General features: G+C 41.8%; 4 protein-coding genes across 5 annotated transcripts in view; 2 read left to right on the forward strand and 2 right to left on the reverse strand.

Annotated features, from left to right (window-relative positions):
- syt6a (synaptotagmin VIa) overlaps positions 1 to 6,998 on the reverse strand; it is a gene marked incomplete at both ends in the record, with an annotated part of 98,658 nt that extends 91,660 nt beyond the window's left edge. The window contains one exon of the mRNA XM_083975317.1: positions 6,803 to 6,998. Within this exon, the coding sequence (XP_083831443.1) occupies positions 6,803 to 6,998 (196 nt within the window). The remainder of the gene's footprint in view (positions 1 to 6,802) is intronic.
- A 47,387-nt stretch (positions 6,999 to 54,385) lies between these two features.
- Positions 54,386 to 70,923, forward strand: klhl21 (kelch-like family member 21). Of its 2 annotated transcripts, none has more exons than XM_083975309.1 (5): positions 54,386 to 54,530; positions 64,683 to 65,765; positions 68,605 to 69,010; positions 69,153 to 69,225; positions 70,414 to 70,923. In XM_083975309.1, the coding sequence occupies exons 2-5, from the start codon at positions 64,739 to 64,741 to the stop codon at positions 70,759 to 70,761; spliced, it is 1,854 nt and encodes a 617-aa protein (XP_083831435.1). In that variant the 5' UTR covers positions 54,386 to 54,530; positions 64,683 to 64,738; the 3' UTR covers positions 70,762 to 70,923. The 2 variants fall into 2 exon arrangements, with proteins under 2 accessions (XP_083831435.1, XP_083831434.1); XM_083975308.1 differs by lacking the exon at positions 54,386 to 54,530 and adding an exon at positions 62,108 to 62,263.
- Positions 70,924 to 78,407: 7,484 nt separating this feature from the next.
- zbtb48 (zinc finger and BTB domain containing 48) lies at positions 78,408 to 90,964 on the reverse strand. The gene is made up of 11 exons (XM_083974681.1): positions 90,770 to 90,964; positions 87,088 to 87,896; positions 85,645 to 85,988; positions 84,828 to 84,933; positions 84,639 to 84,731; positions 83,805 to 83,891; positions 83,102 to 83,256; positions 82,880 to 83,016; positions 81,189 to 81,353; positions 80,380 to 80,468; positions 78,408 to 78,889 (listed from the first exon to the last, which is right to left on the reverse strand). The coding sequence occupies exons 1-11, from the start codon at positions 90,780 to 90,782 to the stop codon at positions 78,473 to 78,475; spliced, it is 2,415 nt and encodes an 804-aa protein (XP_083830807.1). The 5' UTR covers positions 90,783 to 90,964; the 3' UTR covers positions 78,408 to 78,472.
- Positions 90,965 to 91,210: 246 nt separating this feature from the next.
- Positions 91,211 to 107,220, forward strand: nol9 (nucleolar protein 9). Its single transcript, XM_083975304.1, has 13 exons — positions 91,211 to 91,367; positions 92,687 to 93,226; positions 94,351 to 94,561; positions 95,403 to 95,533; positions 95,720 to 95,855; positions 98,163 to 98,259; positions 99,672 to 99,769; positions 100,855 to 101,022; positions 102,030 to 102,282; positions 103,458 to 103,572; positions 104,477 to 104,654; positions 105,451 to 105,584; positions 106,647 to 107,220. Exons 2-13 carry the CDS (start codon positions 92,738 to 92,740, stop codon positions 106,761 to 106,763), a joined length of 2,127 nt encoding a protein of 708 aa, XP_083831430.1. The 5' UTR covers positions 91,211 to 91,367; positions 92,687 to 92,737; the 3' UTR covers positions 106,764 to 107,220.
- Positions 107,221 to 144,179: the final 36,959 nt, after the last annotated feature.

Here is a 144,179-nt window from a genome sequence, read left to right on the forward strand (position 1 = left end):
TTACGTTTTTTGGTCTCTCATAGTTTCTACCCCCGCACACACTCTGAGGGGGGTGAATTTTTTTTAAACTCTACCGTTTTACTGTCATTAGGTTTAAAATTCTGGCCAATTACGGTGCGGAAACGTTGAGTGACAGGTCCGGAGACCGCTGCTTCGAGGCCAGTGGGCGGGCCCTCGGCCGGCTAACGGCCGCACCTCTCCAAATATGGAAAGTAAAATCCAGCATGGCGCGGTTCAAACCCCCGTAGTAGCGGCACAAAACAGACTCACCAAAACCAATGGGTGACGTCACGGACGCTACGTCCATTCTTTTTACAGTCTATATGTATTTTTTTTTTACATATACATCTAAATCAATGTAGGCCTATGTTTTTTCCAGTTTGATGACTCATCCTGCACTCGTCCTAATTTTGCATCCAATTAAAATCGATTTCTCTAATGTTTACCTTCCTCTTCAAACTATAAATTCTTCCAGTCACCATGGCAACCTTGGTGTTGACCCTGCTAGATAGTTTTGGAGTAGCCTATGGTCCAATCCTGTATTTTCTTCCCCTTCAATGTCGACCAACTCTCCCCTGCTGGCATCACTGCTACCTTCAGCTATCGGCTCAAACATCTCACTTCTGAAACGTCCTCCTCATCCATATCATCCTTCCTCTGTTTCATCCTATTATGATAGTCGACTTGTCATCGATTATTGTAACAAATAATTCACAAATCGGATAACAAATCAACAGTTAGCCTACTCAATAGCTCTGTTTAGCTCCCGCGTTTTGAATTTAGCTTGAAGTCGTCACAGTCATGTGCTAAATAAATTTTGGACTGTAAATCAAAAATATAGGGTGTTTAATCATTTTGCTCTGTGTCGTTTCTCCCTGTTCGCTATAACACACGCGCAACTCTTGGCAGGGATTGGTAGAAATCTAGGAGTCACTTTGTATAAAAAATTACGTTGTTCAGCTCTGCAGCGTGAAAAAGACGCGTGATGACGTTATGAACATTTACCCCGAGCTAACTGAGGTGAAGTGTTTGGAGAGGAATCCTCCACAACAATCACTGTTTTCCATATTAAGATGTCAGATACTGAAAGTCCTACAGGTGGTACATTTCATGCTGTCGACTACTCTAGATGTCAATCAATATCCGTGACAAGTCCCTCCCTATCAAAGTGTTTTTACTGGAAACATAATGCAGCTGAACTGAATGACATCAGAGCGTCTTTAATGTTGTAGCCTATCTCGGGGCATACAAATAAAGAAAAACAAACCCCCAGAAAAATAAAAAACAGAGAACAAATGGCTCCTTTTCTTATTCTAATGACCGCAGCAATAATAACGGCCGCGGCTCTTTGAGGACTGGCGTTTGGTCTTTCCGTGACAGCTGCCTGCGATGGACATTTTCCCCGAGTGTTATCTCCCACAGCAGGAGCAGACCGTGTCCTCGCCGCTCCATTGTGGGCCACAGTGAAATGTTGTATCAATAAAAATACCAAGAAGACTGAGTAGACGGTGGTGGTAGTAGTAGCTAGTAGTAGTAGTGGGGTATGAATTATTGAGAGGCTCAGCGGTTCGGATGGGGGTTCTAATCTCCACAGTGCAGTTAATTTGATGTTCTTGTTTTTCCTGTTTTTTGGGGGGGGGATTTCGATCTGCAATGCGCCATCCATCCATCCATCGCTGAAAAATACCAACGGACAGAGATGAGGAAGGAGAGAGGGAGGAGGTGGTGGGAACTAAACGGAGTGATCCACCACTGATTCCTCCAACGTCCTCTCTGGCAGCCAAGGTCTCGCTTAATAATAAACCTCCAGACGAGACGAGATGAGGGGCGGCCTGCGAGAAAATAAATAATGTGATCAAAAATAAGCCACACCTGAAGCTGCAGCTGATAATGAAAGTGGAATCTGTAATGAGGGCAAATGTCATTCATGTATGTGTGTGTGGAGGTGTGTTATAAGTTCATCTGACCACTCAGGAGCCGCAGGCGCAGGCTTAAGGGATCTGTTACAAAACCTGTATCAACACTCAGAGGAGAATATCAATATCTAAAGGAAACGTTTGAGTGTGAACTTGCAGATCTCAGCTGCTGGAAAAAAAACTCTTGTGTTGCTTTTCACACGAGCAGCAGGTGGATCGGCTCACTGCTGCTGCTGACACGGCAGCGGTGACACAATCACCTCCAGATCCAACAAATTGGCCAATAAGGACAATATAGGTTATTATATCTCCCATCCCCGCATCAGGACAGGGGGAATTAAAGTCCCAGGCTTTCTAATTAGTCCTTCTTATTTTATCATAATCGATCTGAAACGAACAGGGAGACACTCCGCCGACAGCAGCGGGGGGCACGGAGGGGAAATTTGTTCTGGTAAAAAAATGACTTCTGCTGCTGCTGTGAGCCTGATGGCTGCTGATACAGCGACACAATTCACACAGATGTATGTTCGTAGTTCGGCTAATGTGGCACAAAGGGAGGAACAACAGATCGAAAGAGAGTTTCATATTCTCAAATCTGAACTAAAAGCAAAAAGAGGAAGAAAAAGAAGAAGAAAGAGAAATGCACATTTCATATGCATGAAAGAATCGGCATTCTGTATGTTTGGGAACTTTTCAGTGGTGGAAAAAAAAAAGCACATTAAGCAACATGAAGCAGGAAATGTCAGCAGGAAAAGTTGAAAAAGATGGAAACGCACAGTGTTTTTAATGTGCACAAAGAAAGTTTATAAAGTGCTGAGTCGAACTGGAGCTTCAACTCTCTCTTCACTTTTCTCGTAAGGACACATGATGATATCAGCTACACCACTTTTCTCTTCAGGGTCTCGGGGGGTTGGGGAAGGGGGGGTGGGGGTGAAGGCTGACACCGGGTGAAGGCGGGTTAAACCTGAACAGGTCCAGTCCATCACACGTCTCCCTTCACTCTGACGTCTATGGGCAGTTCAGTCTAAACAGGAAGGACTCAGCCAGGGTCAAACCACTGCGCCACTGCACCGCTCAGTAGCCTATAATGATATGATGACATATAATGTAATGATATTTAATCCACTGTGCACGTTCAACACTTTTCGGAGTAAGATAAAAATGAAAGATTGTAGAGGTGCCTGCAGATGGAGAGGAAATTTGCATAAATGTGATCCCTGGAATTTAATATTATATAACTTGATGTAATACAACTTCTTGTATATGTTTATGTTTCTATTTGTGCTCATATTTTTTTTTAGATATATCTACTGTATATTTGCCTGTGAATAGTATTTTTGGTATCTTTGTAAGCAGGGCCGGCCCAAGCCTCCATGGGGCCCTAAGCAAAATCTTTATTTTGGTGCCCTCTATAACTGCCAATAATACAATTTCATTTTTTACTCTGTTATTACGAATCATCATATCCTAGCAGGTTTTTACCCATTTAAGGTTTTTATTCTGAAATGGCACCAAATTCAGCTAAAAGTGCAGCCTGGGGTTGATTTACATTTAATCTTCAAATTGATATTATACTGGGATACTGAATGTCAGCTAGGTCGATTTTTGGTTTTAAATATACTGCAAGCAACAGAAAAGTGCAACAACAATTTGAAATGCAACAATAATTAAAGTTTTTTGTAATTACGCAGTGTTTCTCTAAGGATCGACAAAAGTTAGGCACTACAATTTTAAAAAGTTACTTGCCTTTTGGGGGCCCCCCCAATAGTCACGGGGCCCCAAGCAGGTGCTTAGTTCGCTTATGCCTTGGGCCGGCTCTGTTTGTAAGTATAAATAGTATTTTTCTGCCGTCTGTGCCTTTTTTATACCAAATGCTTGTTTGTCGCGCCGAGTTGTCACGAGTTGCAGCACGAGTTGCAGCACGAGTTTACCCGAGTAAGGAAAACTAATTAGATTGGTCGTTTTCGAGCGGGCGGGATATTCAAAGCTTGGGGCGAGACCGAGCTCTGTGTGTGTGTGTCTCAGACGTTTGAATGACGGATTATGGATCCAATATCAGTGGCTGGTGAATCGTGTACAGGCTGACGTATAATCCGTGCGCCTGCATTATCCAATGCGGGAAAAAAATACCACACTTTCATCCCGGATTTACTCAAAAATAGAATTTTGCACAAAGTTTGGCCTACAACGTCTGAAAGATGAGTTATTACACAAATTTTATGACCCAGAGTGGGCTCAAATTCAATTTTCTTTTCTGTACACCTTTAAGAGTTATGTTTGTTTTCTTTATATTTCTTTATATTTTTATGTTAAATAATGTCTGAATTTAAGACCAAAGCAAATTCTTTGCATGTTTTAAACATATTTGGCAAAAAACACATTTCTGGTTCTGATTCTGGCCAGTTTTGGGCAGTAATGTATTAGAGTAATGTGATTACTTCACAGTAATGCAGTTACAATTTAGAGTTACAAACACCAAGCAGGCGGCTATGCTAAGCTAAGCTACGCTAAAGTAGGAAGCGTTTAAAGACACCTCCGAGAGTCAGTAATAAAAGTGCCAAATACTCAACAGCGAGTTATTTTTTCTGTCATTAAGTAATCAATTACAGTTTTTTAATTAACTTGTCCAGCACTGTTTGTGTTTCTTTGTACCTGTATAGTATCTAACAGCACACACCAGTTTTATGTGTCAGTGTGTGTCTGTTGTCCTCAGTTTCAGTTTTTTCTCCTCGACTGTCCCTGAACTCACCAAAAACTCTCCTTCATGTTGTTTCCTCTGCAGTCAGCCTCCTTCATCCTCTCCTCTCTGCGAAGCTCTTGGATGTTCACAAAGTTTTCTCTTTTTTTTTTTTTTGCTCATTGTTAGAATAAAAAATTGTGTGTCGTTGCTCATTCGGCCTGCGGGCAAATTTGCATTTCTGTTTCGCCTCTGATTGTGTATTCAAGTTGCGCAGACTTTTTACAATTTTGGTATGCACATGTCATAAAAATACCGATGTGTACTGATCATACAATGCAGGAGGAGATAATGCTCCTCTCATTGTGATTCAGTACAAAAGACTCAAACTACAAAGCCCCAAAGCAGGAGGCGCTGTCACAGCAGAAAATAAATAACGCTCACAAATTCAAAATTAAGTAAAAAAAAAAAAAAAACACAAATCAAGTAAAACACAGAGGATGTTTTGTGTTTTCTGATTCATCACGCAAATGTATTTTTGAACCACATGCTGCTCTCTGCAGGATCTGAGAGAATAAAAGCCTATCTAAAGAGACATTTCATTCTTACTCGCCCCTCGCCCCCTCCAACCTACATATCCTCCAATATTATTAGAAGCAGCTTGTCTTTAGCTTCCATCTGGCAGAAATAATTTACATCAATGGCAACGTAACATGCAATGGCATTTAATGTCCCCACAGCTCAGTTGTGGATGCCTGTGGCACTGTGATGTACGTTCAATTCCTCCGCTGAGGATGATGCGAGGCGACAGTGGATTTGGTCGGGATTGGTGTGACAAGCTCTCTGTGAACAGGGACCCATCCCTGCATGAAAAAAAATATAAAAATAAAAAATAAAAACAGCCACAAATGACATTTCCTCTTGTTTTCTGGTCTGTGCACCTGCTGACGAAGCCACAGACCCAGATGACGAATCGGGAACTTAACAAACACACAAACTCTTTGCTTCAGAAGAAAGAAAGAAAGAAATACAAAAGAATTAAGGATGGATCAGCAACCGGTGATAGATTAGAGATCACATATTTGGCGCTCATTCACATGCCGTTCAAAATCCTGTTTTCTCCAGTTAAAAATAAAAATGCACACAAGAGAAAATCCCTGCACTCAGCAGAAGTCTTGTCTTTCTCGATCCATAAAAGCTTCAATTATTCACACAGCCCTTAGTCATGTCTTATCTGCATGGGTGACACTATAACTCACAAGTTTCTCTTCTTTCGGGACAAATCAAACAGCGTTCATCTGTCAGCCTGAACACACGCTAAAAAATCACACACACACACACAACAACAAAGACTTTATAAGACAGAGAGAGAGAGAGAGTGTGTGTGTGTGTGTGTGCCAGAGGCTGTGGCAGAGCCGCTTCATTAACAAAGCAGGCGAAGAGAGAAGAGAGGGCGGATTATTCCTTTAAATAAGTGCCAACGTAGAAAAAATAAATAAAGAACAAGATGCACGAGGCTGCAACAGATGTGTAAATCACCCTCCTCCTCTTTCTCCTCGTGGGGAGTGAGTGAGTCACAAATCGGATTCAGGACGCTGAAACTTTACCCAGCAGATTGAACACGCGACACATTTTCGCTTTTTTACACACACACAACTCATATTCACATGGACATATCTGTATTTGTTCTCCACTCATGCACATGGACGTTTCTGAAAAGGCGTTGTGTTGTTTCTTTTCTTTTCTTTTCCTTCCCGTGAGGCTGAGTGGTCCGGACAGCATCAGCTGGCGTTAGCCCGCCCTTAAGGCTTAATCTATTAACAGTATATAGATAGACGCTCCTCTCTCCTCTCTGCTGCTCTCTGGAGCAAAAGTGTGGAGTCAATGTGCGTTTGTTTTATACACCTACTGCTGCTCCCCGCGTAGCTGTTCCCCCCGGGGGAGTCGCACGAGGAGTCATTAAAGATGTATTAAAGGCTCAGAGAGCGAGAGAGTCGAAGCCGCTTCTTCTGACCAACCATCTGTGAGCGTTGTGCAGATGGAAGAAGATACATAAAAACTATAAAACAACATGTTAAACGCTAAAAAAAAAAGAAAAAAAGAAAGGCTTTGGAAACAAAAGGAGCTTCTTTCTGTGACTTGCATGCAAAGAGAGAGACGGAGAGAGAGAGAGAGGAGGCTGAGAAGTTAATTATAGTGCTTTACTCACCCTGTTGTTTGTGCTGATCGGAGCTGTGGCCGGACAACAGGAAGAGGAAATCCTGACAGGTGTCCTGGTCCAGAACCGTGTCGTTGTGCAGGCAGAGGTCAACAAGCAGGGTCACGGCTCGCTGGCAGACCATGTCATGCTCCGCTCCGTCAGAACTCATGCTCCCAGCTGCATCCTCAGCCGTGTGTGTGCTCATCCAGAGGGACTAACACACACACACATACACTTATACACACACACAGCAGCAGCAGCAGCAGCAGCAGCAGCCTAACATGCAGAAGATAAATGCAACTTGTCTCCACTCCGTCCTCCTCGGCTGAGTCTTCTCCGTCTTCTTCCACATCCACAGTCTCTCAAGTGCATGTGTTTACACTCAGCTACACTTGAACGTGTGTGTGTGTGCATGCATGTGTAAACAGGGCAGGCAGGGTTGTTGCATGTCTACTACTCCAAATGTGTGTGTGTGTGTGTGTGTGTGTGTGGGTGTGTTTGTGTGTGCACGTAACGACATTTGTGGACTTAATGAAGCACATTTGTCCCCCAGGTGATGCAGAAACACAATCATTACATCACATCTTTAGATAAAGAAGCCGGCGAAATGAAACAAAAACAATCAGAGGTGGGGGCAAGTACTCGATATATTCATGACCCCCCCCCCCCCCCTCTTTCCCTCTCTCTCCTCTCTCCTCCTACACACACACACACACACACCTCCCACCACCACAGATACAGATACAGAAGCCCTCCTCATAACGACCACTGGGCTTGTTTTTCTCAGGGCGGCTGGTGGCGGCCGGTCCCTGCAGGTCGGGGCGTCTCCTGTGATAAACGTCTCGTCCCCCCGGGGGGGTCGAACCACCTGTGACTGTGGCCGTGGTGTCGCGGCTGCTGCTGCTGCTGCTCCCCCTGCTCCCACCGCCGCCGATCCCTCATCATCGCTGCCATTATGAAGACGATCCCAGAGCGTTCACAACCTCTTAATGACGAGAGGGTTTTAAACTGTGACACCGAGGAGCCGAGTGAGAGGGAGAGAGATCACGGCTGTGCGATGTGCACGAAATGATCAAATGCTGATAGACACTATAAGGATGAATTCCAATTCCTATCTTAACCCTCAATCTTAACCCTCAATCTCAACTCTTAATCTTAGTAGCCCTCAAAACCAAGTGTTAAGGTGCTATTTTGTGACTTAGAAACGGGACGCCCCTTAAATGCAGATACATCTTCAGACTACTTGGGAACACATTAGCGAGATTTAGCACAGGGGCCGCCACAGACTGGTTTATTAATGGGAAACACAGGATGCACTGGGTGATAAGTTTTGTTTTTCGCATACCACGGCTTATTGAAAGGTAAACACCAGCTGTAACTATTGTTAGATAACTCTGCGGCTACGGGAGATGACATTAGCCCGATCATCTTATAACATTTTACGTAGGCTGTACCTTGATAAAACAACTTAAAGCCCCAGTATGTAGGAATTCCCCCCATCTAGCGGTGCGGTTGCATATCTGAACGTATCCTTGATGTTGCATTCACGTGAAATGGGGCAGACGTCAGACAGACACAGACGCTGCATGTAACAGGATAAACAAGCGTCTATGTAAACAAGTGGTCCGCCAGCACGAGGTAAAACAATACAGGCCTGACAACATGTTGTCATGGTGATGTGGTATTGTTTTACCGTCTTTCTCTCGTGGAGTAAAATGACATCCGGTTGGTTTGCCGACGGCCGTCTGCCTGACTGCACCTGAATGCAACACCAGTGCCTCCGTCCTTCCTCACACTACACAGTGGTGACAGTTTTAACAGGCCGAGCCCACAGCTCCGCTGAGTTTCCGTGGTTACCTACGGTCACGCTGCCACTCAACGTAAAAAAAAAATGGCGATGCAACATGGCCGCCTCGGTTCGGTGCGTCGCCCACTTATGTATTTGTAACGACTTGTAACAACTCATTCTAAGGTACCAGAAAGCTTTCATTTGTAGCAGCTGTGATTCAACTTCAGTGAAATACGTATTTATGAAAGACATGTTTGATTTTTGCTAAAAAAAAAGCCAAATAAGTTACACACTGCGGCTTTAACAACTAGGCTACATTACCACCGAGAAAAATGACCATTTTGTAACTAAACGATAGCAACACGGCTTGTCCGCACCGGCCGGCTATTGACAAAAGAAAGTAATATAAAAAAAAATAAATGTTGTGCAACAATTAGATAAATAATCCATAAAATGGGCCTAAACTAAGATAATACAATGGTTTTCGTAATATTTATATCTCTATTAACAAAGAAAATACTGTCGGGAAATCTATTGAGGCTAAACAGCCCTTAGACCTGTCCCTCAACTTAACATCCTGAGAATCGGGACAGAACTAGCGGGAGTGTGCATTTTTGAGGCTGAGGGTTAAGAGAGGAGAATTGGAATTCACCCTTTAACTCTAACAAACACCAGTTGATTGCATCACATTAGGAGCTGTTGCAGTCCATTACTCTGGTTCTGTATTTAACCGCGTTCAGGAAGATTACCGTTGCAGTTTATCTTGATTGACATTTCCATTATTTTTAACCCGGAAGAAGAAGATAAGCCTGAATAATGGAATAGAAGAAGTAAAGTGAACATAATTGTTCCATCACTTTGTGCCTAATAAAGTGCAAAGGGAGCGTTTATTTGTTTTAGGGTTTGTTTGTTTTTTATGCCATTTCCACCTCTACAGCTGGTGTTTATGAGTGTGAATTGTTTTTTGTAGAATTGGTCTAAGTGAAGCTAATGAGGCTCAACACAAGGAAAAATATATACATCTGCACCAGTAAGCTGATCCCAGTGCTGCTGTACGACCTCTGTGGATTCAATCCAAATGAATTTTTTTTTTTTTTTTTTATCAGAACATTCAAATCCGGTTTTTCCAAATCAAATCAAGGCTGTGAGGACGGGAGGAAAAAAAACTAATTAACTTGACTCTTTTTGCTCCATTATACTGAACTTTAAATGAACTTACTTGACCTAATGCCTTAATTATGTTCTTACCATCATAACCATTAATCAAAGTAATTTAATAACCCCACCCCCCCACCATGATGAGTAAGGCAGCAGAAAAATGAGTTCATGTCCGTCTAATTACGAAGTGATGTTTGAGTTTAACCAGATCTTTGGTCGACTCCTTTTCCTTAACCGAGTTAAACTGGGGCGTAAATATTACCCCGTCTACTCTGGTGGGCCGTTTGCTCGGAGATGACCGCGATAATTAAGCTCCTCCTCCTCTTCCTCCTCCTCCTCTTCCTCCTCCTCTTCCTCCCATCGTCTCTTGATTTAAAGGTTGGCTCTGAGGTCTGCAGCGTTTCCTGCTCCTGCTGCTGATTGGATCTTCACTTCTCATCCAGTTCCTGATTAACAGGCAACAATCGCAAATTGTCTCTGGCTGCAGAGTTTGTTTTGTGTTGTTTGTTTGTTTGTTATTTCTCCTAAAGAGTCCATTACCTCCCTGATACTGACTCACCCCCCCCCCCCCCCCCCCCCCCCCCCCCCCCCCCCCCCGTGGGCTCATTAGAGGCTACAGGTTCGCCGCTGCTATACCTGCGTTTGAGAGCTCATATGTCAAAACAAAATGAGTCAGTAATTCCCCCCAGTGCCACTAACACCAACTAAACCTCAGGTGGAGCAGTTTCAACTCCGCACCAGCACATTATTTAAATCAGTGTTTTTTGTCGCAACACTAAAGGACCCACCCCACACACACACACACCACTACCTAGGTGTGAGGGAAGTGGGGCAAAAAAAAAAAAGTCCCAACTCCAATTTGACAGAAATAGAAAAGGCATTTTTAATTATGAATGGTACTGGAGGCAAATATGAGATTTTCAAAAGTTGCTGTCCAGCTGAACATTTGCACTTAAGTGAGTTTTACACCAGCTTCCTGTGCGGTATTTCACAATAAAAGTCGACTTTGAATGATTTAAGAAGACATGAAGCGTTGAGTGTGTAGTAACGGCGTAATGCAGTCAATTTAAAACGAGAATTATTCAAAGGCTTCTTATTAAAATATGACCAATTTCCCATTCAAACATATGGGATTGGGGGGGAAACGCCATTTAGCTTTTAGCTTATGCAATTTAGGCAATGATTATGGCTTCGGTCACTATTTTAGTAAAAATGATAAATGTCTGTAAAGGTCACTCACTAAAATGATATTTTATCGTTTTAAGTGGCCGTTCCAATTCCACCAAGTACCACGAGGGGTCCGAGTGCCGCTGGTTGAGAAACACTGATGTAGGAGGCTTTCTCACCTTCTGTAAAGATCACCGGACCAAAGACCCAAAATCTGGTCTCGGTCCAGACCAAACTAAACCATGGTTCGGACTTTTGCAGCGTAAAAGCTTCTTTTTTTCTCCAATGGTTCGGACGTTTGTACCGTTAACAGTAAGTAGCGGTGGTTAGCCTACACACGTTACGGTGCATTCACACCGGATGCGAAGCGCGAATGACGCAACGCGAATAAAATATAATTTTAGTGAGTGACCTTTATATACCTTTTATATCATTTTTACTAAAATAGTGACCAAAGCCATAATTATTACCTAAACTGCAGAAGCTAAGCTAAAAGCTAAATAGCATTTCCCCCCCAATCCCATATGTTTTAATGGGAAATTGGTCATATTTTAATAAGAAGCCTTTGAGTAATTCTCGTTTTAAATTTACTGCATTACGCCGTTACTACACACTCAACACTTCATGTCTTCTTAAATGATTCAAAGTCGACTTTTATTGTGAAATATCGCACAGATACAGTCAGTACTGAGTTAAAGCAGAAGTAAGCGATCCGGTGGTTTTGTCTAACTTCCTGTCAGCCGATGGAGTTAGCAGTCCCCGCCCTCGTCCCTACGTCACCACATTCACGCGCATCCCTTGGCTGCACACACAGAGAGGACCGCCCCTTTATGCCGTTCTCTCTCCTCATTGGATAAAGGTTGTAGGATACAGGGAAAGTTTTCTCCTCGGCTCAGAGCAGAGCAGAGTGACTGACAGACCCGTGTTTCAGACCAAACACTCTATAGAAGTGATTGCTGTCGGAAGATAGAACTATTTAAGACTTATATTAACACAAATATTCTGCTTACTTCTGCTTTAAATAAATCATTGATCATCATCACGTCATTACGTGACGGCTCCTTCATAAATTAAATCCCATCGTTCTGAGACGACTGGGAAATAATCTGCTATTTAAAGAAGGTGATGCAGCATTACCAGGAAGAGCTCCTCAACTTCTTCTTTATTTCCCACATTAATAATAATCCTGTCTGTGCAGTGGAGTTTGAGGCAAATGACAAAATGAATACTCATGAGTATACAAGGTGAATATTATATCATCTATATACTGTAGTAAACTCTGCACAATAATATCAGCACAGGCAGTAATATCAACAGAGGTAATAGCAGCTGCAGAGATCACAGTGAAAATCAAATTAAAGAAGAAAAATTACGGCTGGTTTCTTCACACATGGCCGCGCGCCGACGGTTAATGTGCTGAAATGACCGCCTCTTTTATAAGTTAAATAGAATAAAACAGCGATTAAACGGCTCAGATTTAACCGCCGAGAACATTTTATCCTCTTTGTTAATAATTCACGAGGCAGCAGGGTTAGAAAGAACACAAAATAGTGTCTCTTCTGTAAATGCATTTCCATCCCTAAATAATTTAAAGCTACTGCAAAAAGTGCTTTAAAGGAAAACAAACAGGAGCTTCCCACCCACCGTAATTTCAGCGGCGGATTAATGCGATAATCAAGACAACTGCTGAGAGCTCGTTATCGAAGGAGGTGAAAAACTCAAACTTTGCCACTTTCATGTTTTACCTATTATTACTTTATTTATTACTATCAATACTGTGAATAATCATGCTGCTATGAGCACTTTGCACTTTGTCCACCACACATACAGTATATGACCAGGGCCGTTATAGGGGAGAAAGGTGATGATAATTCTAGGGGCCCATAAAAACCCCCAGTAGTCTAATCTTTGTATGACTGATTTATTCTGCGTAAGACCCTGACTAATACTCATAGTACACTGTAAAAACTCGACATCTTTCCAAGAATATTTGTCTTATTTCTTGTCCAAATGTCTCATTTCTAGTCAAAACTAATCTCTTTCCACTTAAAATAAGACTCATCACCTAAAAATTAACTTGTTTTTAGATAATTTTCACTTAAATTCACAATAAATAGAAAAATCTGCCAGTGAAAGTACGTTTTTTGTGCTTGTAATAAGGAAGAAAAACTTGCTCCACTATCAGATTTTTCTACTTATTCCAAGTGAAAATATGCTTGAAAGAAGTAAAAAAAAAAGTGTCTAAAAACAAGCTACTTTTTATGTGATGTGTCTTATTTTAAGTATAATGAGATTTGTTTTGACTAGAAATTACATTTTTACTACTAGAAATAAGACAAATATTATTGGTAAGATACTTGAGTTTGTTGCAGTGTAATGCTGCATTAGCATCAAAACAAAGAAGGCTAAATAAGAAACGATAGTACATACGTAGTCTAAGAAAAAAAAAGGAAAAGTTAGGGGGAGGGGCCCACTTTAGTATTCTTTAAGGGGGCCCAGAATTCCTAGCAACGGCCCTGTATATGACAATCAACATCTTGCTGCTATAAGCACTTTGCATTTTGCCTGCCTCATACATGTTGTTGTCTAAATGTTGTCCATTGTCATTCTGTATCTGTTTATGCCTCATCTTTGTATAATAGCTTGTATTCTGTGTATTTTATTACTTTTATGTTATGTGTAGGGACTACAGATGTGGAAATTAGCTGGGAGCTAAATCTGGTGCAACCATCTTTTCATTTTTTCTTTTAAATGATTAATGTAATTGCACATTGTCCCTTATTAAACGAATAAACTAAACTAAACTAAACTAAAACAATCTTCTACTGTTTTTCTGCCTCTGAGCTATAAATAAATGAGGCGGGGCGGGTGATGGTCGTATTGATAATCTTCTTGCAGCAGCAGCAGCAGGTGTGGGCATATCGTTCACAGCAAATGAGATGGTTGTGGCACATGAGGTCCCTCAGTTTGATATGCAAATTACCTTCATCTCTCTGGCAAAATCTTTTTCCTCTCCGCGGTGACGGTGACGGCCCGGTGGCTGCAGATGTTGAACCTGATTCATCGTGGCAAATGCATGACAAAGGGGGTTGGCTCACTCACTCAAAGCCATGCTAATCAAAATCAGCACTTCCAAAACTTCTCCTGAGGACTTTTACAGTACATAGGCTACACAGTGTATGTGTATGTGTATGTGTGTGTAAGTGTGTATCTATGTGTGTGTTTCATTGTCACAACGAGTTAATCAAAGATTTCCTTCGCTCAGCTGCAGGGGGGGCCGAGACCAAGAGAGAGAGAGAGAGAAATATTTTCTATTTTTGATCCGTCGTTAAGCTCATTAGTAACAGTCTTGAATCGTGTGTGTGTGCGCAGGGATTCGATGGATGATGATGTTGTGTATTTACAGTACAACACAACAGATGAAGAGACGATCTGAGAACAAACAGATCATCTGCCAATGAATATTACACAACAAGAGGCTGTAAAGGATTTACAGTGACACACACACACTGACACACACACACACACACATGCCTATTTCTGTGAAGGCTTAACGTCCTCATAGAAACCCATCAGCCGTGTCACGGTGTTTCTCTATCAGCTACGTACACAACAATGCTGCACATTAACCCCGGTGTAGATAGATAGATAGATAGGTAGGGATCAGTATAATCATCCCTGCATCCAGGTGAAGTGTGTGCATGTGCGTGTGTGTGTGATTGTATATCTCATCATCCACACACGTCCTCGCGGTGTCATTGAGATGAGGTGTTTAATTGAGCTCCTGTCAACACGACCCCCAGAAGAGCGATAGAGTTCCTGCAGTCGAGTCGATCCTCAACAACAGCCAACAGCCGCTGCTGTCGTCCGTCATGCATTTCAATCCGGCAGCATGTAAATGTCATCAGTGTTTCCTGCTCAGTATTCTCATGTGCTGCTCTACAGGTCAACAAGATGCAAACTCAAGCCTCGACAAACGACTCTGCGCCCACTCACTCTGCTGCTGCTGCATGGAAATTAAGAGCGAGTAGCACAGGGATCCAGACTAGTTTTTACTAGGAGCACAGTGGCTGCTAACTTAAACGGATAGTTTAAACATTTTGGCAAATTGGCCCATTGCCATAATCCCTATAATCATAGCAGTAGGTTCGTTACCTTTAATTGTCGGTGCAAGCTATTTTTAGAACGGCGGAGCAGAGCCGTGAGCTGCTCAGAGCTACGCTACGGAGGCTCCTGGGATTTCTTGGTTCCCCTCATCATCAAACTCATCAAATACACAATCCAACAACTCCAAAACGCTCTGGTGGACAAGTTGTGACCTGCACATTCACCACGCTATGAGATAATAACACAACGTTACCAGACAGAGTTGTTTTAGAGGGAAATGCAGAGACTGCTTGATGAAAAACTGCTTCCAACGGGAATGCGCATCAGCGGTTTTGCATGAATTTACCTCTAAAACAACTCTACTCTATAATATTATTGTAATAAACTTTGCAATAAATTGTTACATATTGCATCAGTTATTACAAACTGCGGGTGTTGCACTTTTTTATGAAGAAATTGTAAGAATTTGGTGCATTATGTAACAATTTATTATGCGACAAAGTTTATTATATATTACGTTCAAGATTTTTATTACAAAATGTGTCATTATTACATCATGCGGTTACATTACATCAAGACATTTTAGTTTTAATACTAAAATTTTCGTTTTAATATGTTAATTAGTTATGGAAGAGATTTTCACAGAACTAATGCTGCAAATTGTACAAAGATGAAACTTTTAATCTGGTTCATTATTGAAATTATTAATGTTTACATTAAAAATCAATGTGCATATATATTTCTCCACAACAAAATGTAAATATTAGGGTTTTTTTTTTTTAAATAAAAACTAACTAATATATACGAGAAGACAAAATGAACATAAATCGAAGCTGAAATCGGCAGCAGCAGCAGCTCCTGTTTGGTTTGGTGCTGTGGCGTTATTATGAGTTAATGGGATTTATTTATAATGAGACCATTAACACCAGATAATAAAGTTCTGTTTAATACCAGTTTTACAGCCAAAACATCCTGAAGAACCAGCAGGGATAATGTGACTAATGAATGATTACGATATCAATAACTCCTCATCAAATAATCAATTACATTAACACGAAACAACCTTGAACCAGATACACGGAAAGAAAATTGATAATAGATTGATTAACGTGAATAAAACCTACACAGGTTCTAAGTGTTTCCTCCAGGTTTGATGGTGCTCAGTCAATCACACACACACACATACACACACTGCAGATAGAAACAGAAACAACAGCGGCGAGTTAAAAGCTTTAGGAGCCGTATAACTTCAAAACAATATAAATGTTTAGCTTCGTCAGGAAACGAGAACTCAGATAATGAGATAATGATGTTTTAGGTCGTTAATGTCGGGAACTGAATGAAAGCAGTTTCCCTCTGTGACCTCTGCAGAAACTTCTAACAGCTCGTAAACTGGAGGTCTGTGCTTATTGATCACACAGCTGCAGCTACAAAGAGCTGATTGGCTTCGCTTAGCACAAAGGCCTCGAGCTTCACCCAAAACCATCTTTTTCTTGTTCGTTCTGTTGTTCCCCTTTGGTCAGACATATTCCGGCTTCTGGTTAAAGTCCTACATGGCACTAGAACCGCGAGCCTTCCCACCCCCCACTACAGGACAGGTGCATCTCAAGTTCAAGTCAAAAAGCCCCAACCAGGCATTGAGTGAATAAAGATGGACATACTTTTCAAAAGGCCAACATTTCCATATTAAACTGGTCTTTTGTAAGCTTAAACTTTTTTGTGATATTGAATTTTAGTTCTTCATTAAATGTAAGCTACAATTAAAAGAAATTAAACTGGCTAAATAAAGGCATGAAATGATCCACTCTGTGTGTAATGGATCTAGGCCATATAATGTATTAGTTTCACTTTTTGAATTGAATTACTGAGCTAAATAAACTTTTCCATGATTTTCTAATTTATTGAGATGCACCCGTATAAGCGCCACAGCTTCGCCCAGACCGTCATCTGCTCCATAAATTCTCAAATAAAAGCCGATCTCAATTAGAAACCGGGTCTATTTCTATTTTCTGCAAGTTCTTGTGAATGTACAAAACCTCACAAAGCCCACGATCGCACGTTTGAGAGGTTTCTAAGCTGCTTCATTCCTGCTACCGACCTACCTGACCCGGTCCAGTCCTGGTGTTAAAGTGATAGTTCACCCAAAATTCAAATTTCACTCATTATCTACTCCCCCTCATGTGGACTAAGGGCTGGGAGAAGTTTCAGAGTCCTCCGTGGCTTCTCTGAGTTACAGGGGGTCTCGGCGTAGCAGTGCATGTCCATATAACGGTTGCAAATGGATACCAACTGTCTTGGTAACAAAAAGACACACCAAAAAACATCCAAATACCTCCATGCTGCTCGTATGTAATGTCCGTCTTGTAGTGAAGCCCCGAAATGCAAAATTGTTCTGAAAAAAATTAAATAAGTCTATATTTCAAGCTTGTTTGTAGCGGAAGCTCCTCTTCCTGGTCCGTCCAATTTGGACGGACCAGGAAGAGGAGCTTCCGCAATTTCTCATGTTGGGGCTTCAATACAAGACGGACATTACATACGAGCAGCATGGAGGTATTTGGATGTTTTTTGGTGTGTCTTTTTGTTACCAAGACAGTTGGTATCCATTAGCCTATGGACATGCACTGCTACGCCGAGACCCCCTGTAACTCAGAGAAGCCACGGAGGACTCTGAAACTTCTCCCAGCCCTTAGTCCATATGAGGGGGAGGAGATAATGAGTGAAATTTGAATTTTGGGTGAACTGTCCCTTTAAAGGGTCCGTTTTGGGCGTCTACGCCAAAACGCTGAGGCGACGTTTTGAGATTTTCCCACTCTAGAACCCGTATCCAAAAGTTCTCACCCCCTGAAAACGCTGTTTCCTCTTCGACGAAACAATAAAAACCTTTTGCAGATTCACTGAAACCCGTCTCCATGGGGACGGGCTCAGAGAGCAGGAGGAGGGTAAACAGCCGGTCTGACCCGAGCCGACCGACAGCAGCTGTTCCTCTGCACTCTCACACGCCACAAAACCACAACTTCATTCCTCATTTTTATAATTTTTTAAATTTTTTTATTATTTTTTTTTTATTTTGTTCTGTTTATGTCCGGAGCTGTTGTTGCTACTTCCTGTTTGTTTTATTGTGAGCTCAGCTAATTGGCTCCCATCTGTTGCTCAGCTGGAGAAACCAGAACCAAAAGCAAAACCTCCAGATTCTGTGAGTGAGTAAAAAACAAACATGGGGAGAAAAGAAAAAAAAACTCCCTGACATTTGTATGGAAGCCCAGAAAGGTCAAACGACACCTCTTTTCTCCCGTGTTAAGGTTGATGAGCTATAACCTACACTTCACCAAAACAAGCCGATCTGGATGAATAACACACACACGCACACAAAACAAACTCCTTCTTTCTCCTCTGGTAATAAACAAAAATACATTTTCTGATGATTAATTTTCTCACACTCTTCTCAGAATAACAAGTTTTGGGAAAAGAGTGAAAAGAGTCGAACATTTTTAAATTCACTCATAACTTAAAATGTAAAACAGCCCTTTTCAACGTGAAATCTTGTTAGGATGGTTGTTCTTTGGAGAAAAATATAATTGTTTATTGTTGTTTAATTAATATTCATTAATTATTCATTGAGTCACTGCTCAGCAGAGGAGACAACGGACGGACGTGTTGTGAAAGTTTTAAAATAAACGACCTTGTAGTTTTTTAATGAGAGCTGTTGAGTTGCTCAGTGAGTAATGGTTTAACTTATTAAACAACTTATTTTTCTTTTTTTAAAGGTATTTTATGTCTTTATTAGACAGGACAGTGATGAGAGAGTAGGGGAATGACCTGCAGTAAGGAGCCCCACAGTCGGGGGTCGAACCAGCGATCCCTGCTTCAGGCGACCACAGAGCACCTGCTATGATTGTTTTTCTAGTAAAGATGATTTATCCTGGAATATGAAAAATAACTCACTGGAGTGCAGTTAAAGCAGAAGTAAGTGGTCCGGTCGTTTTCGCTAATGCTGCGTTCCAGGCAGGCTTTTGAAATCGTAAATTACAGCTTCAAGTCACAACTTACGACTTTGTAGGGTTCCAGGCAACCCACTCGTGTTTTTCCGACCTGTTTTACCGGTGAAAGTCACTATAAGAGGAGAGGGACTGACAGACCCGTGTTTCAGTCCAAACACTCTATGTAAGTGATTGCTGTCGGAAGATATAACTATTTAAGACTTATATTAACACAAATATATCACTTACTTCTGCTTTAATTATTTCACAAAGACGTAAAGAAGGAATTAAACACTGAAGACGCCAGTGGAGCAGAGACTTGGATCGGTGACTAATATTATTATCACCTCAGCTCATCAACTAAGCTTTTAGACGGACCAGATTATTTTCCTCCAGATAGTCTATGGAGCCAAATTGGGGTCAAATGTTTTGTGCTTGAAAAAGTAAAATTTGAAACTGAAATTTCAAGTTTTGATGTTTTATCTGAAAAATAAATTTCTGAATCTGAAAAAAAAGATTTGAAACTGTAAAAAAAAAAGAAAAAAAAAAAAAGATCTGAATCTGAAAAGATAAAACATGCAACTGAAAAAAATAGGATCCCAAATATCAAAACATATGAAAGTGAAAAATGAAAATAAATGACTTATTCAAAATAATTACCAGAGTTGATCATAATTATATTTAACCTGAATTTTTTTTTGTGCATTTATTTTTATTTTGAATATGTTGATGTATTTTTCAAAATTCAAGATCAAAACTTGAAATTTCAGTTTCACATTTGACCCCAATTTAGCTCCACAATTATTAGTCCGCTTCGTTTGTGAAGGTGTGAAATTTGGTCCAGCTGTCCAAACATGGGCCTTGGTTCGTGTGACGCTCACCAGACCAAATGTAGGAAGTGTTGCAAAATACTAAACATATTTTTCCTCTGTGGCCGTTTTTCCTTCATCTTTCTCATTGTAAGAGCCAAACACTCTGGGCCGCGCTGCCTAACCTGATGGTCATACTGAACGTCTTGCTGAGCGGTGTTGCTGCTCGTGCGTAGCGAGGGCCGGGTCGTACTCAACCGGATCGTCGCTGTGCGTAGCGAGAGCCAATCAGCTTCACCAGACTTCGCCATTGGCAGCCGTCTCGGGCCAGATCTGCTGTGTCCTACATGTTGATCCCCAGATGTTGTTAATCCTCCCGGTGATGTCGAGCCTTCTGGTCTGGGGTTTAACACACGGCCTTCTCCAGCCAGCTGCTCTTGGGTCAGATGAGAGAACTTGGCCAAACCGTGATGTGGATGTGGCGCTGGGCGGCAGGACGAGGTGTGGGAGGCTGGTTCCACTGAGCCTTTGGTAAATTACGGCACAACACGTCAGTTAAAGGACAATTCCGGGCAAATTCAACTCGGGGCTGTATTTTCCTAACATTTTAGGTCTAAAAGAAGGAATCTGAAGATTTTCAGTTTAATTGCTCCTGCTTTGCGGTAGTTGTGTCTGTCCCCGCATCGCCACGGCAGCGATGAATGGGAGCGGATGGAAGTTCTGCTGCTTAGGCTGTTTCCATCCCTCAAAGCCACAGACAGCGTCAGATGGCGACTCAAACATGCGCCGAGAAGTTTATTTACTTCAAGCAAGCCGACATGTTTGTAAAACTAGATCTAATTCAAAGTCTCCTGGAGTCTCTTGCGTGAGACCCAGTTGCCGTGCGCGGTGTGTTCAGGTGCAGTGGGAAAGCTGCTGTTTGTGTCAAAAACACAGGAATATCAACTCTTGACTTGCTTCAAGTAATAAAAACTTCTCGCCGCATGTTTGAGTCGCCACCTGACGCTGTCTGTGGAAAAACAGAGTGTAACGTCACGCGGTTCAGCACCTTGGACAGCTGCAGGGGGGAGGGTGTCGGAACAGCGGGCTGGAGGTGTGTCGGAGTGGAGAGCCGTCCCCGGTGAAAGTGAGCTGTTTTGGGGGGTTTTAGTTTGTTCTTTTTTTTTATTTACCAAAGGCTCAGTGGAGCCAGCCTCCAACACCTCGTCCTGCCGCCCAGCGCCACATCCACATCATGGTTTGGCCAAGTCCTCTCATTTGACCCAAGAGCAGCCGGCTGGAAAAGGCCGTGTGGCAAAACCCCACACCAGAAGGCTCGACATCATCGGGGACAGACACAACTACTGCAAAACAGGAGCAATTTAACTGGAAATCTTCAGATTCCTTCTTTTAGACCTAAAATGTTAGGAAAATACAGCCCCGAGTTGAATCTGCTCTACAGTAAATGTTTGTTTGCATGTTTTATTGCCCGGAATTGTCCTTTAAACAGACTGTCGCTTCTTTCTTTTTTTCAATCGTTTTTGGTCAGTGTTGTTTGATCTTTTGATCCCAGTCTCGAATGAGAGCAGAGCTTTGTTTTGGTACGTGATATGCGCGATGACGTAGCGGCACGTAAATTAGCGAGTTGACCCGGGTCTGGCGTTCCCACTGCAAGCCGATCGGAGCCGAGCCGATTAAAGCCGATTTTAACCCACATTGCTTGCCGAGTCGTTTGACGCGGGTCGACGCAGGTCGGTGCGCCTTTCCCACTGCCACCAAAAGCCAATTGTTAGCGGGTTTAAATGGGTTTTTTGGCTTGTGGAAAAGGGGTAAAAGTGTAAAAGCAGAACCAGAACAAGTGACTTTCAGCCCATCAAACCGATGCCTCTTGGTCAGGTGTGAAAACGAGTAACATTTGTCCACAATTGGAGAAAACACCAAACAAACTGAACATCAAATCCAAAAGTTATGATGCTGCTGCATTACAAATGGTCACTGTTACTGAAAAGGAAATAACATTATTCTGTAAAACATTACAGAATAATGTGATTGTTCATCACTGCTTCTACTTTGGTGCAACGGAGAAGCAAATTATCTGTTGATCCATGACTGAAAAACATGTGAAAATAAAATGTATAATATAATATTCAGAGATACAGACAAACCTCAGTTGTGCTAAGTGTAGTTTGGTCCATTTAACTTTGTTAAACTCACAAAGACTTGAGTTCACTGCAGCTGCTGCTGCTGCTCTAATCGGAGCAGATTTGTTTCCACTGTGCAAAGAAAACACCGGCAGCAGTTTTATTTTATTTCCTTATCTGTCCTTCGGGGTAAAGTCGCCACTTAGTCAAACTGTCAAAGTCCGAGTGGTCCTTCACAGCATTAACAGCAAACACACGCAGGGAGTCTATAGTGTAAACAGAGCAGCTCCGTGGTGTGTACAGTAGATGATTGTTGCCGACTGCTCCTCTTCAGATCTGAGAGCAAACGAAGGCGGAGGATCAGTGATGTCTTTGATCTATTCTTTTTTTAGAAAAGAGATGCAGACATAGAAGAAGAAAGGGTCTGCAACCTAAAAAAGACAGTAGCTAACATGTTGAAGGAGCATTTTAATGTTTTATGTTCTATTTCCCCTTTTTCATGTCGTCATGAATTATGTATAGCAGCTCCGACTGCCTTTTGTTTAAGATGTGTGGTATAAAAAATACAAAAAAAACACCTTTTCACATCTTAAAAACTGCCAACAATAACTCCTCTGTCACACTTTTACATGTTCAGCTTCAAGTTACTCACAGTAGACACTATCAGCTATTCATGTGCTGCATCTTTAAGATTTCTAGGTTTCCTTGGTGCTGGAGGAACTGAAAGCTCCCCGACAATAATTTTCCTGTCAAACTCACATTAAAATCATCGTTTTCTACTTTTTTTTCCAGCATCTTTATGTCTCACACCGACCCACGGGCCTTTTCGAAAGCGACACCGGAGCCAAGAAAGTGATTTAGACAAAAAAACACCGGCGCTCCAAATTGAACCGTGATGAAGCATTAAAGGAACATTTAGAAGTGAGAAAAACGCTCTGGGAGACATATTTGCGAACATTTCCACAGATTTCAAAATTACTTTATTTTAGAAACCAGGAAGTAAAAAAAAAAAGTGTGCATTAAAGATCAAAGTGCACTTCGTCCAGTCTTGCTACACTTATAATTGCCTGTATTTCTTCCTGACAGTGTTGTGGTTATTTTCCCACTCTGCAGGATACAAATCTGGGCAATAAAAGCCAGAGCCACAGTGAAATCGTTGCCTGTGCAGCTTCCATGGAAATTTATACTTCTTTTCTTTTTTTTTGCTGTTTCGGCTCCAGGGATGAAAGTGTGAGTCCACCACTTTCACTTCCACGCTGAAATATCCCCACAACTGTTGAACGGATTGAAATAAAACTTTATACAGACGTTTGTGTTCCCCACAGGATGAAGCAGTGATCACTTCACTTCTCTGACTGTTCCTCTTCCTCTTTTAGCGTTTAGTTTTAGGCCCTTTGGTCGATTTTTGTGTGTAATACCATTAAAATTGGCTCAGACCTCCTCGATGCCCAGAGGACGAAGCCTCATAACTCTGAATCTGATCTCTGAACTTTTCTTCCAGAGCATCAGCCCATAAAAAAAAAAGTTTGGTGGAAACGCACCCTTGAATCCCAGGAGATGGAGATGTCCTGATGACCTCGAACACATCATCTTTTGTTTTATGACCAAACACCTGTAGAAACACAAAACCTCACCACCACCGTCTTCAGCTGCATTTACAGTGAGCAAATATTAGCATGATGACGTTCATGTGGTAAAATAGAGCTGTTAGATACCAGGATATCGACCTTGTCCGCTCATTTTTAATGATTAAAGGCCCATGACCTGTTTCTAATGGTAGAAGAAGGACTCAATAAGTCCTGCATTCAAAATTTAGTACAAAAGTATTAGATTCAAAATATAAAAGCACCAAAAGCACCAACTTTACTGCCAAGGAGCTTTATCACAATAAAATATATCAAACGAGTGTTTCAACATCACAAAGTCACAATATGATTTTGGTTCGATTTAAGGATCAGCGATCGACATCGTGATTTACCACAATCACTTTAGTGCCACAAAAAGCAACTAGAAATCATTTGACATTTTGATTTCTGAGCTCAAACAGACATTAAAATGCATAAATATAACAATATATTTTTAAGAATGTAAAACAATTCCTTCGTTCACTATAAAATGTCACATTCTGATTTATTGAGCTTTGCAAATTTTTTTAGATTCTGTAAAAGAAAACTGAGACATTAAAGGGGATATATTTTGGAAATATCACTTCTTCTCTTTAACATATATTTGGGTGTTTGTTTTGCCTTCCGGCCCCTAAAATGTGAAAATTGACAAATAAATCTGTAATTTTCAGGCTCCTGAGGCTGAAATCCATGTGGTTTTACCAGCTGTTCCCTCAGTTGTCTTCCAGTGATGTAACTAGGATTCACCCCCTCCCTGGTACCAGTAGAAGGGGGCGGGGCAAGCAGTGGTTCATTTGCATTTAAAGGGACAGACACTGAAGGATGAAAAGAGCTGTGATGTTTGATCCTTGGGGTATTTTGACCAAAGTATGTCACAGACATGTCTTTAAGACACATGGGAACTATTTTAATTTGTGGAAAGGGGGCATAATATGTCTCCTTTAAGTTCCTGTTTGTTTACATGAAAGCAGGATTGCATTGTGAACCTTTCTCCTGTTTAGGGTCTCAAGCACGCAACTTATTAGTTGACACATCTTCTTGAAGAGCTAAAATATTTCTATACATCTAATTTATTCCCAAGAGGGCAGATAACAGTTGACTTTTTTTCTGACTGCTCTCAGAGTTTTTACTGATCAGGAATTTCTGTGATATTTTGGACAGGAAGCTGTAAAACATCTTGTTCTTGTCCCTGATGCTGCAGCAGTCTCTCTGCTCTCTGTTGCTGCTGCTGCTGCTGCTGCAGTGTGTTTACAAACCACATTCAGTCAAAAGGTTCTTCTCATTAATGTAGAAACAACTTGAGTCTTGAATGTGAATCACTGCTGCTCGCAGGTGAGTGTCTGGTCAACCGTTTAGCATCGGAGCGGTGAGTCAGACGGCTTCTGCAGAAACACGGAGCTGGTGGACGATTCTGGGATTATTTCAACATAAACAGATTCATTATTGATTTGAGTGAATGAATAAATAAATGGAGTGATACAGAGGTTTTTATTTTTTTTATTCTTTTACTGTTGAAGCTGCTGCTATCGATCTGTTGACAGCTGGACAGATATTCGTGGTCCTCAGAGGATGAATCTCATTAATGTTTATGATTGCTCGGCTCGACTGTTCTTCCAGCTTGACCATGAGGTATGGTTTTTTAATTTGTGTGTTTTTTAAACTTTAATATTCTGATAACTATTGGATGGATCACCATGAAATCTTACACACACATAGGCTACAGTATACTCCTGCATCTTGTGGTGATCCGCTGACTTTTCCTTTGATGCTCTGTGAGGTTCATGTTTCTGGTTCTGGGGGGAAACTCATGGACAAGTTCTGGATGGTGAAAGCTGTGACTGATTCCTTCGCTCCACCGTCACCAGAGTAAATATCGACTTAATATTTCACAAGCCTCAGATCTTCTGGGGGCATTTTGACATAAAAATTGCATTTTTTTCAGAAACATCACATCAGGAGAAAATTGACTTCATCCAGGACCTGAAGTGTCGACCGGTTCTCAGCACTGCTGCTGCCGGTAATGTATCATCATTTTTTATAATAATATCATTGATACAAACACACTAAACGAACACTAAACTAAGGTGGTAAATATTGTAAACATTCACAAGTCATCAAAACAGCGACTTAAGTCGACTCAAGTCCAAGTCAACAGGTTTCAAGCCCTGACCTCTGGTAATTAGCATTTTTAGCATGGCCTTAGCTTACTGGTATCAACAGGTAAAATGATCTGCCTTAAAGGGACAACACAGAGTTTGTATTTTGTTATAAAAGAGTCTCATATTGATGTGGATGAATCTACGTTACCCACTGGGTCCATTTTCGATAAATATATATCGTTTTGTCTTTATCGTTATTTTGTTATTAGGGCCATAGGGCAATCCCACCGAGCACTATTGTTATTGTGTGGATTATTATTATTTTCTTTCTTCATCTTCCGGACAAATTTCGATTCTCTACTTGTAGGACAAATTATATATCAAAACGTGTGGTTCGATTGGGATAGTTGTGTCTTTTCTCCTTATACTGTAATATGAATGTGGCCCCAAGGTTGAAAGACACTGCTTTAAAGCAACAGTAATTTAAAGCAACAGTAACTTTTTCATTTGTTTCACATCTGTGTCCTGTGGGTTTCTCCATGACTCCGACCCCTTTAGGAGACCAGCAGACTGTGACTCCGCCCCCTTTAGGAGACCAGCAGACCGTGACTCCGCCCCCTTTAGGAGACCAGCAGACCGTGACTCCGCCCCCTTTAGGAGACCAGCAGCAGCAGTGTCTTTTGAGTCTATTGGCTCGTGAACATGAGCTCAGATTGTGGTCGATTCTTTCGCTCCATCGTCACTGAAGTAAATATTGGAGTCATATTTTACAAGACACATCTCTTCTGAACATTTTGACACAAATATGGAAAATTCCCGACAGACACATCAGGAGAAAATTAACTTTGTTCCAGACCAACAAATGTTCGTGAACGCCTGTGCTAGCTAATTTTCGTAATGCTAAAATATGAGCGTTAGCTGTATGCATATCTAATGTTATCATAAGAAAATATAAATAGCTCACTTTCTTCTACTTTTATCCATCCACACACACGTTCACAATTTTACGGCCCTTTTCCACTGCACAGTTACAGCTCGGCTCGACTCAGTCTAGTACAACTGAGTACTTCATATTTCCTCCCCAACGTTGCTACGCTCCAAAACCACTCGTCTGCACCTCGTCAATAGATCATGGTGATGGTTTTCTGCACAGCAGCCATCAGTGAAAGAATAACAACAGTCTCAGTACAGATCAGTGGTCGCTGTTGCTGGTGTGTTTTAAACAATAGTGGGTTTAGTACTTGTGTCGGACATTGCACTCATGACTCCTGCAGTGACAAAACCATTTCATATCGCAGTCACGTAATGAGCCATCTTTTCCTAGTAGAGTATCTTTGTTATTTGCTTAGTTTAAGAAACTAAGAGCTCCACTTCACCTGTCTTTTGTTAGATTACTACCCTGTTGGGTCATTAAAATCCCTCCTGCAGCATCTTTATGGTCGCATCGCATATGTGTGTTGTGAGATGTTTTATAGCTTTATACTGAGCAGGTGCAGAAACACAGACGACAAAACTAAACGAGCTTATTGTCATTCAACAGGAGGACGCGTGTGATCCAGTCATCGCTGCAGCTGAATCCAGGCTTAAAGGAATAATAATTAGGATGAAAAGTAATTAATTACACTTAAACATTTGACTGCCACTGTGTTGTGTCACACACACGTCAGGCATCTCACACAAAATAATTGTAGAATTGACAAATACTCATATAAACCAATGATGTCATGCAGGAAGCTTGAAAACACAGACGGTATTTTTAGAGATTTTCTTTCCTCCTAAGAGTCTGATTCACCCGGCCGTGATTTAGACTGAGTGAATCAGATCGGTGGAGGATCATTTCGACTGTAAGCTGAACATTGTGAGAACCATTTAGAGCTCTAACAGGCCTCTGAGCAATAAAAAAGACGATATTCACCTGAGCTAAAACGTCAGAGAATCATCTTGTGTCTGCTTTAGAGGACGCTCCTCACATCCGACTGTCCTTTTCCTACCTGATATATATGTATATATAGTATATTCTCTGTAACCTCAGCCTCCACCGAGCGTGAAATCGTTCGGGCAGAATGATGGGATGTTTTGGCTGCGGAGCGGTAGCGTGAGATTTGTTTCTGTGCAGATAAACACAGCCCTGACTGTTGTCTCAGCAAGAACACTTTTCTATTTCAATTTCAATGCACAAGGAGCAGAAAATATAGTCGCACAAGCAGCAAACAGGTGCAGTCATTTACCAAACTGCCTCCGATGTCTAGTCGTCGTCAGTCTGAAAGAAGATGGAGAACGATTTTTGTTTCTAATTCCTTTGTTTGCTTTGTTTTGAATAAATCTGACAGAAGAAATCAGCATAAAAACCTGATACAGACTAAAAAATCAAAGTCTAAACTGAGTCACATTTACAATGCAAACGCTAAAGGAAAACTATATTATTGTTATTGTGTGTGCTGTATTGTGCAGTGTAAAGCACTTTGGTCATTATTTGTTGACTGACACATTCAGTTTAATATATATAATCGCACATGCTAAACATGCGTGCAAAGAGAAATATTGGAATCAAACCAATAATACCACAGTTTATCTCATCTCTAACTGCACAACTGGAAACTGATAAAACCTGCAAGATTTCTACCTTAAAGTTCAACTATCTTTATTTCCCAAGCACAGAAACAAAATTACAGCCTCCAGTCATATCCCTGCAATTGACCAAAACACTCCTCTAAAGTTAAGTTTTTGCAATTTGTGCTTACAAGGACGTCCTCTACATGTCTGAAAGGCAAAAAATATTACAGGAAATAGTTTTGGTTAAAGAAACTGAAATATTGAAGAAACATTAGCAGGCTATTCACTTATTTGTGGAATAAATTAAATCCAAATGCTCTGCAAACTGCTGAAAAACAAATACAGCTGCATGTTTTATTTATTATCAGGTTTCATATTCGCAGTTAACTGAAGCTGAAGTTCATGTGTTTGTCTCTTGTGTTGTTGTATGACATCATCAGTGGTCATAATAACACACGTCCTCGTTTCTAACTGTTGCATAAAAACAAAAACCCTGAACTAGACGCTGGTACTGGGCAGGGCCGTAGGAATTCTGGGCCCCCTTAAAGAATACTAAAGTGGGCCCCTCCCCCTAACTTTTCCTTTTTTTTTCTTAGACTACGTATGTATTATCGTTTTTTATTTAGCCTTCTTTGTTTTGATGCTAATGCAGCATTACACTGCAAAAACTCAAGTATCTTAGCAAGAATATTTGTCTTATTTCTAGTCAAAATGTCATTTCTAGTCAAAACAAATCTCATTCTACTTAAAATAAGACACATCATATTAAAAGTAGCTTGTTTTTAGACACTTTTTTTACTTCTTTCAAGCATATTTTCACTTGGAATAAGTAGAAAAAATCTGATAGTGGAGCAAATTTTCCTTCCTTATTACAAGCACAAAAAACTTACTTTCACTGGTAGATTTTTCTATTTATTGTGAATTTAAGTGAAAATGATCTAAAAACAAGTACATTTTTAGGTAATGAGTCTTATTATAAGTGGATAGAGATTAGTTTTGATCAGAAATTAGACATTTGGACAAGAAATAAGACAAATATTCTTGGAAAGATGTTTTTACAGTGTACTATGAGTATTAGTCAGGGTCTTACGCAGAATAAATCAGTCATACAAAGATTAGACTACTGGGGGTTTTTATGGGCCCCACTGGGCGCTGGGCCCCTAGAGTTATCATCATCTTTCTCCCCTATACAACGGCCCTGGTACTGGGTTTATTTTTGAGTTATTTGTGCTGAAGCCAGCGAGGCGAGCCATATCTATTCCATACGCACCTCTCAATTATAAAAGATTGAAGACCGGCACAAATCTCAGCTCCTCTCAATATTTCATCAGCGCTGTCTTGTCTCAACATCTCCAAAAGTTTTCATCCAGAGAGATGTGAGCAGCCGCCACTCATCATCTGGGCCGCCATGTCTGACGCTGCTGTCTGAACAACGCTGTCATCATCAGCATCATCACCATCATCATCATCATTGTCGCAGTGAGATCAGCTGTTATCTCAGCAGGTCTTCAATATACAGTTCATGTCTCTGTGCAGCTTCATCCCACAGATTAAACTCTGATATTTGTTGCTGCAGCATCAGTCAGTCTGAAGGTGAAAATCCAGCTTCATGTTTTTATTGAGCAGAGCTGCTGCACTGGACTTTCAGCTTTCTTATATTTACAGACCTCGTCCTGGATCCACTCTTCTGGATCATTATGTGTTGATTTTCTTCAGTTTTGTAATGACTTCCTAAAACTGTCACCACTGTGTAGTGTGAGGAAGGACGGAGGCACTGGTGTTGCATTCAGGTGCAGTCAGGCAGACGGCCGTCGGCAAACCAACCGGATGTCATTTTACTCCACGAGAGAAAGACGGTAAAACAATACGACATCACCATGACAACATGTTGTCACACCTATATTGTTTTGCCTCGTGCTGGCGGACCACTTGTTTACATAGACGCTTGTTTATCCTGTTACATGCAGCGTCTGTTGTCTGTCTGACGTCTGCCCGATTTCACGTGAATGCAACATCAAGAATACGTTCAGATATGCAACCGCACCGAAAGATGGGGGGAATTCCTACATATTATACCTTTAAATATAATTATGATCAACTCTGGTCATTCTTTTGAATAAATTATTTATTTTCATTTTTCACTTTCATATGTTTTGATATTTGGGATCCTATTTCTTTCAGTTGCATGTTTTATCTGAAAAAGAAAGATCTGAATCTGAAAAAAAAGATTTGAAACTGTAAAAAAAACTAAGATCTGAATCTGAAAAGATAAAACATGCAACTGAAAGAAACAGGATCCCAAATATCAAAACATATGAAACTGAAAAATGAAAATAAATGATTTATTCGAAATAATTACCAGAGTTGATCATAATTATATTTAACCTGAAAAAAACTTTTTGTACTTTTATTTTTATTTTTAATATGTTGATGTATTTTTCAAAATTCAAGATCAAAACTTGAAATTTCAGTTTCAAATTTTACTTTTTCAAGCACAAAACATTTGACCCCAATTTAGCTCCATAATACTTCACCCAAAATCGATAATTCACCAATTTTCTACTCAGCGTCATGCCAAGGAAGGTGTTCGGAGAACTTTTGGAGTTATGTTCTTTACATCATACTTCCAATGGTTTACAACGACCAACGAACATCTCGTAGCGAATCTCGTGCACAAACATCAACAGAGACACTGGGAGCTACTGCTACAACAAGGATGATAGATAGATAGATAGATAGATAGATAGATAGATAGATAGATAGATAGATAGATAGATAGATAGATAGATAGATAGATAGATAGATAGATAGATAGATAGATAGATAGATAGATAGATAGATAGATAGATAGATAGATAGATAGATTTACTTTATTAATCCCGAAGGAAATTCAGGTGTGGTCAACTGCTCACAGAAGAATCAGTCACACACACATAAAAACATAAAACTCCAACTCCTAAAGCGTTTTGATGACTCTGAAAGTTCTCCAAACCCTTCCTTGGCATGACGGTGAGTAGAAAATTGGTGAATTATTATTGATCTAGTATCCCTTTAGGTTTTTACACGCAAATATGATCTCATTTTAGACAGAGTCTGGATCTGGTTAGGGTGTTTTCACCTCCGACTTCAAAGAGATGTGACAAACGGATGTAGATCAAATTGGATAAACGCAATTGGACAGACCTCGGACCAATCAGAGTGAAGATCCGTAAACAGAGCGACAGAAAACGTGATGCTAATGTTATGTTAATGTAGACTCAGGTCCATATACAAGACACACAACACAGAGAAACATACATTACACACATTAGACATAATGATACCAATGCTAAAAGTTCATGATTCATTTCCATCATAAAGTAGACAGTTCTAAAAAAGAGGCATCTATACCAACGCCTCCACTTAATATTAGTCATACTTAAAATAATTCAATTCTTTGAGGTTTTCTTTTGTTTGTTTTGCTTTTTAGTAAAAAAAAAAAAATCAATATCACAGTCTCTAAAAATTGCAGGGGAACCAATCGTTTGTGATTGGTTCCCCAGTTTTCTGGGGAATTGTAATTAACCTCAACGACTTCTTCTCCAGACAGATCTGCAAATTCAGATGAAATCGTCGGGTTCACCAAGACATTTCCAGTATTGCACAGCAGATATTAATGAATGAAAGGAATTAAAAGCACAAATAATAATAAGTGAATAATGGCTTTTAATCATGTTTCAATGGCTGTGTGCGTGTGCTATGTCCATATGTCTATGTATGTCTACAATGGTGGTGAACCAGTTTCAATAAAGTTTACTAATCGAATCTACAAAGCAATAATTGCAAAAAAAAAAGAAAAAAAAGAAAGAAGTATGTATATATCCTCATAAAGGTTGTCCCGGTACAGTCAAAAACTGTTTTTTTTTTTGTTGTTTTTTTTTTTGTTGTTGTTGTTGTTGTTGTTGTTTGTCTGTTTGTTTGTTGGTTGTTGTTTTGTTCTTGTAATAATGTGAGAGTTGGCTGTTGTATATGTTTGGAAAATGGGAAAAAAAAAAAATGTCAATAATAAAAAAAAAAAAAAAAAAAAACTGTTTTCTCCTTCACAGTGAACAACATGTTTGTTTCTGGGCTCGTAGCTTCCACTTCCTGTCGACAGCCTCGGCTTCTCTCCAACACCTGCTGCTGCTCAGAGGACGGTCACACAAATCAAACACAAAAACACATAATAAAAATAAAATAAAAATCAGTGAATGTACACAGATAGAGATGAACAGAGACAGTGCAGTCTGTGTTAAACAGAGGTTTTATTTATCTTTTTAGTAGCTGGTGCAGTGTTATGTTTGGACGTATCTCTCCATTCACGGCCGTCAGGTTCAGTTCTGTTGACGAGTCATCAACACAGCTAGAAAAACAAAACGCTGCAGCTCCAACAAACAAACAGTCGTCCGTCCGGTTGGTTTCAACTCCTAAGAGTCCAAACCTGGAAGTTTCCACATCCTGTAATACTTCTGGTTTCATTTTGGCCTTTTTTTAATGGCTCCCACTGCTCTGACTTCCCTCCTCTAGTATTCTCTCCACAGATCTCATTTTTAAAAAGTTTCATTTGAGGGGATTGAGCTCTGCAGGATTCATCGTTTAACCTTTTTTTTTATGTGAGCTTTTTTTTCCTCCTTTTTTTTTTTTCAAGTCAAGAGCATCTGATGAATGTTGTTCACGCAGGCCTCCCCCAGCAGGCAGCGCTCTTTGTTTCCCTAATAATCAGTTGAGGTCGTCTTCTGCCCACCAACACTCGGTAATCTCCATCCATAATAACACAGCTGCCGCGGAGACGTGGCAGTAGGCAGGAACCGAGCCGCCACCACCAACCTCCCAAATCTAAAGCGCCTTTGGTGAGAAGGAGGCAAAGCTGCTCTCCTCCGACAGGCTGTAAGGAGCATACGGCTCCCCGCGCCCTCCCAGGGTTTAATGTCTTATTATTTTTCCACAGACGGAACCGAAATGAACAGTTTCGTCAGCGGGGACGCACGCTGTTGTGTTGGTGTCACTTCCTGTGAGCCCGCAGCGAGGGAAAAAGGCAGCACTCTGAGAAATTAGCCAAACTCTTAGCTGTTCATTTATCTGGCATCTTGAGTGTTTGGGAGTTTTTGCTGCTCAGGGATCAGTTTTGGCGCTCGGAGGACAAATGAGATAAGGCCGAGGGGCTGTAAAACACAAACACGGAGCCAAATATAGAATTATCCAATTATTTCTCTGAGTCCTGAAGTGTCACCACATCTGCAGCTCTGCTCCTGCTGCAACACTTTATTACATTTCTGGTTAACACAATGTTTTTTTTGTGGGGGGAAAACAGCAAGTTCGTTCATTTTAACAACATGAATCATCAGCTGCATGTGATGATGAGCACAGTGTGAACAGAAGTCTTCCTTTTTTTTATCAGTCCGACTCCTCACAGAAAAATGCAAAGATTTTTTGTGATTCTTGAAGTAAAACACCTTTATTATGATGGGGGGAAAAATGTCTTGTTGCTCTTGTGGTAATAACGAAAAAAAAAAAGTACTTTGGAAACGTTAAGAAGTGACAGTGACTCGTTTGAGGTTTCATAGTCGAGCGTACCAGTTTCCTACGTTTCCCACAATCCTTGCGCGCTGTTTACACCTTCTGCCTCACGGCTGTGCAGGAAAAAGAAACAGAGAAGGTGGTTATAAGGCAACTGAATGCAACAAGGGATGAACGAAGGGAATTCATCATGCTGGTGGTGAAACACATGTGAAGTAAAGACTTTCAATACTTCAGGATGAACAATGACGATCTAGTCGGGCGTCATTAGGGTAGAGCGGGGTAAGATGCCCCTCTGGGTAAGATGCCCCCCCATGATTTTGAATATCTAGACTTGCTAATGTTATATTTCTGAATGTACACCATCATCTAACATAATTAACCTATTAGCTAATTAGCGGTAAAAATGTTTAAAAAGCTTCTTAGCTGACTTTATGTCACGATAATAGCATTAAAACCTTTACTAAAACTAAAGTTTTGTAAGGCAACAGGGGGAGAACGGCTGCTCCCTCCTGTGTAAAGTGAACATGCAACATTTTTCAACTTTGCAATGGAAATGCAGGTTATAAAATCATGCAAGTCCTGTGTATTTGGTGATTTATGCGGTGAAAGTACGGCATCTTTGTAAAAATGCGATCGTATGAGCAAGATTGATTTTTTCCAACAATCTTTAAGGATGGCTGATTGACTAATTAAAGTGGACTGTATATAATTATATAAGGAATGGTGAATAGAGCACACTCTCAACTCTTTGCATGTGTAAAATCTCTCGTGGTTGCTGTGATAATAAATAAAAATAAATCTGTTTTCTTGCACATAAGACACTGGTTAACGTCCTCTGCTGTTTCTGTTTGACTGTGTCACTCTGGGCCATCGAGCGCTCATGCATAGAGTTTGTGACAGCGTGATTAACTGTGTCGTGTTGTCGGGAGGGAAAACTAAACAACTGAAAAACTAGCAGATGGATTTGTGAGGAAGCCTCCGCAGTGGGAGAGAAGTAACAGAAATATAAGACCGGCGTAATGATAAATGACACCACAGAAACATTCTGCTGATGTCTTAGGAAAAACGCCGTCGAGGAAACCTCGGAACAATATATTTTTCCGAAGGATAAATGCGCCGTAATCCTCTGTTTAGTTGCTTTGATGGCCTCTGTAATGGCAGCATAAACTAAAACGGTCATATTCAATTTGGGAGTGTGTGTGAGAGAGAGAGAGAAGACGTCAGGGAGATTTTTACTGCAAATGCAGAGAGAATGAGGTTTTTTTTTTTTGCTTAAATTTCTCCAAGTGTGTGGACTCAGCACATGCAGATATCCACAAGTAGTGTCCCACTCATCAGCAGCATATGATTGGATTAGACTGCAGATTATAATGTAGGCTGCTGCTGCTGCTGGAGCACCAGGCGGGCAGATAACCGCGCCTTCAGAAATTATTAATCACAATAAACTAAAGTGTTTTTTTTCCGTCTATCTCTCTCTCTCTGTGTCTGAATGCATCAGCAGCTAAAAGGAAAGTACATTTATACATATACATATCTAACTGCAAGCACAGCACAAGCGAGACTGTCTGCAGAAAATGTGTCTGTGCTGGTGTAGGGTAATGTGAGACACCCGCTGTATCTAGAAAACGGAACACATTTTTGGTCATGTGACCATTATGTTTTCAAGCCCCTCCCATTTCCCCATGGTCATGAAGAGAGGACCTCATGATGCTGTGGAAAGCATGTTTTTTTTTCACAAAAATATGATTTTTGCATGTAAAAGTAAATTTTCTTGCTGTCAACTTAATCAACTGTTGTGCCAAAGCAAATTGATTCAGGTAGAAAAACTTATATGATACATGATGATGAACTACCAACATATAAAACCATGTGATGATGCTGGCTGAAAATTAGCCTGAATTTCTAAGAGAGGACGTTTTTTCTAAAATGGGGGTGTTGGGGTAAAGTGAGACAAATGCTGCGGGGTAAAGTGAGACCATGGATGTATTATAATAAATCCAAGAGTGAGACACTGTGAGCACACATACACTAGAATTTATTTACACTAGAATCTCGCCGCCCAAGCCAGAAATCTCGCGTGATCAATGATCTGTAGCCACACTGCTTTGTTATGCTATGTGACAACACACACACAAGAGGACTTTTGATCAAAATGGTCACGATTATCGGGGCCTACAATCTGACCCCCAGACAGTGTTCTAATCTAACAGGTTGTATCTGTCATTTGAGTGTTAATTAAAGCAGAAGTAAGTGATATATTTGTGTTAATATAAGTCTTAAATAGTTCTATCTTCCGACAGCAATCACTTACATAGAGTGTTTGGACTGAAACACGGGTCTGTCAGTCACTCTGCTCTGCTCTGAGCTGAGGAGAAAACATTTATCGTATCCTACAGTTTTTATCCAGTGAGGAGAGAGAACGGCATGCAGGGCTGTGTGTGCAGCCAAGGGACGCCGTGAATGTGGTGACGTAGGGACGAGGACTGTTATGGTGCGTTCAAGGCAACTCGTAACTCGTGTTTTTCCGACCTGTGAAGTCGTACCAGTTCGATCTGGTACGAGTTCACGGGTCAGAAGTTACGAGTGGCCGTTATAGTGACTTTCACCGGTAAAACAGGTCGGAAAAACACGAGTGGGTTGCCTGGAACGCTACAAAGTCCTAAGTTGTGACTTGAAGCTGTAATTTACGGTTTCAAAAGCCTGCCTGGAACGCAGCATTAGCCAAAACGACCGGATCACTCACTTCTGCTTTAAAACATTTTGTGTTGTATTTGATTTTGTTCTTGAGTCACTTTGTGTTGAGAAAAAGAAAAGTGCTTAATTGACCAATCCCCATGATTCTGTTACTATAGTCCGACATTAGTTCTGGGAACTGTGGTTGTCCAGCTAGCTGTCAGGATTCTAACTGTTACAACATGTGTTGTTATGGTAGTTTCAGAGTGGAAAAAGTAAGTGGATCAGTTTACCCCCTTGATTTCTCTCAGTTTACCCCTGAGCTGGGGTAAAGTGAGACGCAAGACCACTTTTTTTAAAACAATTATTTTCACTGCCCTTCGTTCTAAATACATTCTGATAATTTCCATTGCTAGGAAACATCCTGAATTAATGGGAAATGTGTAAATTTTACTAATAAATCATTTTAGCTCGCTTAGAGGGGAGCAAATGTAAAAAAAAAAAATGTCTCACTTTACCCCACTCTCCCCTAAGCAGCACCGCCGGAGCCACACATACACAAGCAGTAGAGCAGGGGTGCTCATTACGTCGATCGCGATCGACCGGTCGATCGCGAAGACATTTGGGTCGATCGCGTGATGAAGAACAAAAAAAAAAAAAAAAAATTAAAAACACAGTTGTCTGGACAGCAGGCATTTTTCCTCACAACCGACCCATAGACTGTAAAAGCGAGGGCAGGTCCGCCGAAGCATCATTCCGGGTGAATCAAGCTCTCCGCCCCCGTTGTCTTTGTTGTTAATTTGTTGCCGCTCCAGAGTGCACATGGCTACTTAATTATGCACGTGCTGACCACATATGGTTGTGCTGAGGAATTCTGGGGGTGGAATATGAGGTGTGTTCATGTCCGCACCATTCTTGGGTCCGGTGTGATGTATCAATGGAATATTGCGCAGAGTTGTGCGACGCACAGCTTGATCAGTGTTTCTCACTAACAGAAAGAAAAAAAAAGTTTTTTTTTCTCCTCACGTGTGTTTACGTGCGGTGCGCCCGCACGCGAGAGAGGCGGCAGGTTGAGAGGCTGACAGCTGACAGATGAGAGATGGTGAAAGGCTAGCATGATTATTAAAAAAAAACACCATATCTCATCTCTGCCCGCACATAGACAGACACAGGTTCACATACAGACAGGGGCACACGGTAAATGCAGCTGCAGCGCCCCCCCCCCCCCCCCCCCCCCCCAACTGGACGACCAAAAATTGGTAGATCATTTTGACTTGGTCACTTTAAAAGTAGCTCTCAGGCTGAAAAAGTGTGAGCACCCCTGCAGTAGAGGAAGAAGAAGCACATTTATTTCAATCATTGCCTTTTCAATCTCGTCACTGACAACCGACTGGTTTTCGTGATTGTGCTTTGCAATTTTTCTTTCTCTGCAATTCACTCGACAACGACAACAACATCCGATAATGATCCACAACAACACACTCACACTCTAGATGAATGTTGCCGTGAATGTGATGTTGTAATTTGTCCAGTTTGGTTGTAATCTCAGCGACGGCGTGTAAACACCGAGCGGATGAAACGAGGGCGACGCTCTGAGAACACGTTGGTGACCTGGATGTGTAATTCAGCATTAACCTTTTTATTACATGTGAGTCATGGGAAAGATAGTGACAAGCCAACGTTTGACGGAGGGATTGTCAGTCCACACACACACACACACACACGAGGACGCCTGATTGAAAGATAGTCTTTATGGCGTGGTGGTTGACAGCACATCAACGCCGTGGCAACATGCATGGAACGACTAATAAAATGTGGCTCGTGTGTTTCACCTCTGGGTCGGACCGTTACATCACTCTGCCTCCTTCACCACATGATCAACAACATGGCAGCAGCAAGACATTAAATCATGAACACACTCTGCGGTGGACAAAGAGCGTAACGTGATACAGTACACAGTAAATGGAGTTTTACCTGTCAGAGGTTGCACTGTGTTGCATGCTTTGATTTTTTCCCCCCGCCTTAGTAAAGTTCAAGTTATAGAGCCAAATTGGGGTCAAATGTTTTGTGCTTGAACTGAAATTTCAAGTTTTGATCTTGAATTTTGAAAAATACATCAATGTATTCAAAATAAAAACAAGTTTTTTCAGGTTAAATATAATTATGATCAACTCTGGTCATTCTTTTGAATGAATTATTTATTTTCATTTTTCACTTTTATATGTTTTGATATTTGGGATCCAATTTCTTTCAGTTTCAGTGAAAAAGAAAGATCTGAATCTAAAAAAAAAGATTTGAAACTGTAAAAAAAAACTAAGATCTGAATCTGAAAAGATAAAACATGCAACTGAAAGAAGTAGGATCCCAAATATCAAAACATATGAAAGCGAAAAATGAAAATAAATAATTTATTCAAAAGAATTACCAGAGTTGATCATAATTACATTTAACCCGACAAAACATATTTTTGATACATATATGTTGATGTATTTTTCAAAATTCAAGATCAAAACTTGAAATTTCAGTTTCAAATTTTACTTTTTCAAGTACTAAACATTTGACCCCAATTTAGCTCCATAATACTTCACCCAAAATCGATAATTCACCAATTTTCTACTCACCGTCATGCCAAGGAAGGTGTTTTGGCTTTCCTTCGTGGTGTCAAAGCCACATGAGAGGCATGAAAGGTTAGGGTTTCGTACAAGAATGAACAACGAGATGTTTCAAAAACAAAAGTTTACTTCAAGAAAAATCAATTTACATCCATCACTCCTTCACTTCACTTCACACAGAAAAACTATATGTGCTACCTATCGCAGCTCTCATGTCCAATTGAGGCTGTAGGTCTAGATCAAAAATACAAACTATGAAATGATGAAATTCAATCTAAATCTCAACCTATATACCTACATTTAATCACTTTATAGAAGAACAAAGTGTCCTGGATTACTTTACTTTACTTAAAGGGATAATCAAATCGATAATTTGTCTATTTTTCTACTCACCGTCATGCAAAGGAAGGGTTTGGAGACCTTTCGGAGTCATCAAAACGCTTTAGGAGTTCCAGGGGGATCCGGCTGGCGACGCCAACCCAAGTGTCCTGAAGCCGCCACATGGAAAAGTTGTTCGGAAAAAAATAATTTGATCTCTGTTTTTATCCTTGTTGTAGCAGTAGCTCCCAGTGGCTGCACAAGATTTGCTGTGAGATGTTCTTCTGTGTTTACATCACACATCCAATGGTTTACAATGACGAATGAACATCTGCGCACAAACATCAACAGCCACTGGGAGCTGCTGCTACAACAAGGATAAAAACAGAGATCAACATCTTTTCCATGTGGCGGCTTCAGGACACTTGGGTCAGTACAGACGAGCAGTATGGAGGTATCTGGATGTTTCATAGTGTGTGTTTTGGACCATTCTAAAGTGAACTCTATCCACCGCCATTATATGAAAACCTGTCACCAGCCGGACCCCCCCCCCCCCCCCCGGAACTCCTAAAGAGTTTTGATGACTCTGAAAGTTCTCCAAACCCTTCATTGGCATGACGATGAGTAGATGATTGGTGAATTATTGATTTTGGGTGACATATCCCTTTAAGTAAAGTAAAGTAATCAGGAAACTTTGTTCTTCTATAAAGTGATTAAATGTTCTGGGGAACACACACCTCTCCGTAAGAAACAAGCTAATTATTGTGGATAAATAAATGGATGCAGTCGAACAACCTTTTCAACTTCTGCTGCTGCTGCTGCTGAATACAGATATTCTCTATCTTCTAGTCTGTGAACAAATCTGCCTGCAGGTGTAGCTACTCTGCACAAGTTGTAGACAATCATAAATAACTCTACAGGTAAAAATAATGAATAGCAATATAGATTTGAATGCATGAATAATAATTACTTCAAAGAAGGAAAGAAAGAAAGTTTTTTATTTTTCCTGTGGGAACAGTTTGCTGACCGAGGCGTGCAGCTACATGCAGCTTCCCGCCTCTCGCTGTGTGAGGCAGGTGAAGGAAAAAAGAACAATAAAGATGAGTTTGTTCAATATTTTATGCCGCTGCCCAATGTTTTTGCTTTTTTTTTTTTTTTCTTTTTTCTCCGACGCCCAGATTTCAAATCCACAACGAGGCCGGGATGTGTTATTATTATGATGGAGAGAGATCAGATTGATTTAACCACAGCACGTCGTGACCTTTGGTCTTGTAACACACAGTGTGTCAGCTGTTAATTATGATCATGTGTTACATAAACGTCCAGGTGCAACAGGGAGAAGCTGCAGGTGAGTTACACACTCAAACGTCTGCACGTCGACACTGTTTCTCCTTTTATCAGCAACTCTGTGTCTTTCATTTCTTATAACTCGTCGACCACACGTCTGTTTCCATTGATCACACTTTTCTTTCTTTCTTTATCAGGGTTTTGTTTTTTCTCCTCCTGTCTCCTGGGAGATGTATTGACATTCAAAGCTGCAGTCTGTCGTATCAATTATTTACACGGTGACTGTGCTGTGGCCTTAAATATGCAAAAGAGCATCACAGCAACACATGAATAAAAAGTAAAACATCGGTGTTATGGATGCAACAACTGTCTACTCAATTTTATGTTTCACTGCACCATGAAAGGAGTTATTTTATTTTTAATTTTTTTATTTGATGATTTGTCTGCTTTTGTGCCAAATCAACATCATAACAACAGTGTTTGGAGCTGACTGCAATTATTGTTCTGTTTGAATGATCAATATCAATCATATTTGTTTCATGTGTTGCTCATTTTGATGTTGTAATAAGACGACGAAGAAGCAGGTTTCTGCTCTGTGTTTCTAATCAGGTTTGATTTACGGTGATATTTAGACACGTTATAGACATATACACACAAATATTATCATATTATTGTAATGTAACTGTTGCTCAGTAGGGGAGAGCGGGGTAAGTAGTGCCAATTTTTACTTAAATTGCCTTTAAAGCAAGGGGATTATAATAAAGCCCCCAACTAATATATGTACATATAGTTTAGGATGTTGTGCATCCCTGGGAACAATCACTTTGAATCTTAAATCAACTGTTTCAGAAATATAGCTTTAGAAAAAAAAAAATTCTGGCACAACTTGCCCCCAGTGCGGGGTAAATTGTGCCATTGATAATTGAAGTAAAACAGATCATTTTAATCTCACAAATGATAATGCTATATAAAAGCAAGACATTCAATACAAAATTAAAGCCAGAAGCGGCGATGATCGGGCCCTCGCTTGTCCCCATGCAGTCGCGGGGGCCTGAGGCACGCTGGGGGCTGTGGCGCAAAGAAACGACATGTTTTGTTCATCCACCAGGCTACGAGCAAGTTTCAAGCAAATCAGTGCCACTGCCATGTTTCTCCTATACACAGACAGCACTGCCACTGGCACAACTTAACCCAGGCCCTTTGGCACAAATTACCCCAAGCCCAGTATTTTGAGAAAAAAGGATTCCCCAGCTGTTTTGAGCTGGCATAATGCTAACTGTATAGACATATGGTGTAGCTTAATAAAGCACTAAAACATGTGTGAACTGTTTTCAAAGTTATCTATAATTGTTCAAACACGGCAATCAAAAAACCTTGATCATAGAAATTTTACTTTGGAGGGCAAAAACTTGTTTTTTGAACATAAATGTGCTTTCCTCTCAAGCCATGTGTCTCCCTTCTTGATAGGATGAGTGAAATGGATGCCCCCTCAAAAATATGTGGTCACATGACCAACTTCTTCTATGGTTTTCTAGATAACAGGGGTGGAACTACTTGCCCCATGGCACAAATTACCCCACTCTCCCCTACATACTTACACTGATACTAATGTGTAAAGTATGTCTGTGCTTCACAATTAAAGAACCAAACATTAGCTAGCTGCAACAGTAGCCGTGTTCGCATGGACAAGAAAAATCGGGATATGAATGCTGATCCGAATAAAAGCATCATGGAAACACATCGATTGGAAAGTTTTAATCGTGATTCCATGGGCATTTTTTCTATAATCTGATTCTAATCATTCTGATCGGAAATTCCAACTTCACTGTTTACATTGACGTGAAATGAAGTGATCCGATTTAAACGTGCGTGTGCATGCATCAGGCCATTAATCAGAATAAATTCACTGCAAAATTCTCAGTGAAGTTTTAAAACAGCAACGGTCACATTTTAAACAGTAGGACTTTGATTAGATTAACCGTTTACATGGATCTTAATGCAAAAAACAACCGGCATAAACCATGCATCTTGATCGGAAAGAAATTTCTGAGCCCGTTATGATTAAAGTTTTCCAATCGACGTGTTTCCATGACGCAGTTTTATTCGGATCTGCATTTATTCCTGTTTTATTCAGATTATTTGTGTCGAGTGAAGTTGGAATTTACGATCAGAATGATTATTATCAGATTGTAAAAGAAAATGCACATCTAAACGTGACTAGTGTTTTATAAGTTCAGTTATAATCTAATGTGATCATATGAGTAGCTAATGTATGTGTCTCTAAATTAAAGGACATTACGCAATAGTTTTAACATGGTATACAACATGTACACAACATGTTTTTTACAACATGTTTACCAGGTAAAACTGTTGCTAAGTTGAAACAACGTTAACTGACAAAGTGAATATAACAATATAATGTTCGACATTAAGAAGCTGGTTTTGTTCATTACCGGTAGTTCACTAATCACATCAGTCTATAGGATAAATATTAGTTATGAATCAATATCTTATATCTATGGCGCCTTATATTAGCTGTTACTCAGTGTTTAAACTTAAAGCAGAAGTGAGTGATATATTTGTGTTAATATAAGTCTTAAATAGTTATATCTTCCGACAGCAATCACTTACATAGAGTGTTTGGACTGAAACACGGGTCTGTCAGTCACTCTGCTCTGCTCTGAGCCGAAGAGAAAACATTTATCGTATCCTACAGTTTTTATCCAATGAGGAGAGAGAACGGCATGCAGGGCTGTGTGTGCAGCCAAGGAACGCCGTGAATGTGGTGACGTAGCGACGAGGACTGTTATGGTGCGTTCAAGGAAACTCGTATTTTTCCGACCGTGAAGTCGTACCAGTTCGATCTGGTACGAGTTCACCGGTCGGAAGTTACGAGTGGCCGTTATAGTGACTTTCACCGGTAAAACAGGTCGGAAAAACACGAGTGGGTTGCCTGGAACGCTACAAAGTCGTAAATTGTGACTTGAAGCTGTAATTTACGATTTCAAAAGCCTGCCTGGAACGCAGCATTAGCGAAAACGACCGGACCACTCACTTCTGCTTTAACTGTTAGTATCTGTTGTGTAGATTTAAATAAAATCAAACGCTAACTCGTGAATGATGATGTTCACAGATAGTAAAGTTTGTGTGTTAAATTAAGGAGATTACATTTAACAGAGATAAAACAATGTACCTCAAATTACAAAACATTACATATCATAAGACTGAATAATGGAGGAATGTTTGTGTTAGTGGATCTGAAACACTCGTCTTTCTCTCCGTTGGTTCACATGAATAAAACAAAACATTTACAAACAAAATTGGTTGTAAGGTACAATTTTATGATGCTCTTGATTGCCGTATTATTTTCTGCTCTACTGTTTCTGTTGGTCGTGATTGTTAATATTGTTAAGTTTGTGTTTTAATTTTCACAAAAAGCTTCTGAGTGAAAGAGAAATAAATGAGAATAAATCAATTTTAAATTAATTTCAATTTTATAACTGTTAAAATCTCTCTTTGTATTTGCTGATCAGTAACTCAAAATGTAGGAAGGACTTAACACACAAACCTGCTAACGCACCCACTTGTTCCAAACTATGGGATGTAAACTGAATATCACAGGCTGAATATTTGCAGAGCTGCTGCTTTTATATCACAGCTGATCTGAGATAATCACGTAAAACTGTGTAATATGGCCTTTCCAGTTTACTAAACCAAAAGGAAATGATCATTTTAGGCCAAATTTTGTTTTGTTTTCTTCCAAATCAATTGAAAGAGAGAGATATTTTTGATATGTAAAAGCTCCTGGCAAATAGATGAAAGTCTGACTTAAACATAAAAACTATAAAATGTCTCCATCTAGTGTCTGAACTGGTGTAAACATTCATTTTTAGCTCAGTAAACAACACACATCAACAAAAATGAAGAGTTCAATCTCGGGGCTGACTGACGGTAGATTTATTTTCTGCTCAACAGGATTTCACAGAAGTAGGTGATCCTGTTCGACCGTGTCACTTCCTGCTTGAATTAATGATTTCTTTTTTCTTATTTTAAACATTCACAGCTGCTCTAATTAGAATATTTTTGGCTTCACACGGGTGGCGGCGGTTGTTTCAGTCTCACAGCTCTCGTTGTCAGGTACTGTAGCTGTCCTCCACTCAGCAGCAGACGACAGGAAATGATGATGATGATAACTTTGTCTGTAGAACACTTTTCAAAAACAGTATTACACAGTGCTGTGAACTATTGGAACATTTAGCAGCTGGAGAATCAGATTAACAAACATCAACCAAAAAAGTGTGTGAATATTTGACTTAAAGGGATAGTTCAACATTTTGGCAAATTGGCCCATTGCCATAATCCCTATAGTCTAAGCAGTAGGTTCGTTACCTTTAATTGTCGGTGCAAGGTGTTTTTAGAACGGTGGAGCAGAGCCGTGAGCTGCTCAGAGCTACGCTACGGAGGCTCGTGGGATTTCTTGGTTTCCCTCATCAAACTCATCAAATACACAATCCAACAACTCCAAAACGCTCTGGTGGACAAGTTGTGACCTGCACATTCACCACGCTATGAGATAATGTAGGGACTCAGCCCAGTCAAAATGGAGGATAAGACTGCATGGCTTCTTTGTCTCCCAGACAAAGGAAAACCATTGAACTCAGCCTCCCAGCATCCTTCACCTCTTCGCACCTAGGTGTGAAACCTCCACTACTGACCCCCCATTGGTCAGGTATGGCCCCAGGACCTGTGAGGTCACAGGCCATATAAAATGAGAAGGTGCCCTTCTTTCCCTCTCTTCGCTCTCTTCTCTTGCCCGCTCTTCAGAAGGAGCTGCTGCTCCTCTCAGCTCCTCACCTGGAGCTACTGCTACAGCTCTCCAATCTCCATGAGGCCTGCACAACGCCTCCACTGGTAGCGCCGCGAGTGCCTACCAACGGATTAAAGAAAAGGAACCAACTAGTACGACGCAAACTCTGCTAGTTGAGCTACGGAGCCACAAAACAAAGCAAACAACTCTGCAAGGAGAAGGACTCTCCTCAACGGAACTCAACTACACAGCCAAGACGACTGTAGTTCACTGGACAAAGACACAATCACTGGACTTAACTTCCACAACTGGACCGGCAAAACCCTGCAACCGCAGGAATCCCCGCCAGCACCGGGACTTCTCACCTTCATGTGACTTGGTAACGTAACTGGGCCTAGTTAGGATTACCTTGCACCTTGACTAAGCATAGAATACTTCAACCATGCCAATGTATGTATCGATTGAAATCAGTTTGAATACTTGAGCTTTGTTGTTGTTATCTGTTGTTGTCAGTTAGAGCCTGATCTTCACTTAAGCTGTATGTTTAGTTTGTGACCTGACCGTTGAACAAAGGACACACCTTTGTTCACCTCCCCCACATCTTGGAGGCCATTTGGTTGTAACTCCCTTTGTCTCAGGACAAAGCAACCATCCTCCATCTTTTCCATTGTCTGAGATCACACTTCACACCTCACAGACACATGGTCACCGACACATAGACATACACTCTCACCAACACACACACACACGTGTACATAGTGTATGAAGCTTGTCTTAGTTTCATGTTTTGTTATTCCATTTTCTAGATGTGTCCAATAAACTTCCTTGAAACTTTACTTGTCTGTTAATGTTGTACAATAGTGAGTATGCCAACCTCTACGCAGTAGAACTTCTAAATCCTTCAACTTTGCAGCTATTGATAATGTTATTTTGTTAATAATTATTAACTTAATCATTAAACAAGGTCCTATATTAATAGTTAGCACACCCTTATGAGACTGACTTTGGTACATTGGCTGTCTGGTGCCCCGAGGTGGATTTAATAAAATTAAATCCCATTAATATATTTTTTTTATAGTAATTATTAATATTTTGGTATTGATATTTTACTAATTTGATAGCCAATAACCCTCTTAATAATAACTTTACTTATAGTTGGTATAATCCCAACATAAATGGTGCTTCCGTTGTGGAGCATCTAAATAGTTCTTAACACCTTTTCTTATAAGTTGTGTTAGAGCACAACATAAATGGTGCCCCCCTTTGTGAGGCATCATAATGAATCTTAAATACATTTTCTTATAGTTGGGATAACCCCTACATAAACGGTTCCCCGTGCGAGACATATCTAAATATTATTAATAAATTACATTATAAGTAGGGCTAAACCCCTACATAAATGGTGCCCCGTGTGAGGCTGTGTACTGTTGGCATTTATTCACATTTGTACAATATTAATTTTGAGCAAAAGTTTGGACATTACTGAAAGTGAAATCCAAAACCGAACTAACCAAAAGTTCACATAAGACCGAGTCTGCTACACGAGTAGACATCTGACTTTGCATGCAGAAAGTGAATTGTGCTGAATTTTGATTTATTCCTGAGTTTTGCTAAAACTCTTTTGAGAATTAAGCCCATTGTGCTGCATCAAGAATTTGCGACTGTTGCTAGTCTGTCCAGTTGAGTCTTCTCTGTAGGAACTTTAAGAATTCCTGTCCCGCATTTGAATACCACGTATTCAATGTTACTTTGTTCTGTCAAAATTGGTTGTTAAGCTAAGTGCTCCCCTTACCCTTAACTTTAAGACACAGCGTGCCGCTGGCCCTGTGTAACCTAGAGAGCTTGTACCGGTTGTTACTGCCATGCATTTCAACCTGATTAAGAATAGAGCTTGAAGATAGAGCCACAGTGTGCTGCCAGCCCTGTGAAGTTTTGTACCTTGCTGTCACTCCCAGCTTGAGTTACTGTAAGAAACCACTTGAGTAGTGCATAGCCAAAGCTACACTACAAGGTGTCTGCCAAGCAACACCACTGCAAACAATTTGCTTTGCTTTATAGGTTTCTCATATCTGCTTAATCTCACCTCCCAGAGTAACAATGGAGAACCCCTCTGTAGAGCAGTTCATGTTTGCCCTGGCTGAGAGCCTAAACCCCGGCTACTCTGAACTCATCAACAAGTTGAATCTCAGTGAGTGTAGGAAAGAATTGGACTTGCTACTGAATGACAAATGGGATGCTCAGAGAGCATCCAAGGGCCCGTTGTTACGATGCATGCTTCTGATCTGCCACAGGCAGGCCAGTCTTTCAGCTCAGACCAAAGCAACTCTGGAACAAGAGGTAGAGTCCCTAAGAGTGCAAAATGCTAGTCTACTTCAAGAAGTGAAGACAGCAAACCAGAAAGCTTTACGTTACCTAGAAAATTTGCACTCAGCAGAGTTAGATCTCTGTTCACAGAAGGAGGAGTTATTTAAACTTAGGTCAGAACGCTCTGACTCTCCACAGTCTTTCAGACAAAGTGATTCAGGTTACTCTGATTCACACTCCTCCCATGGAGAAAGGTTAACTCCTTCCCCATGCAGATGGGGACATTTCCCACCTGACCTGAAGTCCTTGGGAACTAAGTCAGCTCCCCAACCTCCACTAAGGTGCAGAGGTAACAGCCACCTGGCTCCCCATCTTTCTCACGTAGATAGTGAGGAGACATGTAGCGTATCATCTAGTGTATATACTGCACCTCATTCTCAGCCAGTTAACTATGCTTTCACCCGTGCTCAGCCCTCCAAAGGGGGGACTAGAGCATTTCAGGACTGTTCATCCTCTTCCCTGCAACACCAGGAGAGTGATGACAGGTGTTCAGTCCCTGTCTTCCCACCTGAAAGACCCAGAGCACAGGCGGTAGATGTCCAGGATAGCTTAGTCTCGCCTTCATCTGACAGGACCACCCAGTATCCCCGCCTTGAAGTGCTTGAGTTCCTAGCTAAGGACTTACAATTCTTTGATCCTGACAATGGTAATCATAACATTGATGATTACCTCAGTGAACTAGACCACAGCCTAGTTGACTTACCAAGCGCTACCCACAGGGAGAAAGTCAAACTTGTGTGGAAAACCAGCTCAAAAGCTGTTCACAAGTTCATGCAGTCACTTCCTCCCAGAGTCAGAGACAACTACCATGATCTTTGTCAAGCACTGTTAGATGAGTTCTCTTCCCCTGTTGATGAGGTCTCAGGAATAGTTGCAGCTTCTCAAATTAAACACTCCCGTCTTGAGCACCCCAGAAACTTTTACAAACGTTTCAGACATGCATATTTTCAAGGAAAGAATGCACCAGGCATGGAGGAAAGCCCCCTTTTTAAGTCTATGTTTGTGAAAAATCTTCACCCCTCAATATACATGCAGGTTGCACTCATGACAAGGAAGGGTGAGCTCTCAATGCATGAAGTTCGGAAGATGACATATGTGACCTGGGAAACTCTAGTCTCTTTCAAGACACAGGGGAAAACAACTGAGCCCAGCAGCTCAAACACCCATGTGTCACACAGACCTGCAAGCTCAAGACCTCACCCTCGCAACACGCCAAAGGGGGGTGACAGTCGGCCACGTCCAGACACTGAGCGCAACCGCCGTGTCCACCAGCTGCATAGAGATAAGCATTCACACGGTAGAAGCTGTAGGAAGCCTTATGCTCAAATTGTGGCCCAAAACTATGAGCAATCAGATGATAGCCCCATCATCTCTGACCACAGTGTAAAACATGGTCAGCACCTTTCAGATAGTGACAGTGCTTCTGAATGCCTCTCTGTCTCCAGCTACCAGGAGCGTTACAGCCCTGAGCCATGTGTGAGGAAACACCAAAGACACAAAAGCTCCAGAGCTTCCTCCTCACACCACAGACAGTCAAACAAGTACTAGTGCAGGATTCCTTGATTTTCTTACAGTTAGAGCTCAGCATGGTTTTGTTAGCAACAGCAGCAAATTCTGATTTGATTCAGCCATCACTGTGATTTCTGCAAGTAATCTTGGATCGACTCCTCTGCAGTATCTTATTAATGGCATTGTATTCACTGTTAGACACCTATAATGACATGTCATTCCAGGTGCCACACCCTTTCTCACCATAGCATCACTTACACTTATGAATAACTAGAAGATGATATTTGTTGTGTGTTATGTTTCATTCTGTATGTAAGTGGATTTTGTTCTGTAGTCTGTCTATGCTTAGTCAAGATAGATAGAAACCAAATGCCCAGTTGGTTTGTGAACTGCCCAGATATCATTTTGAATGGACTATGGACTATATGGTGCTCACAGGATCACACATCACGTGGGATCCTGAGACCAAAGGGGGGATGTAGGGACTCAGCCCAGTCAAAATGGAGGATAAGACTGCATGGCTTCTTTGTCTCCCAGACAAAGGAAAACCATTGAACTCAGCCTCCCAGCATCCTTCACCTCTTCGCACCTAGGTGTGAAACCTCCACTACTGACCCCCCATTGGTCAGGTATGGCCCCAGGACCTGTGAGGTCACAGGCCATATAAAATGAGAAGGTGCCCTTCTTTCCCTCTCTTCGCTCTCTTCTCTTGCCCGCTCTTCAGAAGGAGCTGCTGCTCCTCTCAGCTCCTCACCTGGAGCTACTGCTACAGCTCTCCAATCTCCATGAGGCCTGCACAATGCCTCCACTGGTAGCGCCGCGAGTGCCTACCAACGGATTAAAGAAAAGGAACCAACTAGTACGACGCAAACTCTGCTAGTTGAGCTACGGAGCCACAAAACAAAGCAAACAACTCTGCAAGGAGAAGGACTCTCCTCAACGGAACTCAACTACACAGCCAAGACGACTGTAGTTCACTGGACAAAGACACAATCACTGGACTTAACTTCCACAACTGGACCGGCAAAACCCTGCAACCGCAGGAATCCCCGCCAGCACCGGGACTTCTCACCTTCATGTGACTTGGTAACGTAACTGGGCCTAGTTAGGATTACCTTGCACCTTGACTAAGCATAGAATACTTCAACCATGCCAATGTATGTATCGATTGAAATCAGTTTGAATACTTGAGCTTTGTTGTTGTTATCTGTTGTTGTCAGTTAGAGCCTGATCTTCACTTAAGCTGTATGTTTAGTTTGTGACCTGACCGTTGAACAAAGGACACACCTTTGTTCACCTCCCCCACATCTTGGAGGCCATTTGGTTGTAACTCCCTTTGTCTCAGGACAAAGCAACCATCCTCCATCTTTTCCATTGTCTGAGATCACACTTCACACCTCACAGACACATGGTCACCGACACATAGACATACACTCTCACCAACACACACACACACGTGTACATAGTGTATGAAGCTTGTCTTAGTTTCATGTTTTGTTATTCCATTTTCTAGATGTGTCCAATAAACTTCCTTGAAACTTTACTTGTCTGTTAATGTTGTACAATAGTGAGTATGCCAACCTCTACGCAGTAGAACTTCTAAATCCTTCAACTTTGCAGCTATTGATAATGTTATTTTGTTAATAATTATTAACTTAATCATTAAACAAGGTCCTATATTAATAGTTAGCACACCCTTATGAGACTGACTTTGGTACATTGGCTGTCTGGTGCCCCGAGGTGGATTTAATAAAATTAAATCCCATTAATATATTTTTTTTATAGTAATTATTAATATTTTGGTATTGATATTTTACTAATTTGATAGCCAATAACCCTCTTAATAATAACTTTACTTATAGTTGGTATAATCCCAACATAAATGGTGCTTCCGTTGTGGAGCATCTAAATAGTTCTTAACACCTTTTCTTATAAGTTGTGTTAGAGCACAACATAAATGGTGCCCCCCTTTGTGAGGCATCATAATGAATCTTAAATACATTTTCTTATAGTTGGGATAACCCCTACATAAACGGTTCCCCGTGCGAGACATATCTAAATATTATTAATAAATTACATTATAAGTAGGGCTAAACCCCTACAATAATAACACAACGTTACCACACAGAGTTGTTTTAGAGGAAAATTCATGCAAAACAGCTGATGCGTGTTGCCTTCAGGGACAGTTTTTCATCAAAAATCTGACAAATATTCAGCCATGTTGCACAAAACTGGCAGGTTAACAAGCCGAGCATCGAAAAAACAAACCGTTGCAGAGTGAATGAGGCCTTTTTTTTTCTTAATTGCTTTATTAACAATTATATAGGGAAAATACTGTTTTGCTAGGGGTATTATAGTTATAGAAATTATATACAGTACACCAAGAGGCAGAGTGAATGAGCCGTGCTAGGCTGTGGGCGGCACTCAGAGATGACATCATCCAGTTCAGAGATTATTTAGTAGGTCAATCTACAGACCAGGCAAGACAAAGCAAGGCAATTTTATCTGTATGTCTCAAAGGGCTTTTACATGGCATCATAACAACATCTCTGCCCTTAGACCCTCACATCCACTGAGGAAAAACTCCATAGAAAACCCCCGGATTTAAAGGGGAATAGCACTAGTGAATCATAACTAAATATTGGTGAAATGAAGGAGTTTCGCGGCAGATAATGCGTTATTTAGATCGGTGCCCTGACCGCTCCCACTATATGGGTATACGCGGCTCTCAGATGGATCTAAATATCATCAGAACAAGGGCTCCTAATGACACCAAAGTTATATGGGGGAGTAAAGCACCGTATTTTATGGCAGAAATAAGGTCCAGGTTGTAAACGGCACCTCTCCTTTAAACTAACAATATGCTATTTAATGGGTTGGCAACTGTTAGCGGCGGTATAGCTTCACATTTACTGTTAATATCTGACTCTAAAACTATACGTCCTATAAGTTGGGGATCAAACGCTTCAGATAAATGAGCGCCGAGAGTCAGGATTTAATTACTAAACCTCAGTGTAGTCGTATAAATGTCAGTGGAGCTCATCATAATAAAAACCCGGGCGTTAGAAGAAGAACCTAATTTGGCAGCATTGTGCCGTGTCACTGTGACCCCCTCCTCCCCCCCTCTGGAAGAAGATGTCCTGTCAGCGGTTTCCACGTCTACATGGCCTGAGGGACACAATGAGGCCGGAGAAAGTTCACCCACAGGTCACTGGTAACTGCTGCACAGGGCTGTTATTTTTACATTCAACACCATTATCCCCTCCTTTCTTTTTCTTGGCTCCTCATTAGGGCGAAGATAGAAGCACACGTGTCCTCTACGGACTGAATTTTAAGCAGTTTAATATTGAATTAAACATTGTGATGGCCTCGGTGGATGTTCCCTGTCAGTGTTCTGCAGCGTGCAAAGAGACTGAGGAAACATGACGGCTGAATATATTAACGCACATGGGAATTATATGAACTTAAAAATCCATTTTCATATCCATAATCTAGTTTGTTCAGACTTAGATCGACTTAGTGTTTTTTTTTTTTTTTTTTAAACAAAGCTCCAAGGTAACTAGATGTAGGCTACTGTATGAATACAGGAGTTTATAATTGCAGCTCTATGGGACTGAGCTGCATTGACTTATATATTGCTAATATTAAGGGCCACTATTTGTGTCTGATTATTTGCATTTGTGGTGCAAAGTAATAAATATTTATGAGTCAAAGAAAATACACAATGAAAGTTTGCTATTTCTTTAACTGCAAGGTCAGACTTTAGTTCACAGTCTTCCTGGATCATGGTAGCTTCTTTAAAAATGTTCTGGTGAAAAGTCTTCGGGTAATTGTCTATTATCATAAATGAATTTTGTGCGAATGAATGAATAATTGTTCTCAAATAAGGTGCTAGTCTTTGGAGCCAAGTCAGTGTTTATTTGATCCGATCAAATGTAGCTGGATATACGCTGCTCTTTCGCCTGCATCAGAAATCAGCCTCCCATCTGTACTATATGTTTCCCATCACAACCAATGTCTTGCTCATGAAGCCAGTTACCCCCCACTGCCACCAGGGGTCTCCACAAAAATCAAAAATTGTTCAGTTTTATTCATATTTTTATCACTGTAACACAACAGTACAAATACGCACACAATAAAAGTCTATGTGAAACACAATCACATATATGTCCTGGTGTTTCCTTTCGGTAGGACCAGTTTCCTCAGACTGAGTGAATCTTGACTCCGGGGCTCGGCCCATGCGCTGAGCCTTCGCACGGACATAACACAGCGATTACACAGGTATTGTCTAAATCTGTCGTTCCCAACCTGTCGGATGTCAAATCATTTTCAAAATAGTATGATTTTTGTGAGAAAATTTTTTAAATATATATGAGTTAGGCTATGTCTTAGATATGAAAACAAATTTACTTTAAAAAGATTTGTTTAGTTTTGGGGCGGTGTTTAGCTCACTTGGCTGTACACACAGAGAGGACCGCCCCTTTATGCCGTTCTCTCTCCTCATTGGATAAAGGTTGTAGGATACAAGGAAAGTTTTCTCCTCGGCTTACAGCAGAGCAGAGTGACTGACAGACCCGTGTTTCAGACCAAACACCCTATATAAGTGATTGCTGTCGGAAGATATAACTATTTAAGACTTATATTAACACAAACATTCCGCTTACTTCTGCTTTAAAAGCCAAAAAAAAAAAAAAAAGCCAAAAAAGAAAAAGGATTTGTTTAGTTTTATTTTTCCAATTATTAAAACAAGAAAGTGCTCTGAGAACACATTATGTGGCCTCCGTATTGTTTATGGACTGCAAACATTTTTCAGATTTTCCACTTGGTCTAAAACATAATTTAACAAATAGGCCTAAACAAAACAAAAATACTGGTTCATCCCTAAGTATCAATCAAATATCTCCATCAATCTAAATATTATTGTTGTTGCTGTTGTCATATTAGCCTACTACTTTGCATCTCTGGGGTAGTATGATTTTACTACGCAGGGTTGCAGTCCTATTATCTGCGTGCTCCTCTCTAGTCGGTCGGTGGCTGTATTTTCCGACCGCCCCTGAACGCAGCATTTGTTCCAGTGCAGCAGCCTGTCATGGCGCAGTCGAGGCCGGAGAGAGGAGCAGCAGCAGCGGCGGCGGCGGCGTCAAACTTTCATTTCAGCTCGGCCTGTGCGACGTTAACGCTGTTGTCGTTGTAGGAGACAGGAACACGGACTGAGACGAACCCCGGTGAGTCGACTGAAGCTCAGTTGTTGTGGTTTTTCATGTGGTTTTATCTCGGAGCAGCAGAGACTAGAAGCTGTAACATTGTGTCCCAGTGAGAGGAAAAGGTGTCGAGCTGCGCGTCAACAGGACAAGAGAAGAGAAGAGAGGACTTTTAATGTTCACAGTGTTTAACATGTGGAAATATTACTGCAAAATCTGCAAATACACTGTTTTCTATTATCGTTACACACTATTATATATATCTGCATTAATGAATCGGTTTCCTCTGAACATAAACAACACACAGTGAGTGAGTTCTCATAATGGCGAAAGTTAATTATGGAGACAGAAGTTGTCCAACATTTTCCATCATGTCGGGTTATAAAATTATGATAATATTACTGTCACGACATCTATGTGTGTGTATGTGCATGTGTGTGTGTGGCTTTGGGCCTAGTTATGTATCTGGGCTATGATATTATAGCATTAGCTTCCATATTTGAATATTATCATTTTTTCCCAAACATGGCTTTGGATGAGGAGCAATTTAAGCCTCAAGGCCTCAGTGTGTTGGACATGTATGGATGCATGGAGGATATACACGTTTATCAGTGGTGGAATAAATATTATTATATTCTAAATTCAAATCTGAGGAATTTATGTTTATAAGAGATGTCGAGAAATGTTATTTTGTAAGTTTAATTCAATTCAAATCAAGATTTTACTTGGACAACAAACACTATGATTTATTATAGATTGAACTATTCAACAATATCCATTCAAGTAGATCCATTAGTAAACCATTAGTTGACTGACAGGAGAATAATGAACAACTAAATGGATGAATGTCAAACTAATTTATCATGTAAAAATCCCAGAGATGCAGCTTCTTGAATGTGTCACTTACTGACATGCAATTCAAACTATAATTAATGAATAATAATTAATTTGTCTGCACATGAATGCATATATTTGCAAAATGCAGTATGCAGCATTTTGATACATACAGTTTTGCTCTAGTAACATACACTTTTACTTGTAGTATGTGTTATTACTACTTCAGTAAAGAGTGTGGATTCTTCCTCCTCCTCCTCCTCCTCCTGTGATGTTTATGTTAAGTTGTAACTGTGACTCTTGTTCAGCAGCAGGAATCACAGGAATGCCGGGGCCAGATGATAGCGCTCATTACTCGGTATTTGAACTCATCCCTGGTGGTAAAACCTGAGTCATCATGACACAGAAACAAACCTTCACGGTGGCATTATTTAAAAAAAAAAAAAGTTACCGTTACCGGTATCTTTCCTGCCAGGAATTCCCTAAAACGAGACGGATGAATCACACGCTGCTGCCTCATTTGGACATTATTAGTCAGTAGGAAAAGTTTCACATGAATGAGCAGCGGTTTGCAGATTTTCAAGGATTTTTTTTACTTTAGGAAAAGTTGCATTACAACGAACCAAAAAGGGCATGCAGTGCATTTGCTGCAAGCAACGCCGCTCATCATGCAAACTTACCCTATAATTTGCATATCTGATATGAGAATATTATTACCTAATTAATCTACATCTGAGGAACATATGCGCTCTCATACTGTCGGCCATCTGGGAGCCGTTGCATGCAGCCAGAAGCCTGTTGCAGCTCCTCGTCGTCAGTTTGGGGAGGGAGGATGATGAGAGGCCGCGGTTGCCTTTTTATGGCCAGGGCCGGCTCAGCTGTGGAGAACCAGGGGTTTTATGTCGCTCCAGTCTGATGGTTGTCTGAGCAGCTGTCTGAATGTGTTGTTAGTGCAACAGGTGCTGCTGTTGGAGCGCACGAGTCCAGTACATTCAACGTTGGGTTACAGAATCAAGTGGTTGATTTATTATCGTGGAGGAGGGATAAAAAAAAAAGTAGATTACGAAGGCGCCATACTTCATTTTCTCTGTTTTGATATTCAAAGTAGCCGAAGCTGCACAGTGCACACACAGAGCAGCTTTTATACTGCTGATACTGAGGTGAGGAAATGCAAAGTAGAGCTGAAGAAGCCTGTGTTTGGTAATTACAAAGCTGCACCAGTAAGGGGCAACACCGGCACCGAGAAACCCCAAGAGCTGCAGTCCAGTCCACGTACTGTAAACACGGTGTCTGATTTAGCCTGTTGTTGTTCACAGGCTCAGAGCAGCTCCCACGTAAACACACTGTACCTTCGCTGAATAGTCTGCAGTCCTGGAAGCCACAGGGCCGTTATGAAACTGTGAGTCAAAGTCACGCCCCTGACACAGGGAATAAATCAAGGCAACTTTCTTTTTTCTTTTTTTTTTTTAGATTTAAATGAAGCAAGATGTTGTTGTGCGTTTTGTAATGGTCTGCTTTTGTTTCCCTCACAGTCTCTTGCTGCCTTTGAGTTTTTACTTTACTTTACTTTACAAACTCTGGTGGTTCTTCTGTCCTCCACCCAGACCTGAAGGTTCTGGACGTTGGTATCATAGTTTTAGTTCTGGATTGTTCAACAGACAAAAGTAAAATCTGAGGATCTGTCCTTAGTCTCTAGAAAACCGTGACTGTCGATCCTCACTAAATATATACCTCTTCCTTCAGCCTCAGTTGTAGAGGGGTAAAATACAAGTTTTACGGACAGCGATTTGATGTTTGCCGATATCAAGAAGTTTCTCACAGTTCAGTTTGATTTGTCACCTCCTGACACAGTGAATAAATCAAGCCAACTTTTTTTTAGATTTAAATGAAGCAAGATGTCGTTTTAATTCTCTCAAACCTTTGGTGGTTCTGTTCTGTCTTCCATCCCAAGCTGAAGGTTCGGGACATTGGTATCTCAGTTTAGGTCTTGGTTATAGAAGAATAAGGACTATTGGCTGGACAAAAGTAACCAAAACCAAACCGCGATAGTCGATCCTCACTAAGTATAAATACCTGCAGGACTCTTCCATCAGCCTCAGTTGTAGGGGGATAAATCACAAGTTTGATCGCAATACGATATCATGTCGATTCAACAGACAACAATTCGATGTTTGACAATTTTTTTAATGAAAGAGATGTTGTTGTGTTTTTGTTCCCTGCTCAGTCCTCAGCTGTTGGCTGGATTGTCTTTGTATTATTACTCAAATATCTCAATAACTGTTTGATGGATTATCTCCAAACGTTGGTGGTTCTGTCCCAAGCTGAAGGTTGTGGACGTTGGTATGACCGTTTTGGTTTTGTTTACAGATTAAGGTTTTGGACTATTGGCCAGACAAAAGTTCTATCTAAGTACCTGTCCTTAGTCTCTAGAAAACCATGACAGTCTGTCTTCACTGAATATAAATACCTGCAGGACTTTAAGTTGAATCAAAATATGATATCATATTGATTCAATGGACAACGATTCAATGTTTGACGATATCACAAAGTCTCTTATTATGGTACGAGTTAAATGTGGTTGGTCTCATCCTCCTGACAGTGAATAAAACAAGTCAACTTTCTTTATAGATTTAAAATGAAGCAAGAAGTCGGTGTGTTTTTGTTCCCTGCTCAGTCTTCTGCTGTTGTCTGTATTATTATCTTTTATATTTTTACTAAAATATCTCAATAACTGTTCGATGGATTGTTGCCAAACCTTTGGTGGTTCTGTCCTCCACCCTAATCTGAAGGTTCTGGACGTTGGTGTCACAGTTTTGGTCTTGGATTCAGAATAAAGTCTGGATGGTTCACCTATTCTTAGTCTCTGGAAAACTGTGATAGTCGCTCCTCACTCACGGTACGATATGTCGATTCAACGGACAACGATTCGATGTTTGCCGATATCACAAAGTCTCTCTCAATACGATTTCGATTTGACTCGATTCAAGGGTCGGTGATCGATATTCGACGACATTATCTGCTGATTTAAGGCGATCATCCTTTCATATCTCAGCACTATCACGTCCGTTAGGCTCTTAAGTCTTATTCTTGGATATTTCAACTCTGATTCAGTGTTTTATTTCAGTCGGGACTCCCTGAGTTTCTATTTACAGCGGTTCTGATGGTTCCTAAAATACAAACTAAGACCTTCCCATCGGTCTTACTAAGGATCAGAGAATGTTTTACCCCAGACTTGTGACTAACGGCATTGAACCTTTGATTATTACTATAACAGGGCATGAGTTCAGATAGTACAGTTGCACCATGTGATAAGGATCGTTCACCTTTATTTAGCTGTGTACAGTCTGTACAGGTGGGTGGGGTCGTCACTCATTCCACTGGGATTGTTTCCACACCTCCACTGTATCTCTCTCTCTCTCACCTTCCCTTCTCTTCTCTTTCCTTTGACAGTATAAATGTCTGTCGTCTATTCTCGGAGCTGTTTGGTAAACAACCTCATTGTGAGTTGCTCAACACTCCCGACTCGAGTCCCGACTGCTCTAGTTTTGCAGCAACCTCCGTTCGTTTTGTTGTAACGTTGCAGCAGAAGATAAAAACGACTAAACCCAGATGCAGACGAAGAACAGATGTTTAGAAATGAATGACTGCATTTTTTTTTAGCATTTGTAACGGTGGAGAGAGTGGGAGCAAGAAGGAAAACTCATCACCTCTATGTAAGGAAACAACATTATCTCCTGTAACGTACAGACGATCACTTGTGCAGAAGTTAGACGTGTGTGTGTGTGTGTGTGTGTGTTTTCAGTGCAGATCTGGGTTGCGAGGCCCCGTCTGCCCTTCACACAACAGTTTGAGCTATGCGGACCGCTGCATTGTTGAACCCTGGTGAGGAATGTGTGCTAAGTCCTTTGGCCAGAGGAACCGGGGGCTTTATTACAACCTTTAAACAAATCTCTGTAAGGAGATACCTGTGTATTTTGAGAGGCAATGATGATCGTCTCCAAATATTGATGACAAGCAGCTTCGATCGGGCTCTGAACGCAGCTTCCTGTGAAGTCGTCGGCGTTTCAGAAAGAAAGAAACGTCTGTTGAAGAGTTTCACTGCTTTTTACCATCTGGTCTTTTTCTCTCTTTTACAATCTTAATTAATCTCAATGTCAAATCAGATATTCTTCTCAGTTAATTATCAACAGTGCTATAATATCATATACATATTGTAGTATTAGCAGCATATTTTATAAGAGGTTCTGTGCAGTGAATCAAATTTTGATTGTGATTTCGATTTTGGCTCCAAACGATCTCAAAACGTATACAATTGTGGAAAATGTGTGCACCTTCGAAGTGTTTTGCCCCCCTCCCAAAACAAGAGAACGGGCAATATGACCCAAAAATCTCAGCTCGTATCCTTGAAGCATACAGCAACAACAGCAACAACAACATCCTTCTACAAGCAAACAATTATTTGTCGTTCTACCAACATATGTCCATTAATTCACAAAAGCAGTTTTCTCAGTTAACAGTTTAATTAATTAGCTCTTCTGTCCTGTTTGAAGTGAATCATCAAGAAATGTTCAATAAATGCATCATGTTAACAAAGTCAAAAACATTGCTTCGTCAGATAAATAATCATGATTTCAACATTGAGCAAATTAATTGTCATCAAAAATTGCTTTACCAAGATGCCTTGTTTCTAGGGACAGCATTTAATAGACCATTATGTAGGAAATTAACGACACCACAAGCTCATTGACATCATCATTAGCCCAATTGTCAGATTTTGCTCTTGATCTGTTGTTCATTCTACAAAAACAACCAGGTTTTATTTTTGTCTACAAAATTCCCCTCCAAAAAAACACAAAGATATTAAATTTAGGATCCAAAAAAAAATATTGAGAATCGTCCATAACTGTCTCCCACAGACCAACTGAACATATTTGGGTTTTGGACTGTTTTGAAGAAGACGTGGCGTCTTCAGATGTTGCTGAAGAACAGTCCAAAACCCAAATATGTTCAGTTTAACAAAGAGAAATGTAGAAAATGTGAACAAGCTGGAAGTGATGAGGAGTTCGTGAGGAAAGGAAATGGATCTCTGGGTTAAATACATCGGTAACACTTTACTTGAATAGGTATTCATAAGATTGACATAACACTGTCATAATAAACATCAATGACTACTTATGACAGCTGTCGTTAAGTGTCATTCAGTAAGTTATGTCACTTTTGATGCAAAGTTGACATTGTTTGAGATGTTTTTGTTCTGACAACTTGACATAAAGACACTTTAAACTGTCATAGCAGACCTAATGGCCAAACTTTAAAAATTACGTCAAGTTCTCATAACAAGGACATCTCAAACACTAGCTGGGTTTCCATCCAAGTCGTATCGAATTTAAAAGCGGATTTTGTGAAAATGCGCAAAAAGCAAAGCGAATTTATGCCTATTTCCATTCATTAGTGTTTTGCGATTAGGAGGAGTGCACCGTGAGATTACGTCATAAGAGAGCGTGAATGTATCCAACAGTTGAGACTCAGCTGACACTCAACATCATGGACAATTTACGTACTTTCCAGACTATAGACGCACCTGTATAAGCCGCACCAGCTACATTTTAAAAGAAAATACATATATAGGCTGCACTTGAATATAAGCTGCAGGTTTTCATGTTGTAACATGAGATATTTACACAGAAAGACAGTAGGGAACTGTGACAGTCTGCTCGCTTTTCCGCTGTTTTGGTTATACTCCTCTCCTCCATGTGCATCTGTTTACATACGAAGCCGGTGAAAAATCAATAAGTTACATAACGATGTTACGGCGTGTGTTTGTGTAGTCTTAACCGTCATAAACAAAAGATTACGGGTTACGGAGCGCGTTTGTGTCGCGGGGTGCAGAGAGCTGGGACACCGGGGCGTCGTTCTCCATTTGTTTGAACGTCGCTGGGTGAAGTCCAGCAGCTTCACCCACAAACACTGCCTCAATTCGCATAATCTGTTTCCATCACAAAAACTCGCATTTCCTTTAATCGATACGCTGACAAATCCACCTCCTCCAAGCGTATAAACTTTTATGCGCATTTACTGCCTTTATTCGAATTTCTGGCGTTTCCATTCAAGTATTTATTCGCAATTTTTGAAAATGCGAATAAAAAAAGGTGGATGGAAACGCAACTAATGTCAACTTTGCATCAAAAGTGACATAACTTACCGAATGACACTTAACGACAGCTGTCATAAGTATTCATTGATGTTTATAACAGCTGTTATGTCATGGTTATGACAGTTTTATGTCAATCTTATGAATACCTATTCAAGTAAAGTAAAGTGTTACCAATAAATCCATCCAAGTTGTCAGTATCTCAGAGTCTCAACTTCAGTCAGAGTCGACAGGATTGAGCAGGATTCAGCATTTGGGGGACGACAAACATCTGGAACATCGCAGCACTTGATCCAAACGCTGACTCACTGACCCGTGCTGCAGTGATTATTAAAATAGTAGATTTTTATGGTAATGGTCTCACGGTTAATGACTCAGAGTGGACCGTTGTGCTTCGCTGAGCTGGTTGAGTATTCTGACAGGAAGGTGTGTGTGTGTGTTTTGGTCTGACGGAGGAGATGAGGCCCGCGTTCAGCCGGCTCCACTTTACTCACACTGACTGACCACAGATTCATACCAGTGGGAGGTGGAGGAGGTGGTGGTGGGGGGGCTTCATACTCTCCCCACAGTGTGTTAGGTGTTCTCCTCAAAGCCCCCCCTCCCCTCTGGTGGAAATGGACACTGCTGGTGTATTTATAGCCCCTGAGCACAGAGCAGCTCTCTTTCTTAAACACACTGAAGGATCTGGTCACATTCAGTCGTCGGAGCTTCGTCGTTCCTTCTAGACGTCGTGAACGTTGTGAAACCAAACCAGTCTGGAGTCGATCCTCAGGTAGGAAAAAGAAAACGGTTTTCGGTTTGAAACTGAAACATAATAAAGTGAAGTGGTTTGTTGGAGCAGATGGTCTGGTCTGTAAGGTTGGTCACATGTCGGGCTGTATAGTTGAGATTATTTGGCTCGTGTTTTTGCTGTGAAGCATTTCATCTGGGCGGCGCTGAAGTCGTAGAAATGTAAAGTCATTCCATTCTGGTTTTGATCTCTATTAGGACTTTTCTAAACTTTCCTGAATGTTAAATGTCAACATAGCCATGTGTCCTCCGGTCCATAGAGCACTGTGTTTGACAGAGGTGCTTTTTGTGTTTACAGAAAATTCAATAACGAAGATTTAAGTCATTTTATTAAAGCAAAGAAATCCCTGTTGTGATGATTTGCCTCTTTTATTTGTCTGAAGTGATGGTGAACAGAATCATTTTGGGGCTTTGGTCTGTTGCTAAATCAAAACAGGCGATTTGACGATGACTCTCTTGGGCGCTAGAAAACTGTCAAAGTGTTAAATTGGAATATATTCATCAGAAATAATTGTTAGTTGATGTAACATGTTGATGCATGTTCCTGGTGTTTTTCTGTTTTAATGGTTCATTTGGTGTGGGAGGCTCCTTGCACAGAAAAATCTGCTTTCAAAAACAATTCATTTCATTTTCAAGCAGAAATACTTAGCTCCAGCCTCTTTTATTTGTCTGAAGCGATTGTGAACAGAATATTTTGGGGTTTTATTCTGTTTCTAAATCAAAACAGGTGATTTGACGATGTCTCCTTGGCCGTTAGAAAACTGTCAAAGTGTGAAATGGGAAATGTTCAGAAAATACAGAGTTAGTCGATGTAACCTGTTGTTTGTTGGTGTTTCTGTGTTTGAGATGTGTTTGAGACCTCTGTGTTTGTCAGTGGTACATTTGGTGGAAAAACCTCTCTTTTTATACAGAAAATTCATAAACAATGAAAGATCCAAGTCCATTTTCAATCAGAAAGTCGTAGTTCAAGCCTCAGTTGTAAAGGATTGACCTCTTTTCTTCGTCTGAAGTGATGGTGAACAGAATCATTTGGGGTTTTGGTTGGTTGCTAAATCAGTCGGTTGGGTGATTTGACGATGTCTCTTTGGCATCTAGAAACTGTCCTAGGTATTTTTGTAGGGGTTTCTTTTGACATTTTATAGAGAAACTTTTGGAAAATGTTCACCAGAAATAGTTGTCTGTTGTTGTGTTTCTCTGTTTTAGATGAAAACTTCTTTGTTGCTGTGTCTCCTTTCCTTCACCGTCATAGACCTCTGTGTTTGTCAGTGTTACATTTGGTGGGAAAGCCTCTTCATGTTTACAGAAAAAAATGTAAACTATTAAAGATTCAAGTCTTTTTTTCAAGCAGAAATTCATAGTTCCAGCCTCAGTTGTGAGGATTTACCTCTTTTCTTTGTCTGAAGTGATGGTGGACAAAATAATTTGGTTGGTTGTTGAATCAGAACAGGTGATTTGACGATGTCTCTTTGGGTTTCTAGAAACTTTCTAGTTTTTTTTTTTGCAGTTCTTTGACATTTCATAGAGAAACTATTGGAAAATATTAACCAGGGACACTTGTTAGGTGATGTAACCTGTTGGTGTTTGTCTATTTTAGATGAAAACGTCTTTATTGTTGTTATATTGTTATGTCTCCTTTCCTTCAGCATCTACACCTCTGTGTTTGACAGTGGTACATTCGGTAGAATAACTTTCTTATTTAGAAAAAGTATTAACATCAGTTTTCATAAACAAATGAAAATGTAAGTACATTTTCAAGCAGATATCCGTAGTTCCAGCCTCAGTTGTGAGGATTTATCCTTTTCTGTGTCTCAAGTGAAGAGAATATTTTAGTTGGTTGGTTCACCAGAACAGGTGATTTGACTATGTCTTTTTGAGCTTCTAGAAACTTTTTTGCAGCCTTTTACATTTTATAGAGCAAACAACTAGAAAATATTTACCATAAATACTTGTTAGTTGATGTAACCTGTTAAATTGTTGGTGTTTCTCTGTTTTAGATGAAAATGTCATTGTTGTTATGTCTCCTTTCCTTTACCGTCATAGACCTCTGTGTTTGTCAGTGGTACATTTGGTGGAAAAACCTCCAGAAAATGTATCAGTAATCAGCTTTCATCGATGAAAAGTTTTTTTTTCAATCAGAAAGTCGTAGTTCCAGCCTCTCAGTTGTAAAGGTTTGCCTCTTTTCTTTGTCTGAAGTGATGGTGAACAGAATAATTTGGGGTTTTGGTTGGTTGCTAAATCAGTTAGTTTGGTAATTTGACGATGTCTCTTTGGGATCTAGAAACTGTCAAAGGTATTTCTGCAGTTTTTTTTTTGACATTTTATAGAGCAAACAACTGGAAAATCATCAGAAATACTTGTTATTTGATGTATCCTGTTGGTTTGTTGTTGTTTCTCTGTTCCAGATGAAAACTTCGTTCTGAGCACAACCCATAGAAGCTGATCACCAGAGAGCGGAGCGATGGAGAAGCCAGTGTTACAGACTCAACCGTCCACTCTGCCGTTCTTCGACACGGCTCACGCCTTCAACCTGCTGCGAGGGATCCACGAGCTCCGCGCCGAGAGGAAGTTCTTCGACGTGACCCTGTGCGCAGAGGGCCGCGAGTTCCACTGCCACCGCACGGTGTTGGCCGCCGCCAGCACCTACTTCCGGGCCATGTTCGCCGGGACGCTGCGGGAGAGCGCCATGGACCGCGTGGTGCTGCACGAGGTGTCGGCCGAGCTGCTGGGGCTGCTGGTGGACTTCTGCTACACGGGCCGCGTCACGGTCACCCAGGACAACGTGGACCTGCTCTTGAAGACGGCCGACCTGTTCCAGTTCCCGTCGGTCAAAGAGGCGTGCTGCGCCTTCCTGGAGCAGCGGCTGGACGTGTCCAACTGCTTAGAGATCCAGGACTTCGCCGAGGCGTACGCCTGCAGAGAGCTGGCGTCCAGCGCTCGCCGCTTCGTGCTGAAGAACATCATGGAGCTGGCCAAGGGGACGGACTTTGAGCGGCTGCCGTGGAAGCGCCTGCTGGAGTTCATGTCGGACGACGAGCTGTGCGTGGACAAGGAGGAGTCGGTGTACCAGATCGCGGTGCGCTGGGTGAAGGCCGACCTGCAGCGGCGGCTGCACTACTGGCCCGAGCTGCTGCAGCAGGTGCGGCTGCCGTTCGTGCGGCGGTTCTTCCTGCTGGCGCACGTGGAGAGCGACCCGCTGGTCTACCTGTCGCCCACCTGCCTGCGCATGGTCAACGAGGCGCGCAGCTTCCAGTCCTGCGAGTACGACCGCTACGACCGGCCGTGCCACCGCATGAGGCCGCGGCCGTCCACCGGCCTGGCCGAGATCCTGGTGGTGGTCGGCGGCTGCGACCAGGACTGCGACGAGCTCGTCACCGTCGACTGCTACAACCCGCAGACCGGACAGTGGCGCTACCTGGCCGAGTTCCCCGACCACCTGGGAGGAGGCTACAGCATCGCCGCCCTCGGCAACGACATGTACGTCACAGGTAAGTCATCCAACAGCAGCGCGTGTGTGTGTTTGTCTGTGTGTGTGTTAGGGTGTATTCAAGGAATAGTTCACTCAAAATTGAAATTTTACTCATTATCTACTCACCCTCATGTGGACTAAGGGCTGGGAGAAGTTTCAGAGTCCTCCGTGGCTTCTCTGAGTTACAGGGGTCTCGGCGTAGCAGTGCATTCTCTCACGAGATTTGGACGGACCAGGAAGAGGAGCTTCCGTTACAAACAAGCTTGAAATATAGACTTATTTAATTTTTTTCGGAACAATTTCGCGTTTCGGGGCTTCAATACAAGACGGACATTACATATGAGCAGCATGGAGGTAACTCAGAGAAGCCACGGAGGACTCTGAAACTTCTCCCAGCCCTTAGTCCACATGAGGGTGAGTAGATAATGAGTGGAAATTTGAATTTTGGGTGAACTATTCTTTTCAGACCTGTGGCTCGTTTGGGTCGTCTGTGTTCACATGGTAACAGTCCCAATCGGTCCAAAGTTGTAAACAAATGCCATGAGCATGAGCAGTTGGTTCAACTGTTCTCTCATTGGTCAGAAATTTACCTCAGGGAGGAGGAGGGGGTTACAAGGGAAAAACAAAAAAACATGGAATAGAAGTCTTAACGGCCCTGAAAATAAAAATCCGACCTGGTCAGAACCCGCAGTTTAAGTCCAGTCCCGACCTGATATGAGTCAATTGTGTATATTTTCGGCTCAAACCTGAACCTGTACATGGCCAGAAAAAGAAGCCGACTGGAGGCATCCTACGTCCTACGTCCAGCGCGTCCGGTTGTCCAGTCATTGAGAACTGTAGTAACTAAGTCCAGTGCTTTGTCGACTACAGACTGCTAATTGTTTTGTTTTGACGTGTACTCGGGTAATAAACCAACGGAATCCTCCTTTGCATTGGAATAAATATTTGTCATTTAATTTCTTAATAAAGTCACATACTTATCATTTATCCACATGAAAATAAACCAACAAAAAAAACACGTTGAAAACTGTTTGTTTCTTCCCTGAAAGCAGCAACACCTGTGCAAACTAGTGGCTGACGACAAATGAAATACTGCCCCCTAGAGGTTTGGAGGTATAATGTTATAAATGAAACATGGCACCTACAGGAACCATTATCAGCAGCGTGTTGTTTGTTGTGTCGGATGTTCTCACTGCAAATGAACGCCTAGATGAGACCACCCCTTGTAGCGCCGCATTATGGAATAATGTACGAAAGTTTCACCTCATGATGTAATAACGCCGCATTTTGTAATAATCTGCCAAATTTTGTAATAATCTGCCACATTTTGTAATAAAATTCTTGAATGCAATGTCATAAACTTTGCCGCATTTTGCAATAAGTTTTTACACAATGTACCAAATTATGACAAAATGTGAGTGTTGCACTTTTTTATGAAAAAAATGTAATAATTTGGTGCAATATGTAACAATTTATCACAAAATGCAGCAAAGATTATGATGTTGCGTTCAAGAATTTTATTACTGCGCTTCAGCCCTTCTTAGAGATTTCGGCCGGCTTGTTTTGTTCTGCATCTGAGTGCAATTGCTGCGTTCACATATGAACCAAACGAACCGTTCTTCGGGGTGAAACGCTTCCTGTTTCGGAAACAACTTCTCCAAACGAACCAGGTGTGAACACACACACGCCCTCAGATTGAATTAACAGTGGAAGCTCCACTCGGTAGACTTCCACTCCCGCTCCTTCATGGCCGTCGGACAGAGCTTATAAATAAACTGCAGGCGTGAACAGAGTCAGATGGGACATGGTGTGCTGCCAGGACAGTGGTTCTCCTCATCCTCCTCATCTTCATCATCATCTTCATCTTCATCATATTCATCATCATCACAGTCACCGATCCCTCCTGAGGTGAAAACAAGGCCGGTGTTTTCCCATGAGAAACAATCTGAGCGCTTCACTCACAGATTTCTGGACGCTGATATTGAGCTGTAAATTTAGCTCAGAACCTCGATGACAGAAATAACAGCAGCGCGTGGTTGCGTAATGTTGACGGGCAGATTAAGTTTTTATAAACTATGATACAGTTTCTTTAAACATGGGTGCAATGTGATTTCAATGTGATTTGATTGACACATTAAGAAAAAACAACACAGGAAAACAGACAAACAAACCCTCATGAACATCAGTTTTCCTGTGGGGAAAAAAAGTTTTAAATTGAACTTTGTTAGTTGCATAAAAAGCTTTTAACATTATTATATAATGTAAAAATATCTCCTACAAATATTGTGAGCAACAGCAGTTAAATGCATCGCAGTGAGATGTTTAAAGCCTGATCGTCCAACATGCAACATGTGGACTGATAAAAGATAAAGGAAACAAATAACAAACTCCCTCAGACTCCACAAAGATGTATTAACATTTTGAATCCAAATTAATATATCTTTTAATATCAACTTGTATATCTCTGTTTCTCCCTATCATTTGTTTTTATCGTTGTTTCTGTTCCTTTTATTTTGTCCTAATTATTATTTTGTCCTTGTTCGTTTTAGTTTCTGTTGAAAAAAATAAGAAAACAGCAGGTGAATATGATTGTGTATATGTTGAAACTGAAGTTTAAACAATCATAATAATAATACATTTTATTTATTGGCACCTTTACAACAACCCTTACAAGTCAGAGTTTAAAAAATATATATTTAAACAATAATAACAACATGATAACAATAAATCAATACAATAAATATGTTTACAGTAATGTAATGTAATAAAAGAATAAAATAAAACGGTGACCAGAAGGAAAAACAACAGTAACAAACACTACTCATGGTTAATAAAAACTTCCTGTCTCCGTCCCGCAGGCGGCTCTGACGGCTCTCGCCTCTACGACGGCGTGTGGCGCTACAAGTCGAGCGTGAACGAGTGGACGGAGGCGTCGCCGATGCTGAAGGCGCGCGAGTACCACAGCTCGTGCTTGCTGAAGGGGCAGCTCTACGTGGTGGCGTCGGACAGCACCGAGCGCTACGACCACGCGCTGGACTGCTGGGAGGCGCTGCCCGCCATGCTGCACCCCATGGACAACTGCTCTACCACGCCCTGCCGCGGCCGGCTCTACGCCATCGGCTGCCTGACCGGCGAGGACGCCATGGCGATCCAGAGCTACGACCCCGACGCCAACCGCTGGACCAGGGTCAAATGTGGCCAGTTGCCGCCGTGGTCGTTCACGCCCAAAACCGTCACGCTCAACGGCCTCATCTACTTTGTCAGGTGGGAGCTCACTTCATATAGAACGTATTTATCTTACAGGATAATTCTGCTGCAACGGAAGTGTACGTTGAGGATTAATTTAAAATCACGACATCAAACAACCGTCGTTTGAGTTTTGACTTTGTCGTGTCTCCGTCTGCAGGGACGACTCGGCCGAGGTCGACGTTTATAATCCTCTAAAGAACGAGTGGGACAAAATTAATCCAATGAACCAGGTTTGTATTTCATCTCCCAGCATGCACTGCACAACAACAACAACCACAGCTTTTATTTTTATATGTGTGTGTGTGTACATCAGTATCATACAGCTGTTCACATTCTGATCACATTTAATCTTTTTTATCTGTTCCCTATTTTTAACCAACCAATGTAATTGTTTATTTAATTGAATTGTTTTCAGTTCTATTGACAGGTCTAAAAAAAACTGTCAGGTTCAGGTTCAGGTGATTTTAATAAAAGGAAGCCATAACACACAAGGCATTGAGACACAGAGAAACAGTAGTAGTTTGTTTTTGTTTTGTTTTATTTTAATTTTTTTATGTCAGTTAACTAAATTATTTTTTTTTACTGTTTTTACTGAGTTTTAATTTTAGTCATAGTTTTCATGAACTATAATTATCCTGGTACTCAGAAGTTTTACTGATCAGGGCAAGGCAAGTTCAATTGTATAGCCCGGCCCCTAACAATTAAAATCCAAGTCAGAATTCCAATAAATAAGATGAAATAGATAAAGAAAAACAGGCCTCAGTAGAAAGTGCAACTAAAAACCCTTTTTTCAAAGGTGTTTTCTCACTACAATAACTTTGTGCTGCTATGCGACTCAATTTCCAGCAGAGGGAGCTGTTTTTTAATTTAGATTGGTTTGTGTAAACTTTTTTTAGGCCAAATTTATTTCCACAGAGATACATAAAATTGGCCGTTTTCATATATACCCATATACTGTATATGGTGCATATGCACAGATAAACTGCATATAGGTTTCATATACAGTATGCACATATATCCTCATGAGGATATATATATATATATATATATAGGTTTTTATATAGGTTTGAATACAGTATACTGTACGTGACATACATAAAATTGGCCGTTTTCATGAGGATATGCGCAAATATGAAACCTATAGTATATGCACTTTATCTGTGCATATATGCTGCATATACGGTGCACATATGCATCATATATGCACCATGTACTGTATACGTATATAGCATATATGCGTATATATGAAAACCGACAATTTGATGTATGTCACATATATTCAAACCTATATTAAAACCTATAGGTTCTTTCCGTGTGGGATATTTATTTATTTACAGAGACTTTTATTTTCGAACACCACATTTATTTCGTCCTATGACTCTCTGACCGGCTTCGTGTCTCTTGTGTCTCACCAACAGGTCCATGTTGGCGGCAGCGTGGCGGCGCTGGGCGGTAAACTCTACGTGTCCGGTGGTTACGACAACACCTTCGAGCTGTCGGACGTGGTGGAGGCGTACGACCCGGCGACGCGGTGCTGGTCTCTGGCCGGCCGCCTCCCTCAGCCGACCTTCTGGCACGGCAGCGTCAGCATCTTCCGCCAGTTCATGCCGCAGGTGTCGGGCGCCTTCGAGCCCGCGGACGTCCCCGAGTCCAACGCCATCCACCTGCACCGGCACCAGCGCCACCACGAGCTGCACAACCTCAACAACAATCTCAACCAGAACCACCAGAACCAGAACCAGGACGTCGTCAACGCAGCGCACTGAGTTTTTGGTTCTGCACTGCAAAAACTCAAAGTCTTACCAAGAATATTTGTCTTATTTCTGGTCAAAATGTCTAATTTCTAGTCAAAACTAATCTCATTATACCTAAAAAATAAAACTCGTCACACAAAAAAGCAGCTTGTTTTTAGACACTTTTCACTTCTTTCAAGCAGATTTCCACTTGAAATAAGTAGAAAAATCTGATAGTGGAGCAAGTTTTTCTTCCTTATTACAAACACAAAAAACCTGCTTTCACTGGCAGATTTTTCTACTTATTTCAAGTGAATATTAGTTTGAAACAAGTGAAAATTATATAAAAACAAGTTACAGTAATTTTTAGGTGATGAGTCTTATTTTAAGTGGAAAGAGTTTAGTTTTGACTAGAAATGAGACATTTTGACAAGAAATAAGACAAATATTCTTGGAAAGATTTTGAGTTTTTGCAGTGTGGACCCGTTTGTTGTCGAAGTCGTCCCGACCCGTTCTCCCTCTCGTCCTCGTCATCGTCGTCATGGTGCCGTCGTTAGTTTACTGTGAATTTACCTCATGGCGGCCGGCGGTGAAGCTGTTTTCAGGGCCGGAGAGGAAACTGAGTCGTCTGTCTGAGCTCCAGGTGACGACGGCGCCGAACGCTGACGACCGCCGCGTCGGTCTGTGACCGGGTCGGTTCCTCAGAGGTTCTGTTTGTCGTCGCTCCGCTCACAGGAAACGGTCCTGGACGGGTCCGAAAATCAGAAAATCCTCCGTTAGCGACTGAGCTGCTCTCTAAAGTCAAAACATTCACTCTGTAAAACCAAACGCTACGACACTCAGTCCATGTTCACATGTTGCCAGGTGTTTATAATAACTCATATATTTGTAATAGTAACATCAGACACAGCAGATCCCAGATACCCAGGTGTGAGGTGGGGGAGCAAAAGAAGTCCCAAACCTAATTAGACAGAAATAGAAATAGCTATGATATAATATGATATAATATAATATAATAATTGCACGTTATTGAGTTTTACACCATCTTCCTGTGTGATATTTCACAATAAAAGCTCACTTAAGAAATGAATTGGGACTATCTACTGAAAGGCAAGAACCAGGGCTCTTAATTTGAAAATAACACAGGAAGTGTTGAGTTTGTGTGTAACGGTGTAATGCAGTTAATTTAGAAAGACAAACGAGAGTGAATCAAAAAACCATCAAAATGTGGCTTCTTATTAAAGTATGACCAATTTCCCATTAAATCATATCGGGATTGGGACAAAATACCAGTTGGCTCAGTTCAGCTTCTGCAGTTTAGACATTAATGATAAATATCTGTAAATGTCACTCAATAAAATGATATTTTATCGTTTTAAGCACCTCTTGCAATTTCACCAAGTGCCACTAGGGGTCAGAGTAGCTGTCCTTGGTTCAGAAACAGAGATCTACATGAACCTTGATCAAAACACCGTCGAAAGAATTTATTTATTTCTCTTTGGAGTAAAGTTTTTGAGTAAAACAAAAAGTGTTTGGAGAAACATTAATCAGAGTTCTGCTTTGACAGCATCATGATCACACACCTGACGTTGGTACATTTTCTGTCTCATCGGTGACGTTCAGGAACCTGAAACTCTGTTTTCTCCTGTTTATTCACTCAAACACTAAACCAGACTTTTCACATATTTCCACTTTGGCTGTATTGTTCAGAAATAACCATTTTCAGTCACATGAAACTGAGAAAACACATTAAAATGTATGAGTTTACTCAGATTCCTGCTACATGTGAACATGAGCTCAGTCCTTAAAGCAGATATCAGTGGAATGTTTTTGTTAATATAAGTCCTAAATAGTCCTATTTTCCGTCAGCAATCACTTACATGAAGTATTTCAGCCTAAACACGAGTCTCTCCGTCACTCTGCTCTGCTGTAACCCGAGGAGAAAATTTTCCTTGTGGGATACAAGTGTTATCCAATGAGGAGAGAGAACGGCATGAAGGGCTGTGTGTGCAGCCAAGGGATGCGCGTGAATGTGGTGACGTAGCACGAGGACCAATTGATGCCTGACAAGGGCGGGGGCTGCTAACTCATGGTGCGTTCAAAGAAACTCGTACTTTGTGTTTTTCCTTCCTGTGAAGTCATACCAGTTCGATCTGGTACGAGTTCACGGGTCGGAAGTTACGAGTGGCCGTTATAGGGAACTTTCACAGACAACAGGATGGTAAAAACACGAGCTACGGGTTACCTGGAACGCTACCAAGTCGTAGTTGTGACTTGAAGCTGTAACTTACGGTTTCAAAAGCCTGCCTTGAACGCAGCATTAGCCGAAACGGCCGTGAAGCTGATATCTGCTTTAATTATCCTCTGAACACTTTGGATCAGAGCTGAAATATTCAATAATTTAGTTTTTAATCATGTTTTCCTGTTTGTTTTTGGGGTTTTTTTCATTCTCTATTAGCCGACCAAAAGAAATAATTGAGAATACAAATGTACCCGTCACGTTTTTGTTTTCACAGAACAAACTCAAAAACAAACAAATGATCTGCACAGAGCTGAGATTTATTTGTTTTACCTGATTCATTTACAAGAGAAAAAGAGGATTAAATCTGAGCAGTAAATATTTTCCTCTGGGAGCCGTCTGGGACTGTTTCCTCCACAGCAGGCGAGACAGGTGTGTGTGTGTGTGTGTGTGTGTGTGTGTCAGCAGCTGGTTTAATTTTATTTTATTTTATTAGTTTTGTTTTCTATAGACACACAAGTTTAAATCTGAAATGAAATACTCACATCAAAGTGTTTACAGCCCGTTGTGGCTCCACGTGTGAAAACTGAAGTGAAGGAAAGTGAAAATAATCTTCAGGTGTGAGAGAAGTCGGAGAGAAGCGAGCTCTCGCACACACCTGAGTCTCTGAAGCATTGTGGGTAATGTAGGCGCCAGAGGTTTGGAAAGAGGAGAAGACGAAGAAGTAGAAGGTTTGTAATGAAAGAGGAGATGTTTTGTTTTGTCTTGTTTTATTTTAGTTTTTTTTAAACACTTTCCACTGTGTGTCCGGTGATATTTTGTAGGAAAAGAGGCTGAATTAACAGGAAAATTTGAGCAGAAACCAAATAAAATAAAAAATAATAAAAAATATTGATATATAATCAGTTTACATTCCAAAAAACAACCGCGAAGACAATTCATATTGCGCACTAAACAGACAAAAACTTCGAGAGCTGAGTTTCCTTCTGCTGCATGTGACGTTGACTTGTTCTGGGTTGGTTGATTGATTGATTATCTTCTTGCTATTGGTCAGGATCAGCCTCTGTAGTATATAACCACCAGTCGAATGTGCATGAAGTCTTTATTTTTTTCCTTTTAGACGTTGTATTTATGAATGTTTGGTATGTTTTTATTTATGGACGTGTCTGTGTCTGTGGCTGCGGATCATGACGTCGCAGCCAAGTCAAACAAACTCAAACTGGAAGTGCAAAAACAATCTCAAGTCGCTCGTGTGTAAAATAATATTATTTTTTTTTGCTTTTAATAATGGAAAATTGTAATATTTTTGCGTGTTGTTTGTAACGTTTTTTGTCGATGCATCAGTTTCTTAGTTTTCATACGAGTTTGCGATTTTGTTGAATCAGTTTTGTAAATAAAGTTTATTCTTTAACCCTGTGAACTGTGTCTGTTTAGTTACTGTAGATTAAACTGTTCATGTGCTGAGCCGTGAGGAAACAGATGTTCACACAGATTTTAATAGAAACAATGAACAGCAGCTACAAGAGAGATGGATTAATCATTAATGGATTAAGTTTTAAAAAAAAATGTTTAGATCCGTCCAATAAAACTACTTCTTTATGATCCAGTGTCCAACCTTTTCACAATAAGAGCATCCTGTGGTGTTTTAAATAAAACTAATGTATGTTCATATTCACTGATTCTCACCAAAATGTGTTTAAATGTAAGGAACATATTATATACAGTGCACTGTGTTAAACAACAGATTTCTTCTTTTTCACTGTTTTCATTAGAAGCTCTGCTGCATTTGTCTGAGCATCATCATCATCATCAAACTTGTTGCACATTAGCAAGAGAAACAGGACCGCACTCCAATTTAAAGTATTTATTGCCACACGAACAGCAAACCACTGCATAACGTTACACACACACACAGGTTTTATTTATCTAATCACTAATCCGGCTGGAGCAGCAGCCGCAGTGACAAGAGAAGAGTAAAGAAAAAACACTTGAATATTGATAAATGACACCTGTGTGTGTAATGTATCGTATGCAGTGGTTTGCCTGATACACGCTGAAGCTGAAACGTTCGTGTGGCAATAAATACTTTGCTATTTGTACATTTTCTGTGTGGACTTTGTCTTGAGGATTCAGCACCCATTTATACTTTTGGAGGATTGAGCGCATTGTTTTTGGATTTCTAACATCAGCAAAAAGAAAAAGAAACTTTGCTCCATAGTCTTATTAATTAGGCTACAGCTCACAAAACTCCACAGGATGTCTTTTAAAACTTTAACCAGGTGTGACATTTTGAAAAGTTTATCTGATTTCTTGCAGAGAGTTCAATGAAAAAATCAACACTTTTTTTTTTATGAATATGAATATGAAACCACAGACAGCAGCTGGTTAGCTTAGCTTAGCATAAAGACTGGAGACATTAGTCTGAAGCTCATTAACTAACTCGTTATTGTTCAGTTTGTAGAATAATTGAAATGTTAAAGGGATAGTTGAACATTTTGGCAAATTGGCCCATTGCCATAATCCCTATAGTCATAGCAGTAGGTTCACTACCTTTAATTGTCGGTGCAAGCTGTTTTTAGAACGGCGGAGCAGAGCCGGAGGCGCACAGTATTTCCACGTTTAGCTCATCAAACTAAATACACAATCCAACAACTCCACAACGCTCTGGTGGACAAGTTGTGACCTGCACATTCACCACGCTATGAGATAATTATGTGACATTACGACACATGAAGGAAATACTCAGAACTACTTGCACCGATAATTAAAGGTGATGAACCTACTGCTATAGGGATTATGGTGAGAGGAGAATTTACCAAAATGTTGAAATATCCCTTTAAACCAAGAAATACATGAATGAAATGTACTGATAGCTCATAAACAAACACAGTGAATCAACACATTTAGTAACAGGAGGTTAACAACGCTAACGGTAACTTAGCTGTTTCCTGTTTCCAGTTCTTGTGAAGCTAATGCTAAGCTAACTAGCCTCTAGCTGTGACAGTGGTTGTGATCTTCTAACCCTCTCTCTGTAATATGAAGCTGCAGCAGGGACACTGATGAGAAGAAGTTCATTATAATATTAATAAAACAAACAAACAAGAAAAAAAAACGTATTTCACATTCAGTTTTGTAGAATCGTGCAGGTTTAGACACTAAAGTGTGTGAACTGTTCAGTCATTAAAACGACTCTCTGCTCCGCTCTCTTCAGTAGTCGACGTGTTTCAGGTTCATCTTTGGATCTTTAAGGCCGAGTGTGACTTAATTCACCCGTCACAGGTCAGTGCTGCTGCTTCTCCTTCAGGACGGCGTCACAGACACCGGGTCGGTGGCGCCGATGGCTCCTTAAAGGACAATTCCAGGTAAATTCAACCTGGAGTTTCTAATATTTTAGGTCTAACAGAATGAATCTGAACCGCCACAGCAGCGTATAATAGGAGCAGATGGATCTTAGGCTGTTTACATCCCATAACCACTTTTTTTTCCCACAGACAGCGTCAGAAGGCTTCAAACACACACCGAGGAGTTTGTTCACTTCAAGAAAGACGACATGTTTGTAACAAATTTCATCAAATTTGAAGCCGGCCAGCGTGAAAGGCAAATGATTACAATCTGCGCTCCTGACTGAACTCCACTGACATTTCTGCAATAAACTGTCTCTTTAAAAAGTTGACGCGCTCAGTATGTTTGCGTAACTCTGCATAATCCCGCCTATTACACGGTTTACGGGTGAAATCATTAATTTGACATAATGTTGATCAAAATACGACTTGATTTATGAACTGCATCATGTAGCACATCTATAATAAAGGTAGAATAAACAATATCCAGATTTACTCTGACTGCTACGAAGACGTTGTGCCTGTTGATGAAACAGACGGGAGACGACCTGTGTCTTTGCAAGACTTTGTTTGCCAGCTCCGTTAACAAACATGTCGACTTTCTTGAAGTGAACAAACTCCTCAGTGTATGTTTGAAGACATTTGACGTTGTCTGTGAAAACTAATTGTGGTTTTATGGGATGTAAACAGCCTAAACAGCCTAAAGATCGGTCTGCTGTCGTTATACGCTGCTGTGGTGATGCAGGGACAGACAGAACTACTGCAGAACAGGAGACATTTAAAAGAAAACCTGATGATTCATTCTGTTAGAGCTAAAAAAAAAATAGAAACCAGAGCCCCAGGCTGAATTTGCCTGGGTTTATCCTTTAAAGGAATAGTTCGCCAAAAAATGATTTTTGATCATGATGATCATGCTGATGAATACTCCGGAGTAGTTTTTTATTCCTCAAAGTGCATCTGGAGACCCGGGAGGCCAGTTCCTAGTCCAACCAAAACTTTATATGAGAATAATAGGGACTGACACGGGGGGTATACATATACTGTATATTCGGGGGGTTCGTACCCGTGCAGGGAAGTTACATAGTGCAGTTTCAGCCGACGCGACCCGGCTCAGGCTGCAGCGGCAGAACCATTCATCCTATTAACCATTTTTCTACCATTGCAATGAGTCTGGAAACATTCAGTACGTTTACATGCAGAGCTTAATCGAGCTATGCTCAAAATTCGATTTTGGCGTCAAGTCGGACTTCTGTCCTTGTCTCAATATACATGCAACTGAAAAAAACGAATAACTGACGGGGTCCGCCCCCTCATGCGGCGTCACCCGTCATTTCAGCGGGTTAATACGCCCCCTGTCCTGTTGACTTTTCTGTCACCTCGTAAAAAACTGAATATAAACAACTTAGTAAGCTTAATAATAAATTCTCAACTGCAGTTCCCGACCAGACGCGTCAGTCTGGGCTGGATGCGCGCTGAGAATAGGATACAGGCTTCCTTTCTCTCTCTCTCTCTCTCTTTTTTTTTAATAAAACACTCTTGCTGGTGGCGCTGTGTGAAATGCATTGATTGGCGCTGACGTTGGGTTTTTTTCTTTACTTTGCCGGGTTCAGGCGGCTTCTCTGCTCCACTTGGTGCCGTCTCTGCGGTTGTGGAGCATGCGCACACGCATTGTCCAGTTATACTCTGATTAAGGTGTTTACATGACGGAGAAAATCGAATTCCAATAGCATTATCTGGGTGTCTTAATCGGAGTTCTCAACTCCGATTTCAGTCGGACTAAGGTGTTTACATGCACTTCAGTTGTCCAGTTATAGTCGGATTAAGGCAATAATTCGTTTTTTTCAAGTGTCATGTAAACGTACCTATAATTTTAAGGCCGAAAAACTCTGCAATGTTACTTTAACACAAAAATTCCACTTACTTCTGCTTTAAATGGTTTTTGTGTAGTTTTATGGACGTTTTTCTGTCGGGCGCTATTGACTCTCATATAAAGTTTTGGTTGGACTCCGAACCGGCCTCCCGGGTCTCCAGATGCACTTTGAGGAATAAAAAAACTACTCCGGAGTATTCATCAGCATGAGGGTGAGTCACTAAATAATGACTGAATTTCATTTTTTTTGGTGAACTATTCCTTTAAGTCTGTGGCTATCAGACCTGCGGCCCCTCAGGTCTGTGGCGCCCTGAGCTCCAAGTCCATCGTGGACTCGAACGCCTCGGTGACCAGCTGTGGGACGGTGAAGCTCTCCACTGCCGCCACCGCCGCCGCCTCCACGTGTCCCAGCGTCTGATTGGTCACCACCTCCTCCATCACCGCGTCGCTGGGCTCCATCACCACCCTCACCACGCAGCCACCGGAGGAGGAGGCGGAGGAGGAGGAGCCGTTGTCGTCCGCCGCCGCCGCCGTGACGACGTAGTCCACCGCCGCCGTCGTCATCAGCGACGCTTCGACCGTTTTGGCGGCTTCGCCCTCAGCGGCCGAACTTCCCTCCACGTCCGTCACCACCACGTTCCTCAGCTTCCTCTGCCGGGGGTTGTAGTTCTCGGTGCGTTTGTGGATCTGGATGTGTCGCCTCAGGTGAGCCTGCGAGGGAGAGGAAGAGGAAGAGGAAGAGACGGTTCGGTTCTGATCGGATCGATTTTGATTGATTGATTGAAAACTTTATTGAACAACATTAGACAAGTGTTCAAAATAGGGGTGCACCGAATGGCATTTTTTGGCCGAAGCCGAATACCGAATAAAATCAAAACGCTTGGCCGAATAACCGAATAATACCGAATACCGAAAGTGGTTATAAAGTTTTTAAATAAAATATTTTTTTAAACTTAATTTTCAAAGAAAGTAAATGTTTATTGACTATTCTGACAGTTTTTGAATATTCCAGTTGCCGTTGCTCATCAAAAAAGCACAACAAGTTATATAAAGTTTTTCATTTAGGCTATATCGGCCCATTGTGAGTGCTGAAAGATCTATGCAAGTAGGCCTACATTCCCAAAAAACCCAAGTGTCTTTTAAAACAGTGGTTCCTAACCTTTCTTGGTCAGATTTTTTTTAATTCATCAATTAGGCTACTAGACATTTCAGGCGACCTCATTTGAATTTCAGGCGACCCCACGTGGGGTCCCGACCCCAAGGTTGGGAAACTCTGTTTTAAAAGCTGTCGGCCACGGACGGAGTGGGCCGACGTGGGCGACGTGCAACGGTGCGCGCGGTCGCTGTGCAGCTTTCCCCCCACTGCTCTTGTTGCTGTTGTTTTTCCAGCAGTAGGAGTCACTTACTAATAAAGCTGGGGTTTAAGCTGCCGTTTCGATCATCGCGCAATCGTGTATTTATCAGACTTTTTTTTTTTTAATATACTGTATATTCGGCCTTGCTTTTCGCTCATTCCACCGAAGGCTGAATGTTGCTTTTTTTGCAATATTCGGCCGAATATATTCGGTTACCGAATATTCGGTGCATCCCTAGTTTAAAAGGATTAAAAACACAATAAAGCCCAAAGGCTTATTTCCATTGTGGTCCTATTTGATGGTAGACAGTACACATGGATTTAAAAACAAGGAAGACAAACACACAACACATGGACTAAAAACATGGGAGAAAGACACTAGGGCACATAGACTACAACATTGAAGAGAAAGAACAAGATGAAATAGATAAAACAAGAGATTAGGTCCCAAACAGAAACAACAAAACATTAAACAGACACACACACAAACAAACAATACAATAATCTAGTGCTTCACGGCTCTTTTGATTTAATTTATCGGTTGGCTAACCATTTTTTTTATTGAGGACTTAAAAAGAAAGTAGGAGGAGCTAACAGTTTTAAGGTTTAAAGGAAGGCCATTCCACAAGACAGCTGCTGAGTAAAGAAAAGAAAACTTTCCCATACAGCTCTTGAATCGGCAGAGCCTGTAGTCAGTGGAGCGCCCCCTGGTGGAGTAATTGTGTGTGTCACTGACTTTGGAGAAGTAGTTTACTAAATACTTTGGTGCCAGGTTATTGACGGAGTGACGGTTTAACGGAGATGCGAGGAAGCGATTGATCGATTGATTAACGACGAAGACACCGACCTGTCGCGTGAACTTGTATCCGCAGTCGATGCACTCGAACTTCCTCATGCCTTTGTGGCGCCGCAGGTGAACGCGGAGCTGCTCCCTCGCTGGTGGAGACAGAAACCACAGGGAAAAGTCGTTAATGATCTTGTTTTATTTAAAGGGATAGTTCAACATTTTAGCAAATTGGTCCATTGGCATAATTGCTACAGTCATAGCAGTAGGTTTGTTACCTTTAATTGTCGTGAGCTGCTCAGAGCTACGTTACGGAGGCTCATGGGATTTCTTGGTTTCCCTCATCAAATACACAATCCAACAACTCCACAACGCTCTGGTGGACAAGTTGTGACCTGCACATTCACCACGCTATGAGATAATAACACAACGTTACCAGACAGAGTTGTTTTAGAGGGAAATACAGAGACTGCTTGATGAAAAACTGTCCCTGAAGGCAACGTGCATCAGTGGTTTTGCATGAATTTCCCTCTAAAACAACTCTGTCTGGTAACGTTCTGTTATTATCTCATAGTGTGGTGAATGTGCAGGTCACAACTTGTCCACCAGAGCGTTTTGGAGTTGTTGGATTGTGTATTTGATGAGTTTGATGAGGGAAACCAATAAAAATCCCATGAGCCTCCGTAGCGTAGCTCTGAGCAGCTCATGGCTCTGCTCCACCGTTCTAAAAATAGCTTGCACCGACAATTAAAGGTAACGATCCTACTGCTATATGACTATAGGGATTATGGCAATGGGCCAATTTGCCAAAATGTTGAACTATCCCTTTAACTATTGATCTATTATCGATCAGCTGGTTGTGTCTCTCTCACCTTTGAAGGTCTTGCCACAGATCTGGCAGCAGTGCGGTCGACCCTCCTCGTGTTTACTGGCCTTGTGTCGGACCAGCGCTCCTTTCTCCGTGAACCGCTGCTCACACACGTCGCAGCTGAACGGACGCTCGCCGGTGTGCGTGCGGTGGTGTTTGTCTAGACTGGCTGGGATCAACAAACACAAATTACAGTCATCAATATAATCAATAGTATCTGCAACCTGGCTCATGTGATTTCTGGTTTAGTCTCAGATTTATTGATTTGTTGTTTCCAGACTCAACACTGTCGATGGTTCAGTTGGCAAGATGAGCAATTCAGAAATATCTTTAAAGGGACAACGAGGAGTTTTGGAAAAGCGAAGCGTTTTCACACTACATTTATGAGCCTCCGCGCGCACCGTACATTTCTTTGACCGGCGCAAGACGGACTCATGTTTTCATTCATCAATAATTAAAGTCAGAGGTTCAAAGACGATCACATACCACCGTAGTTCCGACCATAAACGGCGGTTCGGCGGCGTTATTCTCATAACTCGCCACGAAGGAAACGCTGGTCGGCTCGACCAGCATTTCCGCCACCACTAATAATAACAAAATAACGATAGAGACAGAACGATATATTTATCGAAAATGGGCCCATTAACAAGTGTGGGTAGCGGAGATTCATCCACATTAACGTGAGACTTTTTTATAACCGAATAGAAACTCCTCGTTGTCCCTTTAAAAATTCTTTTAAAACATGATTTGTATTATACAGCTTTCTGGGCCCAAAGGGTTTTCTGTTTTTTGTTTCTTTTTTCTTGTCTTTAGCACTGTCATAGATCATTTGTGATGTTGTCAAGGAATGTTTGTGTTTCTCTTTAATAAAAATAAAGTAAAAAAAAAAGCATCGATTTGTTAAAATGTACATTTTGTATTCATTTTGGTTTTATGTCATTTGAACCATTTTTAACAAAAGTCAGACTGAATGCTTCTGAAAATGTCAAATGGTGTAACCTCAAAAGTATTAAATATTTGATCAACCTACAGTAGATTTAAGTGCACTTATAAAAAATATACTTTCTTCTGAAAATATAAAATTAAAATAGATTTTTTGCTGTGTTTCTATATTTACATTTAAATGCATTTTGACAACACTGAGCAGGATGTGTCCTAGAAACGAAAGCTTTCTTCTAAATAAAGTAACAAATTATGTAAAGTTTGTCAAGAAATATAGTGTTTACATTTATTCCATGTTTGAGTCCAGATTTATTTTCCTGTATAAAAAAAATACTAGTTACACCACTTGACATAAAATATACATTCAATGAAACAAAGTGTCTGTTTGTGGAATAATCACATTTTGTATTGGGATGTTTTCTTAAAGTTCATCTACAGTTTTTTTTTTTAAGCTCAGTTTAGTTTGAGTTAAAGTAGTAGTTTACATTTTTCACAAATTGTTTGAGATCATCACACTAGTTATTATCAGTTCATGTTCATGGATTTATGGACGATTATCACTGGATAACTCTGCTGTATCATCACACAACGTCACAGAACTGAGTTTTAAATAATGTGCATCATCCAAGTGGTTTTTAATGAGGTAATGAGGTTTAAGTGCATCAGTCTCTAAGTGCCTCAGAGTTTGAAAACGTGTTCATCATGTTGTGCTGATGATATAAAACACCAGGAGTGTGAGTGTGTGTGTGTTACCTTGCGTCCTGAAGGTTTTTCCACACAGGTGACACTGGTACGGTTTCTCTCCGCTGTGGATCCTCAGGTGCATGTTGAGGTTGTTCTTCTGGGAGAAGGCGTGTCCACACAGGCTGCACACGAACGGACGCTCGTTCCTGCAAAAAGCTCAGTCAGTCAGTGAATCTGCTCCAACAGACAGAAAGACGGCAGCAGCATCAGAGCAGAGTGTAAATATCTGACCTGTGAATGGCTTTGATGTGCATCTGCAGGCCGTTTCTACTGGACGCTCGGTGGCCGCACTCCTCACACACAAACGGCTTCTCGCCGCGATGCTTCGCCGCTTCGTGCACACGCAGCTCCGTCCGGGTCAGGAAGGTTTTGGGACACTGGGGGCACTTTAAATAAATAAATAAAAAAATAAAGTTGTTTCAATGCTGCGTGATGCAACCCAGTGTCAAGTGGTGTAACTGCTCATTTTATACAGGAAATAAATCTGGAGTCAAATGTGGAATAAATGTAATTCACTTCTTTTACAACCAACACTATGTTTCCTGACAGATTTTACATAATTTATCACATTATTTAGAAAAATGCATTAAAAATGCTAAAATGCATTAAATTCTAAATAAAGAAACACAGCAAAAAAAAAATCTATTTCAATTTAATGTTTTTAGAAGAAAGTGCACTGTAGGTGGATAAAATATTTAATATTTATCCTTCTTTTGTGGTTATACCATTTGACATTTTCAGGGCATTCAGTCTGGTGCAAATGTCATTTCAAATGACATAAAACCACCATGAAAACAAAATACATATTTATTATTTATACAAATTACATATTTCTGACTTGCTCATCATGCCAGCCCTTATTTGTCACTGTCCCACAAACACGTTAACCCCCTGAAGGCATCACCCAGTGCAGGTGGTGGAGGAGGAGACTCACAGCGTGTGGTTTGGGGTAACCGTGGATCTTCATCATGTGAATCGTCAGGTTCTTCTTGTACAGAAACTGTTCGGGACACGATGAGCACTGGAAAAGAACATTTCACAAACAGTTAATATCAAAATTTGTGAGCTCTTTAATCTCACTAATTCAGTTTCCTCTGATTTTATTAGGGAAGATTCGGCCTGAAACTGAAATATCAGCAGAGCTTTGGGAGGAGGAGGAGGAGGAACTGCCTCGGGTCCATTGTTGTTCTATTAACTCACGTTATAGCAGGTTAATTCAGTACAAGGAGCTGCTTTACTTAAAGGGATAGTTCAACATTTTGACAAATTGGCCCATTGCCATAATCCCTATAGTCATAGCAGTAGGTTCGTTACCCTTAATTGTCGGTGCAAGCTGTTTTTAGAACGACGGAGCAGAGCTGCGAGCTGCACAGAGCTACGCTACGGAGGCTCATGGGATTTCTTGGTTTCCCTCATCAAACTCATCAAATACACAATCCAACAACTCCACAACGCTCTGGTGGACAAGTTGTGACCTGCACATTCACCACGCTATGAGATAATAACACAATGTTACCAGACAGAGTTGTTTTAGAGGGAAATACAGAGACTGCTTGATGAAAAACTGTCCCTGAAGGCAACGTGCATCAGCGGTTTTGCATGAATTTACCTCTAAAACAACTCTGTCTGGTAACGTTCTGACTGTTTTGTAAAGTTAAAACGTAGTATTAAAGTATTAAAAAAAGAAAAACACTTTACCATTTCACTGAAGGTGCTTTTTATTTTATTTTTTTGTTAATAACTCAGATTTCAGACTTCATGTCCTCACCTTATGGGGCATATCTCCGGTGTGCGTCACCACGTGGAGGCGTAGCTGCTCTTTTCCATTGAAGGTGGAGGAGCAGGTCACACAGGTGTACGTCTGAGGACATAACAACACAAACACATGTGATTCACTTTCTTTCTTTCTTTCTTTCTTTGATCATCTTTCTTCTTAAACATTGTTTTTATTCCTCACCTGAACTCGAGCGCAGTCTCTGATCTCATGCAGCAACAGATTCTCCTTCCTGAAGTATCTCTTCCCACATTTCGTGCAACCAAACGGCCGCTCCCCCGTGTGTCGCCTGAGGAAAACACCACATTAGTTACTAGGGGTGGGTATTGCCAAGGACCTCACGATACGATACGCATCACGATACTTGAGTCACGATACGATACGATATTGCGATATCCAAATTTTGCGATATATTGCTATATATTGCGAAATTCTACGATATTCTACATAGTTCACTGAAAAGTGTAAAAGGCATTATGCATCTTAAAATCCGAGTTGTATGTACATCAGATGATAGTGATAATTTATGGGACAAACTGAGTCAAAACAATGTAATTCCATGCCATTTTATACAAGTGCAAGTTACAACAACATATTTGCATGTACAACACACTGTCTGAGGTAGCAGTAGCCTACAGTGACACCTCGCGGAGCAGAGGTTCGGAAGTCGTACTGGATTTACGTCTGAAACATGATTTATTATTTGAAAAAATATCGATATTGGGGGACATCGAGTGGAGCAGGAGGTTAAGCAGGCGCCCCATGTAGAGGCTACAGTCCTCAATCCCCCCTCTCTCTGTCTCTCTCAACTATACTATCACTCAAGGCATCAAAAGCCAAAAGCCAAAAAAAAAAAAAAAATCGATATTTAAATATTGAATATCGTATCGCATCGCGATATATTGCCATATCGATATTTTTGCCCACCCCTATTAGTTAACTGATCCGTTCATGGTTATTTTGAAGTAAAACAGATCATCAGAGGGAGATGTGTCTCTACCTGTTGTGGACTTTGAGGTAGTACTTGCTCTTGAAGGACTTGTCACAGACGGGACACTGCACCGACTCCTTCCTGGATTCGTCCTCCACAGATTCGCCGTTCTCGCTTTTCTCCGTCGTCTTGCTCTTGCGTTTCCGTCCCGTCGACGTGGCCGGAGCGGAGGAAGAAGAGGCCTCGGCGACGGGAACGTACTCTTCGTCTGAGCCCTCGGTGACTCCATCAAAATCCCCTGCGTCCTCCTCCTCCTCTTCGTCTTCCTCCTCCTCCTCCTCGGCCTCCTCGGCCTCCTCCAGCCCTCGACCTGCTGCACCGTTATCGTTCATGTCGATGTGTAACTCCGGCGTCTGCAACAACACAAGAGACACAAAATCACATTGATGCATCATAATATTCAGATGTTTTTGGTGTGATACTGTTTTGTCTTTTAATATTTAATCAATAGTTTTACATGGTGACTGTGGTTTTGTGTTGATGTTGATGTCTTAGATCGCCTTTTACTCATTTAAACACTTGGATATGCAAAATCTAAACACCAGACAATGATTAGGATACTAAAAGAGTTTGTTTTGTTTTGTTTTTTGCTTTTTTTCTTGAAAATCAAGGTCACTGAAGTAACCATATGGTCCAAAAAGGTGAATATGTAAAAGTATAGAACAACAGACAGATAAAATTAAAGGAAAGTGTGTGAAAAATACAAAAATACTTATTCCAAACTTTAAAAATCTATTATATGTGTTCAATAAAGTGTTATAGTTTCCCAATAAATCTCAATACATCCCATCGTCTCTCTCTCACACTTTAAAGGGATAGTTCAACATTTTGGCAAATTGGCCCATTGCCATAATCCCTATAGTCATAGCAGTAGGTTTGTTACCTTTAATTGTCGGTGCAAGCTGTTTTTAGAACGGCGGAGCAGAGCCGTGAGCTGCTCAGAGCTACGCTACAGAGGCTCATGGGATTTCTTGGTTTCCCTCATCAAACTCATCAAATACACAATCCAACAACTCCACAACGCTCTGGTGGACAAGTTGTGACCTGCACATTCACCACGCTATGAGATAATAACACAACGTTACCAGACAGAGTTGTTTTAGAGGGAAATACAGAGACTGCTTGATGAAAAACTGTCCCTGAAGGCAACGCGCATCAGAGGTTTTGCATGAATTTGCCTCTAAAACAACTCTGTGTGGTAACGTTGTGTTATTATCTCATAGCGTGGTGAATGTGCAGGTCACAACTTGTCCACCAGAGCGTTGTGGAGTTGTTGGATTGTGTATTTGATGAGTTTGATGAGGGAAACCAAGAAATCCCATAATGAGGGGCGTAGCGTAGCTCTGAACAGCTCACGGCTCTGCTCCGCCGTTCTAAAAATAGCTTGCACCGACAATTAAAGGTAACGAACCTACTGCTATGACTATAGGGATTCCTTTAAACATCTCTTACCTCCGGTTCACCAGTAGTCGTCTGTTCTGGGTTTTGTTGTTTCTCCACAGCGTCACTCCGTTGCTCCGCTGCTCTCTTATTGGCTGCATCCGTGGCTGTGGGGTCAGTGTTGGGCCCCTCATCGGTCACCAGCCTCCTAGGGCCCTTCACCACCCGACCAGAGCGCGTGGTGGTCGTCATGGTGATGGAGTTTGAGCTGGTGGTGTCAGCATCAGTACTGGACTCTGCGTCTCTGGAGACCGTGGACTCTTCTTTGACTGGACACTGAGCAGCTGAATCTGCTGCTGCGGACGACGTCGTTGTCTTCCTCGGTCGTCCTCTCTTCCGCTTCAGAGGAACCGGCGGCTCCTCGGACGCAGATGCAGATGCAGATGCAGATGCAGATGCAGATGTTTCCTTGAACTGCCGACAGAGAGCGAGGGCTTCTGGGACGGCGAGGCTGGCGGCGGCGTGCTGCACCTTGTCCAGGTTGTCCGTGTCCAGCCGGAGCTCCCCGGTGTAGACGAAGTTGAGGAGCAGCTCCAGGCCGTCGTTGGGACACTCCTGCAGGCTGAGCTCCATGCAGGAGGAGGAGGAGGAGGAGGAGGAGGTGCTGGACTTCTGGACCAGCTCGCTGAAACAGGCCAGGATGTTGCGGTGGGCGAGGTAGACCACGCCCCCTCCGACGTTCAGCGCCGCATCACAGAACCTCCCCACCGCCCTCTGCTGGTTGAGGGAGGACAGGACACGCTGAGCATGGCCGCTCCCGCTCCCGACTGCTGCTGCGGCCGCCGCCGCCGGCATCTGACCGGCCGCACTGGGAACGGATGCTGCACGAGACACAAACGATATGAGTGTTTATAATAGGGCTGGGCGATATGGCCTAAAATCAATATCACGATATATTGAGCAGTTCGCCTCGAAAACGATAAATGGACGATAACTACTCAGCCCCCCCCCCCCCTGCAAAAAATAGGACCCCTGGACCTATTTATTGCAATTATTTTTTATTGCCATATCTGCTCTGTATGTATTTACAGAGGTGCCACTTTAAAGGGATAGTTCAACATTTTGGCAAATTGGCCCATTGCCATAATCGCTATAGTCATAGCAGTAGGTTCGTTACCTTTATTTGTCGGTGTAAGCTATTTTTAGAACGGAGGAGCGGAGCGGCAGGCTGTTCAGAGCTACACTATGGAGGCTAATGGAATTTCTTGGTTTCCCTCATCAAACTCATCAAATACAAAATCCCAAAACTCCAAAACGCTTTCGTGGACAAGTTGTGACCTGCACAATCACCACGCTATGAGATAATAATGGAACGTTACGAAACGGAGCCGTTTTAGAGGTAAATTCATGCAAAACCGCTGATGCGCGTTGCGTTCAGGGACAGTTTTTCAGCAAGCAGACTCTGTATTTACCCTGCATTTACCTCGAAAACGGCTCCGTTTCGTAACGTTCCATTATTATCTCATATCGTGGTGAATGTGCAGGTCACAACTTGTCCACGAAAGCGTTTTGGAGTTTTGGGATTTTGTATTTGATGAGTTTGATGAGGGAAACCAAGAAATTCCATTAGCCTTCATAGTGTAGCTCTGAACAGCCTGCCGCTCCGCTCCTCCGTTCTTAAAATAGCTTACACCGACAAATAAAGGTAACGAACCTACTGCTATGACTATAGCGATTATGGCAATGGGCCAATTTGCCAAAATGTTGAACTATCCCTTTAAGGGACTGTAAAATTACACTGTCTGAAAATATGTTAAGAAAATACAAATAAAGTACTTTTAGTTGTTCAGATTTATTGAACAACTGATAAGCACACATTACAGCACACATTAGGCTACAGCATTTCTTTTTGAAATAAACTGCTCTTCCTCCGCAACCAGATGACTACCTCAGCAGCCGCAGCCGCTTCAACTTTTGAACGTTTTCGCTACATTTAGTTGTGGCTGCCGCTGCTTCTTAATTATCGCCGCCAATATTTCATAATGCGGTCGGAGCAGATGCACAGTAATAATCTACTCTCACTGTGTAAACTTCAAGTGCCAACACACACAGCCAAAAAAGACAAAAACGACTTTTATTTTCTTTCTTTTTTTAAAACCTAATTTACTGACATGGGCAAAATGACGTTGTTTATTGTCATAAATTTCGGTATCGGTAAATTTTCGGTTTATCGCCCAGGCCTAGTTTATAATAATTAACACTTAAACACTTAATCAAAATAATTGGTGATTCATTTTCTGTCTATAAACTTATTGTTTATTGCTTTAATACAGATGTTGTGTGTTACTCTCCAGTGGTTCCCAACCTTTTTAACAAGTGGTAACGTAGATTCATCCACATTAATATGAGACTCTTTTATAACCAAATACAAACTCCTCATTGTTGTCGTTGTTAATTAGTTAAAAAAATATTTTTATCAGTAATTTTTTAAAATCAATTACTAGACATTCAGGCGACCCCATTTGAATTCCCGGCGACCCCACGTGGGGTCCCGACCCCAAGGTTGAAAAACACTGGGATAGTCCATTATATAAAACACAAATTCAGACATACTAGATGACAATACAATAAAAATAGTAATGTACAACATCAACAACATAGAAACATAGATAGACAATCCTACAGGTTACTTCTGATGTAAAGTGTGAAGTAGAAAAATGTGCTTAGATAAAGTGCTGGTTTGCTTGTTTGACGATAAAGTGCAAAGTGCTCGTAGCTCGAGTTATTATAGTGAGAGGACAATTATGAGGAATTTAAAAGTGTATGTTAAGTCTCTTACTGCTGTCTGTGATATTTTATCCTCCTCCTTATGCTAAATAACTTTGTCAATTAATTAATAAGTTGATCAGCAGAAAGTTATTCACCAACTATTTTGATCAATGATTAATCAATGAACTTAATTAAGTGTTTTTCTAATGAAAATGGTTCAAACAAACATCTGGCCCCTGTTAAATGAGTTCTATATTCAAACAATGGGAATAAAAGTGACTTACTGTACTTACACATTTGAGACCTTTATTTCTTTTCATGGCACTGTATACTTATACTTAGTTTTATGTGTCACTGCACAACTTTTGGTACTTTCCAAATGAGGCAGTTTGCATACAAATATATGAAATACACAACACTTAATTAAAGATATGACTAGTGTCCACCATTAGTTGACTGACTGAAAAATAACTGGCAATTGTTATACGAAATAGCTCATGGCTCCAACTTCTCAAATCTAAGAATTTAAAGCTTTACTGCTGAACATTTTCTATAATCTGAATTGTTTTTTTCATTTATCAGTTTAAGATCTATATTACAGTTTGGACAAAACAAGCACTGACGACACAACACTTTGTTTCCTGAATAATAGTTACCAAAACTTTTTAATTCCCCCTTTGAACTGAATCCACTGATTTTTTAATAGTTGTAGTTGTAGTCAGACCCACCCAGGAGAGATATCACCTCTTTTATAATGGCTAAATGAATTACAGTCGAGTTAATAACAGCTACGACATCCACTGAGATTATTATTTTACAAGAAACTCCTCTCGTCCGTTTTGCTCTAGTTATTATTATGCATACGTACATTCAGATATGGCTTTAAAAAAAATAATGACTGCAGTCCCCTGGCTACCTACGCACCTCCACGTTTATTTCCTAGCACTGATCTTTAAAGACGCTCCCTTAGCGCGGCGGTACTCACCCGAAAGCTGCATTTCAGCACTCCCACATCTGCATTATCGATTAAAACTTATCATTTACTCCTGCTAATTGATCAGCTGCACCCGCTCTGGGCCTAACTGTGACTGGTGTAGGGAAAAACAACACAGCCTGGCGACATGCACCTTGTTTTCGTTTCTTCTTGCAGGCCCCTAAAAAACTGAGCTGCAGAAGGAACAGGATGTGACGGTGTTTACGCGACCGAACTCCGGGAAAGGTCTTTGTCGTCCATGGGGAAAAACTCAAATTCACCATAAAAACATGAAAACTTCTGCGATTAAAATATAAATTTGTATACATATCGCCTTTTGATATTGTCTCATACCCAATTTTACATTTTACAAAGAGAAATAACTTTGTAAACAGTGACTTTGTAGTGAATAATAACACTCCGGGTAACGCGATGGTCGACCATCCAGAGGCGGCTGCGACTGTTTGTGGCTCACACATGTTAGCCGCTGTTAGCAGCTCCGGGGAGGCACGTTGTTGCTGTCAGGCTATTTATTAAATGTTTCCACCTCTTAATATTATAAAAGCTCCTCTCTACAGTTCCGCATTGTGTTTTCATTAACAAACAGGGGGTAAGTTTCTTTTTTTGTCTTTCTCCACCTGAGAGCAGCAGTTAGCTTAGCGGCTAACGGGTTGTTCAGGTCTGTGACAGTTAAAGTTAAATAAAATAAAAATAATTTGTTTTTTCAATTAATTCACTATTTTAATTGGTGTCGAACATCTGGCTCCTGATTATCTCGGCTTCACACTGTGTGGAATAAAGTGAAAGAAATCTGCGGTTAAATAATGTAGTTTTTGTGTTAGCGTGGTTAGCTTAGCCTGGCTGTTGAATTGTTTGGTTTTTATTTTAAAAATAAATATCGGTTTGGCTGCAACTAATGACTGTTTTTAACAACAGGTAATTATAAACATGGAATCAGAGGTTAAACGCATGTATGTTTTGTGTTTTTGTGTTTGTGTAATCAGAGTAATTACAAACATCACTGTTTAAACATCCAGTATTAAAATATTTTACAAAACAGACCTTTATGTGTATGAGCTCTACTGATTAACTAGTGTAGGTTTAGTTGTTTTCTGGTCTGATGTAGTGTTGATTGGAAAAAGCAATTACATTATCCTTTTTAACAAATTGTGTAAATGTTTCACAAATCTGGGACCATTTCTGGTGTCTACTTGTGTCTACATTGAGTATAACTGCAGGGTTTTAGTTAAGTTAGGTTAAATCTATAATGTTAAGTTTTGTTTATGTTAATCTACATTAAATGTATTTTTATTCTGCATTTAAAAACTCAGTCTTAAATCCAACCATGACAGATTATTAATTATCTGAAAGCTTTAAAAGACTCCTGATGTTTGTCTGTGTGAAGTGTTTCATTAACAGCTGTGGACACACAGAGTTGGTTCAGACATGTGGTTTCAGCGTCATTTTCCACACTCATGATAATCATTCTGTCACTTTTTATGTCCTTTAAAGACCAGGGGAGAAGAAAATCTTTTACATTTGTGTCATGTTTGTGCCTCTGTAGGTTTGGTTCAGGATTGAGACTCATCTTGACCAAGAGCGTTGAGGAACTTTATTTTATTTTGGGTTGATAAATTTCAGGCTGTGCAGTGTGCACAAAGTGAGGTGACTGATTACAGATTAATTGTCCTGTTATTCACCTTTTCACAACAATATGTGCATTAAAAACACAGAGAATGAGTACTGCCCTCGAGAGAATAACAGAAAATCTCTATCCTAGTTTGATTTAATGTTTTTACTTATAAAATGTTGAGGAAAATGTAATGTTTTCTGACTCTCCAATACAAGGATTATGTGTTTTCTCAATAAAATTTTGTGTGAATGCATTTTAAACCAATTTTTGCTAATTCTCTGCTTCTGTGTCTGCAGGTTTCCCCCTTTGTTTTTCTTTCCACATGAACATTTGCTGATCAGAGCATCATGAAGGTGAGCAAACCCTCGCAGAGCAAAGGCCACACGAAGTCTAAGTGGAAGGACGTCAGGGGCAAACGATGCAGACCCCCCGTCAACTCCTCGGAGCTCGACTCCACCCCGGTCGTGACCAGGATGATCAAAGAGCATCACGTGACGGCGAAGAAGAAACCGAGCGTCAAGAGACTGAAAAACAAAGCGAAGTCCGTGTCCGACTCAAAGAAAAACTCCACTCCTCCTCCTCAGTCTGGACAGAAGAAGTCCACGGCCTACGGTCAGGCCAATGGCAGCTCGGCGTTTACGATGGACAATGAGTCGGACGACTCGCAGAAGTGGAAGGAGTTTGTCCACGGGAACGGCGTGGACACCATGGACGAGGAGGAGGAGGAGGAGGAGGAGGACGTTCAGCCGGGTCGACTGGAGGGAAAAGCTCTTCACTACTGCGCAGAGAGAGATGACAGGAAGAACCACGCAGTGCTGGTCATGCAGAAGAACCAGGTGAGTTCAGCTCTTTATTCCACTTCATTGATCTCTACAAAGATGCTGCTGGTTATATTGAGAAAAGTTTGTCCCTTAATTCACTCCTCAACTCATTTAACCTTATTCTAAAGCTTTTTGTTCCCCTATAATGTGGCTCTCCAACTTAAATACGATAGAATTTGTACTTTGTGTGACATCCAAGAGGTGGAGAATGAAATTAATTTTCTGTTCTACTGTCCTTTCTGTGACTTTATAAGACAAAAACTGTTAAGTAAAGTAGATCCAAATAAGGAATTTGTGTGGTTGGACGATGCCGAGTAGATACAACATCTTTTTCATTTGAAAATATTTGCATTTACTTTATTTCTTGATAAGTCCTGGGCAATGAGACGAAGAGCGATATACAGATGAGAACTGAAAGTAATCTGGAGTTGTTTATTTACAGTACAGTATGTGTCGCACTTGTGTGGCGGGTAATACCAACAGGAAGGACTGTCTAGTCTTTGATTTGTCAGTAAATGTGTCTTGTAATCCCATATGGGATGTTGCCACAGTGGTTTAGTTTAGTTTCAGTTTATTTCGGACATGTTAAAAGAAATAAGAAATAATACAGTAATGGACAAACATAACAAATAAATACTTTACAAAGACAACACATGGAAAAAATAAAAATACTTGAAAATGAAAATAATTTGTTTGCTTTTTCATATCCGAAAAGGAGTGGGAAGAAGTAAAATGTATTTACTCCCACCCCCTATTCATAAATCAGCGATGGTGCTATGGTGGCATGACACGAAAATAAATATTCATTCATTCATTCATTCATAAAATAAAAAATAAAAAAGTGTTCTGTTATTATCTCATAGCGTGGTGAATGTGCAGGTCACAACTTGTCCACCAGAGCGTTGTGGAGTTGTTGGATTGTGTATTTGATGAGTTTGATGAGGGAAACCAAGAAATCCCATTAGCCTCCGTAGCGTAGCTCTGAGCAGCTCACGGCTCTGCTCCGCCGTTCTAAAAACAGCTTGCACCGACAATTAAAGGCAACGAACCTACTGCTATGACTATAGGGATTATGGCAATGGGCCAATTTGCCAAAATGTTGAACTATCCCTTTAACCTGTTTACTCTCCGTGCTGCAGACGCTGTGTTTCCGGGGGAAGTGCTTCCTGACCTGCCTGTACGGCCGCGTGGAGGTGATGGGCTTCACCATCGAGGAGGGGCAGCAGTCGTACCCGCTCTTCTCTCCGGCCTCACACTGTCCGCTGGTCATCCGGGCGCTGGAGAGCGCCGACGACACCCGGGACGACCGGACCGAGGCGGCGTCCATCCTCAGGAAGTACCTGTCCTCAGGTAAAACACCAGTTTGTTTATTGATTTCATCTTATTTAGATATTTTAACCCTCTTGTTGTCCTTCTGGGTCAAATCGACCCAATCTGTTCCCTTCCTCCATCCATCCTTCCTTCTTTCCTTCCTTCCTTTCTCCCTTCCTTCTTTCCACAATCCCTTTTCCCTTCCTTCTTTCCCTTCTTCCTTCCTTCTTCTTCCTTCCTTGAACGGATCTGTTCCCTGCCTCCATCTTTCTTTCTTTCCTTCCTTTTTCCCTTCCTTCTTTCCACAATCCTTTTTCCTCCTTCCTTCCTTCCTTCCTTCCTTCCTTCCTTCCTTCCTTCCTTCCTTCCTTCCTTCCTTCCTTCCTTCCTTCCTTCCTTCCTTCCTTCCCTCTTCTTCCTTCCTTGAACAAAACTGTTCCCTCCCTTCATCTTTCTTTCCTTCCTTCTTTCCACAATCCTTTTTTCCTCCTTCCTTCCTTCCTTCCTTCCTTCCTTCCTTCCTTCCTTCCTTCCTTCCTTCCTTCCTTCCTTCCTTCCTTCCCTCCCTTCGTCCTTACGTCTTCCTTCCTTTGTGAACCAATTGACCCAATCTCTTCCCTCCCTTATTATATATTTCCTTCCTTTTTCCCTTCCTTCTTTCTTCCCACCTTCCCCTTTTGTCCTTCCTTCCTTCCTTTCTTCCTTCCTTCCTTCCTTCCTTCCTTCCTTCCTTCCTTCCTTCCTTCCTTCCTTCCTTCCTTCCTTCCTTCCTTCCCTTCGTCCTTCCTTCCTTCCTTCCTTGGCCCAGGAGGACAACAGGAGGGTTTAGTCAGGAGAAGCTGAGTCTGTTGTTTGATGTTTTTTCCTTTTCTTTTTCCAGCATCCCAGAAGAAGTTGCTGAAGAAGGTGACGTCCCACTCGTCCCTCATCCTGCTGGAGCCGATGGAGACGCCGCTGACTCGCTTCCTGTCCAGCTTCTCTGACCTCAGCGAGTTGTTCAGCCCCCCCGTCGTAAGTCTCGAATGGAAACTTGTGGCGTTCATCGCGTTTTGTTGTGACACACGGTAACATCTCCTCCCTCTCTCCCTTCCCTTCCTCCTCTTCCCCATCCTCCTCCTCCTCCTCCTCCCCCTCCTCCCTCTCTTCCTCCTCCTCCTCCTCCTCCTCCTCCTCCTCCTCCTCCTCCTCCTCCTACAGACTGAGCTCCTGTCGGCGGTCCTCGACACTCCTCTCAACGGTCTGGGGATGGTTCCTCTGCTCGGCTCCATCGAGGGTCTGAAGACGTCGAGGAGCTACAGAGACGCTCTCAGCGCCGTGGTCGGAGCCTGCAGAGGTCGGTCCACAACACCACGTTATTATTATCATCAATAATATTATTATCATCAATAATATTATTATCAATATTATTATTACTATTATTATATATTATGTGAGTCCATTCCTGGTTAAACACACTGATATTTTTCACAACACTTTATAAATGTGGCACAAATCTGACCTGAACATTGTTAAATAGAAATGATTAAAGCTGCAGCAGTGAAATGTTGAACCTGGGATGTCACGATAATAGATTTTTTTGGTACGATTATTGTCAGAGAAATAATCACGGTATTACGATTATCACGATTATTATACATTAATTAATTTCACAACACTATTAATGTGTAAAATCAAATATAGTTAAAATATATACTAATTATAAAATATTTTAAATATCTATTAAAATATGACCAATTATTTATCCGCCAGGGGAAGTGTTTGAAATATTCAAGTCATTAACTCATTGAGTGCCATTGACGTCTATGGACGTCAATCAAAATCCAACGCTTGAGTGCCATTGACGTCCATAGACGTCAAATGCACTTTTCTGCGGCTGGTAAATGGGGACGCTGTTGCGCACACTGTGAGTGATTTTGGGACTTCTGGGATGTGTAGAACGAAGAAGACTGTAGATCAGAGCAAGAAGTGAAGAAGGAGGAGAAGACGAGCGCGATCGGTACGGAGATAAAAAAGTCGGAAAAAGTTTCTATTTCTAGAGAATAACGACGGGCAGAGCCTGGAACAAGTGTAACGTGGAGCTGGAGGAAAGCTTAGCTACGGTGCTATTAGCATAGCTCCAGCATGAAGTGATCAGAGGAGGCAGGAAAGGTAAACTCATCTAGATGATCAGCACCAGAAAGCGGATCGCGGAGTCAGTTTCACCAGTTGCTGTCTAACCGACGTGACGACGAACCGAGAGATCAGCGCGGTGCGTCGCTGCCGCGGCCGCGTCCAGCAGAGAGGCTGAAGACGCCACGACGTCTCCCTCCCTACTTCAGAGACGAGGGGAAGCAGCAGGAGGAGAAGTAGGAGAGGAGGGGGGGGGGGGAGGGGGGCGTAGGAGAGGCTGAGGGGGCAGCAACCGCTCGTACTTGTTGTATTTTTGTTGTTGTTGTTGTTGTTGTTGTTGTTTTGTTTTGTCTTTTTTTTTTTTTGGGGGGGGGGGGGGGGGTCAATGAAAAAACATGTGAAATGAAATTTTCAGATGTCTTACATGTTTTTGAAGCCAAAATTAAAACGGATAAATCACTATTTTTCTTGAGAGACTCTCTTTCACAAAAATGCATTTTTCTCAGCTTTCTAGAAAAAAAGTGGTATTTTTGGTGCAACCAGGCTCTATTCAACTTAAGATAAATCAAGAATGGAACAAGGTACAAACAAATGGTTTTTCCCTAGTTATATAGAGAGTCTCCTCTTTCCTTTGAGCTGTTTGGTGTTTTCAGAGTCATAGTACAAAATATTCTCTGGGTCTTGACATATTACTCAAAATGCCCCAAAACGCTGGCACATGGCACTGACCATTTTATAAAAGGTCTGGCACTCAATGAGTTAATTGTCGTCTATACCAAATGTTTAAGTTAATTTTAATCTTTCATTTTTTTAATTACAAATGACACTCTAGCATTTAAATTCCTACCAATTCAATGCTACGTTAGGTAAATGGACCAGTATCTGTGCATTTACCTTTACTTTGGCGCTCATCTGCCGACACAGGAAAGTGACGGTATTTAGGAATCTTTGCGATCAATTAATTGTGGCGTTAAATACCGCGATTAATTGTGAAAACAAGTAATTGTGACATCCCTATGTTGAACACACAGTAACTCTGTCTGAGACACTTTTCATTTCCCGAGGAGATTTTCATGTTACACTATAAAAACATCTGACAAGGTGAGTGATTATTTAGAACAAAACTCCAAACTTAACATGTTTGTGTTCTTGGCTGAACGTTATAAACCAGACAGCAGAAATCAATAACTAATATCTGACTAGTTTGAATCTGGACAAACAACTTTTCCCCCCATTCTTGCTCCATTATAATTGTCTTTAATTTAAAAAAAATAATAACAATAATATTCAGGGTACAGTGTGAAAAGGGGCTGAATGTTCCTTACATCCACAAAGGCTTCAGCTGCAGAACACTTCTAAAAATCCATCACTGACTGATTGATGCTGATATTGATCCAGTGTCGTCTCTTGTGCACCAGGTGTCAAGTGTCTCAGCGGTTTATGTGAAACACGTTATTGTTCATAGATTGATTGATGGTTTCTGCACTGATTAATTATTAATATTACATAAACTCTTGTCCATCACTCGTAGGAGACATAGACGGCTGCGCTGTGATTCTCGTCTGTGGCTCCAAGAACGTGGGAAAGTCGACGTTCATCCGCACCCTGATCAACACCTTATTAAACCAGTAAGTGTTAAACTGAATATATGAAATATAAATATATGAAAACCTGGTGTTTTGTAACAGTTTTTTTTCATTTTTATATGCTCAGATTTTAATTTATAAACGCTTAAAGGACAATTCTGGGCAAATTCAACTCAGGGGCTGTATTTTCCTAACATTTTAGGTCTAAAAGAAGGAATCTGAAGATTTTCAGTTTAATTGCTCCTGTTTTGCGGTAGTTGTGTCTGTCCCCGCATCGCCACGGCAGCAATGAATGGGAGCGGATGGAAGTTCTGCTGTTTAGGCTGTTTCCAGCCCTCAAAGCCACAGACAGCGTCAGATGGCGACTCAAACATGCACCGAGAAGTTTATTTACTTCAAGCAAGCCGACATGTTTGTAAAACTAGATCTAATTCAAAGTCTCCCGGAGTCTCGCGTGAGACCCAGTTGCCGTGCTCGGTGTGTTCACGTGCAGTGGGAAAGCTACCGTTTGTGTCATAAACACAGGAATATCAACTCTTGACTTGCTTTAAGTAAAAAAAAACTTCTGGGTGCATGTTTGAGTCGCCATCTGACGCTGTCTGTGGAAAAAAATTGCAGCTTTGAAGGATGTAAACAGTAGGGCTGGGACGATATGCTTTTCTCCCGATTCGATTCTCTAACGATTTTTGGGTCCCGATTCAATTTAAATTGCGATTCTGATTAAACAAGTATTGCGATTCGATTTTACCAAGTATTGCGATTTTATATTTCAATTATTGTGATTTTCTTTCCTTAAACAAGAGCAGGTTGAACCAAACACTTGATAATACATCATAAGTCATATTTACAAAAACACACATCACATCAGTTTGTCTGTTGTGTTCGTTTGTTCACATAGATATCCGTGAACAAACAAACACAACAGGCCGGTTTGACTTTGTCGAGTGTAATGGCACAGAATACATGATCGTACAATAAAGATTGGTCGTCCCAAAAAAAAATTTGAAAAAAAATCGCCAGAAAAAAATCACGATTAATATAAAAATCTATTTTTTGGCCCAGCCCTGGTAGCGGAACTTGCATCCGCTCCCATTCATTGCTGCCGTGGCGATGCGGGGACAGACACAACTACCGCAAAACAGGAGCAATTAAACTGAAAATCTTCAGATTCCTTCTTTTAGACCTAAAATGTTAGGAAAATACAGCCCCGAGTTGAATTTGCCCAGAATTGTCCTTTAACATGACCGTACTATTGGTTGTATTCTAGTGTAAACTCTTTAGTGTAGAGTCTTTAACACTCCTGTAGAGGTCAGTAGAGTTCACCAGGACAGTCACAGTAAAACATGGGATGATAAAATGTTAATATGTTCTTTTGTGTGTGTGTGTCTGTGTGTGTGTGTGTGTGTGTGTGTGTGTGTGTGTGTGTGTGTGTGTGTGTGTGTGTGTGTCTGCAGCACCACCAGTGTGGATTATTTGGAGGCCGACCTCGGTCAGACAGAGTTCACTCCTGCCGGTTGTTTGTCGTTGTCGACCGTCAGAGAGCCGCTGCTGGGTAAAGTGTTAACGCTGCCGTCGCTTCACAGCTCAGATTCGTTCAAGGAAGGAAGAAGGGAAAAGGAAGGAAAGGAGGGATGGAGGGAGGGAACAAATCAGGTCAATTTGATCAAAAGAAGAAGGAAGGGGTAAAAGGATTGTGGAAGGAAGGAAGGGAGAAAGGATTAAGGAAGGAAGGGGAAAAAAGGATTGTGGAAAGAAGGAAGGGAGAAAGGATGGAAAGAAAGATGGAGGGAGGGAACAGATTCGTTCAAGGAAGGAAGAAGGGAAAAAGGAGGGATGGAGGGAGGGAACAAATCAGGTAAATTTGATTAAAAGAGGAAGGAAAGAAGGAAGGGAAAAAGGATTGTGGAAGGAAGGAAGGAAGGAAGGAAGGAAGGGAAAAAGGATTGTGGAAAGAAGGAAGGAAAGAAGGAAGGATGGAGGAAGGGAACAGATTCATTCAAGGAAGGAAGAAGTGAAAAAGGAAGGAAAGATGGAGGGGGGAACAAATCAGGTCAATTTGATCAAAAGAGGAAGGAAAGAAGGAAGGGAGGGGAAAAGGATTGTGGAAAGAGGAAAGGAAGGACGGACAATGGGAAAGATGGGAGGAAAGATGGAGGGAGGGAACAGATTCGTTCAAGGAAGGAAGAAGGGAAAAAGGAAGGAAAGATGGAGGGAGGGAACAAATCAGGTCAATTTGATCAAAAGAGGAAAGAAGGAAGGGAAAAATGATTGTGGAAGGAAGGAAGGGAGAAAGAAAGGGGGGAAAGAAGGAAGGATGGAGGAAGGGAAAAGAAGGACAACAAGAGGGTTGTGGAAGGAAGGAAGGAAGGAAGGAAGGAAGGAAGGAAGGAAGGAAGGAAGGAAGGAAGGAAGGAAGGAAGGATGGAGGAAGGGAACAGAAGGACAACAAGAGGGTTGTGGAAGGAAGGAAAGAAGGAAGGAAGGAAGGAGGAAGGGAACAGAAGGACAACAGGAGGGTTAAATGTGAATCTGATCTGAGCTGTTTGAACTTTTCTTGTTTTTTTCCCGTTTGTTTGAGTTTGTATCGGTGGTTTTCACTGGGAGCTGTGTTGTTGTGTTTTCCGTGTTTCCCTGCAGGTCCGCCCTTCACCCACCAGCGCTCCCCGGATCACATGATCTACTACGGACAGTCGTCCTGCGAGTCGGACCTGGACCGCTACCTGGAGTCGCTGAAGGCTCTGTGGCGCCGGCGCTCCCAGAGCAGAGAGACGCCGCTCATCATCAACACCATGGGCTGGGTCAAAGGTGGGCGTCGCCACGGCAACGGCACCAAGAAACGTTTAACTCTCCCGTTGTCCTTCTGGAGTCAAATTGATCCTATCTGTTTCCTTCCTCCATCCTTCCTTCTTTCCTTCCTTTCTCCGTTTCTTCTTTCCACAATCCTTTTTCCCTTCCTTCTTTCCTTCCTTCCCTTCATCCTTGCTTCTTCCTTCCTCTTTTGATCCAATTGACCTGATCTGTTCCCTCCCTCCATCTTTCTTTCCTCCCCCTTTCCCTTACTTCTTTCCCTTCTTCCTTCCTTGAACGAATCTGTTCCCTCCCTCCATCTTTCTTTACTTCCCTTTTCCCCTCCTTCTGAATCTTTCCACAATCCTATTCCCCTCCCTTCCTTCCTTTTTCCCTCCTTCCTTCCTTGAACTAATCTGTTCCCTCCCTCCACATTTCTTTCCTTCCTTTTTCCCTTCCCTCTTTCCACAATCCTTCCTTCCTTCCTTCCTTCCTTCCTTCCTTCCTTCCTTCCTTCCTTCCTTCCTTCCTTCCTTCCTTCCTTCCTTCCCTCCCTTCATCCGTACTTCTTCCTTCCTCTTTTGATCTAATTCACCCAATCTGTTCCCTCCATCTTTCTTTCCTTCCCTTTTCCCTTCCTTCTTTCCTCCCTTCTTCCCTTCTTCCCTTCTTCCTTCCTTGAACGAATCTGTTCCCTCTCTCCATCTGTCTTTCCTTCATTTTTCCCTTCCTCCTTTCCACAATCCTTTTCCCCTTCCTTCCTTCCTTCCTTTTTCCCTCCCTTCCTTCCCTTCGTCCCTACTTCTTCCTTCCTTTTTGACCCAATCTGTTCCCTCCCTCCATCTATCTTTCCTTCCCTTTTCCCTTCCTTCTTTACTCCCATCTTTCCCTTTGTCCTTCCTTCCTTCCTTCCTTCCTTCCTTGACCCAGGAGAACAACAGGAGGGTTAAATAAAGTAAAAAAAAAACAAAAAAAAAACAGTTTTTAACGTTTTTTCATCTCCGTCTTCTCTCTCTGCTCTTCAGGATTCGGCTTCCAGCTTCTCGTGGACATGATCCGCTTCTTCCCGGTGTCGCACGTCGTCCAGCTGGTCCACGGCGCCGCCACCCAGTGCCCGCCGCTCACGCCGGAGTTCCTGCGGACGGCCCACGGCTGCCAGACGCACCCGCCCGCCCAGACCGCCATGGACGAGTTCACGGAGAGCCACAGCGCTCCACGCAGCTACACACACCTCGTCGTACAGTCGGAGTTCCAGGGAGTCGGCTGCCAAGGATTCTCGTGAGTTAAGAGAATAGTTCACCCAAAATTGAAATTTCACTCATTATCTACTCCCCCTCATGTGGACTAAGGGCTGGGAGAAGTTTCAGAGTCCTCCGTGGCTTCTCTGAGTTACAGGGGGTCTCGGCGTAGCAGTGCATGTCCATATAATGGTTGCAAATGGATACCAACTGTCTTCGTAACAAAAAGACACACCAAAAAAACATCCAAATACCTCCATGCTGCTCGTATGTAATTAAAGCAGAAGTAAGTGGTCCGGTCGTTTTCGCTAATGCTGCGTTCCAGGCCGGCTTTTGAAATCGTAAATTACAGCTTCAAGTCACAACTTACGACTTTGTAGCGTTCCAGGCAACCCACTCGTGTTTTTCCGACCTGTTTTACCGGTGAAAGTCACTATAACGGCCACTCGTAACTTCCGACCGGTGAACTCGTACCAGATCGAACTGGTACGACTTCACGGTCGGAAAAATACGAGTTTCCTTGAACGCACCATAACAGTCCTCGTCCCTACGTCGCCACATTCACGGCGTCCCTTGGCTGCACACACAGCCCTGCATGCCGTTCTCTCTCCTCATTGGATAAAAACTGTAGGATACAAGGAAAGTTTTCTCCTTGGCTCAGAGCAGAGCAGAGTGACTGACAGACCCGTGTTTCAGACCAAACACTCTATGTAAGTGATTGCTGTCGGAAGATATAACTATTTAAGACTTATATTAACACAAATATATCACTTACTTCTGCTTTAAATAAGTCTATATTTCAAGCTTGTTTGCAGCGGAAGCTCCTCTTCCTGGTCCGTCCAAATCTCGCGAGATTTGCGCCGGCGTCAGTGCGATTGCTTACGCCGGCGCGACTTATTTAATTTTTTTCTGAACAATTTCGCATTTCGGGGCTTCAATACAAGACGGACATTACATACGAGCAGCATGGAGGTATTTGGATGTTTTTTGGTGTGTCTTTTTGTTACGAAGACAGTTGGTATCCATTTGCAACCGTTATATGGACATGCACTGCTACGCCGAGACCCCCTGTAACTCAGAGAAGCCACGGATAATAACTCTGAAACTTCTCCCAGCCCTTAGTCCACATGAGGGGGAGGAGATAATGAGTGAAATTTCAATTTTGAGTGAACTATTCTTTTAACTTTATCGTCCGTGTGTGTGCGTGTTTGACAGGAAACACCAGCGCAGCAACGAGCACAGAGAGCTGTCCCTGTTGTCCTACCTGAGCCAGCTGCAGCCTCCTGACGGCGGTCCGGTCAGACCGCTGCACAGCCTCACGCCGTACCAGGTACAAGACCAGAGATTTATTACATCCCAAAATTAATTAAATGTGTATCTTGTGAAAGAGCTTCTTAAAGGGATAGTTCAACATTTTGGCAAATTAGCCCATTGCCATAATCCCTATAGTTTTAGCAGTAGGTTTGTTACCTTTAATTGTCGGTGCAAGCTATTTTTAGAACGGCGGAGCAGAGCCGTGAGCTGCTCAGAGCTACGCTACAGAGGCTCATGGGATTTCTTGGTTTCCCTCATCAAACTCATCAAATACACAATCCAACAACTCCACAACGCTCTGGTGGACAAGTTGTGACCTGGGCCCAAGTTGTTCAAAAGGTTTAATCTGGATAAAAATTATCTGGATTTTGAAATCCCTTTTTTTTGCTAGCCAGGATCAATATTCTACAACTGAAAAAACTGAAAAACTAAGAAAAAAGCTGAATAACCCAACTACTTTCCCCCAAACTGAATTTAATGAAATTTGAAGTTTGAATTTTAAAATTTGAAGTTTGAATTTGAAACACATGGGGAAATATTCACAATTTTACTAATGTACTGTATATTTGCTTTTCTAAATTTATTTTAACAGCCCAACCAGATGGGGTCTGGCTGTTTAAAAGACATTGAAGAAACAACAAAGAGCACAGAAAACAACACATACAGTCTGTTTTCAAATAAAGACACTTTGAGAGACCTCATGCTGCTGTTCTACCTGTTGTTAACAGACCAATCAGCCTTCAGTGTGATGCACAGTCCCATCTAGAGCGCTCATTATCCGGATTTAGTAATCTTGAAAAGTTTGAACAACTGGGATAAAATTAAGACGGATTACGTGATCCTGGATAGAAAAAAAGGGATTTCAAAAAAGTCAGTTGCATCATGTGAATCATGAGTTCCTCTCTCTCTCTCCTCCCCAGGTCCCCCACGCCGCTGTGGCTCTGGGCGTGATCCACTGCGAGGTCGTTCCCGGTCACATGTTCTACGCCGCCAACGCCAGCCTGGTGGGTCTGTGCTGCCTGGGGGAGAAGGTCAGCAGCCGGGGCGGGGGTCCGGTGCTGCTGTCCCAGGCTCCCATCTGCCCCTGCGTCGGCTTCGGTACGTTAACGCCACCCGACCTGCTCTCTCCTGATCTCACCACCACCACCACCACCACCTGACCCTTTAAGTAGATCAGAAACCACTCGCTCTTCTTTTTCTTCTTTAGAGTCGTAATTTAAATGTAATCAAAGAGACGTGATGCGTCTGTTTTTAGACTCCTGAGTCTCTGAGGCTGCAAATGACAAATGAAAACAGAAACCAAGTCTGTTTGGCCGTAAATAAGCAACGCAGGCTACAATTTTTTGGGATGTGCAAGATCAAACCCGTTGTCCTCGAGCATCTCCATGGCAACCGTCCTGTTTGCATCCTCCATGGGATGTATTAGCTCCAACGCTCACGACAGAATGAACCGTTGTCCTGTTTACTGGGTAACCACAAAGCATCTGTTTCAAATGTTTTATGACTTCTCTGTGTATTTATTCTTGAGATAATGGTATCTGCAGAATATGATGATATCAGCGTGTGTTCTGTGTTGTTATTGTGTCTTATTTCCACCACACACACACAGACACACACAGCTCTTCCAGCTCTGTGGCTTTTATCTGCTTCTCTTATCCGTTGGCTCCGTCCTGCAGAGCAGCTGTGTCTGTTAGTAACGCAACTTTATCTGCTCACGTCCTGAGAGTTAAAACGTCGTCCCAACCTCCTCCTCCTCTGTAACCTGGACGCTGTTGAAATAAAATAATAATAATAATCTGGAAACAGAGGGGCTGAAAACTGAAGGAAAAAGGAGCCAAAGGTTCAAATATTTGAAGGAAACTTTAGTTCCTGACAGAGTTTTGGTGCTTTGCAGGCGTGCTGCGAGGCATCGACATGGCGCGAGGTCTGTACCTCCTGCTGACGCCGGTGGAGCCGTCCGTCCTGCGGAAGGTCAACTGTCTGCTGCTGGGAGCCGTGTCGCTGCCGTCCTCCATCATCACCACACAGGTGAGACCACCACACGATATAGCTGCGTTCACATGGGTCCAAAAGTCCTATTTACAATCAGATTAAGAGGTCAATCAGATTCAAAATGTCTCATGTGAACACCTTAGCTGATCCGATTCACCCAGATCTGATTACATTTCGGATCGGATTGAAAGAGGTTGTCTATGCCGATTGATAATAATCAGCTTCATGCCGCATGTAAACGGCTGAATAGCGTGGATTATTCATCCCGAAGCACTCGCCAGCTGTCAGTCTCACAGCAGAAGCCTATATGATCAGCTTCAGCTGGGGCCATGTATACACGGATTGAATACGGATCGCTTTATTTAGCGTTCATGTATACAGATCAAATAAGATTCCTTTTATCAGATTGTTTTGCAGTTGAAAACACTGCATGTAAACGCAGCTACTGAGTGTGTTTACGTGGACGTGAGGATCCTGTTTTGTTTTGTTTTGTTTTGTTTTCTTTGTGCATGTAAACATCATATCCCATTTTTTTTAGAAACCCATGTCCTGGTTTCTGTTCGATTTATCGTTTTACAATCGTAATCGCGATTATTTAGTCAGGACGATGTTAAAAACATGAAATTGTAAAATCGTTATCGCGCTCGCAACTCTTCAGCTGACAACGCTCTGGCCAGTGGAAGGCAGTCGGCTGACGTCACATTTTAAAGGGATCAAACTCATCAAATACACAATCCAACAACTCCACAACGCTCTGGTGGACAAGTTGTGAGCTGCACATTCACCACGCTATGAGATAATAACACAACGTTACCACACAGAGTTGTTTTAGAGGGAAATACAGAGACTGCTTGTTGATGGAAAAACTGTCCCCGACGGGAGCTTTGAAGTTGGAAATCTGAGTTTTCAACTGGGAGATTCTGGGAGTTGTTTCGAACGCAGCATCATATGCAACGATCAGAAACCACGACACTGGTATTAATTATGTGAATAACCAGGTTTCTCTGTGAGCAACAAAAACTCTGACTTATTATTAACCTTCTGTGTGTGTGTGTGTGTGTGTGTGTGTGTGTGTGTGTGTGTGTGTGTGTGTTTCAGCCCGGCTTCGAGGGCGAGATCCCGTACGTCACCACCGACTACAGCTTCGATCTGACCGGAGCGGGGAAGATGCGAGTGTTCAAAGGACTGATGAGGCCCAGTCAGACGGGGATGTGATGACTCTCTCTGTTGCCCCCCCCCCTCCCCCCTCCTTTTCCTTCCCCGCTGGTGTCTTAACGCCAAAACCAGGCGGCGCTGAAACCAACGGCCTTTGAATGTACAGAACCGAGGTCGATCTGGACGGTTACTTCCTCTTTTTCTTCTTCTTCCTCTTCTTCTTTTTCTTTTATAATAACGTGGAGATGCCAGGAATAAAGGACGGCAGCTTTCCAACCTGCTACTGACGGAGCTGTGAAGGAGTCTCTGGGTTTCTGTCACAATAAGGACAATAAAAACAATATTAATTACTATAATAATAATGATAAGATGACACTCTGTAGTTAAAGCTCTTGTGTGATGTCTCTTCTTTGTAGACGACATTCCCCCCAAAAAACTGAAAACAAACAAACCTGCCACATTAAAATAACAAACGACTTTTTTCTCAGACTTTGTTTTCAGGTGTGTTTTTTTTTTTTTTTTTTAAGATGTTACAGTCTCTGTTTTGTTTGTTTGCCAACAAACATCTGTAGGTTTCAGCACAGTTAGGTCGTATTAAAGGTTTAAAACATCCACTGTGATGATGAATTAAAGGACAATTCCGGGCAAATTCAACTCGGGGCTGTATGTTCCTAACATTTTTGGTCTTAAAGAAGGAATCTGTAGATTTTCAGTTTAATTGCTCCTGTTTTGCGGTAGTTGTGTCTGTCCCCGCATCGCCACGGCAGCGATGAATGGGAGCGGATTGAAGTTCTGTTGCTTAGGCTGTTTCCATCCCTCAAAGCCACAGACAGCGTCATATGGCGACTCAAACATGCAGCCAGAAGTTTATTTACTTAAAGCAAGTCAAGAGTTGATATTCCCGTGTTTACGACACAAACGGGAGCTTCCCACTGCACCTGAACACACCAAGCGTCAACTTGGGTCTCGCGTGAGACTTTGAATTAGATCTAGTTTTACAAACATGTCGGCTTGCTTGAAGTAAACAGGAGCAATGAAACTGAAAATCTTCAGATTCCTTCTTTTAGACCTAAAATGTTAGGAAAATACAGCCCCAAGTTGAATTTGCCCGGAATTGTCCTTTAACATTGTTTATAGTCACATTATCCAACACACACACAGCAGTGCAGAGTCACTACAGGACATTTCACATGAGATCAATCATGCTGAAGAGAGAAGCTCGTTTTGTCAGTATTGTGTTTTTAACGACGGTCCAATGTTTTACTGAAATGCTTAAATGCTTTCACTGCTGTATTTTTATTTTTATTTTGGCTATCTATCGTGTTAAATGGTCACCAAGGCTTTTCTGCACTTCAGGAGGTTTTTTTTTTTGGTAAATGTTTACAATTTCTTCTGTAGGCTTCATGTGGGATATAAAAGTTTAAAAAGAAGAAAAAAAATAAAGATCACTTTGTTTTTCGTTGCTACCCGTTGTGGCCACAAGGGGGCGACAAATACATGTTGAGATTTTCAGGTTTTTTTTTTTTTTTTTTTTGAGCTGCAAAACAAACTGTACAGTCAGTCCGTCAGGCAGAAAACTTCAAACACTGGAGGAGTTTAGTTAATGTGAATGTTTCACAACACGAGCAGCTGCTGCACCACGAGCGCTGACATTTCCATGATGTGACGGGGGGCAGTGAAGGCCTCGCAGGTCGTAAACATCCACTCACGCAGCAGCAGTGGGAGAATTGTTAATTTGTGAAGTGGGCTGTTTTAACGTCCCCTCTCTGCCCCCCCCAAACAACCCCACCTGCTCCTCTTTGTTCACTGTTACCCCCCCAACACCCCCCCGCCTCTTTATTATGGGGTGGGTGCATACAAACACAGCAGCAGCACCGACACATTTTGGCAGAGTCATTGTTTTGACTTTGTCAGGTCAGATGTTTTCCCATCAGCCCCTCGGTGCAAAACCAAAGAGAAATCCCTCTGTGGTGGTTGTCACACACAGACACACACACGTCTGTGCACAAGTGTGTTAAAGGGATACTTCACCCAAAATCAATTATTCACCAATTTTCTACTCACCAGCATGCCAACTAAAGGAAGGGTTTGGAGAACTTTCGGAGTCATCAAAACGCTTTTGGAGTTCCAGAATCTTCCAAATTCCAAATCTTCTAAACCTTTCCAAGAATATTTGTCCTTTTTCTTGTCAAAATGTCTAATTTCTAGTCAAAACAAATCTCTTTCCACTTAAAGTGAGACTCATCACCTAAAAAATAACTTGTTTTTAGATCATTTTCACTTGTTTCAAACTAATTTTCACTCGAAATACAGTAAGTAGAAAAATCTGCCAGTGAAAGCAAGTTTTTTGTGCTTGTAATAAGAAAGAAAAACTTGCTCCATTATCAGATTTTTCTACTTATTTCAAGTGAAAATCAGCTTGAAAGAAGTAAAAAAAAAAAAAAAAGAAACTATCTAGAAACAAGCTACTTTTTATGTGATGTTTCTTATTTTAAAGCAGAAGTAAGCGGAATGTTTGTGTTAATATAAGTCTTAAATAGTTATATCTTCCGACAGCAATCACTTATATAGAGTGTTTGGTCCGAAACACGGGTCTGTCAGTTACTCTGCTCTGCTGTAAGCCGAGGAGGAAACTTCTTGTATACTTCCTTGTATCCTAAAACCTTTATCCAATGGGGAGAGAGAATGGCATGAAGGGCTGTGTGTGCAGGAGAACGAGGACCAATAGATCCATGACGAGGGCGGGGGCGGCTAACTCCATCGGCTGACAAGAAGTTAGCCAAAACGACCGGATCGCTTACTTCTGCTTTAAGTTTAATGAGATTTGTTTTGACTAGAAATAAGACAAATATTCTTGGTAAGATATTTGACTTTTTGCAGTGTAATGGTGGTGGATAGAGTTCACTTTTGAATGGTCCAAAACACACACTATGAAACATCCAGATACCTCCATACTGCTCGTCTGTACTGACCCAAGTGTCCTGAAGCCGCCACGTGGAAAAGTTGTTCAGAAAAACATTAATGTGATCTCTGTTTTTATCCTTGTTGTAGCAGCAGCTCCCAGTGGCTCTGTTGATGTTTGTGCTCATGCACGAGATTTGCTGCGAGATGTTCGTTCGTCGTTGTAAACCATTGGATGTTTGATGTAAACACGGAAAAACATCTTGCAGCAAATCTTGTGCAGCCACTGGGAGCTGCTGCTACAACAAGGATAAAAACAGAGATCACATTAATGTTTTTCTGAACAACTTTTCCATGTGGCGGCTTCAGGACACTTGGGTCAGTACAGACGAGCAGTATGGAGGTATCTGGATGTTTCATAGTGTGTGTTTTGGATGATGAAATGAAGAAACCACTTCAAAATGATCAGTTCCTCTGGTTTTACTATTCATAGCTATGTGTTTGAGTAAAATGAACACTTTTGTTTCATTCTATAACCTACTGACAACATTTCTCCCAAATTGGAAATAAAAATATTGTCATTTATTTGCAGAAAATGGAAACGGGTCAAAATAACAAAAAAATTCTTGTGTTTTCAGACCTTGTATAATGCAAAGAAGACAAGTTCATATTCATTTTAAAACAACACAACACTACTTTTTAAATTTAGGAAGAGTTTAGAAATCAACATTGGTGGAATAATCCCTATTTTTAATCACAGTAGTGTTTTTTAAAATGTATTTATAATCTTTCTTCCTCATTAAATATGATTTGGTTCAGGTGTTCAGCTAAGTAGAGTGAGGTGTGCTGGTGTTGGAGTTTAATAGACACTGGAATCGATGGCTGCCATTAATACATGTAGAGATAAGGCAGATTTATTAACTGATCCCTTTTTTTTTTTCCAGAGCTGCATATATAGCTATCGCGGAAATACAGGAAAATAACAATGAGATTATTTATTTAGAAAATATCCCAAACAGGAAACTTTTTTTTTTTTTTACAGTGTGCTGCTCCTGTCCCGTCTGATCCAGTGAGGCGGCTCTTGATCTGGTTAAAGCTTTGAACTTGGCTCAAAGAGACAAAGGGACACCTGCCAGCAGCAGAAACCTCAGCCGAGTGGAGCTCCTGTCTGTAATAAAGCTCTGGATTCTTCTTCCTTCTCCTTCTCCTGCAGTAATCTGTGCCACGCTCAGTGTGACGTCTCCGCTCCCAGAGAATCAGACAATTGTGCCGAATATAGAGAGAAGTTTTGTCTTTCTAACAGCTCCTGTCCCTATTTTTGTGAGCGGTTTTGGACTGATTCAGGAAAATGCACCAGTAGAAATAAATTCAGGCCTTAAAGGGATAGTTTACACCCAAAATTGAAATTTCACTCATTATCTCCTCCCCCTCATGTGGACTAAGGGCTGGGAGAAGTTTCAGAGTCCTCCGTGGCTTCTCTGAGTTACAGGGGGTCTCGGCGTAGCAGTGCATGTCCATATAACGGTTGCAAATGGATACCAACTGTCTTGGTAACAAAAAGACACACCAAAAAACATCCAAATACCTCCATGCTGCTCGTATGTAATGTCCGTCTTGTATTGAAGCCCCGACATGAGAAATTGGAAGAGGAGCTTCGAGAAGCTTCTGCTACAAAACAAGCTTGAAATATAGACATATTTAATTTTTTTCGGGACAATTTCACATTTCGGGGCTTCAATACAAGATGGACATTACATACGAGCAGCATGGAGGTATTTGGATGTTTTTTGGTGTGTCTTTTTGTTACCAAGACAGTTGGTATCCATTTGCAACCGTTATATGGACATGCACTGCTACGCCGAGACCCCCTGTAACTCAGAGAAGCCACGGAGGACTCTGAAACTTCTCCCAGCCCTTAGTCCACATGAGGGGGAGTAGATAATGAGTGAAATTTCAATTTTTGGGTGAACTATCCCTTTAAAACTGAATTTAGATGCAGCCTCCTCTTCAATAACCTCTACAGTCCAGGTGAACGTCATGAAGTGAAACTACTGTAGATAATTATTCAGGATTTGTTTGACAAATACCTGTTGTGGACGTGAACGTGATCGACCACGAGGGAGCGAGGAGCCGAGGAAACGTCAGAGTTTTACGACTTCGTCCTTTATCTGGTTTGGAAAAGTTCACACTGATGATGAAACTGAAGCCAAACTTTCATCAGACGACTCGGCAGGTTGTTTCTCATCCTGGGATCTTTTTACTTTCTTTAAGATGAAACATGTTTGAAAACACAAGCTGAATAATAAATCAAACCTGAGAATAAAGGTTAAAAGAAAGAATAAATGTTGTAGCTCCATGTTTCACTAACAGGTTTTAAGCTTCTTTGAGCAGGAACTCTGAAGAAACCTCATATTGTGATTGTTTTTGATCTATTTTTTGTCTCTTTACAGTCATTTTGCAATGTTTTCTGCCTATTTTGTGCCTAATTTTGTGTCTTTTTGTCACTTTTTGTTTCTTTATGGTCATTTTCATAACTTTATGGTGGTTTTATGTCTTTTTATGTTAATTTTTCCTTTTCTTTACGGTCAGTTTTTGTGTCTTTAGTTATTTTGCAACTTTTTATGACCATTTTGTGTCTAATTTTGCCCATTCAGTGTCTTTTTGTCACTTTTTCGTCTCTTTACAGTCTTTTTGTGTGTCTCTGTACAGTTATTTGTCATCTTATGATTAGCCTATATCTCATCATTTATGGTAGTTTTGTGTCTCCTTGTGGTAGTTGTACATCATTTTGTGTCTCTTTATCGTCATTTGTGTCATGACATAGTATAATTTTATGTCTCTTTATAGTTATTTTCTATCTCTTTGTGGACATTTTGTATCTTTATGCATCATTTTCTGTCTCTTTGTGGTCATATTGTGTCTTGTGTCTGTTTATACTCCTTGTGTGTCTCTTTGTGGGGATTTCTTTGTCCATTCATAGTCATTTTTTGGAGACATTTTGTGTGTCTTTGTGTTCACATGTGTCTTCTATCTGAGCTCCATGACCTCCAGACAATCTGACCCGGGGCCCCTGGGCCGGTGCCCGGTCTGGGCACCCGCGTTAATCCGCCCATGGCTGGATGCGTCCTGGACTGTGTGTGTGTGTGCGCGCTCCTCCAGCGGCCACACTGCATTTCATCTATTTTATGGTCTTTTTGTCTCTTTACAGTCATTTTGCAACTTTTTCTGCCTGTTTTGTGCCTAATTTTGTGCCTTTTTGTCACTTTTTTTTTGTTTCTTTATGGTCATTTTCATATCTTTACGGTGGTTTTATGTCTTTTTTTTCCCTCTTTATAGTTATTTTGCAACTTCTTATCATCATTTTGTGTCTAATTTTGGCCATTTAATGTCTTTTTCTTACTTTTTTGTCTCTTTACAGTTATTTGTCATCTTATGATTATATCCCATCAGTTATGGTAGTTCTGTGTCTTATTGTAGTTGTTTTGTGTCTCTTTGTGTCATGATATAGGTCATTTTACGTCTCTTTATAGTTATTTTCTATCTATTTTATGGTCTTTTTGTCTCCTTTTTTTGTTTCTTTATGGTCATTTTCATATCTTAACGGTGGTTTTATGTCTTTTTATGTTAATTTTTCCTTTTCTTTACAGCCAGTTTTTGTGTCATTAGTTATTTTGCAACTTTATATGACCATTTTGTGTCTAAGTTTGGCCATTCAGTGTCTTTTTGTCACTTTTTCGTCTCTTTACAGTCTTTTTGTGTCTGTATCTCTTTGTGGAGATTTTTGTATCTTTATGCATCATTTTCTGTCTCTTTGTGTTCACATGTGTCTTCTATCTGAGCTCCATGACCTCCAGACAAACTGAGGCTCCCTCCCTCTGGGCCTGTGCCCGGTCTGGCCACCCGCGTTAATCCGCCCATGGCTGGATGCGTCCTGGACTGTGTGTGTGTGTGTGTGTGTCGGTGTGTGTGCGTGTGTTTGTGTGTGTGTCTGCGTGCGCGCGCCTCCAGCGGCCACACTGCGTCACTCCCGGCAGCAGCTGCACGAGCCTTTGTGGCTCCAGGTTGTTGAATGAATGGAGCGGAGCGGTCGGTCTGAGCGGATTCAACTTCTTCTCCTTCTGCTGCTGCTTCGTGTTGTTGGATAGTAAAGTTTCTGGAGGGAGATCGAACCACTGCTCTGAAGAAGAAAGGACAAACCAAGTTTTTCTTTCTTCCTTTTCTTCTTTTTCTCCTCCTTCTTTCCCTCGTCCCTGCACAGAGCTCCTGAACGCACCGTCTGCGGACGTCGAGGTTTCTTCTTGCAGCAGCAGCAACAGCAACAGGTCCCGGCTGTGTGTGTGTGTGTCTGTGTGCAGCTGGGGTCGGCCAACCTCCTCCGTCTGGACCGGGTGATGCTGCTTTGTCTCGTTGCTGCTGCTGCGGCTTCGTGCTCGACTCCACCACCGACCTGATCCAAGTAGCTCCGACAGCAGGAGAGAGGGAGATGAAAATGCCATAAAGAAGGAGAGAGACTGATCGCTCTTTTGGTGACGGGGGGAAATTGAACACACCACACACAGAGACACAAACAGAGACACGCACACGGAGCTGCAGGACAGGTCGGTGCAGCGAGCGGAGGGATTTTACTCGGTTTTCCCGGCGGACGCATCGATGGTGCCGAACAAGTGGAGCATGAACTCGGTTCTGCACAACAAGTCTCCGCCGAGGAGCTGGCTCGGTCTCAGGTTACGACTCAGTGAGTAAAAATTAATGAACACACACACACGCATAGGCTACACACGCACACACACACACACTGAGATCAGGCTTTTCACAGTTTAGTAGCAGCACCTTGGCACGGGTCACCTGGGGGCTTTGTTCTCCTCCTGCACCTTGTGAGTTTTCCTTTAAGAAGTCGGATAGGAAGGTTGTGTGTGTTGGTGTGTGTGTGTTGGGGGGTGGTAGTGTAGTGGAGCTCTCGTGACTTTGATCCTCAGGCACCAGCCAGGTCTTTGTTTCATGCTTTTTTTTTTTTTTTTTTTTTTAACTCCAGTCATCAAAGTTAATAGTTGGACTTGGCAGCTGACCTGAGAGCAGCAGCGATCCCAGCTGGAGGCAGCAGAGTCTGAACTCTACTCTGCTGCTCCTGATGAAGGGACAACACCTCACACACACTCACATATACAGATGATAGACATTAAATCTGCAGCTATAATACCCCCCCAAACCCCTCCTCCTCCTCCTCTCTCTGTTTCCAGGATCATAATTCAGATCAAAGGGAGACCTGTAGTGTTCATATCTGAAACTCTTCTTGTCTGGGACGATTTGTTTCCACCGATAACTGACTCATCTGATCTGCAGTCAGGGCAGAGGAAAGTGTGAATAGTACGAATATAGCCTACCGCCCATTGCAGTGCACTTTCCCACAGTCACACACATTTAAATAGTTAGTTTTGTCCATAAAAAACCCCAAAATAATAACTTTATGAAAACACATGACTATAAAAAGAGACCAAATAGTCGCATTTCAGAAGCTGGAACAAGTTAGTTTTTGCTTTAAAGTGATGCAAATCATGCTCTACTGCAGGTTTTACGTGTGTAATAGTCACATTTTCCAGAATATGACCCTTTTAAATCATTATTGTTCATTATTGTTCTCCAAAAACCCCCAATTAATACGTTTATTATAACAGATGACAGAAATAGTCAAATTTCTGAAGCTGGAACAAGTTCATTTTTGCTTTAAAGTGACGCAAATGATGCTCTGCTGCAGGTTTTACGTGCAAGTATGAAGTATGTGTGACAGTATGAAACATTTCAATCATTATTCTCGTCCTAAAAACCCAGATGACTGTTAAAAGAGACCAAATATTAACATTTCAGAAGCTGGTATGAGTTTTTTTTTGCTTTAACATGCATACTAGTGACAGTTCCCAGAATGTGACACATTTAAATCATTATTGTTCTCCAAAAAAAACCCAAATAATGCGTTTATTATGACAGACGACCATAAAAACAAACCAGATATTCACATTCAGAAGCTGGAATGAGTTCATTTTTGCTTAAAAATGATGCAAAATATCTATAAACAACCAGGTTTCACATGCATCATGTTTATAATAGTGACAGTCCCCAGAATATGACACATTTAAATCATTATTCTTGTCCAAAAAATCCCCAAATAATACGTTTTATGAGAACGGCGAAAGCTAATATTCACATTTCAGGAGCTGGAAGGAGTTAATTTCTGCTCTGTTCAGCTCTGCTGCAGGTTTGACATCAGCATGATGATGAAGTCTACTCTGTAACAGTGACGGTTCGTATCCAGCCAGCGAAGTGAACATGAAGTTCAGAGTTGATCCGTCTTAATTGGTTAATTGGTTGAGTCTGGAACCCCTCAGTGATCCAGGCCACCGGAGTCTTAATCCCGGGTCTTAAACACACGGGTCTAATCTGGGACCAGATGTCTCGTCTGGCCTCTGTCCACCAACGGAGAAGAAGAAGAAGAAGAAGAAGAACAATAACAACAAACACACACACACACACACACACACACTCATATGAGACATCGTCAGCTCTTTTCCCATTGATTCACAGTTCAGCTGCTCTGGTGTCAGTCACTGTAAATGAAGACATCTGTGCTTTTTTTTGTTTGCTTTTTTTTATTCTGGTGAACATCACAGGGATCACATCTGTTGTTCAACCAGCGACAACAAGTTTGGACTGGAAGTGTTTCTGGCAGATTAACGGCGATGTGAATTAACGACGTGACCGTGGCCTCTAATCTCAGCAGAGCTCCGACGAGCGATGGCGCAGACGGTTTTCATGACAATCTGTTCATTATTTAGCCTTTAAAACGTCAGAAATCAGCCGCAGTCGACGAGAACCTCTGCAAACAGATCGTTTTCTTGAACAAACACTGCTATTTAAAAAATATTTTAGCCTTAAAATGATTCATAAGAATCCGCTTTTGCTGATTTAATCTTGTTTCGGCTCTAAATTTCACTTTAGTAGCTGTTGCAGAGTTCTAGACGACGCTCAAATTTCCAATTTTCCGCCCGAGCACTTGAAGGATGTCTCATCCATGTTTCAGGTTTAAAGTCACGGACACAACAAAAACAGGAAGTGACATTATTTAGTAGCTCTTCAGGAGCTTTCGATCCTATCACATGATCTTCCACAGTAGAAGGAGTCCAAATTTCCAATTTTTTTTCATTGCACTTGAACACATTTCTGTCCATGATGGATTCAAAGCCGAGGTTTAAAGTTTATTCACATCCTGCAAAAGGAAAAAAAAGTTTGTTTTCAGGTCCTTTAGCAGCTGTTCTGGAGCTTTCTGACCACGTCACATGGTGTTCATTAGGTGGTAGAAGTTTAAATATGGATTTTTATTTTATTTTATGACCTTCTCGTGCACGTTTGGAATTAAAGGCTGATTCAGATTTTTATTCTGGGCTTGAGAAGAAACAGAATAAGAGTCCATTGAGCGGCTGTTTCTGTGCAGTTTGCATATAGGAGTCGATGTCTTTTTGTGTTTGAGCTCTGGTGGTGCTTTTGATCATATCACATGATCTTCATCATCATCATATTTGACCAGCTACAGGTGTGTGTGTGTGTGTCATCTGCTGATGAGTCGAAAGCTGCAGAAAAGAGATTGTGGATGAACTTTGAAGTGAAGTTTTGGTTGTTTTTTTTCTTCTTAAGGGCTTTTAATGTGAAAAGGCTGCAAAGCTCTGAGGGAATATTTAGAGCGAGGACTGGTACTGTGTGTGTTAGTGTGTGTGTGTGTGTGTGTGTGTGTGTGTGTGAGTCTGGCTCGTGGCTTGTTATACAGTTCAGACTTCCTTCTTCAGACTGTCTTTCCATTGTTCCACTTTTTTCCCGGCAGTAATTTCCTTTCTCTTTTCCCCCTCTTTGCATTTCTGTCGTTTCCTGATGTCGCGCCGGGTCACAGCTCGTTCTCTCTCTCTGTCTCTCTGTGTCACAACTCATCCTATAATATTTTGTGCACGACAACCTTTTATCAGTGTAACAAGGGCCTGCTCTTCATTAGGATTCCTCCTCCGTGGACTGAGAACTAGCCTGAAAAGCTTAGTGTTAGTGTCCAGTCGGCCTGTTTTGTCCTCTGATGAATTGTGTTGTAGATTCTAAAATGGAAAACAAATCCAACGGAGAGACGACCGCCGTTTGATCCTCCTCCTCTTGTCTGACACAGAATTAATTTCCTTCCTTGTTGTATCTCTTCATTCATTTCTCTCCTGCACTTCCTGTCTGTGTGTTTTCACTGCAGCGGGGAGTTGAGGGGAGGCCCAGTGGAACCAAAACTCATTTCGTTTTATTTGCAACCATCAAATTCCCCTCATGTGAAGTATGTTTTTGCAATAAAGGAATAAGAATCTAGATCCCTCCCCCCCCCCCCCCCCCCCCTTTATTTTAAGAAACGCTGCTTTTCAATTTGAAGTCCTGAGCTCTGGTCTTTGGTCCTCAGTGTTTCTGATGCAGGTTTTTAGTCATTGCTTTGTCATTTTTAAAGGTCCGATATATTTTTTTCCTTCCATGTTTATGAAGCAGCTCTTTATTCTGTATAAATACAGTATAAAGGTAGATGTTTGTATTAAAGCTCCATACAGTATAAAGGTAGATGCTTGTGTTAAAGCTCCATACAGTATAAAGGTAGATGTTTGTGTTAAAGCTCCATACAGTATAAAGGTAGATGTTTGTGTTAAAGCTCCATACAGTGTAAAGGTAGATGTTTGTGTTAAAGCTCCATACAGTATAAAGGTAGATGTCCATGTGTAGTGTGATTATAAAGCAGCTCTAGGTTCTATATTAATACTGTGAAAGTATCAAAGCCTCAGTCCACAGAGAAATGCACACAGCCTGTATTCAGAAACTGAGCCTTAAAACCAGCCGTCAGGACTTCCTGTCACTTTGTGATGTCACAACAAAGCCCCGCCCCCTCACCACCTGAACAACACCATCCAACAACAACTTGCAGGATTTAGTTTCTCTGAGTGTTTTATTCTGAAATCTGCTTTATTAAAAAAAAAAAATCACTTTAGAAAACAGTCAGCCAATCAGAAGAGAGGCTCAGAGCCTCCTCCTCTCTTCTGATTGGCTGACACCGACCTGTTGTTATTAGAGCTCCAGAGAGAAGCTGAGAGAGGAAGATGGAAAACTATAGACTATTGAGATGTTTTTTAAACTTTAAAACCACAAATACATCTTCTCATAGATACCAAAACTTTAACACACCAACCTTTTACTTTAGATTAAAGTTATTTTGTCACGATCTACCAACTTTACCAACTGGTAACCGTGTGGCGGTCGTAGTTAAACTTACTTATTATTTTGTTTAGTTGCTGTCAAATGAACCAGCACCAACACTGTTGAATAACAACTTTGGTGAAGCTCGGTCAAACAGCAGTTTAATGGTAAAGCTGGATTTAAAAAGAAAAAAAGCTTGTATCTGACTTTATTGACTGAAACCAGCTGCCGGCTGCGGCTCCACACGACGCCATGACAGCGGTGAGAACGAACCACAAGAGCTGGAGTCATGGGCCCGAAAACCCAAACAATGAGCGGAGCAAAGAAAGTGCAGCGGCTACACACACACACACACACACACACACTGACACACACACACACGGAGCAGGTGACTGTGGTTTATTTACATGACCTCATCGTCATATCATCATGTGACCTGCTCTGTTATGAAGTATTGATCACTGCGGCTTTAAAAAGGATTAAGACGTGACACTTCGGTGCAGCTCGGGTTTGTTTAGTCCAGGTGAACATCCCATCAGGTGACAGATGATGTCATCGTCACACACACACACATGCTCACGTTTCTTTATTTTCTTTCTTTCTCCCTCCTTTTCTCTCTCATGCATCGTTTTTTTCTCCATCTTACACAAAGGACGACCTGCACACTCAGAGTGAACAGAAGCAGATCCTGTCGTCCCGGGCAGTTCTCACCCTCCTTCTCTGCACCGTGTGTCGTTGTCAGTTCACGTTTCAGATGACGTTATGCTATTTTTTTTAACCCCGAGGACTTTTTTTTGTTTTTCTCTGCACATCCTCGTCCTGCATCACCAGAAAGACACAAACTCTGTTGTTGTTCTCTGCTTTGCATTGACTTTCCATAAAGAATCACTTACACCTAGTGCATTTGCTCATTGTTCCTATATCCATGTCTGTTTTGAATTATAAAAGCAAGGTCTTGGTTTTCTTTTATAATTGCCAAAAACACATTTCTTGAGACTTTCTTTGCTTTTCTCACCGGAAACACAAAACGCAACCTCTTGACTCTAAATTCAGGCAAAACCACTGATGCACGTTGCCTTCAGGGACAGTTTTTCATCAAGCAGTCTCTGCATTTCCCTCTAAAACAACTCTGTGTGGTAACGTTGTGTTATTATCTCATAGTGTGGTGAATGTGCAGGTCACAACTTGTCCACCAGAGCGTTTTGGAGTTGTTGGATTGTGTATTTGATGAGTTTGATGAGGGAAACCAAGAAATCCCATGAGCCTCCGTAGCGTAGCTCTGAGCAGGTCACGGCTCTGCTCCGCCGTTCTAAAAATAGCTTACACCGACAATTAAAGGTAACGAACCTACTGCTATGACTATAGGGATTATGGCAATGGGCTAATTTGCCAAAATGTTGAACTATCCCTTTAAGACTCTGCATCTTTGCACTGTAAAGTAGCCCCTAAAGATACATATACAGTATGTGTAACTGCTGAAAATGATTAAAGGTTTTGCCAGAGGAGTGATTGATTCAATAAAATAATCAATAAAACACTGAGAGTTTGGTTCAAGAGATTTAGGATTTAGTGTTTTAGTGATTCATAAAAACTGTAACACTCGCTCAGTTCACACAGAAACACACTGAGGGCATTTGTAACTTTGTGATGTCACAACAGAGCAGTCCTGGTCTCACCGTCTGACCCTGAAGAGTTTTTGGTGTTTACTTCTAAAAATCTGCTGCGTTTTTAACCCCAGGCTCGAGCCTCCTCCTCCTCCTCCTCCTCCTCTCCTCTGATTGGCTGACGCCGACCTGATGTCACTTAGCGCTCCAGAGAGAGGAAGATGGAAAGCTACACTGAGATGTGTTTTATTTTATAGCACTTAAACCCCACACATACATCTTCTCCTGGATCAACACTTCAGATAAAACGCTGCTAAACGTGTAAAATATGGGACCTTTAAAAAAAAAAAAAGTGTTTACTTCAGGACCACAGGAAGTCTTATTTTGAAAATTCCTGAGTCGCATCAATCAGCTCAATTAGAGACAAATGGAGACGGTTTAAACCACGAGCTCATCGGGGAACTGGTCAGGTTGTAATGGACCGACAGTGAAGCTGCTGCTTCTCTGCAGACGGAGCTGCAGCAGATAATTAAAGGGGCTACACGCACAAATACACACGCACACACACGCACACGCACACACACCTTCCTAGCAGCCGTGATGTGTCCTGTAACCCTCCACCAGCGGCTAAATGACTGTTTGCGTTTATTGCAGCCTTCCACATGACAATAACTGTACTTTTATGGAATAAGTGTTTTCGATTCCCGTCGACTCTGTTAGTGGCTAAGTTCACACACACACACACACACACACACACACACACACACACACACACACACACACACACACACACACACACACACACACACACACACACACACACACACACACACACACACACACACACACACACACACACCCTACACCCCTTCCCCAGCCTCCAACACCACCAGCACCACCACTGCAATTTAAACCAGATTGTTTCAATTATGGGATTGTTCATATCAACAAGTTGAAGAGTGGTTGTTTGTCCCTGCGAGCCGCCGGTTTTAGGACGGACGGTTAAATTACACCGTGTCTCTGGTGGCGATGGACCCGGCGTGGCTCCATATGCTGCTGCTGCTGCTGCTGCTGCTGCTGCTGCTGCTGCTGCTGCTGCTGCTGCTGCTGCTGCTGAACGTCCACATCCTCCTCCACAGTGAAGCTCTCTACACTGTGGCTGGTTCCAATACAGGAGCTAAACCAGGCGTCTCTAAACTATCGAAAAAGAAAAAGAGAAAGAAGAAAGGCCAGCAGCACTCGTGTCCTTCTCATAGTTTTTTTTTATTGCAAACGGCGCTAAAACACACAGACCGGTTTCGACAACGTCTTCCTCAGTGTGCCTTTCTTCTTTTTCTGTTAAGTGCAACTTTTGGCCGTGCACCTCTTCAGTTTGTTCCTGAAAGTTTTTGGGAGAGTGCATGTTTTCCCTTGTTTTGTCTCTAAACTATCGACCATGAAGGGCCGGCGTGCGTGGCGTGGCTGCAGGTTTTTGTTCCAGCCAACCAAGAGAGCCGACAGTTTGACCAATCAGCTCTCTGAAGACTGAGATCAGTTGATGAAATGAGTCCAGTCCAGTCTGGTTTGCTGCTGCTGCTGCTGCTTGGTTGGAACAAAAACCTGCAGCCAAACTGGCCCTTCGTGGAATAGTTTGGACATGTCTGAGCTAAACTGATCCAGTGGCTCCACGTTAAACCGTCCATCCTTTGTTTGGGTCGTTTGTGTTCACATGGTTTCCATCGGTCCAAAGTTGTAAACAAACTGTTCTGTCATTGGTCAGAAATCTTACCTGAAAGGAGGAGGAGGAGGAGGAGGAAGAGGTTACCCAGGAAAAACAAAAAACAAGGCCTGACAATTTAAATCCGACCCTGTCCGAGCTGCGTTTGATGCCCGGACCCTTTAATCTGAGATTAAGTTCTTTGTTTTTTGTTTTTTGTGTGTGCGTACTCCCCACATCACTTTGCGTAACCCCTGGAGGATCACTGGTCTAAACTAAAATATCTCAACCATGTAGTGGATTGATCGATCATCCCAGTGCTAATTTATCATCAAATACCTGCAAAACCGATGAGATCCCCATCAGCCCCGTGTGTCACTTTTACACCTGGGCTGTGATCTTAACCTCTGGTGGAAGAAGCCCATTGAAGATGCTGATCGGTCGACGCTACCGTTTACAGATGTTCCCTGAATGCCTCACATGCAGGCAATGCTGCTGATGCTGGGTGCACTTACTATAGTGTTGCTATGGTGTGTATTGTACATAGGGTTTTTAGATGATATGAGCAGCCGTCAGTGGCTCCTTTTCATTATTTTTTCGGTGAATAGATTTATTTATTGAATAGATTTGGTCAATAACTTGTCAGAAAATATTGAAAAAAACCCATTTATTTACAGCCACTGCTTCTTAAATCCCTCTGTGCAGCAGTACTACAAGAGCCGCAAACACAAAGAAAACCAGTTTATCCTCGTGTTTGGGAAACAGGAAGTCACGACTAAACAGCTTCAGTGATCCTCGACTGATCGGTTTCCCATCATCATACCTGTAAACCGTCAGCTCGTCAGCCCTGATGGTTGCCGTGGTGTCGGCCTGCTGACAGGGGCATTTAGCAGAAAGCCGAGCTGAGCCTCCGAGAGCCGGAGCTTCGGCTGCTGGAGACTCTAGGATGCAGATGAATGAAGGATCAAGAACAGGCTGTGCTCATTAGTCTGTTCATCTGGGACGGAGAGAAAGAGAGAGAGATGCAGCGTCTGTCTGGACCTTCAAAGTGTGGCTCCAAAAACGGAAATGGATCTAAATCATTAAAGAGATAGTTCACCCAAAATTCAAATTTCACTCATTATCTCCTCCCCCTCATGTCAACTAAGGGCTGGGAGAAGTTTCAGAGTCCTCCGTGGCTTCTCTGAGTTACAGGGGGTCTCGGCGTAGCAGTGCATGTCCATATAACGGTTGCAAATGGAACTGTCTTTGTAACAAAAAGACACACCAAAAAACATCCAAATACCTCCATGCTGCTCGTATGTAATGTCCGTCTTGTATTGAAGCCCCGAAATGCTAAATTGTTCAGGAAAAAAAAGTAAATAAGTCTAACCAGTTCGAAGAGGAGCTTCCGCTACAAACAAGCTTGAAATATAGACTTATTTCATTTTTTTCGGGACAATTTCGCATTTCGGGGATTCAATACAAGAGGGACATTACATACGAGCAGCATGGAGGTATTTGGATGTTTTTTGGTGTGTCTTTTTGTTACGATGACAGTTGGTATCCATTTGCAACCGTTATATGGACATGCACTGCTACGCCGAGACCCCCTGTAACTCAGAGAAGCCACGGAGGACTCTGAAACTTCTCCCAGCCCTTAGTCCATATGAGGGGGAGGATAGATAATGAGTGAAATTTGAATTTTGGGTGAACTATCCCTTTAAGCGTTTTCCTACACACAGAAGTTCTGTTCTGAAAAGGCGCCGTCTTATTCTTATTCTGGCAGGTGAAGGGTTAAAGCCTCGGCCCCGTTTGATGGGCCACCTCGCTAAATATAAACCCCGAACCTCCTCCACATGGGCACGCGCACGCACACACACACACACACACACACACACACACACACACGCGCACACACACGCACACACACACGCCTTCCACTGCACTCGCTCTGTCAACACTCAGCCTCACACTTCTTCTGCTTCTTCTTCACACACACATGCACACACACACACACTCCAACAGGCTCATTTACAGTCCTGTCGTAGCGCCGCCGCCGCTCACACACTCATTTCTCAACACACCATTAATAGTTTAGTGAGTGTGAGTCCGGTTTTCATTCAGCCGCTCCGCTCCGCCACGCTGCTATTTTTGTCTCGCACTAAAACTAAATGGAGGAAGCTGAGTCGACAGCAGCTCTTTTCTGTTCTCTGCTGTAGCTAGTGATGCTCACAGTGTGTGAAGCACGCTCCGGCTCAATAGGTGTGTGTTTACTGCCGAACCTGGGGCCATTAAAGGACGAGTGAGAGGTTTTTAGAAATGTGCTTTCACCTAATTGACAAGAGTTAGAAGCTACAGGCCCGAGGTGGTCAGCTCAGCTTAGCATAAAGACTCTAAACACAGGGAAACGGCTACTGGATCAAAACTCATTCATTAATATAATAACTTATAGATAAATGTATTAGTTTGGGCTGAAACTGGATTAAAGCAAATGTCACAATATTTTCTATAAATGCAAAATTTTCCTTTTTATGTGTGTGCACAGTCCAGAGTTTTGCAGAGTTAACCATTAATCCAGTTTCCTGTGTGTCATGGTGAACACACTGAACGACTCACGGTGGTGAAATTAACGTCCAGCAGCAGCTGTGCATGATGCTACGATTTCATCCCCCTGCAGATGTGAGGGTTTGAAAGATTGAAGTTTTTAGGGGAGGCAAATACAGAGACTGCTTGCTGAAAAACTGTCCCTGAAGGCAACGCACATCAGCAGTTTTGCATGTATTTCCCTCTGAAACAACTCTGTCTGGTAACGTTGTGTTATTATCTCATAGCGTGGTGAATGTGCAGGTCACAACTTGTCCACCAGAGCGTTGTGGAGTTGGATTGTGTATTTGATGAGTTTGATGAGGGAAACCATTAGAAATCCCATAATGAGCCTAGCGTAGCGTAGCCTAGCGTAGCGTAGCTCTGAGCAGCTCACGGCTCTGCTCCGCCGTTCTAAAAATAGTTTGCACCGACAATTAAAGGTAACGAACCCACTGCTATGACTATAGGGATTATGGCGATGGGCCAATTTGCCAAAGTGTTGAACTATCCCTTTTAAGATGATGTGCACGAACCTGGACCAGACGTTGTGGTACTCTATCAGTGGTGGAAAAAGCAGATTCACTGGTTGTCATTAGACTCTGGCTCTGAAACAGACGACTGGAGCCAGAAAACTCGCCCGTCTCGTCTGCTCTGCTGCTAGCGCAAAGTATTTTTAAAGGGATAGTTCACCCAAAATTGAAATTTCACTCATTATCTACTCACCCTCATGTGTTGACTAAGGGCTGGGAGAAGTTTCAGAGTCCTCCATGGCTTCTCTGAGTTACAGGGGGTCTTGGCGTAGCAGTGCATGTCCATATAACGGTTGCAAATGGATACCAACTGTCTTCATAACAAAAAGACACACCAAAAAACATCCAAATACCTCCATGCTGCTCGTATGTAATGTCCCTCTTGTATTGAAGCCCCAACATGAGAAATTGGAAGAGGAGCTTCGAGAAGCTTCCGCTACAAAACAAGCTTGAAATATAGACTTATTTAATTTTTCGCATTTCGGGGCTTCAATACAAGACGGACATTACATACGTGCAGCATGGAGGTATTTGGATGTTTTTTGGTGTGTCTTTTTGTTACCAAGACAGTTGGTATCCATTTGCAACCAATATGGACAACATGCACTGCTACGCCGAGACCCCCTGTAACTCAGAGAAGCCACGGAGGACTCTGAAACTTCTCCCAGCCCTTAGTCCACATGAGGGGGAGGAGATAATGAGTGAAATTTAAATTTTGGGTGAACTATCCCTTTAAGTATTTGTGTGCGTGCATGTGTGTGTGTGTGTGTGTGTGTGTGCCTTTAAATAAAAACTAGTAGTGCCAAAGTGCAGCAGGTAGGTAGGTATTTTCTGGCTACAGCAAAGCATCTTTTTTTTATTAAAGCGGGTGATCTGATGGATAATGATGAAAGCGAGGCGGCCTCCTCTGTGTTTCTGCAGTAGGTGGAGATCGGCCTCGTGTGTGTGTTCGTGTGTGTGTGTGTTTGCAGCTCGGTTCTCATGCTGCACGACTGCTCTCTTCATTAAACGAGAAGCCGCGCGCTCAAAGCTGCTGCAGATTATTCCCATATGTCTGCTGCGAAGCCCCGAGCCGAGCAGCAGCAGCAGCAGCAGCAGCAGCAGCAGCAGCAGCAGCAGCAGCAGCAGCAAACCGAGCGGCTCCTCATCCGTCCTACCCTCTAATTTCTTCTCCCAAAATTGGACATGTGGGTCGTTGTGTGTGACAACGTTCCTCCCTTCTCCGAGCCGGCACAGGACATTCTCACAGTATTTCTTCTCCTCCTTCTCCCTTTTTAGACGCGTAACAGCAGCATCAGCCTTTTCTTTTTTTTCCTATTTTTTTTTTAACCCTCCTGTTGTCCTTCTGGCCCAATCTGTTCCTTCCACCATCCTTCCTTCTTTCCTTCCTTCTTTCCACAATCCTTTTCCCCTTTCTTCTTTCTTTCCTACTTTCCTTCCTTTCTTCTTTCCCTTCTTCCTTCCTTCTTCTTCCTTCCTTGAACGAATCTGTCCCTTCCTTCCCTCCATCTTTCTTTCCTTCCTTTTCCCCTTCCTTCTTTCTTTCCTACTTTCCTTCCTTTCTTCTTTCCCTTCTTCCTTCCTTCCTTCCTTCCTTCCTTCCTTCCTTCCTTCCTTCCTTCCTTCCTTCCTTCCTTCCTTCCTTCCTTCCTTCCTTCCTTCTTTCCTTCCTTTCTCCCTTCCTCCTTTCCACAATCCCTTTCCCCTTCCTTCTTTCCTTCCTTCCTTCCCTTTGTCCTTACTTCTTCTTCCTTCCTCTTTTGATCCAATTGACCTGATCTGTTCCCTCCCTCCATCTTTCTTTCCTTCCCTTTTCCCTCCCTTCTTTCTCTTCTTCCTTCCTTGAACGAATCTGTTCCCTCCCTCCATCTTTCTTTCCTTCCTTTTCCCTTCCTTCTTTCCACAATCCCTTTCCCCTTCCTTCCTTCTTTCCTACCTTTCTCCCTTCCTTCTTTCCACAATCCTTTTTCCCTTCTTTCTTTCCTTCCTTCCTACCCTTCATCCTTACTACTTCTTCCTTCCTCTTTTGATCCAATTGACCTGATCTGTTCCCTTCTGCCATCCTTCCTTTCTCCCCTCCTTCTTTCCACAATCCCTTTTTCCCTTCCTTCCTTGAACGAATCTGTTCCCTCCTTCCCTCCATCTTTCTTTCCTTCCTTTTCCCCCTTCCTTCTTTACACAACCCTTTTTCCCTTTCTTCCTTCGTCCTTACTTCTTGCTTCCTTTTTGATCCAACTGACCCAATCTGTTCCCTCCCTCCTTCTATCTTTCCTTCCTTTTTCCCTTCCTTCTTTCCTCCCATCTTTCCCTTTGTCCTTCCTTCCTTCCTTCCTTGACCCAGGAGGACAACAGGAGGGTTAAAGAGGCAACGCTGGGGAAAATATTTTGCCTCCAACTTGAGATATCTGGCTGCGTGTTCGTGTTGTTTTAACCCTTTCTGCTGCTTCTCATGATGAGATACGAGGAGAGAAAGTGTGGAAGCTTTGTGTCGACATCGACGACGCTGCTCCTGTTTGCTGCTCGTCTTGTCTGGGGAGTTTCCTCCTCCTCCTCCATCTCCTAACAGGCCGGTTGTGCTGCTGTTGTGCATTGTGAGTCTCCACAGAGCGGGTGCATTCATAAAAAAAGAAAAAAAAAAGAAAAAGGGGAATAAATCTTTCAGGGGACATAAAAGGCGCGGGCACTAATTAATGCAGAAAAATGTCAGCCTTTTACAGTTTTGCGCAAATCATAAAGAAAGTTCCCTCTGCATGTAGGAGGAGGGAGGAGGGAGGGGAGAGGGGGGGGTGTGGTGGTTTTTTAAAAAGGGAGCTTTGTGTCACTCAGTCCAAAAGCCATTGGCCTGGATTGCCTGTCCCAGCATGCAACTCACCTCTGCATGAATACAACACTTGTCTGATGGGAGTGGGCAGAAAAGCCCCCCCATCGCCAGGAGATCCTACACAGAGCTTTAACATGACACACACACACACACACACACACACACACACTCCAGTTCTGTACAGTTTGAGAGAGAAAGTTGGAGCTCAGGAGGATGAAGCCGATGAGGAGACGACGACGGAGGCTCAAGATGAGGATGTTTTGGAGTTAGCGACACCTTAAAGCAGCTGGATGTCAGGAGGAGGAGGAGATGTAGAGTAGAGAGAAGAAGGACCAAGAGGAAGTTTCTTTGTGTTTGTGTTTGTGTTGGGGTTCGGGGCGGCCGTGGTTTTGGTAAAACGGGCCCGTTAGGAGCTGGATGGCTCCATCGCTCCATCGTTTAGAAACAACAATAACAGCAGCAGCAGCAGCAGCAGCAGCGAGGTAATGGATTGTACTTGAGGGAATTCTGTTGGCTCGCTGGGACGTCGGCCTTCAAGTGGAATCAGACTTGGACAGAAGGTTCAAAGGGTTTTGTGTGTGTGTGTGTGTGTGTGTGTGTGTGTGGTTTGGCTGCATGAGGTAATTGTGCAGGTGGACGAGATTTGGATTTGGAGCAAACATATTGTCAGTTGGCAGAGCTGGAAGTGGAGCAGGGCCGGCTGGCAAAGGGTTTAAGTTACAGAGATGGCTGAGAGGCGTCCGATGGAGACGCGGTGGCGAGGCCGCGGCGGTGGGACGGGTCAGAACCGAGGGTCAGCGCTGGGAGGACGGACTGAGAAGAACACAGTTTATTATTATTATTAGTCGTTGTTGAGGAAGAAAAAGAAGAAGAGGTGAGGATGTTCCTGTACTGGAAGAAACGAGGAGCCTACGAGCTCGAGGCCACGCCGCCGCTGCCGGGAATTGAACGCTACTCCTGGTCGTCGTCCCTGGACGTCATCCATGACCTCTGCGCCGGTAAGGAAGCTGCAAGGGAGGGAAGTGGTGGGTGAATCACCTGACCGACCGACTGGTGGATTTGGGTTTGTGTGTCTGTGTGCGTGTGCGTGTGTGTTTGTCACGTTGTTGAAGCTGAGCAGTCGGTTGGTTTGAGTTTGTCAGTTTTATTTCCAATGATCCAGATGTCACATTTCAAAGACTTTACAAACAAACATAAGAAAATGTATGCATGATCCAAAAACATGTTATATAGTATATTAAAAAAAATAATTCTTTAGCCTCACAGTTTTATTTGCATCGTCCATGAGGACTGAGATTTTTTCTGTTGTGGCAAACAGCCAAGTTTTAGACATGCTTATTATACAAAGTTATTTCTTCTATGACATTGGAAACTTGATTAATTTCTCTTCATTTAAAGGGACAAAGAGGAGTTTCTCCATCGGCAGAACGAAAAATTCTGCGACAGTAAAAAAGTCTCATATTAATGTGGATGAATCTACGTTACCACTTGTTAATGGGCCCATTTTAGATAAATATATGGTTTTGTCTCTATGGTTATTTTGTTATTATTAGTGGTGGTGGAAACGCTGGTCAAGCCGACCAGCGTTTCTTTACTTTCGGTTTCGTGGCGAGTCATGAGAATAACGCCGCCGAATCTCCGTTTATGGTGGGAACTACGACGGTATGTGATCGTCTTTGAACCTCTGAATTTAATTCTTGATGAATGAAAACATGAGTCTGTCTTGCGCTGGTCAAAGAATTTCACGGTGCGCGGAGGCTCATAAATGTAGTGTGAAAACACTTCGGTTTTCCAAAACTCCTCATTGTCCCTTTAAAAAAAAAAAAAAAATCTTTAGCTTTACAGTTTTATTTGAATCGTCCATGAGGACTGACATTTTTTCTGTTGTGACAAACAGCCAAGTTTTAAACAAAGTTATTTCTTCTGAGGTTGCATGACATTGGAAACTTGATTCATTTCTCTTGATTTAATATATTTCTGATGGTTTCTCTGGAGCCACAGCAGGTTTTCATACATACTCCTCCGTATGTGTGATTGCTACTAAACCGATTTTTGCTTTACGACTGTAATATGCTGTATGACGTTGCATCAGTTTTTGTCTTGGCACATCAGAGCTAAAATGTTCTACAAACTTCCCAACATCCTTGGTAATTAGTGTGGTATTGTATTGTGTTGTATTGTAATTTGGATTCATACAGTAGGAGAATCAATTCACTTTGATTAGCATTAACAACTACCGTACCGTTGCTGATCAGACCACAGATCTCCGTCTTCAATCAGCCGTGGGATGTTTTGATTTCTTTCTCAACGGGCCTGAAAATTTAAATCTGGACCAGACCGGACCGGACCCGCGGCTGTCGAAGCTCAGACTCGTGCCACGCGCCTGTAAATCATCCGTTCTGAATAAAAGCAGTGGCACATGTAGAATACAACATTGGATTAGATCATATCACATGTAAACAAGTCGACTCGAAAGACTCAGAAAGAGGAAAAAGTGTCACGCCCACCTTTAAAATCTCCTTGGTGTTTTGGTCTTTGTAGCTTCTCCTCAATGCAGGATTTGTGTTGTAGGTTAAAGGGATAGTTCACCCAAAATTGAAATTGCACTCATTATCTACTCCCCCTCATGTGGACTAAGGGCTGGGAGAAGTTTCAGAGTCCTCCGTGGCTTCTCTGAGTTACAGGGGTCTCGGCGTAGCAGTGCATGTCCATATAACGGTTGCAAATGGATACCAACTGTCTTTGTAACAAAAAAACACACCAAAAAACATCCAAATACCTCCATGCTGCTCGTATGTAATGTCTGTCTTGTATTGAAGCCCTGAAATGCGAAATTGTCCCGAAAAAAATTAAATAAGTCTATTTTTCAAGCTTGTTTGTAGCGGAAGCTCCTCTTCCTGGTTTGTCAAATTTGGACGGACCAGGGCCCGTCCTCTTCCCAGTTCGTCCAAATTTGACGAAGAGGAGCTTCGAGAAGCTTCCGCTACAAAACAAGCTTGAAATATAGACTTTTTTTTAATTTTTTCGGGACAATTTCGCACTTCGGGGCTTCAATACAAGACGGACATTACATACGAGCAGCATGGAGGTATTTGGATGTTTTTAAAAAAAACATCTCCCAGTCCTTAGTCGACATGAGGGCGAGTAGATAATGAGTGAGATTTCAATTTTGGGTGAACTATCCCTTTAAAAAAAAAAGCGTTAGAAACATAATTTATAAAAGAAAATACATGTTGTTGTGCTGCTAGCTAACTGCACAGCAACAGTGTCGTCAGGCTGCGTTAGTTGTCCTACATCTGCACCACTTCCACTTGGCTGCTGTTGCTCATCGTTACCTAAACACATGAACATGAACTGGAGCTGGTTTCAGGCCCGGCTGCTCCTCGGTCCGTTGCTCCGTGTTGTAACCATGACGCTCCTGACGCTGCGTCACATTCACCATGAGGCAGCGAGACGTTACTTCACATGGTTCTATGTGACTTTTCTGCAGCCAATGACCTGGTTCATGAAGGATTTCAGCCTCATCATGGAAAGGTTTTTTTTTTTTTTTTTTTTTTTCCATTGCTCTGTTCTTCCGTGGAAAGCACTCAGTGACCTGGCATGAAGACAACCTCACATGAGTGAGAAGAGAGAGGGAAGGAGCGGATGAGACGGAGCTCCACTGATGAAATATTTACCAGAAGGAGAAGAAGATGAAGAAGTGCATAGCTGAAGTGAAATGCCTCCCTGTCTCCTCTCAGTGCTGTTTTCTTTTTCCTTTTTTTTCTGGACGTGGCACAGTACAGGGGCACTTTGCTTCCCGGTTTGTGCCATTACTGAAGGGAAAGTGATAACACAGCGCTGCACAGGAATGCTCTTCATCCTCCGCTCGTTGCCATGCAGCCGCCGGCCTGCTGGACATCCGGCTGCTCTCTGGTCAGCTGAAGGCCGGACTGAGCTGCTGCTGTTTGGCACCGAGCGGAAACAGGAATGCCACAGAGAGGGAACAGAGCCGGGCTTTGATCCTCACCTTCTTCTTCTTCACCAGCTCTGTAAATAAAGGGATAGTTCACTCAAAATTGAAATTTCTGGGAGAAGTTTCAGAGTCCTCCGTGGCTTCTCTGAGTTACAGCGGGGCTCCGTGCAGCACTGCATGTCCATATGACGGTTGTGAACGGAGCTCATTTTTCTTCGTCCAAAAAGACACACCAAAAAACATCCAAATACCTCCATACTGCTCGTCTGTAATGCCCCTCTTGTATTGAAGCCCCAACATGAGAAATTGTTCCGAAACAAATTAAATAAGTCTATGTTTTTAGCTTGTTGGTAGCGGAAGCTCCCAGCACTCATTTAGCAAAAATTAACCAAGTACATGTGGACCAGGTCTGAAGCGTCTTCTCTGTTTTCATGGTGAAACTTGACTTTCTTCACGGTTGCAAAACTCTGATTTTCAGATTTGATTTTTAACTTTCTTTTTAGATTTATTTTTCTCATGTATAATTTGCTTCTTCCTATGAGGCTTTACAGTTTAAATAAAATAAGTTAAAGTGAGATTTCCAGGTCTTTTTCTGACTTCATTAAGGTAGTTTTTTAGTCCTTCAAACATAAACTGCTTCAACTAAAACACAGAAAACATGATAAATACAAACTGGCACTTGAATCTTTTGTCAATTTGAGTAACTGAAACAAACTTTGATCATTTTATTGACGTGTAATTTAGATGTTTCAGCTCAGCTTCAGGTCGTTACTGACTGAGCCACTGGTTCCAGTAACAGCAGAACAAACCTCTGTGTTATTTGTCGTTCAGCAGCAGCGTTGAAGCCCATAAAAAGAACGGGCTGCTGGGCACAAAAGGACAAACTGTTATATAACAATAACTCCACCAATTACTGTTTTACTTTCTGACTCAAATGCCCTGAAATATTCAAGTTATGCACTAATCCTCTCATGACCCGTCTGAAACATGGTGACAGCTCCGACTCCACCTTCATCTAACAGACCTCCAGGTTTTTTTTTTGTTTTTCTTTGTCATTATAAAATAACTCCACAATGAGTCAGCAAAGCAAATACATGTTAGAAGATATTATTTGTTTTTCCTCCGTCTTGTAAATTAGGAAGTCGTTGACTTCTCCTCCTCCTCCTCCTCCTCCTCCTCCATCGGCTCTGGAAACAGTTTACACTTGTTGCTCTGTGGTTGTTCAGAGACCTGGGGGTTGTTCAGATGTGGTGGAGGACGGGGAGGAGGAGGGGTATGTGTGATGCACATGTGGGGGTAAAAGGAACTGTGGGGGTAAAATAACATTATAGGCATGAGGTGGTGTCCTGCAACCCCCCCCCCCCGCTCCCCCTAATCGCTGCCACTGAACCCTCGGCATTGGGAACAGCTGCAACCTGCTCATGTTTGTACCTGAGGAGGAGTCGAGTCGACCAGATGATGCACGATGCAGTTTAACGTTAAATCATGTTTGATGTTGGATAAATATAGCGACTACTTTTCAAAAGTGAAGCCACTGAGGGACCTGAAGGCTCCTCTTTGCGATGCTTAAGTCTATATACAGTTAAAGTTCATTGATGCAAAATCAAAAAGACTGACAAGCAGCTTTAGCACAAAAAGAATGATGATGATGATAATAATGGTCAATAGAAAAATATTGGAGCTCTACCAAGTGAGCAGGTAAAAAAGAAAATGAAAAACACACCAATCTGTTGCATCTAACGCAATTATGTAAAGTGAAGCCCAGTGAAATATAAGACAAACATAAGAAACATAAGAAAAAACATAATTTGGCTCCTACAATAATGAATAGGTGTGTAAATAATTAACACACTTAATAGTTAATGTCATTATTTATTTATTCTTTAATATCTTTAATAGGCTGGGCGATGATGATAGTGTTACATGGTCACTTATTCTCACGTGTCCGTTCAGTTTGACGCTGCTACTTCTTAGTTTTTTTTTTTATTTCCTCCTTTTTTCCTTCTTATCTCTTTCTTTTTTCTGGAAAACTCACCATGATGATGAGACAAGAAATAATCCAGTAAAACTATGAGTCGTCTGATTCACACTTAGTTTTTTCTTTGTGGTGGAGCAGCTGCCACCTTCTGTCTGCTTTCATTCAGTCTCTTTATGCTATGCTATGCGATGTGTCGTTTTAAATAAGTTATGCAACTTTCACCAGAGCAGTTTGATCAATAAACATTAAAACTAATAATTGTTATGATCACAGATGTAGTTTTATTGATATAATGATTCGATTTTCACAATAAAGCGCCACTAAATGTCAGAATAAAACACCAAATAAAGATCAAACTGATCACCGTAATAATTTCTACTTCATTTTCTCTTTTTCTCCCCTCAAAAATAATCTCATATCACTAGATGCAACTAAATCAAATGATAAAAACCACATTTTAGTCAAAAAATCCCTTTTCTTCCCTCTGCATCTATATATTTATTTCATGTTTTTGAAATTTACTTTGTAATATGTCGTCAGTTTATCTTGAACTTTGCGTTCCAATTGGCTCCAGATTTGGGTCTGATACCTGGATCTGAACTTCTTGAACCTCCCGACCTTCCTCTCTCCTCTGAACGAACCTCCTCACCTTGTTGTTTACTCGCTCCACGTCTCTCTGGCCTCTCCTCTCCTCTCCTCTCCTCTCCTCTCCTCTCCTCTCCTCTCCTCTCCTCTCCTCTCCTCTCCTCTCCTCTCCTCTCCTCGTGTGCTGATACGACTCGCTCCGTGCCAGCTCGTCCTCCTGCCTGGCTGCCATCTGTGTCCACGTCCCAGGAGTCCTGTCCTGTAGGAGGATGAGGAAGAGGAGGATGTATGTTACATTTACATGTGCAGTTTGGTGGAGTGGAGTTTTACAGAGACACGATGTGAAACTGAAGCCTGAGTAAATAAAAGAATCGGCTCACCACACTGCAAAAACTCAAATATCTTACCAAGAATATTTGTCTTATTTCTAGTCAAAATGTCATTTCTAGTCAAAACAAATCTCATTATACTTAAAATAAGACTCATCACATTAAAAGTAGCTTGTTTTTAGACACTTTTTACTTCTTTCAAGCAGATTTTCACTTGGAATAAGTAGAAAAATCTGACAGTGGAGCAAGTTTTTCTTCCTTATTACAAGCACCAAAAACCTGCTTTCACTGGTAGATTTTTCTACTTATTTCAAGTGAAAATTAGTTTGAAACAAGTGAAAATGATCTAAAAACAAGTTAATTTTTAGGTGATGAGTCTTTTAAGTGGAAAGAGATTAGTTTTGACTAGAAATGAGATATTTTGACAAGAAAAAGGACAAATATTCTTGGAAAGATTTAGAGTTTTTGCAGTGCAGCACCCAGTGCAAGTGCCATGATGAGACCTCAGAGACCAGAGAGGAGAATTCTTCACATTCCTCATAAAAACGTGTGTGTGTGTGTTTTCACGTTCAGCGCTGCTCCTGCAGGTCGGAGCTCGGCCGAAGCTCCTGAAGCAAAGACGAGCTGAATCTAAACTAAACTCCTGTGTTTAAACGCTGCAGCTGGAGCTCCTCCGCCTCCACCTGCAGCTCACGATGCTGCACACGACCCCTTCACGTTTGTTTTTTAGTTCTACAGCTTAAAACGCAGAATAATGAAAAACTAGACGATGCTTTTTGTTCTAAGTCCCTGCATCGAGCCACAGGAGCCGAGATCTCGTCTTTGGCAAATAAACATTTATCACATGAGTGGGCGGGACACATGGTAACATGGTAGATGATAAATAACCTTATCCACCGCTCCATGGATTGATTTCTCACCGGCTTCTTCGTTGTTGGAAACAGATGATGCACATGGAGGAGAGGAGGGTTAGAGACACAGAGGAGGAGAGACCAGACTTACATAGTTCCCCTGTAATGTCTCATTTCATTATTAAGGAAATCATATATTATGTCTCATCTCTTCCTTGGAGCCTGAGGTTGTGTTTACTGTCATATAAAAATGCAGTAAATCACAACTTTTCACAACAAAGCCTTGCGTTGACACCTCATAGTTTTAATGATGGTTACATAATGAGGAAGTGCAGATTGACGAGTGGGAGAACGCCACTACATCTTGTGTGTTGCATGTTGTGCATCATCATCATCATCATCATCCTAATGGCTCTTTGCCCCCGGGCGGTGTTTCTGTTTCTGTTTCTGCAGCTCGATGCTCCACTGTCTCTTTAGTGTGCAAGCTCATTGTCTAGTGCTATCACGTGTGATCGTGTATAGTGTGTGTGTGTGTGTGTGTGTGTGTGTGCTTGTGTTTGCTTTTGGCTTAATCAGCAGTGCTGAGTTCAGGAATTCCAGTTCATCAGAGAGACAGAGAGAGAGAAATCGAGAGTCAGCAAGATGTGAGCAAGTAGCAGAGAAGAAGATGGAGGCTTCAAACAAAACAAGACGTCAGGTTGTCGAGTTAAAACACAGGCGAACGAGCTGAAAGAGGCTCGGTTAGTTCATGAGCCCGTGTTGCGTTCACTGCCCCCAGTGCACGACGAGTTTGTCAAATGTGTTGTTGTTATTGCTGCTGCTGCTCGTGAACCAATAGGGAAGAGGTATTGCACAGACGTGTTGACAGACAGGAGGGAGAGTGATTAGTCTGCAGCTGGAGACGGAGAGAATGAACAGGAAGAACTCACTCACATCTACTCTACTCTACACTGTTTCTTATGGAAACTCAGTAGAAATATACTTTTTAGTTATTAATGTTCAAGCTTTTAGATGAGAAGAAAAAAAGATCTTCACATATTCTTGTATTGTTCATAAGTTCCACTTTATTTCTGAATAATCTCCTCAGAAGTTTCCAGCCAATTAAACATTACATTTGGAGGTAATTACTGATCAGCTTCAGACTGGTCGCATCCTGCTTTGAGTCATTGGTCAATGCTAAGTCAGCATACATAGCATTGAGAGTTTGTGAAGTGCTTTGGTTAAAAATACAAAAAGTTGAAAAATCCAAAACACTTTCACATGTTAAAAGTTCAGAGGTGACGGTGTTCATCGCACTGCTGAGTGGAGCTGAGAGCAGCAGCAGCAGCAGCAGCAGCAGCAGTCGGTCGCCAGGTGAAATGAAGCAGCTCCTGGTCTTTAAATCTCCAGATGAAGCAGATCCGTTTAAATCTGCTTCTTCTTCTTCCTCTTCTTCCTCCTCTGATGTGGCTCCACTGAGGCTCAGTGACTCTCTGCTGGGAAAACCTGTTAGAGTCTCTTCTCTGTGGTGGAGGAGTTTCATCTTCGTCCTCTTTGGGAAACGCTCCATAAAAAGCTGGAGGCTCCTGCTGCTGCTGCTGCTGCTGCTGCTGCTGCTGCTGCTGCTGCTGCTGCTGGTTAAACCCTGAGGGAGCCATTAGCCTGAGGGCCGGCTCACACTCAGAGCTGCATGACAGCGCGTCTCGGCCTGATCCCAGAACAGCTCTGACTCAGACGCAGGACCAGGCTGATGCTGCTGCTGCTGCTGTTATGTTTTTTTCCTCCTCTTTTCCCGGAAGGTGATGGAAGTTTGACAGAATCCACTCGGCCTCGGTGGAGACGTTGAGCCTGAGGCTTCACTGCTGGAGCTCAGACTGAAACTCTGTTTTATAGAAGCAGCAAAGCACCAACTGTCCCACTGTGGTCCATACTATAATAATAATAATAAAGATAGTTTTTAGACCATTAATCAGCGGATTGACAGGTCAGGAGGTAATGGTGCAGAGCTCAGTCAGCATGAGAGGAAGTGAGGGAGTGATGCAACACATTTTAATCACAATAACCCTCTTTTGTCCCCGGCTGTCTGCCGTAGAAAACACAATGACAACACACAGAGCTCAGCTGTGAAAAAAGAAAAGCTCCACTTGTGTTATATCACAGTTTATCTAGTTGAGTTCAGAGAGCAGCGGTAATGTGGAGCATAATGATCTCAGGTTCAGGTTCACAGTGATGGAATTAGATGATGAAGCCTGACTGAGTGAATAATCATAATTATAATAATCATAATAAACGTTCTTTATATAGCTCCTTTCTCTAAGGTGCTTGTACAAATAAAAGTCATTAAGATGCATTAAAACAAAAGAACAAACGGTGACAACAAACAACACAAGCAAAGAGAAAAAAGTAAAAATCCTGTTTTTACCCCATGGGGTTAGAGATATAAAAATGACGAAAGCCAAACAAGACGAAAATAAAATATAAAATGGGTGCACCACTGGTGAAAATGCACTTTCCTTTTCTTTCTTTTCTTTTTAAATAAGAATGAGTTATTAAAAGGAACTTTTCGCGCCACCAGCAGGTTTGAGTTTCCACCTTGGTTTCAGCTCTGTGGTCGTCGTCATGTGGTTCATGGTCCCAGATGAGTCTCCATCTGAGGTTTCACTTAAACATCTTCATGATTTCACCTTACAGTCTCCATGAGTTATTAACCCCTTGTTCCCCAGTGGGGAGGCCGTGACCTCTGACCTCTGAGCTGCAGCAGCGACTCAGTTTTTCCTCGTCTTCTCTACAAAGAGTTTCTGACTCGTCGTCTCCTCAGGGCGACAAACCGACATTTAAACTTCATGAGATGACTTCACTCCTCCTCTTCCTCTTCACTCCTCTTCTTCATCATCCCCCTCCTCCTCCACATCTTCCTCCTCCTCTTCCTCCTCCTCCTTCTCCTCCTCTTCCTTTTCACTCCTCTTCTTCCTCTTCATCTTCCTCCTCCTCCTCCTCCACATATTCCTCTTCCTCCTCTTCATCTTCCTCTTCCTCCTCCACCACATCTTCCTCTTCCTCCTTTTCCCCCTCTCCTCCTCCTCTTTCTTTTTCTCTTCTTCCTCCTCTTCCTTCTTCTTCCTCTTCATCCTCCTCCTCCTCTTTCTTTTTCTCTTCTTCCTCCTCCTCCTTCTCCTCTTCTTCTTCCTCCTCCTCTCCTCCACCACCTCCTCCTCTTCCTCCTCCTTCTCCTCTTCCTCCTCTTCTTCATCTTACTCCTCCTCCTCCACCTCTTCCTTCTTCATTTCTTCCTCCTCCTTTTCTTTCTCCTTCTCCTCTTCTTCTTCCCCCTCCCCCTCCTTCTCTTCTTCCTCCTCTTCCTCTTCCTCCTCTTTTTCTTTCCTTCTTCTTCTGAGAAGTGGCATCACAGGTCATCTGAGCTTTTTCTGAAGGTCGTTGAGCACAAAGTCGCATCGTCGGTAGAAACCAGAGACTTCTCCTCTTCTACTCACCCCCTTCCCTCTCCCCTCTCCCCTCCTCCTCCTCCTACTCCTCCTCCCTCCTCCACTCTTACTTTCTCCTCTCTCCATGTGAACTCTCTCTGTGTTTTTCATCAGACAGACGGATAAATATTGTTTTTTCTCTCCGGCTCGTGTGTTATGATATCTTTATCGTGTGTGTACGCGGAGGAGACGCAGACGTAAACACGGCCTTTTATCGTTCCTTCAAAGCTGCGTTGCTCCGACTGGTCAAGTAGATTTTACTCGGTTTATTTGACATCGGTGATTTGTTATTGTGGAGAGGAGCTCGGCCATCGTCGCGTCATATACCCACTATATATATATATATGTATAGTATATATATTATATATGAGAGCAGTGTTTTCCTCCTAAAGACCCCGACCGGGGGGCTTCCTCTCATTTCTTCCTGTCTCTTTGCTCATTATTCATTTCTCTCTGATCTCCTCCACCCTCTCCCCTCTGTTTACCTTTCCTTAGAGAAATCCCTTCAAGCTAAACCTCTACTTTTTTTTTTTTTTTTAATTTCATGACATGGTCTTCTTGCTCTCGTCGTGCTCCTCCCTCTGTTTCACTAATGTAAACACAGTCTCCGTGTCTACGTTTCTGTTTTGTTTTACCAAGAAAGGTGTGTTAATGGACGTGTGGCTGGCTGGGTGGGTGGGTGGCAGATGTGTGTGTGTGTGTGTGTGTGTGTGTGTGTGTGCTGCATTAGTGATGTCAAACTGACTTATGTGTGTGTGTGCGTTTGTGTTTCAGATGACAAGCCCGTCCAGGAGGAGGACTGGGTGGTGTGTCAGCATCCTGAGTGTCCAGATCGTCGCAGGGCCTCGAAGGTAAGGAAATGTGGCTTCAATCCTGTTTTCTTAACACTTTATACATTTAAAGCTCCTTCAAAATGAAGGTAGATGTTTGTATTAAAGCTCCATACAGTATAAAGGTAGATGTTTGTGTTAAAGCTCCATACAGTATAAAGGTAGATGTTTGTGTTAAAGCTCCATACAGTATAAAGGTAGATGTTTGTGTTAAAGCTCCATACAGTATAAAGGTAGATGTTTGTGTTAAAGCTCCATACAGTATAAAGGTAGATGTCCATGTGTAGTGTGATTATAAAGCAGCTCTAGGTTCTATATTAGTACTGTGAAAGTATCAAAGCCTCAGTCCACAGAGAAATGCACACAGCCTGGATTCAGAAACTGAGCCTTAAAACCAGCCGTCAGGACTTCCTGTCACTTTGTGATGTCACAACTAAGCCCCGCCCCCTCATCTTGACCTACCATCCAACAAGTTGTAGGATTTTTAGTTTCTCTGATTGTTTTATTCTGAAATCTGCTCTGTTTTTTTATTGGAGCACTTTTGAAAACAGTCAGCCAATCAGAAGGGAGGCTCAGAGCCTCCTCCTCGCCTCTGATTGGCTGACACCGACCTGTTGTTGTTAGAGCTCCAGAGAGAAGCTGAGAGCAAATAAACCTTTTGACGGTTCTTCACCAAGCTTTTCTACTAAACTCTAACAAACTGTGACCTCAAAATACTTTTACTTTGGCAACAGTTTAGAAAGGAAGTGATGTCGTTGAATCAGAAAATGGCCGTTTTATTCTGAGGGCAGTGTAGTAATTTTGCAGGACTCGATGTGCCATGGCCTGAGACTCCTTAAGAAACTTTTTTTTTTTTTTTAATTATTACTTCTACTTTAAACAGGAACTAAAAATAAAAGCCACCTCAGGCCCGTCCCTACAGTATAACTCTGACTCTGAGCTCTGACCTCCACATTATTGCGTCTCTCCCTCGCTGCTGCGTTTTACAGCAGAGCGGAGCGAAGGTGAAGCCGAGTGGCGACGCTCGCTTGCTTTTCTCCTCTGAGGTGTTAACAGAGGGCGTGAGTGTCTGAGTGTCTGGGCTCTGTGTCTGTCTGGTCACCAGACTGTGAAATGAATTATTACTTTAAAGCCACTGAAAACGGGCGTCTGGCCAGAAGACCGAGGGGAAACCGACTCTCTGTCTCTCTCCCTCTCTCTGTCTCTCTCTGGGTTGTTTTGGTTTGTCGCTCACAGCTCGGCATTAGATGGATTTTCCCCTTGAATCGAGATGTTGTCCCCTGCTGTTACTCTCTTCTCTTCTCTCTGTGGAAACAATAGAAAGGAGAGAGGGAGAGAGAGAGAGAGAGAGAGAGGGATGGATATATATAGTTTTTTCTCCATGGCAACTGAGAATAATAAAGTAGGGGAGAAGACAAGAAAGCCAAAGAGCTTAACCTGAGCCGTCCTCTCCCCCCGTCCTGCTCCTCACGTTATTGACTCCCCTCCTCGACCCTCAAACACAAAAACACTGGAGACTCTCCGGCTCCCCCTGACTTTTTAAAGCTACATTGTGTAATTTATTTTGCAAAAATCATATATTACTTTCATAAAAATAAATTTTTACTAGGGGTGTAACGATACACAGAAATCACTGTTCGATACATAGGCCTACCTTGGTTTTGAGGTCTTGGTTCGGTTCATGTCCGGTACAGTAGCTACGGGAACAAAATGCCATAAACCATAAATTAGCTTGTTGTACATTTTTCTAAACCAAATTTACACGTTTGAGTCAAATGTAATTATTTTACCAATATACAAAATATGAATATTATATAAAATAAAAAATAGAATACTGTTGTAAAGTGCTAATAAATTCAATACATTATTCTCAAATAAACACAATATATGAAATATGATTCATAAAAAACGTTTCACACTTTTTCACGTGTAAAGTGCAACACTAACATTTCAAGCGTAAAGTGCTGTTAAGATTCATTAAAGTGCATCTGTCATAAAGTGCTGGTTTTAAATTTAGTATTCTAAAATAAGAGAACTACCCTAGACCTAAAATATTAGGAAACTATTTTTTTAGCGATAGTGTTGTAAAATATGTACTCCGAACCTGTAGGGGGAGCTCTGAGGAGAAAAAAGAGTTCCCTTTTAAATCGTTTGTTGCCCTGTTTGTCCGATCTGCCGTGGCACGTGGAGGAGGAAGAGGCGGTGGTGTTGTTGCAGCAGCAGCAGCAGCAGCAGCAGGTGTAGCAGCACCTGCCTCCTCAGGGTTCAGGCTGGAGGTTGATGTGGTTATGTAAGAGGATCAGGACAAAGAGCCGAATCCCAGTGGAGCGGACGACTGGGATTGATGGTGACGGACTGAGGAGCATCCAGAGGTCACGGCTCACGTTGGAGCTCCCAGGAGTTAAAACTAACCAGGGTTAAGGCTGTTGTGTAATAACTACAGCACGAGATCACAGCAGCGTCACATGGTTAAATAATATTCAATATAGGCCTATAGGCTATACGTACAGTATGTGTGTTCAAACATCTAATAGGAACTGAGACAAGGCCCAACAGTCAACTGGAAAACAAAGTCATGGAGTAGAATTCAAGACTCAAAGGCGAAGCAGTTTAAGTAAAACTAAAGTGGGAGGACATTACTTGGTGTTACTCAGGTGGAAGTAAACACACAACATCGATAAAATGTCTTTCTTTCTGTCTCAGTATCCTTATTCAGTTTTTTAAGTTTATCATGAATAATTTGGTCCGGTGTTGGAGTGAACTCGGCCTCGGCCATCTTGTTCTTTCTAAAATTCAGTATTTGCCCACATCGCCACCAAACATCTCATTTCTTCAGCAGACCACTGCAGATTCTTTGTCTCCACGTTGTCAGTCGCTGCTGCCTCCTTCTCCTCCTTCTCCTCCTTCTCCTTCCTGCTCGTCTTCACAGCCTAGAATAGGACACGCCCACTGATGATGTCACGGTTTGTAAAGAAAGAAAACCAAACTATTTCTTGTTTCCTTGTTGAGAACCGACTCTTCAGGTTCTGAACCTGTTATTTTTTCGGTCTGAACGCGGCAGCTGGTTCAAAATTGAATAGCTACTCTTTAGAAAGAAAGACAGAAAGAAAGAAAGAAAGACTTTTTGACTTTTCATCCAACTTTAATTAATTACACTTCCTTATTGCCCATAAAACCATCATTAATAATACATTACCTCACAGCCTTACACACACACACCTAAAAGTTGAAAGAAAGAAAGAAAGAAAGAAAGAAAGAAAGAAAGAAAGAAAGAAAGAAAGAAACTTTACTGATCCCTTTTTCCCCCCTGGAAATTCTGGTTCCAGTTTCATTTTGCAGCACCATTGTGATAAAAGAAATTTTTGTCGTTGTACACAAATTGGACAATGAAATTATACGTAAAACTACATAAAAACAACAAACACTACTATTGATAATAAATAATGTATAAAAATGAGAAATAAATTAACAGGAATAGGGACAAACACATATTTTGAGTGAATAGAAAAATGGATGAATAATGTAAGAAATCATCTCTTATTGCACTGAAAGAAATGTGGAGGCCAGCTGGTGAGAAATAGACAGAAAATTGTGTTTTCGTGACACTTAGGGGATCCACAGTTTCTGATGAGAGCCGATCTGAACTTTTAACAACAATAATAAACAGCTGATAGACTAAATATCTACAGTATGAACTCTGCAGAACGTTTGTCACAGTGAACGACCTCTTTTTTTTTTCACATGCGGCCGGGAACAGAGAAATATTTACTGTAGCAGCTTTAAACATTTCACTGAACCACTGGAGAGAATGATTTAGTCTGCAGGTCAAACTCTGTATTTATACTACGGTTACTTTTAATATTTGTAATGAATTAAAGTTCACGTTGGTTTTTCAGGTTGAGTCGCATTAAATCTCTTTATGATTTAACGTCGTTGTAATACGTTTTCAGAATAAGACACTTTTTCTGCAGGATATCGTCCGTCTTCAGTGACGATAAACACCGACAGAAACGTCTAAACTCAGACGACGGGGGATGACGAACGACCGACATGTTGAAGCGCCCTCATCGGTTCGCTTTTAAAACCTCAAATTAATACATTATAGTGCCTCAGTGTGTGTG

The sequence above is a fragment of the Trachurus trachurus genome (assembly GCF_905171665.1).
Source record: "Trachurus trachurus genome assembly, chromosome: 7".
NCBI classification, from domain to species: domain Eukaryota; kingdom Metazoa; phylum Chordata; class Actinopteri; order Carangiformes; family Carangidae; genus Trachurus; species Trachurus trachurus.

Excerpts from the sequence above, each read along its gene's own strand:
- klhl21 (XM_083975309.1), top strand. The coding sequence starts at position 64,739 with ATGGAGAAGCCAGTGTTACAGACTCAACCGTCCACTCTGCCGTTCTTC. Across the intron at positions 65,766-68,604 it reads CAACGACATGTACGTCACAG|GCGGCTCTGACGGCTCTCGC; the intron begins GTAAGTCATCCA and ends TCCGTCCCGCAG. Across the intron at positions 69,226-70,413 it reads AAATTAATCCAATGAACCAG|GTCCATGTTGGCGGCAGCGT; the intron begins GTTTGTATTTCA and ends TCTCACCAACAG.
- zbtb48 (XM_083974681.1), bottom strand. Across the intron at positions 84,732-84,827 it reads GAGACTGCGCTCGAGTTCAG|ACGTACACCTGTGTGACCTG; the intron begins GTGAGGAATAAA and ends TTATGTCCTCAG. Across the intron at positions 81,354-82,879 it reads AAAAACCTTCAGGACGCAAG|CCAGTCTAGACAAACACCAC; the intron begins GTAACACACACA and ends TGTTGATCCCAG.
- nol9 (XM_083975304.1), top strand. The coding sequence starts at position 92,738 with ATGAAGGTGAGCAAACCCTCGCAGAGCAAAGGCCACACGAAGTCTAAG. Across the intron at positions 93,227-94,350 it reads TGGTCATGCAGAAGAACCAG|ACGCTGTGTTTCCGGGGGAA; the intron begins GTGAGTTCAGCT and ends TCCGTGCTGCAG. Across the intron at positions 102,283-103,457 it reads GTCGGCTGCCAAGGATTCTC|GAAACACCAGCGCAGCAACG; the intron begins GTGAGTTAAGAG and ends CGTGTTTGACAG.